The following is a 106,563-nucleotide window of genomic DNA, read 5'->3' on the forward strand; positions in this document are numbered from 1 at the left end:
ACAGTGAAGACCTGGGGGTGAGAGGTCGCAGGAGGGGGGGGGGGGAATGGGACCAGCAGGGCAGGTGGCTGAGACAGACATTAACCGAACACGGGCTTCCGAGAGGCACAGGCCGAGCGTTCACTGCAGGGAAAGTACTTACGTTTGGGGAAGCGGCACCCCTGTGGGCACACGGGGAGACCTGAGCGTCCTCGGTGCCCTCCCCGCCCCCACGGCCCCGGGCGGCGGCACCCCAGGCTCTCCCTGCCTCCCCGCCATGCACCCACCCCCATGCCCGCCGTCTGCAGCCGCTGTGTGGCCGAGGTCTTAGCCTGCACCTGGTCAGCGGCACCAGCACACGCACAGGGGCCCGAGTTAGAAAGTGAGCCCAGCCGGCACCGGTTTGGCTCAGTGGATAGAGTGTCGGCCTGCGGACTGAAAGGTCCCGGGTTCGATTCGGGTCAAGGGCATGTACCTTGGTTGCGGGCACATCCCCAGTAGGGGGTGTGCAAGAGGCAGCTAGTCGATGATTCTCTCTCATCAATGTTTCTAACTCTCTATCCCTCTCTCTTCCTGTGAAAAATCAATAAAATATATTTAATTTTTTAAAAAAGAAGAAAAAAGAAAGTGAGCCCAGCCCGGCCTGCATGGCTCAGTGGCTGAGCCTTGACCTATGAACCAGGAGGTCAGGGTTCACTTCCCAGTCAGGGCATGTGCCTGGGTTGCAGGCTCCATCCCCAGTGGGGGGCGTGCAGGAGGCAGATGATTCTCTCACCATTGATGTTTCTCTCTCTTCCTTCATCTCTGAAATAAAGAAAAATGTATTTTTAAAAATCACACCCGTTAAATGGCACATTAGGAACGCCACGTGACTCAGAGGGAAGGGAAGGGCTGGGCCAGGCCCGAGACCAGGTGCCCCAGGGCAGCAGGAGGCTGCGCCGGTGCTGGCCCCGCTCAGGGCGGCTCTCCCAGCAGAGCCTGTGGCCTCCTGGTTACGGGTTCGTGCACTCGTTCACTCACTGCGCTGTGGGCATGGCCCCTTCGCCCGCGCTGGGTCAGACGCAGGAGGTGGAGGTCAGCTCAGGGCCAGGGAGGGCATTGCAGGGGAGAGGACGGCTTGGACCCTAGGGGCTGCCTACCCGTCACCAGCGTGGATGGCGTGAGGCCCGCAGGACAAAGAGAACGTTCTCGGCCTCCCTGTGCCTCAGTTTCCCTCCCAAGGAATCAAAAGGCACATCTTCAGCTCTGAGGGTCCAGGATGGCTCATCTTCCCCCCCACACCCCCCAGGAGCCTGCCGGTCCCTGTGGGAGGTGCGGGCGCCCCCTGGAGGCTATAGAGCACATATGTCAAACACAGGGCCCGCGGGCCAAATCCAGCCTGCCAGGCCTTGCAATGTGGCCCGCACCGCGCTGTCATCACTGCACTCCGCTGTCAGTTTATGACATTGTCAGTTTATGACTGTTCAGTAAACCATTCGGCCTGCGATTTAGGCTGGATTTTAGATTTTGGCCCCTTCTCTGATTGAGTTCGACACCCCTACAGTGTAGAGGAAAGGGACGGGGCCTCCAGTCCCCTGAGCAAATGCCTTTCTGCAGGGCTGTCTCTTCAGAGATCTCTGGGGTGAGCTCCTGCCACCTCTGCAGGGCAAACGGGGGCCTGGCCCCTGTGACACAGGCACAGGGGGCCCCCGGAGCCTCCCCGGCTGGTGAGAAACAGGGCCATAACAGAGACCCGCGCGCCCCCCCCCCCCATTCCCAATGGAGGGAGCGCCAGCCTGGCTCTGACTGTGAAATGGGAAGGTGGGCTGGGCTGCGCCCCACCCCCGCCCCCATGGGCACTGGCTGGGCACAGGGAGGACTCTACCTTCTGCAGGAACTGGAAGCGGCCAGCAGAGGGCGAGAGTGTCTGCCGCCTCCCAAACCAGGCGGCGGGACTGGGGGGCACCACCCCTGGTCCCCCTTCAGCAGGGGGGAGGGGGAGGCCCAGCCAGGGCTCTGGGGCTGCCCGGGGAGGCCCGCTCCGCCTGCCCTCCAGTGGCCACCGCGCAGGCCGAGCCCTCCGGGAGCTGGACGGCAGCACAGGCTCGGTGCTCAGGGAGTTTCCGAGGACGGAGCGCCCACCCGGCGTCCGCACTCCTCTGTCTAAGGGGTCCCTGGAGCTGCAGGGGAGCGCTGGGGTGCTGGGTGCTGCATGGGGGCTCCAGGGGAGGAGAGGTGCTGCCACGGAAGTGGGGTGGCCTCAGGGACGGGGACCAGGCAGCACGGGCAGAGCCAGGTCTCAGAGCGAAGGCCGGAGGCTGTTTTGTCCTTTTTGTCCTCGGGGCAAAACAAAACCTGCCCAGGAGGCGGGCGGCGGACGCCAGACCCAGGAAAAGCTTGGCCCTGGTCATCTCAGCCACAGGGGGCGGGGGTGGGGGGTTCCCCACACAAAGCCCTCCCCGCTAGGCAGGGGAACTCCTAGGCTGGCGGTTGTGGGGAGGGGAAGAGGAAGGAGAGGAGGAGGAGATTTCTGAGAAGTGACCTCTAAATCCACACCCGCTGCCCCTTCCTCATTCCTCTCTCCAGCTGCACGGCCTCCTTTGGGGCGCGTCGGCGGGGCCTCTTCCTGGCCCGGCAGCTGGGAGCAAAGGAGGCCCAGGAGGCGGAGGGTCCAGGAAGTGGGTTCTGGGACCCCGCCTCCCCCAGCAGGTCTCCTGGCCCGGGCTCCACGCCCTCCCCGTGCGACCAGGCTGCCTCCCGGCCTGGGCACCTGCAGCTCCCTCCCCCTGGGAGGCCTTCCTCCCCCTCAGGGCCCAGCTGGGCTCTCACTGCAGGGAGAGCCTCCCGGGGTCCCTCGGGGCTCTCACCCCCCCTCCCCGGGACTCAGCCAGGCTCTGGTGCTGCCCTCTCGGCGGGAGCCCTGGAGTCAGAGGCTTGATGCTTGGGGTCCGTCTGGAAGCCTCAGCCGTTGTGCCTTCGGGTCTCACTCTGCTCTCCCCTCGCCTCCTGCCGGGCTGCTTGGCACAGTCCCCTTACACAGCGCCCCGTCCCTCACCTCCCTCTCTGTGCTCCCCCGTGCCTGCCCCTGCTCGGTCTGCCCGGTCCGCTCCCCAGCCTGTTGGCACAGGGCCCTGAATCTGGGAGCCTGCGGGCTGTCCCTGCGGGTGGGGAGAGGGCAGGGCTCGGGCCCTGGAGGCTGCACTGCCCTGCCCCCGCCCAGCCTGTGCCCAGAGGGACCCTGTCCACCCTGTCCGCTTCCCTGTCAGCTGTCGGTCAGGCTCCTGGGGGCTGGGAGGCGCAGATGAGGGCGTCCCGGTGGCGAAGGCGGGAAGACCCTGCTCTGCCCCTGGGAACTGTCAGCGCCATGTGGGGAGGGCGGCGGAGTCAGAGCCCGTCCTTCACTCAGCCAGACAGCCACGCGCACAGCACACGCACAGCACACACACACACACACACACACCCAAACCAGCTTCGGCCCCCACAGACCACACGGGCCACAAGGAGGCGAGGGGCATGATCCAGGCTCCAGGCTCCAGGCTGTTTTCTTTCTTTGTTAATATATTTTTATTGATTTCAGAGAAGGGAGGGAGAGAGAGAGAGAGATCAATGATGTGAGAATGATTGCTCAGCTGCCTCCTGCACGCCCCCACTGGAGATCAAGCCCGAAACCGGACATGTGCCCTTACAAACCCAGGACCCTTCAGTCTGCAGGCTGAAGTTCTATCCATTGAGCCACACCAGCTAGGGCTCTGGGCTATTTTCTTGGGGCCAAACGACTTGTCGTCACATCATATATTGGGGTTGGGAACCCTGGCCTTCATATAATTTGACCAGTGAGCAAGGGAGCTGGGAATCCCAGCGCCTCCCAGCAGGCTGCCTCACGGGACTGGGGAGCAGGAAGGGCCCTCTCCTCCTCTCAGACGGGCTCCGCAACGTCTCTGTCTCTGTCTCCCCCCCCCTCTCTGTCTCTGTCTCTGTCTCTCTGTCTCTCTCACCCCCTCTGTCTCTGTCTCTCTGTCTCTCTCTCCCTCTCTCTCTCTGTCTCTGTCTCTCCCTCTCTCTCTCTGTCTCTGTGTGTGTGTGTGTGTCTCTGTCTCTGTCTCTCTCTCTCTCTCTGTCTCTCTGTGTGTGTGTGTGTCTCTCTCTATCTCTCTCCATCTATCCATCTCCTTCATCTGTCTGTTTCTCTGTCTCAGTTTCTCTCCATCCATCTCTGTCTCTGTGTGTGTCCAGCTTTTCCACTTCTGAGCATACACCCAAAGGGACTGAAAGCAGCCCTCGCTGGTGTGGCTAAGTGCTAGAGCACTGGCCTGGGGACTAAAGGGTCCTGGGTTCGATTCTGGTCTGGGGCACATGCGGGGGGGGGGGGGGGGGGGCGCGGTTTTGCAGGCTTGGTCCCCTAGGCAGCTGATCAAGGATTCTCTCTCATCATTGGTATTCCTAGTGCTCTCTTTCTTTTCCTCTCTAAAATCAATAAAAATATATTTTTAAAAAAGATTCAATAAACGTATTATCCGGTGAGAATGCAAATAAATAAATATAAATAAATAAAACCCACCAGGACTGCCTTGAGAGTGCTCATTGCAGTGCAAAGGGTGGGGGGTGAGGAGGGCGGGGAGGTAGGGGTGAGGGGTGGGGGGCTGAGGGGCGCACCAAGACCCAGTGAGCAGAATCACCCATTTCCAGCGGGCGGGCAGAAAGTGGACACCAGTGTCCGGGGGTGCTGGGCAGCGGAAGGGCTGTGTGCACACGGCTCACGGCCAGGAGGGGGCAGCAGAGGAACCCCGTTTGCAAGAGGAAGAACAAGATGTCAGGCCCAGTGATCAAAGGCTGAGGACCAGCCCTGAATGGTGTGACTCAGTGGATAGAGCGTGGGCCTGCGGACTAAAGGGTCCCAGGTTGGATTCCGGTCAAGGGCATGTACCTTGGTTGCGAGCACAACCCCAGTAGGGGGTGTGCAGGAGGCAGCTGGTTGATGTTTCTGATCGGCGTTTCTGGCTCTCTATCTCTCTCTCTTCCTCCTATAAAAAAATCAAAAAAAAAAAAAAAAAAAATATATATATATATATATATATTTTTTTTTTTTTTTAAACAAAACAAAACAAAACAAGAGGCGAGGACCTGGCGGCGGGAAGACAGTGCGGGCTGCGCAGGGAACACTCCATAACCATCGAGCAGACAGAGAGCCCAGCCCACACTCGGACCCCTGACCGCCAGGACACTGACTTGAGGCGAAGGTGCGCCCCACCCTGGGAGAGCGGGGACTTTCCGTCCATGGTTCCTGGGCGTTCCGGGAGGGTGGGCGTCTACCGCATATACAACTTTTACAGCTTTTACCGCAGGGAAGCAGGAAATGGTGCGGGCGCTGACCCACCCTCCCAGAGGCTCTCCAGCTGCACCAGAGGCTCAGAGGCGCTGGCAAAAAATGTAATAATAAAATTTCAATTTATTGTTAAAAAATAATAAATTCATGCCCTGACCAGTTTGGCTCAGTGGATAGAGTCTCGGCCTGCGGACTGAAGGGTCCCAGGTTCAATCCCAGTCAAGGGCATGTACCTTGGATGCAGGCACATCCCCAGTGGGGGGCGTGCAGGAGGCAGCTGATCGATGTTTCTAACTTTCTATCCCTCTCCCTTCCTCTCTGTAAAAAAACAATTAAAATCGCCAAAACCGGTTTGGCTCAATGGATAGAGCATCAGCTTGGGGACTGAAGGGTCCTGGGTTCGATTCCGGTCAAGGGCATATACCTTGGTTGTGGGCACATCTCTGGTGGGGGATGTGCAGGAGGCAGCTGGTCAATGTATCTCTCTCATCGATGTTTCTATCTCTCTCCCTTCCTCTCTGTACAAAATCATAAAATATATTTTTTAAAATAATAAAATTTAAAAAATTAAAATCTATTTTTAGCCAAAACCGGTTTGGCTAAGTGAATAGAGTGTCGGCTTGCGAACCGAAGGGTCCCAGGTTTGATTCCTGTCAAGGGCATGTACATTGGTTGCAGGCACATCCCTGGTGGGGGATGTGCAGGAGGCAGCTGGTCAACGTATCTCTCTCATCGATGTTTCTAGCTCTCTATCTCTCCCCCTTTCTCTCTGTGAAAAATCAATAAAATATGTTTAAAAAATAATAATAATCAATGCATGATCTTAAAGTAGGAAAGAATTTCTAAGAAAGACACAAAAAGAACTAACAATTCAAGGGAAATACTGACCATTTCAAATATATGACACTGTCTTTGTTGTGTTTGTTTGTTTTTTTAATTTTATTTAATTTTAAATTTTATTTAAATTTTATTGATTTCAGAGAGAAAGAGAGAGAGAAACATCAACAATGAGAGAGAATCATGATCGGCTGCCTCCTGCATGCCCCCCACTGGGGATGGAGCACACATCCCAGGCATGTGCCCTTGACCAGAATGGAACCTTGGACCCTTCAGTCCACAGACTGAGGCTCTATCCACTGAGCCACACTGTCCATGGAGCACAGGCCGTGGCTGTGGGAGGAGACCATCCAGACGATGGCGGGTCCCTGTGGAAGGTAAAGGCGCCAAGGAGCACACCCTCCTCTCCCACGGGGTTCTGATGGGACAAGTGTCTGTGTGAGCTCAGGGGAGGGAAGAACCCCGCGTTGAGTCCAGATGGAGGTCTGGGGGTGGGAGGAGAGGGGACCCTTGGCTGTGGTGGCCCCTGTGTACCTGGAAACTGGGGTGGGGCCGTTTGATGAAAAAGTGCAGCCCTAATCCCCAAAGCCTGCTCCCCACATCCTCAGCAGACCCTGTTTCCTTTTAAAAAATGAAATGTTGCCCTGGCTCAGTGGATAGAGCATCGGCCTGTGAACCAAAGGGTCCTGGGTTCGATTCCGGTCAAGGGCACTTACCTCGGCTGCTGGCTCCTCCCGGGCCACAGCCCAGGAGGGGCAAATGCAGGAGGCAACCAATCAATGTGTCTCTCTCACATGGATGTTTCTCTCTGTCTCTCCCCTTCCCTTCCACTGGGGAAATATCCTCAGGTAAGGAGAAGGAGGAGGAGGAGGAGGATGAGGAGAAGGAGGAGGAAGAGGAGGAGGAAAGACAGACAGAAAAAAAATATTTTCGCCCGGCTGGTGTGGCTCAATGGTTGTGTACTGACCCAAGAGACTGCTGGTTTGACTCCCAGTCAGGGCAGAAGCCCAGGTTGCCGGCTCAGTCTCCAGCGGGAGGCGTGCAAGAGGCAACTGGATGTCTCTCTCTCTTTCTTCCTCTCCCTTCCTTCTCTAAAAATCAACAAAACATATTTTTAAAATCACATGAAATCTTTGGAGTTCTCAGGAAAACTTGAAAATGGCCATCGCAGACACGTAGATGGCGCTCCCGGCTCGCTGAGCCACGTGGCCGGCCGGAGGAGACGCTCCAGGTCAGAGGACACCGCAGACGGGGATGGGGCCTGGGACCCTGGGGCTCCCATGTCCTCAGTGCAACAAGGTTTTGTACACATGGGGACAGAACCACACATGTCAGACTGTGGTTCTAGAACCCTGGGGATGGACAGCTGTCACCGTGCAAGAGAAACATAGACCAGCCGCCTCCTGCATGCCCCCAACCAAGGTACTTGCCCTAGACCAGAATCGAACCTGGGACCCTTGAATCTGCAGGCCGACGCTCTATCCACTGAGCCAAACCACTTAGGGCTCACTCACACTTTCAGAGAGGAAGGGAGAGGGAGAGAGAGTTAGAAACATTGATGAGAGAGAAACATCGATCAACTGCCTCCTGCACACCCCCTCCTGGGGATGTGCCTGCAACCAAGGTACATGCCCCTGACCGGAATCGAACGTGTGATCCTTCAGTCCGCAGGCCGATGCTCTATCCACTGAGCCAAACCGGTCAGGGCTCAAGCACTTTCTTAAATCTGACACTGGGTGTGTGTGTGTGTGTGTGTGTGTGTGTGTGTGTGTGTGTAACCCAGGGCACAGATTCTGTGGCTCCCAGGTGGGGCGACACAGCTGCTGAGAGGTGCGCTGGGGACAAGCTTTGTCCGGTAAGAACTTAAATGCAGAGTAAGACAAAGAGTCAATGCCTCCAATATCAGATTACTTATTGTCCCAGGCCTGTTCCCCAGCAAGGCCACACCCCAAGGCCTCCTGGAAGGCCGCTAGAAGGACCTAGAGCACAGCAATGCTGTGACTCAGCCCCGAGAACAGCACCCTAAAGGTTTATGGGACACTCCCTCATTGCTCGGACACGCCTCCTCACCGGCCCATTACCGCCTATAAAGACGGGGAAGCAGGCACCTCCTGAGCGGCCCCAGCAGCGGCACCCACACGGCTCCCGTCTCTGTCCCAGGACGCGTCCACCTTCTTCACCCGGGACCCCACCCGCTCCCCAAACCCGAGATGTTCAAGGAGCAGCACGAGGTGACCAACCTGGGGGCTCCCCAGCACTCGGGGCCCGTGATGTCCACCGTGGTCCACGTCCCGACCGACACGGTGGTGCCCGACCACATCGTGTGGTCCCTGTTCAACACCCTCTTCTTCAACTACTGCTGCCTGGGCTTCGTGGCGTTCGCCTACTCCGTGAAGGTGGGTGTGTGTGTCCGGGGGTAGGGGGGAGGGTTCCCCGGAAAGAGTGTGAGCCCACCCTCCCCCCAGGTATGCTGCCCCGACGGCCTTGGGATGGGGAGCCCTCGTGAGCGCTTTCTGTGCGGATGTGCTTGGGGGAGACGGGGTGGGGGTGGGGGTCAGGCAGCAGCTCATCCAGTGACAGTCCTGGTGTGGGGGGGCCTGCGTGGAGGGTCGCCACCTGTCCCCACCCCTGGAGCTCTCCTTTCAACCCAAGTACAGGGCTCCGCCCTCCACACCTGCCCCTCAGGCCTCGGTCTGGTCCAGAAAAAGGCAAAGTCCTCAAAGATGCAGAGCCCTGGGGGGCAGGGGGGGCGGTGAGCGGCCAGCAAAGGGGCCAGGACTGGGGGAGAGGAGCCCTGAGGTTCTGGGGAGGCTGAGCGGCTGTGAGGAGGCCCCCCTGGCCTGGCCTGCTCAGGCTCCAGGGAACAGGGAGGGGTTCCTGACCTGGCTGAGGGCAGGTGGAGGCTGGTCTGGGCTGGAGCAGCCAGGGGTGGGCCTGAGTCACAGCGCCTGGTTGTGCCCAGGGCCCCTCCAGACCCCTCACCATCTCTTCTCCCCCAGTCTAGGGATCGGAAGATGGTGGGAGACGTGATTGGGGCGCAGAGCTTTGCGTCCACCGCCAGGTGCCTCAACATCGCGACCCTGGCCCTGGGCATCCTGATGACCATCGGACTCATCATTCTCGTGTCCCTTGTGCTCCCGCTATACACTCAGGCGCTGGCGCAGGGCATGGGGAACCGCAGGGGCTACTAGTCACTGCCACGCAGGTGCCACTGCGTCCTCCCCACCCTCACCCCCGCCGGCCCCGCCGGAGCACCCACCCCTTCCTTCATCCTGCACCTGTTCACACACCTGTCAGCAGCTGAGCTCAATAAAGTGCACCTGTTCGTGACCATGCTGGCATTCCCTGGGCCAGGGCACTGCCCGGTCCCCAGCCCGCCCCTGAGACAGCCCCCCTTGCGGCTCGGAGGGGTCCTGGCACTTTCTCAGATGTCCCTGGTTTCTGGCCTCCAGCTGGGAGCAGCGGCTGGACCAGGGGCCTAGGAGGGGTCCCCTCCTCCCCAGCGTCTGACCCTGACCCAAGGGGCACTGGGCCAGACCAGCCTTGGCCCCAGGACAAGCCTTGCTGACTCCGAGCGGCTGGGAGCAGCGGTGCTGGGTGAGGGCGGCCGGCCGGTTCTCTGGAGGCCGCGGCGTCTGCACGTGGGGGCAGGGGTGCAGCCCAGGCCCCAGCCCCTCCTGAGCGGCCCTCCAGCTGTCCCTGCTCCTCTGCAGGGGGCAGGGTTAGGGGCAGCCAGTGGCCCTGGAGGGACAGGGGACTCAGCCTCGATGGACAGAAACCCTGAGAGGAAGCACCAATCGTCCCACCAAACCTCCTGGGCCTGCTGGCTGGAGCTGCCAGTGCCAGGCGGGGGCTTTGACCTGAGCCTTTGCCAGGGCCTGGATGCCCGTGGGCTGGAGCCGTCCTCACCTCGACCCCAGGCCGTGCACAGGCGCCTGGAGAGGCTGGGGGCTGGGGGCTAGGGGCTGGTGTCAGGGAGGTGACCCCCTGCAGGAGCTTTGCCCTTGGGCCCGGCCGCCTGGGCTCCAGCTGCGGGAAGGTGGGCCTGCGGGCTCTGGTCTGTGGGCAGCAGCTGTTCCCGCTGGTTCTCTGGTCAGACCCGCTGTGACCACCCTGCAGCACCTAATCCTGGGCCAGCGGCTGTGCTTTGTCTGGGGGGAAGGATGCGTCTCAGGAGGGTGCCCCCCGCCCCGGGGTCCCCCGTCAGAGCAGGAGGGCTGAGGCCCAGGGAGGATGGTCCTGCAGGGGGGAGGCTGGCGGACCCCCCTCCGGGTGGAGGAAGGCTTCGCTTCTCCAGGGACAGGGGACCCCGGCCTCCGCGCCCAGGGCCGGGGGAGAGCCCCGCGGGCAGCGGGCAGAAGGGCGTTGCGAGCTGGAGGGAAGCCGCCCGAGAGGTTGGGACTTGGGACTGACGCGCCGCCTGTGGGGGACGCCCCGGTGCGGCCGGCAGAGCCCGTGGCCTGGACCCTGGGAGAACGGGCAGGCAGCGGCAGGCCCCGGTGCAGCGGGCCGTGGTCGCGGGGACAAGACCCTGAGATGCGGGAGGTCCGACCGCGGAACAACCGCTCCCGCCAGGAGGGGGCGCCCCACACGTGGTGGGCGTGGCTTTGTGCGGTGGGCGTGGCTTGACCGGTGGGCGCGGAGGGGCGTGGGCGGGGTCGGGAATTTGCTTGACCACATTGGCGGGAGTGACGGGGCGGACGGGGCGGGGCTAATGGATGGGGCGGGCCCGCCAGCCTCCCCGCTGCAGGGCGGTCCCCCGTGGGCCTGACGCCCATCCTGCTCCGAGGGGGACCCCTGGGGACAGGGCGTCCTGGGGAGGTCCTGTGGCTCCTCCTGGGGACACCACCCCGCAGGCCGCCTCCTGGCGTCAGGGCGCTGCTGTTGGGGCAGAGAAGGGGGCGCGGGTGAGGGGTGGGAGGACCCAGCTGTCCGGTGCCCAGGAGCAAGGGGCAGGCGTGGCCGGCCGCACTCCCCCGGCTCCGCCCCGCTGGCTGCAGGAGGGTCCGCCCTGAGGCACCCTGAGCGCCTGCCCCTGGGGAACCTTGACAGAACGAGGTACGGGGCTCACTCCCGGGTCAGGGCCCAGCTTCCCCTTCCGCCTGAAGAGCAGCGATCACCTGGGCTCTCTCCACCGGCGGCCTGAGATGATGGGGACCTTGGGGCCAGGGGTGTTCTGGTCCAGGGCTCCTGTTCCCCAAATGAACTTGTCCTGGGTCAGGGCTCATCCCTCTGGGAAGGAAGGACACTCCCCCCCCCCCCAAAGCCTTTCTCTTGTGTTACCCCCAGCTTGGGGCCAGGTGCAGGTAAGGTGCAGCTGCCCTGAGCCCACTTCACCCCAGGGCAGCGGGCAGGGGGGCAGGAGGGGATGGGCTCAGTCTCAGGGGCTCTCCCAGGTGAAAACACAGCCTTGTCACACACATGTGCTTTATTGAACTCCATCGCAGACACATGTGCGTTGACACAGCCGGGAGCACACGACAGTCTCGGCTCCAGGCAGGTACCAGTGGCCTCTGTAACTTTAAGACATCAGTATTGCCGGGAAATGCTCGAAGTAGATGCAAAGATGTAGAAAAGGAGGAAACTGACCAACGCAAGGAAGGCAAGGATCAGCGTACAGATGTTGAGGCACTTGGCAGTGGAGGCAAACCTCTGGGCCCCAACCATGTCTCCCACCATCTTCCGGTCCCTAGACTGGGGGAGAAGAGATGGTGAGAGGTCTGGAGGGGTGCGGGATCCCTTACCACGACCCGCGTGGTTCAGGGCCCACTCAGAGTCCGGTTTCTGGAGAAGGTCGCACACTAAAATGAAGAGGCTAGAAAATAGTTAATTTGGGAACATGGGGGCTAGGTGGGAGTCCACCTCTCGGGGAGGACTACATGCTCTGGCCTTTTGCCATTCCTTTTATTGAGATTCTGAGACAAAGACATCTCTTAGGTGGGAAATTCCAACAACAGGAAATCCACAAGAATTTACATATGATCAACAAATTCAAGTTGCCTCAACTACTACTATCTCAACTAGAAGATGAGTTAAATAGCTCCGCCCATTCAGAGCCATCGAGGTTGGCCAGCTCTTTTTACATTTTGAGGTTGGCCAGCTCTTTTTACATTTTACTACCAGCGAACAATGTTTGGTTTCGGTTAGCCAGCCCTTTTTACCTTTTACCACTACAGTGACTCAACCTTGACAATGAGTTAATAGCTCAGACCATTCAGAGCCACCATCAAGGTTGGCCAGCTCCCTTTACATATTATTACCAGTGACAATGTTGGGTTTGGTTCAGCAGAGGGGCCCTGAGGACAGCCAGGTGCTGTGACTCAGGCCCGCCCCACCCCTGGCTGCTCCCCACCCAGACCAGCCTCCACCTGCCCTCAGCCAGGTCAGAGACCCCTCCTGTTCCCTGGAGCCTCAGCAGGCCAGGCCAGGCCAGGCCAGGGGGGCCTCCTCACAGCTAACCCTAACCCTAATCCTCACCGTCAGCCTCACCGTGACCTGCACACACACATAGGTGCTCATACACCTGTGGTCCCCTGACCCCAAGGCCGTCGGGGCAGCAGACCCAGGGGGGCTCGCACACACTCTCCGGGGAGACCCCATGCACACACCCACCTTCACGGAGTAGGCGAACGCCACGAAGCCCAGGCAGAAGGAGTTGAGGAAGAGGGTGCTGAACAGGGACCAGACGACGTGGTCACGCACCACGGTGTCGGTCGGGACATCGACCACGGTGTACATCACGGGCCCTGAGTGCTGGGGAGCCCCCATGAAGGCCAGCTCGTGTTCCCCCTTGGTCATTTCCGTCTTTGGGGAGCGGGTGGGGTCCCGGGTGAAGAAGGTGGACTTGTCCTGAGGCAGAGACGGGAGCCCTGTGGGTGCCGCTGCTGGGGCGCTCAGGCCCCTCCCTCGGGGGTGAGGGCAGTTGTGATTTCTCAGAAGCGTCGGTTTCCTGCGTTTTCAACATTGGTGATGTGGCCAAAAGACCTAGGAGGATGAAAGACACCCATGACGTCAGGTGGCATCAGAACAAATTCAGCCGAAACCGGTTTGGCTCAGTGGATAGAGCGTCGGCCTGCGGACTGAAAGGATTCCGGTCAAGGGCATGTACCTTGGTTGCGGGCACATCCCCAGTAAGGGGGTGTGCAGGAGGCAACTGATCAATGATTCTCTCTCATCGATGTTTCTAACTCTCTATCCCTCTCTCTTCCTCTCTGTGAAAAAATCAATAAAATATATTTTAAAAAAAAAAAAAAAAGAACAAATTGGGAGGAAATCCGACCATCTTCCTTGAGTCTCCTGTCTGTCACTCACCCCAGGCCCTGTGGTCCCCTGATCCCGCCCTCCAGCCCAGCGTGAGCCCCGCCCGCAGCCCACCCTCACTTGGCACAGGCCTCTCCTCCGAAGCACAGGCTGTGGGTGGGGTGGGTGCCTCCTGTTTGGGCCTGGGCCCAGCAGCCCCGATTGCCTGTCCCAGGGGCCCCGCAGGCCCGCTGTGGCGGGGGCGGGGAGCGGGGGGCGGGGCCGCGAACACGACGTTGGCGCTGGATCTGGAGGAGGCGGCTGGGTGGGAGAGGGAGGATGCCGGGCCTTGGGCAGCAGCCTCCAGGTGCCCCGCCCTCCTCCCTCCCCCCTGCCCCCATCACTTTGCCGAGGTGCGGAGGGTTACAGGCAGGGTGTGAGGTGGCGGTGGACCCCGGTCTTGGGGCCGGCGGTCGGGTGCGGAGGAGCAGGACACCACTCTGACTAAAGGGTCAAGTTGTGCCGGTCGCCATCCACAGGCCTCACCTGAGTGGAGGCGGGTGTGAGTGCCCATGGCACAGGCCTGGCCTGGCCCTCAGGATCCCTGGCCTTCCCCCTGTCAGCCCAGCGGGTCAAGCCTGCAGACCAGCCCTAACCAGTTTGACTCAGTGGATAGAACGTTGGCCTGTGGACTGAAGGATCCCAGGTTCGATTCCGGTCAGGGGCATGTACCTTGGTTGTGGGCACATACCCAGTAGGGGGTGTGCAGGAGGCAGCTGATGGATGTTTCTCCCTCATCGGTGTTTCAAACTCTCTATCCCTTCCTCTCTGTAAAAAAAAAAAAAAAATCAATAAAATACATACATATATTTTTTAAAAGGCTGCAGACCAGCCTCCCGGGGCCCCTCGTCTCCCCATGGCCCAGAGGTCTGGCGTCCATGCTGGGCCTCAGCTTCCAAGTTCTGGGCCTGAGAGCGCCTCCCCCAGGCCCCTCCGGTGCCAGCTGTGGCCGTTCCCATGGGAAACGGTCCTATTGAAAGAGCGGGTGTGGCCCTGGGCTCCCCTGGACCCGCTGACCCAGCGGAGCCAACGTGCACTGGCCGTCCGGGCGTGGAGGGAGCCCTGCCTGGCGCCTGGTCTGGAGAGAGGGCAGGGGGTTGGGATGCACCTGCTACAGTCCTGATGGCTGCACAGGCCAGTGCAGAAGGGGATGGGGGGCCAGCCTGGGCCCCTGGCCGCGGGGCGCAGCTCAGCGGGTGCCCTGCCCCGGCTGATGAAGGGGGCGGGAGCACAGTGGCGTGTGGTGAGGCAGAGGCCGGGACCTGCTGGGATAGCGATTCCTTCCCATGTGTGGAATGACGCCAGGTTATCATCCTCCACCACGTTTGTGACCCGTCAGCCTTCTTGTTCTTCTTTTTTAAAAGAATACATTTTATTGATTTTTACAGAGAGGAAGGGAGAGGGATAGAGAGTTAGAAACATCGATGAGAGAGAAACATCGATGAGTTAGAAACATCGACCAGCTGCCTCCTGCACACCCCCTACTGGGGATGTGCCCGCAACCAAGGTACATGCCCTTGACCGGAATCGAACCTGGGACCTTTCAGTCCCCAGACCAACGCTCTATCCACTGAGCCACACCGGTCAGGGTCAGCCTTCTTTCCTCAAACAATATTTCTGTCCCTCAACTCTCGCCCGTCCTCTCCGGACACATTCATGCTGTGCCCGAGGCTGAGTTAGCTTCCCTTTGCCTTCTTTTCCTTGTGCCCCACAGGCCCCACAGGCTCTCTCTCTCTCCCTCTCTCTCTCTCTCTCTCTCTCTCTCCTAAGCCCCCGGAGGGACGTGCTCATGGTTTTGGTCCTTTCCCCATCACCCTGTGTTGATGACTCTGTGTTTGTGTTGGCACATCCATTGGGCTCTGTCCCCCCCTCCCCCCACACTTTATCTAGTTTGTTGGACGTGGTTGACTCTGCTTCTTCAGACTATCCGGGAGGAGACTTCGTCTTTTTCTAGTAAACGCCGGGTGTAGGCTTCCTCAGACACAACTCCAGCTGACCGTGCTTCCCCCCCACTGCTCCCCCCACCTCCCACCCCTCCCCCCGCGGGTTGCCCACAGCTTCCTGTTTTCTGTCCCGTTTCTCACAGCCCCTGGGGGGAACGGGCTTTGGAAACAATAAACCTCGGCCGTGGGACCGGCCCGCCCCCCAGAGGCACTGCCACCGCCCTGCCTCTTAGGTAACTGACGGCTTTGTCCTGCGTGGCATCAGGTGACCGTGTCGAAATCTGTGGTGAACTAATGTTTGGACACAGATTACTTAAACGACTGAAACCTTACGGTTAGCCCCACTCTTTTTATGGGGGGGGCTCAGGGGGCATGTCGAGGCGCGCCCGCAGCACAGAGGCGGCTGCTGAGAAGCCGGAGCCTCCTGCCCCAGGAGCGGGGACACGGCCCGGCCCCACGTTCCTGAGCTGAGCCCCTCCCCACGCGTGTGGCCGCTCTGGGAGGAATTGACAGGACACACCGCTAGCCGCTCAGAAAGGTGCGTTTCGGTGGCATTTACTGCTCTCTCCATGTTGTGCAACCACCGCTGTCCTAGAGTCAACTTTTCTCCCCCAGAAAGCACCCAGAGCCATTAGGCAATCACCCCCACTTCCCTGTCCCCCTGCCCGGGTCGCCACCCAGCTCTGTCTCCATGGAAGTGCCTCTTCTGGGTGGAGCCTGTGAAAGGGGTCATACCTTGGATGACCTTGAGTCTGTCTTCTTTTTCTTTCTTTTCTTTTTTTTATTAATATATTTTATTGTGGTTTTTTTGTTGTTGTTGTTTGTTTGTGTGTTTTTTTTTATAGAGAGGAAGGGAGAGGGATAGAGAGCTAGAAACAACCATGAGAGAGAAACATCGATCAGCTGCCTCCTGCACACCAACAGCTGGGGATGTGCCTTCAACCAAGGTACATGCCCTTGACCGGAATCGAACCCGGGACCTTTCAGCCCGCAGGCCAACGCTCTATCCACTGAGCCACACCGGTTAGGGTTCTTCTTTTTCTTTGTAAAACGCTTTTGCGGGCCACCCACGGGCTAGCTCATCAGGACTTTGTCCCTTTTAGGGCTGAGGAACACCCTCCGTGTGTGTGCCAGAGGGTGAGGCTTTTGGTCTCTCACCCATTGCCAGGCACCGGGCTGTCGCCACGTCGGGGCCAGCTGCTGCCATGACCACAGTGCCCGAGTCGGTCCAGACATGCTTACTTATCCCCCCCCCCCCCCCCCCCCGCACACACACACACCTGGGTGAGAGTTGCTGGGTCGCGTGGTTGCTTTGTTTGGAGGCGGGCGGCTGCCCCATTTCACATCCCACCAGCCCTGTGGGGGGTTGGTTTCTCTCTCTTTCCGCACAAACACTTGTTATTCCCTGGCACTTTGGTGAGGTCCATCCGAATGGCAGGGTCATATTGTCAATTAGAAGGCGCCTTCATTGATAAGCCAAATGCGTTTGGAGTCCTGTCCATTTTGCTAGCGCTAGCGGGCCAGAGGAAACCTTACTTCTCAATTCTGGGGTCCAATATGGTGGAAATCTCCCTTATTTATACATGGAGTGGCCAGATGATGATCTCTGAATGCATAATCATCTGGCCACTCAGTGTATATCCTATATAATAAAAGGCTAATATGCAAATGGTCCCCTCGACCAGGAGTTCGACCAGCAGGCAGGCTGGCCAACCACATATATCCCATTCCCCCTGGCCAGGCTGGCCAGACCCCACCCATGCACAAATTTGTGCACCGGACCTCTCCTATAAATATAGATAGATAGATAGATATAGATATATACACTGAGTGGCCAGATTATTATGCATTCAGAGATCATCATAATCTGGCCACTCAGTGTATGTTTTTCAGCTCTTTGTTTTCCAAATTTGAAATGAGACTTGCGGACCTTCTGAGAAAAAGTCCCCTGTGCTGGGACAGGCCATGACACCAGATCTCAAGGCCTGGCCTGGCACCAGCACTGACAATCTGTCTGGGTACAGTTTATGGCTTCTCTGGAATGGGAGCAGTCTTACTTTTCCCTATTATTTAAGCAAGAAAATGTTTACAGAAGCCAGAATAGCACGGTTAAATTTTAAACAGCAGTTCTTATCCAAGATGGAGGTTACTATGCTTTTCAGTAGCTCCTTGTGGTTTGACCTGCATTTCTTAGTAATCATAATGGTGAATATCTTTTCAGATGCTTGTTGGTCATTTGTACGTCTTCCTTTTTAAAAATGTATTTTTTTTCTCTCATTGATTTCAGAGAGAGGAAGGGAGAGGGAGAGAGAGACAGAAACATTGGTGATCAGCAATCTTCTTGGAAAATGTGATTCAGGTCTTTTGCCCTTAAAAATTGTCATCATTTTTGTTGTTTGTGTGTGTGTTTGTTTGTTTTTTTCTAATTCTTATCTGAGAATATTTCCCCTCATTGGTTTTAGAGAGAGTAGAAAGGAGGGAGGGAAAGAGAAGGAGAGAGAGAGGGAGAGAAACATCGACTGGTTGCCTACGAACCTGCCAGCCAGGTGTGGGGGTACATGCCCTTGACTGGGAACCAAATCAGTGACCCTTTGGTGTGTGGACTGACACTCTACCACTGAGCCACACCGGCCAGGGCTGCTGTAGCTTTTCAAAGCCCCACGTGGACTCCTGATCCAGGGTGCATGTGCCCTTGACCAGAATTGAACCCGGGACCTTCAGTCCGCAGGCCGACTCTCTATCCACTGAGCCAAACCAGCTAGCGCTGCACTGCATATTTTAAAAGTTGCTAAAACAGTAGATTTTGTTGTTGTTAAAACTCACCCGAGGATATTTTTTTCCTGTTGATGTGAGAGAGACGCATAGATGGGTTGCCTCCCGCACACGCCCTGACCCAGGGCCTGGGATGGAGCCTGCAACCGAGGTGTGTACCCTTGACCTGAACGGAGCCTGCATTGCTTCAATGCCTGGGCTAATGCTCCAACTGCTGAGAAAACTGCCCGGGCCGGCAGTAGGTCTTGAAAGCCAGCATCACAGAAAAAAAGAACACCTGTTTGTAGCCATGTATGGTGATCCGCACACATCTGCCCTGACCCTCTCCCCATTAGCCAGCTGCTATTATTTTTTTAAAGGTATTATTTTATCATTATTTTTTTAATCCTCACCTGAGGATATTTTTCATTGATTTTTAGAGAGAGGGAGAGACAGAGAGAAACATCGATGTGAGAGAAGCACTTTGATTGGTTGCATCCTGCACTGCCCCCCCCCCCCCCACCAGGTCCCGGACCAGGGAGGAGCCTGTAGCCCAGGTACATGCCCTCGACCAGAATGGAACCTGGGGACCCCTCGATCTGCAAACTGATGCTCTATCCACTGAGCCACACAGGCTAGGAGGAGCCAGCTGCTATGACTGAATAGAAGGACAAAGATTTCATGGGGAAGGAGGCAAAAGGAACAGGGTATTATGGAGACAGGACTTTCGGACCGGAACCCGGATTCTTTGTCTGCCGGAATGAATAATGAATCCACGGACAGAGAGTGGTATAGCAAAGGTGGAGATTTATTGAAGAACAAAGACAGACTCCCACAGGGGGAGAGGGAAAGAGTCCCACAGAACGGACTCCCCGTGGGGAGGGGGAAAGGGTCCCGTTGAGTTCCCCTTCCCTATGGCTTATAAAGGCTGCAGATCCTGGTGCCTGATATCCCCTCTGATTGGTCACTTTTCCCTTAGGCTGGTTACTATAGTAACTCAGGGGCTGAAGGTCTAACCAGGGGTCCTCAAACTTTTTAAAGTGGGGGCCAGATCACGGTCCCTCAGAGAGCTGGAGGGCCGGACTATATGAACTACTAATTCCTACTGTAACACCTCGGCTGCGCTCACTGCCCAAAAAACCTGGCGGGCCGGATCAGACTCCTCTGCGGCCGCATGTGGCCTGCGGGGGGCCGTAGTTTGAAGACCCCTGCCTCACAGGCACGTGTGAGGTCTCCCCATCCCCCTCCCCTCCTTATTGTTTTCCTGTCCCTTTGGGCTTTCTTCTTCTGAATGGAGGGCTTCCTTCCCTTTATTTTGTAAACATAGACCTTCTGCTGCTCCCAGCTCCCCCATTCTATGGAAACACACCAGCTGTGGCTCTGCAGCCCTGTGCTCCTCCACCTGTGCTCCTCCACCGTCCCCTAATTTCCAAAATTTCCAAAATTCCCTAAACCTGTCCTATCTCACCCCTTACATTGCTGTTTCGTTATGGTTGCAGATTACAGGCGATGAGGGCTGGGGGCGGCACAGGGCAGGAGCCTCTGGGTCTCCAACCAGTGTGTGCGTCTGTCTTCCCAGGATGGCGGGCAGCTCTGGGATACGGAGAACGGACTGCATTTCGAGTTAACTCCCCGGTTCCCGGGACACGACTCCTTTCTTCAGAACAAAACCATCAGGCCGTACAGAGCAGGATGGGTATTTCTCATAACCACAGCTGGTCCCCCTCTACTCTGCCTCCCTCCAGCCCTGGTAAGTCCTTAGGCCGTACGCCTGAGGAGGACACAGTGCCCTATGTCAATTAGCTTGATTTAAAAACAGAAAGAGCCCTGGCTAGTTTGGCTCAGTGGATAGACATAGGCCTGAGGATTGAGAGGTCCCAGGTTCGATTTCAGTCAAGGGCATGTACCTTGGTTGCGGGCACATCCCCAGTGAGGAGTGTGCAGGAGACAGCTGATTGATGTTTCTCTCTCATCGATGCTTCTAACTCTTTATCCCTCTCCAATTTAAAAAAAATATATATTTTATTGATTTTTTCACAGAGAGGAAGGGAGAGGGATAGAGAGCCAGAAACATGGATGAGAGAGAATCATCGACCAGCTGCCTCCTGCACTCCCCCCACTGGGGATGTGCCTACAACCAAGGTACATGCCCTTGACCGAATCGAACCCGGGACCCCTTAGTCCGCAGGCCGATGCTCTATCCACTGAGCCACACCGGTTTGGGCTCCCTCTCCGATTTTTAAAAAAATATATTTAAAAAAAAAATAAAAACAGAAAGGAATGGAAATAAAGAGAAATTTCCCAGCCCGGCTGGTGTGGCTCAGTGGATGAGCGTCAACCCATGAGCCCAGAGGTTCATAGGTTGAAGCTCAATCACTGAGTCACGCTGGCTGAGCTCTAAGGTCCTTTTATTGTCCAGGCAATATTTGCACGACATACCATTGGGACTGAAGAAACCTGAATGACATGGGGTAGCCTATTGGTGAAGCACGGGAAGGGCAGGGAAGGTGTACACACCTGTCACCAATAAAACAGTGGCTCTCTGGTCTGGCCAGAGAGACTAAGAGGGAGCGAAAGGGAATGCCATTGCCCTAGCTCCGTGGTGGGCAAACTGCGGCTCCCAAGCCACATGCAGCTCTTTGGCCCTTTGAGTGTGGCTCTTCCACAAAATACCACGGCCTGGGCGAGTCTATTTTGAAGAAGGGGCGTTAGAAGAAGTTTAAGTTTAAAAAAATGTGGCTCTCCAAAGGAATTTCAATTGTTGTGCTGTTGATATTAGGCTCTGTTGACTAATGAGTTTGCCGACCACTGCCTTGGCTGGTGTGGCTCAGTGGATAGAGCGCCGGCCTGCAGACTGAAGGGTCCCAGGTTCAATTCTGGCCAAGGGCACATGCCCAGGTTGTGGGCTTGATCCCCAGTGGGGGACGTGCAGGAGGCAGCGAATCAATAATTCACTCTCATCCTTGATGTTTCTCTCTTTCCTGTTCCCTTCCTCTCTGAAATCAATAAAGAAATATTAAAAAAAAAAAGAAAAGAAAAGAAAAGAAAGGAAGTGCCATTGATGAAAGTTAAATCAAATGGTCAGATTTTAAACTTACTCAAATTAAACTCATTGCTTGCTAAAGCTGGTTAAAAATTTCAAAAACGTTTATGCTTCCTATTGTATTATAAAGATACAAACTTTGAGAAAAGGCTAGAAAAGTTTGAATTTCATAAAATGAAAGATGTGCTCCATGAAACATTAACCACAAGTTTTCTTTGCATTTATATTGTGGACGGCGGGGGCCACGTGCTGACCTGACAGCTCAGGGGAGGCCCGCGTGGCGGTCTTGCAAACCCAGACCTAAAGCAACCACACAGGACGGTCTGAAATGAAGCTTGAACTGGAAGCAGTTGTGGTGGGCAGTCACCTCCTAGGCCGGTGTCTTCCCTGACAAGGTCACCCTTCACCTTAACTGACCCCGCCGGCCTTTTTGCATCTAGGATAACACACCCTTGAAATGTCTGGGTGACTTGTAACTCCCCTTTTTCTGGAGCCCCTGGGCCACAACCAAATGTGGGGGGTGCCAGGACTGAGACCACAGATTCCTTCATTATCATGCTAATTGTCCCTGCACCCACCTAAGTATGTGTAACAGTAATAAGGGAAAAAAATACAATATTGAATAAGTATGAAAGTGTGGAATTGAAGTGTGATATCTGAAAGTATGCAATGGCATGTAAACAAACCGATAAGCACCCTTGGGTGGCCTGTGAGTAGAAAATAGATAAAGTGACCTGTACCCCGTATGTCAGACCGGATAGCAGGGCTCCTGGGACCCGCCCATAAGACACACTGAGGACACCTCTGAGCACTGAAGACACATACAAAGAGCAAGCTCCACAGGAGATCAGCGACGCTCCCACTGCTCCTCCACAGAGGGTCCCTCTCCACTCCCCCTGCCTGCACCCCAAAGCTCTGCCCGAGCCGCGAGCCCCGAACGTCCTCCGTGAGCTGTGTGTGTCTGTCTGCGGATCCCCGGGCGGCTGCCGAGGTCTGGAACCCACAGGACTCTGGTGCATAAACCGTGAGTGATCCGTGCATTGCACGTCTGTCTCCTGTGTGATTTATGCTCGGTGGATTATTGATGAAGTACCTCGGGTCATATGTGTCAGATTTGACACGTGGCCCTCGCCGTCCACAATGGAGCACATCTTTCATTTTATGAAATTCAAACTTTTCTAGCCTTTTCTCAAAGTTTGTATCTTATAGGAAGCATAAACGTTTTTGAAATTTTTAGACCCCCTGTGCATGCGTCCCCTGTGGAATTATGGGGACAGCATGTGTCCATCGTTTTAGTTTGTATCCAACCGCAGGGTCTCCCCCGCCTCCCCCCGGCCCCCTTTGCTTTCTCCCTCCTCTCCAGTCTGTCGCCAATGAATTTCGTGTTACCCACCGCCCTCTCTCCTTTGACTGCCATGTATGAAGACAGGTGTGACCCGCCATTCTCCGGAGCATCATCTCAATTCGTCCTGGCATGTGTTTGACAGTTTGGCTCCAATAAACTCACACAAATTCTTTGCAGGTTTCAATGTTTTGGTTTTTGTGTTGTTGGTTTTTGTTTTTTTTTGTTTTTGTTTTTTTTAACATTAACTCAGGGGAAGGCTTAACCAATAAAAAAGAAGTGGAATCAGCACAGAGCTTCCTCGGCGGGTGGAGTGTGGGGTCTGTGTGAGGGGGAGGGGGGCTCCCAGGGGGGGGAGTGGCGGCTCCAGGCTGGGAAACACCCCCGGCCCAGAGCAGCCTCCAGGAGAGGCCAAGACAAGACCAGGCTTGCGTGCCAGGACGGCACCTCCCAGGGTCCCAGCATAGCCTGACCTCCTAGCGACCAGCCAAATCACCAAATCACCGATTTACAAAATGCCCAGAAATGGATGTTTCTGAGAAATCACAACGCCCCCCCCCCCGGAGGGAGGGGCCTGGGCGGCCCCAGCAGCGGCACCCACACGGCTCCCGTCTCTGTCTCAGGACGCGTCCACCTGCTTCACCTGGGACCCCACCCGCTCCCCAAACCGGAGATGACCAAGAAGGGGCCCGAGGTCAACATGGAGGCTCCCCAGGGCGAGAAGCCAACCGGGAGGACAGTGATCAATATCCTCGGCGGTGACACCGCCACCACCGAGACCGTGGTGCCCGACCACATCATCTGTTCCCTGTTCAACAGCCTCTTCTTCAACCCCTGCTGCCTGGGCTTCCTGGCGTTCGCCTACTCTGTGAAGGTGGGTGTGCGCCGGGCGGGGGGGGGGGGGGGGAGTGGGGAGGGGGAGGGAGGCTTCCGGAAAGCTGTGCAAGCCTTGGGATGGGGAGCCCTCGTGAGCGCTTTCTGTGCGGATGTGCTGGGGTCAGCCTGGGGTCAGGCCACGGCTCATCCAGTGAGAGTCCTGGTGTGTGTGTGGGGGGGGCCTGCGTGGAGGGTCACCACCTGTCCCCACCCCTGGAGCTCTCCTTTCAACCCAAGTACAGGGCTCCGCCCTCCACACCTGCCCCTCAGGCCTCGGTCTGGTCCAGAAAAAGGCAAAGTCCTCAAAGATGCGGAGTCCTGGGGGGCAGGGGGAGGGGGCGCGGTGAGTGGCCAGCAAAGCGGCCAGGACTGGGGGACAGGAGCCCTGAGGTTCTGGGGAGGCTGAGCGGCTGTGAGGAGGCCCCCCTGGCCTGGCCTGCTCAGGCTCCAGGGAACAGGGAGGGGTCCCTGACCTGGCTGAGGGCAGGTGGAGGCTGGTCTGGGCTGGAGCAGCCAGGGGTGGGCCTGAGTCACAGCGCCTGGCTGTGCCCAGGGCCCCTCCAGACCCCTCACCATCTCTTCTCTCCCAGTCTAGGGACCGGAGGATGGTGGGAGACGTGACCGGGGCGCAGAGCTATGCGAACATCGCCAACTGCCTCAACATCTGGGCCACGATCCTGGGCATCCTGATTACCGTCGGGCTCATCATTCTCCTGAATCGGTACCCAGATCTCTTCAATGTGAAGATGTGGGCCCAGCAGAGTGGCGGGGCCGACTAGTCACTGCCAAACAGGTGCCGCCGCGTCCCCACCCTCACCCCCGCCGGCCCCGCCGGGGCACCCACCCCTTCCTTCATCCTGCACCTGTTCACACACCTGTCAGCAGCTGAGCTCAATAAAGTGCACCTGTTCGTGACCATGCTGGCATTCCCTGGGCCAGGCCACTGCCCGGTCCCCAGCCCGCCCCTGAGACAGCCCCCTTGCGGCTCGGAGGGGTCCTGGCACTTTCTCAGATGTCCCTGGTTTCTGGCCTCCAGCTGGGAGCAGCGGCTGGACCAGGGGCCTAGGAGGGGTCCCCTCCTCCCCAGCGTCTGACCCTGACCCAAGGGGCACTGGGCCAGACCAGCCCTGGCCCCAGGACAAGCCTCGCTGACTCCGAGCGGCTGGGAGCAGCGGTGCTGGGTGAGGGCGGCCGGCCGGTTCTCTGGAGGCCGCGGTGTCTGCACGTGGGGGCAGCGGTGCAGCCCAGGCCCCAGCCCCTCCTGAGCGGCCCTCCAGCTGTCCCTGCTCCTCTGCAGGGGGCAGGGTTAGGGGCAGCCAGTGGCCCTGGAGGGACAGAAACCCGGAGAGGAAGCACCGATCCTCCCACCAAACCGCCTGGGCCTGCTGGCTCTGGTTTGTGGTTCTCCCATCAGTCCGCAGCCAGAGGGAGGGACCCCACACCCGCTGTGACCACCTGCAGCTCCTAATCTTGGCCCAGCAGCTGTGCTTTGTCTGGGGGGGTGGGGATGCCTGGCCGGAGGTGCCCCGCCCCGGGGTCCCCCGTCAGAGCAGGAGGGGCTGAGGTCCAGGGAAGATGGTCCAGCAGGGGGGAGGCGGGCGGGACGGTGCCCCAAGGCTGGACTCTGAAGGAGGGCGACGGGGCAGGGCCTGCACTCAGTTCTGGGAGGAGCGTTGTGGCTTCTGCTCCTCCCCCTTCTCCCCCAACTCCCCCTCCTGAGGGCTTCCCTGGCGCTGGCCCCGCCCCACCAGGGCCGCAGGAGCCTTTGATGGCTGGGCTGCACCCAGGGCACTCCACCCCTGCAGCCACAGCACCCCCACCCCCACAGCACCCCCACCGGTAGCACCCCCACCCCCACAGACCCCCACCCCGCAGCCACAACACCCCCACCCCCGCAGACCCCTATCCCCACAGCACCTCCACCCCCAGAGCCCCACAGACCCCCACCCCTGCAGCCACAGCACCCCCACCCCCGCAGACCCCTATCCCCACAGCACCTCCACCCCCAGAGCCCCACAGACCCCCACCCCTGCAGCCACAGCACCCCCACCCCGCAGCCACAGCACCCCCACCCCACAGCTCCCCCACCCCACAGCTCCCCCACCCTGCAGACAGACCCCCACCCCACAGCCACAGCACCCCCACCCCGCAGCCACAGCACCCCCACCCCCACAGACCCCCACCCTACAGCTACAGACCCTCACCCCCACAGCTCCCCCACCCCACAGCCACAGCACCCCCACCCCCACAGACCCCCACCCCGCAGACACAGACCCCCACCCCCACAGACCCCCACCCCGCAGACACAGACCCCCACCCCACAGCCACAGCACCCCCACCCCCACAGACCCCCACCCCACAGCCACAGCACCCCCACCCTACAGCTACAGACCCTCACCCCCACAGCTCCCCCACCCCACAGCCACAGCACCCCCACCCCCACCCTCCGCAGCTGGCCCCGCGGGTTATCCGCGCACAGGCCGCAGGGGGCCCTCGGGGCGCGGGGCGCACTGTGCCCATCCCCGGGCGGGTTCGGGGGGAGAGAGGGGGCGGCCAGGCGGGCTCCGCGGGGTGGGGGGCGGGCGGGCTGCCATTCGCCGGTATATTTGGCGGCGGCGGTGGCGGGGGGAGGGGAGGCGGTCTGGCGGGGCGGCAGGGCGGGGTGGGGGGCGGCCGGGCAGGGCGGGCTCCGGAGGGGCGGGCGGCCGGGCTGCCATTCGCCGGTATATTTGGCGGCCGGGCCGGGCTGGGCGGCGGGTATAAGGGCCTGCGCCCCCCGGAGCGGCCGCGGAGGAGGCGACGGCGCTGGAGCCCATGGACACCGCGTATCCCCGCGAGGAGCCCCGCGCCCCGACACCCCGCAAGGCCGACGGCGCCGCGCACACGGCGGTGGCGCTGGGGGCGCCGGGGTCCCCGCCGCGGGACCACCTCCTCTGGTCGCTGTTCAGCACCCTCTACCTGAACCTGTGCTGCCTGGGCTTCCTGGCGCTGGCCTACTCCGTCAAGGTGGGCGCGTGGGTGCTCCTAGAGGAGGGGCGCCCCCACTGAGGGTGCTCCTGAGAGGGAGGGGTGTCCTCAGGGGCGTCTGGTGGGGCTTTTCAGACGCTGGGGTTCTCATGAGCAACCCCCCAGCGGACTCCCCACCGAGGGCCCTTGGGTCCCTTGCAGTCCCACCCCAGGCTGCACCCCGCCCCAGCCTCTGCCGCAGGGCCCAAGCCCTGAGTCCAGTTTGGGCCCTGAAGGGAGCGGGTGCGGCCCATGGCCAGGTCCCCTCAGCCACACGCCTCCATCCAGATTCCCGGTCCCCGCGGCCCTCCGAGGCGGGGCCGGGGCTGCCTGGGGTGGCGGACACAGGCCCCCCAGGCCCAGCGCCCGTCGTGACCTGGCCCCGCGCTGTCCGCAGGCCCGGGACCAGAAGGTGGCGGGGGACCTGGTGGAGGCCCGGCGTCTGGCCTCCAAGGCCAAGTGCTACAACATCCTGGCCGCCATGTGGGCCCTGGTGCCGCCCCTGCTGCTGCTGGCGCTCGTGGTGACCGGGGCACTGCACCTGTCGCGGCTGGCCAAGGACTCCGCCGCCTTCTTCAGCACCAAGTTCGACGACTCGGACTACGACTGACAGGCTGGCCCTGTCCCTGTCCTGCCGGGGGCTGGACCCTGACCTCCCGGAACCCCACTGCATGAGATCCAGCCCCGCCTCCAGGCTGGGCTCCTAATGCTGACCCTGAAGACCCCCCGTTTGGACCCCAAGGCCTCACCCTAACCGGGACCGTCGCTGCTCCCCTAACCCCTGCCCCAGCCAGACCCTCCCTCCCCGCTCCCCAGGCTCAATTAAAAATAACTTGTTCCAGAAGGGCCCCCGGCTGGTTCCTGGCTGGGGTGGGGGCGGGTGGGGGACACCCACCACCAGACCGCCTGGGTGGACCCGGCCCGCCTGGAATGTCCTGCTGTGGGCTGTGGTCTCCGGCCATCCCCTGGGGCCCCGGCCGCTGCGGCTTCGGCTCCTTTTAGAATCCCGTTTGGGAAGAGAGCTTTCATCTGGGCTGCCGGGCCGGGCGCCGTGGTTTCGTGGCCTCTCTTCCGGAGCATGAGTGGTGGGTCTCCCCGGCTCCACGTGCGCCCACCCGGTCTGCGTGTGCGTGTGCACGCCTGTGCCCGTGTCTGCGTGCACGGTGAGTGGGAGTCCCCGGCCAGGGAGAGCGCTCCTGCGCGCTCCTGTCCGAGGTTGGGTGTGTGCCCGTCTCCTCCTTTGGCCACTGGGTCGGTCCCTTTAACTCTGAGAAATCTCAGGCCCGGCAGGGCGGCGGTATGGCTGGACCCGGGACACAGGCGCACACAGGCATGGCCACACGCCCTCCACGCACACAGTCTCCCTCATGCACACAGGGACCCCCCTCCCCACAGCTGTGCAGAGGGTGGACTTGGGGGGTGAGGATGCTCTCAGGGTCCTTGATGCCAGGCCCATGCCTTGTATTTCACCCCGAGCCAGCGGGCTGGCAGAGGGGGGCGGCTAGACACATGCACACACCCTGTGTGGCTGGGTGAGGTCCCCGGGGCCTTGCTGTGGCCGGGCCAATGACAGGGCAGGCTAATTGCAGGGCCTTAAGCACAGGGTGGCTGGGTTTTGAACCCCACCCAGGGTCCTTTCCGTCCCCAGGGACCCCCCTTGGCCCATCCACTCTGCCTGGGCTGGCGGGAGGGGCCTGTTTAGCCACTGCCCTTGGAGTTCCCAACGTACTGCCTGCCCACACCCCTCTCCTCCCCCGACACCAACAGCTGGCCCAGCCATCCCCATGTGCCTGCAGAGACGGTCCCTGACCCATGCCCACAGGCCCCAGCCCCGAGCTGGGCAGTGTGTGCTGCCCTGAGGCCGAGGGGTGCTGGCCGGGGCCGGGGGAGGAGACAGCCTTGGCCTGTGCTGCGGGCTGGTCCCAGTTGGGCCAAGGACGCAGGCAGTGTGCCAGCGCTTGGCCCGGGATGGAGGCCGCCTGCCCGCCCTGAGCTCCAAGTTTGTCCCAAGAAGGGACCGACCCGGCTGGATTGAGGCTGGGGCAAGGCTCAGCCTCTGGGGGCCAGGTACATGGCCCCGGGCGCACGGGATGGCCTGAGGGTTGTGATGGGCGTGAAGGTTGCCCGCCCGCGCCCAGGTGCTGAGGACAGAGTTGCAGTCAAGCCAGGGGGCATGAAGTCATGGGCACCCAGGCTGTGTCCTAGGCATGCTGAAGGCCCCTGACCCAGTCAGGCCGCTGCCTACCAGGGGCCTGAGCCCAGCATGCGTGCCCGCGTCCGAGTGCCTCGGAGGGCCACCTGCTGTGGGCACAGGTGGCGGTGGGCAGGTGGTCACAGGCGCAGCCGCATCAGGCTCCAGCGGAGTGGTACCCCGGGTGCCTGTGCCACCCCTGGCTCCAGGGCTGCTGCCCCGGGACAGTCCCTGCGGCTTTACGACCTGCCGGGCCCCTGGGGGGGAAGGAGAGCCACCAAGGACTCACCATAGGGAGTGGCCCTGACACGTGTGCTGGCTACCACTTGGCCTCCTCCCTCAGAGGCCACTACGACCCACGTGCTGCCCCACAGCCACACAGCGTCAGGCCTGGGACCCCCCCAGGCCTCCACCCACCTGGCATCCCCTTCTGTCTGTCCATCCGTCACAGTCCATCTGCCCGGTGTCTGCTCCTTCGAGAACCTGGACCACCTCTGTCCAGAACGCACTGGCCAGAGCGGGGAGAGGGGCCGCCCACTCGCTCAAAGGGAGCAAGTTACTGGCCGGAACTCTATCCACCGGACGCCCTGACTTCAGAGGAGCCTCAGCTCCACAGCCGGGCCTGCCGTCGGTGCCCCCCACCCCCACCTCAACTCCCAGCACCCACAGGCAGGGCCCTCGCCGAGTTTCCCCGCGGACCCCGCCTCGCCTCATCGGGAAACCCGAGGACCCGGGGTGACGTGCCAGCCGCGAGGCTGTGGCCCCCGCAGATGCCGGGCGGGGCCTCCGGCCCAGAGCAGCCTGTCCCGCACAGACAGGCCCAGGGCCTTGGCCTAGAACCCTGTGCCCCAGGCTCGGTCCTTCCTGCTGGTCAGAGAGAGGACATGGGGTCTTGCTCTGCACTCCACTTGAAGAAAGACATGGGATGGATGGGGCTGTCCAACCTGGCTGAGGTGGCCCCGAGGCTGGGGCGCCAGGGACGGAGGACGCTGAGTTCCCGGGACAGCCCGGAGCACCCGGACCCAGCCATGACGGCCTCGGTATCGTGACATGGAGAGTTCTTGGTGGTGAAGCTCCGGCTGAGGCAGAGTAACTCCAATTCCACAGGCCGAGCCCACCCCATCCCCCTGCCCTCCACTCCGGGCCCACCCGCCTCGGCCTCCCAGCGAGCCGCCTGCCCGGCCCACCGCTCCCTGGCAAGTGGCTCGGGCACGGCAGGTGCAGGGGTCAGCCTCGGGGGCAGGAGCAGGCATGCTGGTGTGGGAGGCGGTGGGCATGGGCTGGGCAGGGAAGGGGTCGGGCTAGAGGCAGCCTTGAACTTCAGGCCAAAGAAACCAGACCTTCCCTGGAGCCCGTGAGCCTGGCTGGCAGGTGGAGGGTGGGAGGAGGCAGATGGGTGACAGGAGGAGCGGGAGCAGCCAGCCGCCCACCCCCACATAGGGAGTGCCAGAGGGAAGGTCCCGAGAGGTCCCTAAAGCCAGGTCAGCACCCGGTGAGGGGCTCCGGGTCGGGTCCACAGGTGTCCAGGGGGGTGCCGGGGGCTCCAATGTCCTCAGCAGTTTCTCCCAGGGCATTCTGGGAGCAGCACTTGCTGCCTCGGCTCCTCCAAGGTTGACCTTTGTATCCGGCCCGCAGAGCGGGCAAAGGAGACCTTGTGTCCTGCAGGGACAGGGGCCACTCTGAGGGGGCGGGCACACGCCAGGCCAGCCAGGGGGCCACTGGCCTGGGGCCCCCGGGTGGGTCTGGGGGTAGCAGCCTACCTGGGCGCAGGGGGAGCCGGGTTTGCGATGGCCACAGCTCGACCTCCAGCGGGGGCGCCCCGGGCCCGGCCGGGGGCCTGACCTCCACCGTCACCGAGCCCTCGGAGAAGGAGAATCAAGCTTGTGCCCCAGGTAGCAGATGCCGGAGACACACGCTCCAGAGACCCCCGCCGGACACATGGGGTCAAAGGTCACGCCGGCCGCGGTGATCCTGGCAGAAGGGGAGGCTCTGTGAGGAGGGCCGGCAGGGGCGGCGACCTCCGTCTGCCCGTCACCCCACTCACCGGAACCCCGTGAACCCGAAGAGCACCGCCTGCAGGAAGCCCCCCATGCCCGTCAGGAAGTTCACGCGCCGACCCGTCGGCATTTTCCGTCCACACCTGCAGGGGCGAGGCCGTCAGTGCCGGGAAGCCTGGACACAGCCTCCCCCCGCCCCAGGCTGCTGCCCCTGCTCCTGGGAGGTCGGGTGGCCATCACAGCGCCGTGACCCCAGGAACGGGCTCCCACTCCCACCACCCAGCCCGCCCAGGATCGGGGTGGCCAGGGGACAGGGGAGCGGGGCCCAGGCTGGCCTTGAATGGGCTCGGTGATGTTGGCGAAGCTCCTGCCCAGGAAGTCCGCTGCCCGCCGGGCGTCCTTCAGCTCATCCAGCCCACGGCAAACATGCTCTGGGGGCAGAGGGCAGAGGGCACGCTGGCATGGGGACGGGAGACAGCCTGGGGGGCAGGGCTTGGGGCTGCTGGGAACCACCCGCTCTTACCCATGTCTGGGCCGGGCCCTGGGGGGACGTCACAGCCTCGTAAACTTCCAAGTTTCTCCTGCGAACTTGAGGGCTCAGGGAGAAGGGGACGGGGTACCCCAGGAGCACAACATCTGCCTGCTTCACCTCCTCTCCTGGGGGGGGGGGGGGCAGGGGCTGCTGAGGGGGGGAAGGAGGACAGGGACCCTATGTCGGGAAGGGGCGTTGGGGGGCAGAAGGGCCCTGAGTCCACTCACCAGGCTCATACCCATCAAACTCGGGGTGGAAGTTCCGCTTCACGTCAAAGGGCACCTTGATCTTGTCAGCCACGGGCCAGCCACCGGCTGGGGACGGGCCGACCCAGGTCCGGCCAGGGCAGCGGCAAAGCGCAGGCTAGGCAGAGGCGGGGGCTGCAGCTCTGGCACTCGGTGCCCCCCGTCCCCCCGTACGGCTGGGACTGGCCTCGGGTCTGACCTGTTCTGGACCAGGACGTTGGTGTACACGGAGTTGTTGACTCCGGAGTGGTACTCGTCGGGGGCATGACTCCTGGGCACAAAGGCACGATGGTGCTTAGTGCAGCGTCTCAGACCTGCCCGCTGCACTGGCCAGTGTGGGCTGGCAACACCAGGTTACCTGACCTGACCCTGACCTGACCCTGACCTTGAACCAAAAAACATCCACCAGCTCATTACCATCCATCCCCCCATGACCACCCTCCCCCATGACCACCCTCCAGCCATGCCGCACCCTTCAGGTGGTACTCCTCCTCTGCAGGGCTCCACTCCACACGGCTGCACCAGAACTCAGCCACAGCACTGACCACATCCCAGCCGCCACCCTCTTGGAAGAGCTGCAGGTCCTGGGGGAGGAGGGGGTGGAACAGGCCCCGGCACCCTCCATTCCAGTTCTCATGGGCCTGCAGGTCCCGCCACTGCCCACCCTCCCCAGCACCCAGAGCAGATGCCCAGCACCCAGAGCGATGCCCGGCACCCAGAGCGACTGCCCGGCACCCAGAGCGACTGCCCGGCACCCAAATGGATGCCCGGCACCCAGAGCGGATGCCCGGCACCCAGGAATGAATGCCCAGCACCCAGAGCGACTACCCAGCACCCAAGAATGAATGCCCAGCACCCAGAGTGGATGCCCAGCACCCAGAGTGACTGCCCAGCACCCAGGAATGAATGCCCAGCACTCAGAGTGACTGCCCAACACCCAGGAATGAATGCCCAGCACTCAGAGTGGGTGCCCCGCAGCCAGAGTGACTGCCCAGCACCCAGAGCGGATGCCCAGCAGCCAGAGGGAATGCCCAGCACCCAGGAATGAATGCCCAGCACCCAGAGCAGATGCCCAGCACCCAGAGCAGATGCCCAGCACCCAGAGCGACTGCCCAGCACCCAGGAGCGAATGCCCAGCACCCAGAGCGGATGCCCAGCAGCCAGAGCAGATGCCCAGCACCCAGGAATGAATGCCCAGCACCCAGAGCGGATGCCCAGCACCCACAGGCGAATGCCCAGCACCACAGCAGATGCCCAGCACCCATAGCGGATGCCCAGCACCCAGGAGTGAATGCGTGGCTCCCAGGTGCCTGGACTGGCTCTAGGCAGGAAGTCCCAGCTGAGGCAGAGCCACGGAGGAGTGGCCACACCTGGTGGGCAGACGCCCACCTCTCCTGGGCGCCCCTCACCTGGGTGCAGTGGTAGTACAGCTGGAAGGCCAGCACCACGGCCCCGTTGATGTGGATTTCCTGGGTCCCGTAGATGTCCTCGGGGCAGACCTCCAGCCCGGAGCCCGCGCTCTCCCAGGCGAACTTGGCTCCCTGGGGGTGGTGCGGCGGGGGGGGGGGGGGGGGGGGGGGGGGTGTGCACGCCGGATTCCTTATCAGGGGGCTCGGGAGGAGCTCACATTTCCCCATACACTCAGCCTACAGCCACAGAGGGCGAGGTGGGCACCAACTTCCCGGTGCGACTTCCTGGGTGCCACTGTATTGCCCCCTCATCCCCTTCTCATCCCCCCCTCCCCCCGCCAGTTCCCACTGTGGCTGCCCCTGCACAGGGCAGTGAGGGACCCGCTGGGGCAGCCAGGCTGTTCCCATGGGTACAATGCAGCTGGCAATGATCCCCTGTAAGAACCCCACATGCCCTCCCCCACCCCCAGAGGGGTCTGGCAACTTCAGCCCTCCAGGGGGCACTGCGGGGTGGGCACTGGGCCTCCCTCCCTCACCTGGTAGCCCAGGTTCCGGGCGTTGTCTAGGGCCCCATCTAGCGTCTGGATGCGGTACTGCAGGAGCGCCCTGGCGGCCTGCGGCTGGAGCAGGAGGACGTTCGGGAACATCCAGAGATCCTGGGAGCACAGAGAGGGGCAGCACAGCTCCTTGTTGTGGGGTCTGTCCCGGACCCCCCTAGCCTGCCTGCCACACGTCCCCAATTTCAGCTCACACCCTCTGGTCCCTGGTGGGCACCTGGGTCTGGCCTAGGGCTCAGCCAGGATTGGGTGTGGGCAGCTGGAAAGGAGCGGGCTCCAGTGCTCACTGGCTGCCTGACCCGGAGGGTGAAGAGGGCCGCACCCCTGCCCCTCGGGCTCCCATGCCCGCTGGTCCCCAAGTCCCAGCTCTCCTGGCTCTGCTCTTGCCCGGCCTCACCGTCCCCCACGCGCCAAGCTTGCAAGGCAGCCTCTGGGCACCTTTCTTTGAGCTGGGCACCCCCCGTTTCCTTAGCAGCTACACAGGTCTCTCCAGAACCCACATTTGTCTCAGTCACACCCCAATGAACAGGTCTTCCCGGCGCCTGCAGCCCCCCTACAACTGCTCTCCCTGCCTCGTGAGCCCGCAAGGCCGTGCCCTGGGCCCAGGGACCCTCTGCCCGTGTGCCACCCCGCGTGCAGGTGTGTGCTGGGGCGGAGGGCGCACACCTGGTCCCAGAACACGTGGCCCCAGTAGCATTCCTCGCGACTGCCGTTGGAGAGGCCCCCGGGGCTGAGTCCGTGGCAGACGTGTCCTGGGGCCCCGGGTTCGGGCAGGGCGCTGAGCAGGTAGTAGAGGGCACCGCGCAGGGCCTGGCGCAGCGGCAGGGCCCCTCCACATCCAGGCCGCAGCCTTCCCAGAGCTGCGCCCAGGCCTGGGCGTGGGTGGGGTACAGCGCCCCCCTGGCCTGCAGCTCCAGGGCCTCGGAAAGGCAGGCCCGGGCCTCCGCCTGGCTGCCGCCCACCACGGCCAGGAACTCCCAGGTCCTGCTCCGCTCGCCCTCCCGCAGGGTCAGGGCGGGGGGCACGGGTGTCCACAGCATGTGCACCTCCTGCCGCGCGCCCCCAGGCTGCTCGGGGGTGAGCGTGTGGCCGAACAGGTACCTGTGAGAGCACGGCTGTCTCAGGGGGGCCTCCTCGGGGCCTCCCGGCTGCCCCCCGCCCCCTCCTCACCGGGCTCCCTGGAAGTCCGGCCCCAGATGCAGGCCCAGGTCCGGGCTCTCGGGGGAGAAGGCAGAGCGCAGCGGCACGGTGACGGGCCGGCCGCCCGGGGCCCGGCGGGCGAAGGCCACGCTGCAGGCCAGCACGTGCGGCAGCCGGCGGTGGGCGTAGAGGCGCTGGGAGGCCCGGAAGCGGGCGCCCTCCAGGGTGTGCAGAAAGGAGCCTGCCAGGCGGGGAGGGACGGCCGTCACACCCAGAGCGGATGCCCAGCACACAGAGCGACTGAGCCCCCCTGGGACTGAGCCCCCCTCCGTGAGGTGAGCCCCCTGGGAGCCCCACTGCCTGTGGAGGAAGCACCGGCTGCCCTGGGGCCCCCCCCTGCCAGGGCAGGACCCCCACTCTCCCCGAGCTTGCAAGGCAGCCTCCGGGGCCCCCTTTCTTTGAGCCGGGCACCCTGAGTCGGGAGATGCCAGGATAGGATTGCGAGGACCCCCCCCCCCCCCACTAACCGGGAACACGGGGCGGGGGCAGGCAGGGGCTACCTGTGTTGGTGTCCAGGACAAAGGTCGTGGTCAGCTGCTCTTCGGTGCCCACGGGGGCCTCCAGCTGGACGCCGAGGGGACTGGGCAGGATGGCTCGGTGCGTGTCCCCCAGCGCCCCGTTGTACACGCCACTCACGTGCAGCGTGTCATGATACACACGTGTGCCCAAGTATGCGTTGGTCACGGTGGCCCAGAGCCGGGGGTCGCTGGGCAGGGAGTGGGCGGTGAATATGGTGGGGTCTTCGCCGGCGTCCGCCATGGAAAGCCTTGCTCAAAGGAGGGGTCTGGAAAAGGGGGTGGGGTCAGGGGACCCCCAGTTGGTTGGGTCTCCCTCTTTTGATGCTATTGACCCCAAAGCCCCTGCCCTTGGGACGTGGCTGGTGCCCCCCAATGTGGGCCCCCTGGGCAGCCCTGGCTCCCAGATCCCCCACTTTGGAGCCCTCAGCCCCTCATATTGATCTCCAGGGACCAAGAGAGTTCCCACGCCCCCCCTTCCGACCTCCGTCCTGCGCCTCGGGCTCTCTGGACGCCGCACCCCAGCACCGGCCCTGTGGGTGGAAGTGAGAACTCTGCCCGGAACGAGTCTCCCCGAGGAAGCCGCCTGGGGGCCGGGTGGGTGTAGGGGGCAGTGCCGGGTGCTGGGCGGCTGTGCGGGCGAGAGGCCGGGCGGCCTGGGAGGGGGCAGCCGTCTGGGCTCACCTCCGCCCGCCGGGGCCTCCAGCTGCTGCTCGGCCGAGGGAGGAGGAGCGGGACGCTTTGCAGCCGGAAGGCCCTGGGTCCCCGCCCTCGGGGTGGCGCAGGGCGGGCGGGCGGGGAGGCTGGTCCCGCCCCCAGGGCGGTGCTGGGAGGGCGGGAAGGAGGCTGGGCAGACGGTGCTCGGTGCTGGGGCCAGGCGGGTCAGGCAGTAGTAGAACTACAGCCCCTGTCCCGCCCCGAGCTGAGGGGCAGGGCCCTTGGCGTGCTCCCCCATGTCTGCCCCGGAAGAGAGGTCCTGCAGAGGTGTCCTCTGCCCCGTCTCTTCTGCTCCTCAGCCTCTCCTCTCACCCTCCATCTCCCCCCAACCCCCTGCCCCCGGGCCTGGGCCTGCTCCATTCTTGTCTCTCACGCCCTGGGCTGACCCAAATGTCTGACCCCGAGTCAGAGGCCCTCAGATTCACCCCCACCCCAACCCCCACCCCCACAGCTGCTCTCCCTGTCTCTCCCTCATCCAGCGCTCAGGCCGCCTGTGTCCGCACACCCACGCCCACCCTCAGCCCTGCTGGCCGCCTCCAGCCCTGCCTGCTCTTGGCTCTCCGTCCGCTCTGACTCCTGGGCCAGCACACTCCCCGCTTCCTGCTTCTGCTCTGCCCTTCGGCCCTGCGAGGGGCGAGGCCAGACTCTGCCCTCTGCTCAGAAGCCCGCAATGGTGTCCACCTGTCTGGGAGGACAAGTCCCCAAGGTGCCCGCTCCCCTCCCCGCAGCCAGCCTGGCTCCTGCCACTGCGACCTTCACTCTGAGCGCGCTCCCTGCTGGGCACTGTGTGCGGTGCCCCACATGGTCTCTCCGTTAACATCTAACCCCAGATGTGACAGTATTTGGAGGCGGGTCACTTAGAAGGTCATTAGGTCAAGAGCTATCATGAATGGGACAGCCCGGCCAGTGTGGCTCCGTGGTTAGCATCGACCCATGAACTAGGTCGTCACGGTTTGATTCCCAGTCAGGGCACATGCCCGGGTGTGGGCTCGATCCCCAGGGTGGGGAGTGCAGGAGGCAGCTGATCGATGATTCTCTTTTATCATGGATGTTTCCATCTCCCTCTCCCTTCTTCTCTGAAATAAATATGTATATGTATATGTATATGTATATGTATATGTATATGTATATGTATATGTATATGTATATGTATATGTATATGTATATGTATATAGAATGGGACAAGTGCCCGTATGAGAGGCCAGAGGGCAGGCAAGGTCTCTACCAGGCGAGGACAGTGAGGACACAGCTGCCTGCAGCCAGGAACAGGCCCCGCACCAGACACCGAGTTGACGGCACCTTGGCCTTGGGCCGGCCGGCCTCCAGGACCAGGGGAATTAGCTCCTGTTGTCCAAACCCACCAGGTGGTGGTATTTGGTCAGGGCACCCCGAGCTGACCTGGCACCTCCCTGCCCGCCACGGGACACCTCTCTTCGGGATGTCGGGGGTTGGGGGGCTCAGTCAGGCTCCCAGGCCCCTTACAGGTTACAGGAACCCTCAGTTCCCTATGCCTGTCCCTGCTCTGCTTTGCTCTCCTCCACAGCATTTACCTGCCCGTCTACACGTCTGTCTGTCTACACATCTGTCTGTCTGTCTGTCTTCCTGCCAGCGTGTCAGCTCCAGAAGGGCAGGGGTTTTTGTCTGCTTTGTGGAATGAGTGACTGGATTGGAGTTGATTCTGCCCCTAGCTGGTTTGGCTCAATAGTTAGAGTGTCGGCCTGCAGATTAAAGGGTCCCGGGTTCAATTCTAGTCAGGGGCACATGCCTGGTTGCACGCTCGACCCTCAGTGAGGGGGTGTGTGCAAGTCAGCCAATCAATGATTCTCTCTCATCATTGATGCTTCTCTCTCTCCCCCTCTCCCTTCCTCTCTGAAATCAATAAAAATATATTTTAGTCCTGGCTGGTTTGGCTCAGTGGATAGAGATTTGGACTGCGGACTGGAGGGTCCCGAGTTCAATTCCAGTCAAGGGCGCATGCTCAGGTTACAGGCTAGATCTCCAGAAGGGGGTGTGCAGGTGGCAGCCGATCAATGATTCTCTCTCATCATTGATGTTTCTATCTCTTTCTCCCTCTTCCTTCCTCTCTGGAATATATATATATATATATATATATATATATATATATATATATATATATATATATTTTAAAGGAAGTTGATTTTGGAGTGGCACTTCCTCTGGAGTCAGCCCTCTACTGGGCGGAGTCTCAGGAGCTGGCATCTTGGGAGGGAGGACTCGAGGGCTGCCCACCGCTGGCCTGTCCATCCAGGGTCAGGCTGTTCCCTGAGCCTCAGTTTTCTCATCTTTGAAATGGGGACGTGGCCTGGACAGGGAGTTAGGTGCCAAAGGAACGATGGCCAGGATGCCCGGCCGAGTGAAACAGAAACCAACGAACCAATGCAAAGGAGCATTTATTACCAGCAGGCCGGCTGCCCACCACCACACCGTCACCGCCACGGAGGCGGCCACTGCCTCCTCCACGCCACCCTGGGCCCGTCCCCAGACCCTAGACGGCGAGTTGATTTTGGAGTGGCACTTCCACAGGCTCAGCCACGGGCCTCAGGGATGGCTTCCCCTGATGCAAGACCTGCGTTCGGGGGAGGGGGGGGAGGGGGGGTGACCGGTCCACCTCAGGTCAAGGGTCAGCCCCTGCCTGCACCTCCTTGGCCAGAGCAGCACCGCAGATGGAGGTGTCTCTGCACCAGCCACCAGGTGAAGGTCTGCACGTGGCAGGCGCTCGGCTGTGGGGGCTCAGCACCATTGTTGGGGGCGGGGCTGCGAAGGGGTGGCTGCAGGCTGGGAGAGGAAGGGAGCGGGGCCCAGCGGAGAGGTTAGGGCCCAGGGTGTGGGGGAGGGGCAGGTGCCGGGCCCTGTGGAGGACCACGACGGGGGAGTGGGGGGCATGCTGTCGGGGCCTCCCCCTGCCTGCCCGGCCCCCCTCGGATGGGAGAGCTGCCCCTCGCTGACGGGCGTCCTCCTGGCTGTGCCGCCCGCGGGGCCTACAAGGACGTGCTGAGTCCCTTGGGAGGTGCAGGGTGGCTGTCCAGCGCCGAGTGCGTGATGACCAGGCCTGGCCTTGCTGTCCTCACGGCCTGTAGCTCCTCCAGCGATTGCTCGCTCAGCTCCACGGAGCTCAGGCTGCACACGTGCACAGGACGAGTGGGGAGGTGGGTGGGAGGGAAGCAGCAATGGGGGGGCAGTGGGGGGCAGTGACGGGAGTGGGGGTGGGGGTGGGAACTGGCCTAGGCCGTGCTAGCGGTACACAGTGACAGAAGACGGCCCATCAGGGTTGCCAGAGGCTGGGGAAAGGGGGCGGGAGCTGGGGGCCAAGCCCTTGGGAAGCCCCAGGTACCCCCCGCCTCCCCCCATCCCACCCCCGGCTTCAGAGGCATGTCCCCAGCACCCTCCGCCCTGCCCCCACCTGAGGGTCTGCAGGCGACATCCGGGCTGCTGCAGGGCCGCACACAGGCCGGTCACCACGAGTCCTGGCAGCTGGCAGCCGCTGAGATCCAGCGTGGTCAGGGCGGGGCTGTGCTGGAGCAGGCCCACCAGGTACTGGAGGCCCTCCTGGAGGCCGGGCTGCTGCAGCCTGCGGGGAGGGGGCCTCAGGAGCAGCTGGGGGCCCGTCCCCTCCCCTCGTCCGCCCAGACCCAGCCTCACCTGAGTGTCTGCACCCGGCTCCCGGGCCAGACCAGGCCCTCGCTCAGCGCCCGCAGCCCCGCCTGGCTGAGCCCGTTGTGCAGGAGGCACAGCTCCGTCAGGGCGGGGGCCGCCTTCAGGGCCTGGGCCAGGTCGCGGCAGGCGGAGTCGGAGAGCTTGCAGCGGGACAGCCTGTGGTCCGGAGGCACAGGTCACTCTCCGGCCCCTCGGCCGCTCGCTGCACCGGCTGTGCAGACTGCCCGCTCTCTGGGGCTGGGGTCAGCCAGAGGGGTGTCGGCTGCACGGGCCCATTCAGGCCTCCCCCTGCACACGCTGACCTCCCCCTGCACATTCAGGCCTCCCCCTGCACATTCAGGCCTCCCCCTGCACATTCAGGCCTCCCCCTGCACATGTTGACCTCCACAGAGTTGCCCCCAAGCTAGGGTGGCCGCAGTGTAGTTAGCCAGTCTCTGCGGCCAGGGGCGTGGCTTCTACTCCTTTGCCACGGAAACGCTGTGGCTCACACGCTGCACTAAGCTGAGTGGCAGGACTGACGGGCCAGTGGGCTGGTCTCCTCCATGTCCTCCCACCCCATGCCCAGCTCCCACTGAACTGGCCAGCCCCCTTCCCAAGGAGCCCCTAAGCTGGGGTGGGCCCTGTCCTGTGTGGGTCCCAGCATGGGACACCAGAGGCCACTGGCTCTCAGCCCGCCCCCTCAGCCAGTTCAGACAGGGCCCCTCCGCTGCCCTCCCCTGGGCACCCGGTCCTGTGCCTCTCCCAGGCAGGGCTGGGGCAGGGCCACTCACGTCAGGCTGGTCAGACCACACTGCTGGTCGGTCAGGGCCTCGCAGAGAGGGCGCAGTGAGGACGCCTGGGGTTTCCCCGCGGTGGCCTGAGAGCTGCGGGAGAGAAAGGGAGCCGCCTGGCCGCAGTCCCTCCCTCCTACCTGTGCCCCTCAGGTGTCACGGCCACTTCTGTCCTCACCCCATACACAAGTGTGGCCTCCCGTGGCCCCCCACCGGGGCCCGCCAGCCCTGGGGCCATGTCGCCGCATTCCCTGTGTGCCTGTCTGTCCTCTGAACACACGCTGAGCTCCTGGGTCAGGTGCCGGGCTGGAGCCAAGGGCCAGGGCCAGCCTTGCCCTGGACAGTGGAGGGTCTGGCGAAGGAGCGGCCACGGACAGAGGTCAGGGCATGTGGTGGTCAGTGGGGCATTTCTGGGGCCCCGGGGTGGCAGGGCAGCTGGAGGAGTCTGGGCCGGCCTGTGGGGAGGCAGCCAGCAGTGTCCTGGGCCGAGGAAGAGCTGGGGCCAAGGCCCAGGCCAAAGGGGGCATGCCGTGTTCCAGACTCATTATGAGAAAGCATGGGCGCCCGTGGCTCAGTGGTTGAACATCGACCTATGAACCAGAAGGTCAGGGTTCAGCTCCCGGCCAGGGCACAGGCCCGTGCTGCAGGTTCCATCCCCAATGTGGGGCATGCAGAAGGCAGCCGATCCATGATTCTCTCTCATCATTGATGTCTCTCTCTCTCTCTCTCTCTCTCTCTCTCTCTCTCTCTCTCTCTCTCTCTCCCTTTCTCTTCCTCTCTGAAATCAATACAGATATATTTTTAAAAATCCAAAAAGCATGGGCGGTGTCCGGTCTGGAGCCACATGGCCATGCTCTGAGGTTTGCCTTGGCTGTGGATGTGGATGTGGATGGGGGGGGGGGAAATGGGGGGCCTGGAGAGCGCAGGGTGGGGGGAGGAGAAGGCGGGCACTGAAGGCTGCCCCACAAGGGGGCGGGCAGAACCAGCCCTGAAGCCCCGCCCCTGGTCTGGGGGCGGATGCCCAGACGGGGCGCTCAGGTGCACAGGCCTGAATGGTGCCCACAGAGTGGGCCTGGGGGGCGGGGGCGGACACTCACGGGCTGCCGCTCAGGCTGTTCTGCAGCCGCTTTATCAGGCTCTTCTTCTTCTTCTTCAGCGGGGCCGGCAGCGCGCAGCCCACCAGCCGCAGCGCCTGCCCGGCGGGGCAGCACCGCACGCAGTAGCTCAGCACCGCCAGGTCCATGTGGCTGAAGCTCCAGCGCTCCAGCGCCAGCTCCGGGAGGGCCCGCAGGGCCTGGCGCACGAAGGCGGCCTCCTGCGACTCGTGCAGGCAGTACAGCAGCTCCAGCTGGAAGTTGGCCTCCTCCTCTTCCTCCTCCTCCTCCTCCTCTTCCACCTCCACCTCCACCTTCACCTCCGCCTCCGCCTCCATGGGCCCCTCTGTGTCCTTCAGCTCCAGGGACTCCTCCGCCGCCGGCGGCGCCGCGGGAGCGCGCCCCTGGCCCCGGCACTGGTCCTGCACCCACCGCAGGACATCCTGCTTCACGCGCTCGGACACCACGCAGCCGAAGTGGCACTGGATGTCACGCACGCGCTCGGCGCTCAGCAGCCCGAAGAGGAAGCGGGTGGTGAGCGGCAGGTCCCCGCGCAGGAGCTCCTCGACCCCGCCCGCCGGCGCCGCGGGCCCCGCCTCCTCCAGCAGGTAGGACAGCGCCGCGAAGAACTGCTGGAAGCTCTGGTCGATGAACTGGTAAGCCACCTCGGTCTGCAGCACGCCCGGGAGCTCCTTCTTGACGAGAAACAGCGTCTGGACTTTGGAGCCGCTCAGCTGCAGCCTCTCCAGGTCCCTCTCGGCGAACTGCGCCCTGCGCCCCAGCGCGCCCTCGCGGGCCAGGCGGCACAGCCGGCGCAGCTCGCCCTGCACCTGCGGCCGGTCGGCGGCGGGCCCCGAGCTCAGGAAGCTGACGACGAAGAGCAGGTACACGGACGTGGTGGTCTTGGAGGCGCGGGCCAGGTCGTGGCCCAGCTCCAGCTGCTGGCGCAGCACGGTGCACACGATCCAGCACACGAAGGGCACGAAGCAGAGCTCGAACAGCGTCTCGTTCTCCTTCACGAAGCGGTAGGCGCGCTCGGCCCGCCACTCGTCCTGGAAGTACTTGTAGAAGTACTTCTTCTTGTCCTTGTCCGAGAAGCCGCGCACCTCGGCGCACTGCGGGGAGCGCAGGCGGCCCTGCAGCCGGCCCGGCGCGGCGGGCCGCGAGGTCACCAGCAGGCGGGCCTGGGGCAGCAGCGCCTTGCTCAGGAGGCTGCCCAGCACCCGCGCGGCGCCGGCCGCCTCGAAGGGGTCCGTGATGCCGGCCGCCGCCTCGGCGGGGCCCGACGCCGCCGCCGGCAGCTCGTCCGCGCCGTCCAGGATGAAGAGCAGCCGCTCGGAGCTGGCGAGCATCTGCCGCACGGGGGCGCTGCGGTCCGGGCACTGCTCCAGCACCAGGTCGGCCAGGCTGCAGGCGTCCGGCCGCTCCAGCAGCTCCGCGCACGGCAGGAAGAAGGCGAAGTCCACCTGGCCGTGGTACAGCTTGCCCGCCGCCCAGTCGTACAGGATCTTCTTGGCCGCCATGGTCTTGCCGATGCCCGCCGGGCCCTGCAGCACCACGGTCAGCGGCCGCTGGCCCTCCTCGTCGTGGCCGAACAGGCGGTTGAACGTGTGGGTGTCGGAGCGCCGGGCGCGCTCGGGCTCTGGCGCCTCCACGGGCCCCAGGGCCTCGGGCGCCAGGGCGGCGCTCTCGGGCGCGATGAGCAGCTTGGTGAAGCGCTTGGTGATCTTCACCGAGCGGGCGTTGCGCTCCTTGACCTTGGCGTGCTGGCGCAGCACGTGCTCCCGGTACGTCTTCTTGTACTCTGGGGGTTGGGGGAGACAGGGAGGAGGATGAGGCGGCTGTGGCAGCTGACCCTCGGTGCCCACTGCCCTCCCCGCTCGGCTCAGGACTCAGTTTCCCCTGCTGTGCCTGCCCTCCCCCCGCCCTTGTCCTCCCAGACCTGCACCTCCCCGGGCGGGCGCCGCTGTCGGACGGAGCCAGCTCAGGGCCTGCGCCCCCCACCGGAGACCTACCGGACACGGAGAGCAGCGCCGAGGAGCTGGGGCCGAGCCCTGAAAGGGAGAACTGCCGTGAGGCCCCGCGCACCTGCGTAGGGGTGGGGGTGGGGGGGCGGGAAGGAGGGAAGAAGGAGGGGGGAGAGAGAGGGCGCAATGGGGGTCGCGACCGCTCTCCAGCGCCCCGTTTCCCAGCCCCGGGTCGGTGAGTGGAGCTGGCCGGCAGGGGGCGCGCCAGGCCCTCCTGGGGTGGCGGGAAGGAAGACGGGAGGGGAGGGCGGGCAGGGACCCGGCGCCCCCCGCGCCCCACCCCCCACCCCGCCGCGCTCACGTTGCAGCCGCTGCTCCTTGAGCTGCGCCGCCACGTCGCGGATGTCCGCCCTCTTGAGCGTCTTGCGCGCCACCTCCAGCGCGGGCTCCGGGCCGTAGAAGTGGGTCAGCTGCTCGGCCAGGTCCACCGCGTCCGCTTGCTCCAGCCGCCCCCACGGGATGCTGCGCCCGTCCTGCGGCGCGCCGCGCAGCTTGTGGCGGAAGCGCTTCAGCTGCTCCAGGCTCAGCTCCTCCAGCGCCGCCAGCAGCAGCTCCCGGGCGGCGGCCGCGCGGGCCTGCTCGCTGCGGGCAGGCAGGGGGCGGAGGTCAGGGTGCCCGCGATGGGCAGTGGCTCAGCCGGGCCCCATCCCCTTCGGTGGCTCCAGGCCCAGGCTCTACCCGCAGGGGAGGCCTCCCCTCGGGGACCCGTGGGAGGCTCTTCCCCCAAGCGGCCCCAGGCTGTGCCCGCTGGTGAGGTGGGGCCGTCCAGGGCCGGTGGCAATGGGCGCCTCTGGCCCTGGCCCTCGGGGGTGCCTGCCCGCCTGCCTGCCTGGTGCCTTTCCCACACCTGGCCCAGCCAGGCTGCACTCCCCAGATGTGTCCAGGACGCCTGTGTCCCCCTCCCCCTGCCTGGCCTCCCTCCCGGGGTCCCGGAGCAGAGCGGCTTCAGCAGGGCGGCTGGAGTCACCCCCTGGCCCGACTGCGCTCCTGGGTCCGCTCAGCACCATGTCCCCCCCCCCTGCCCCCCCCATCTACTCCTGGAACCCTGAGCCGGGGCGGTGTGGGAGGATGGGTTAGCAGCCGGCTCCCAGGTGGCAGGGCGAGCCCGGCACTCACCTGGAGCAGGAGGCCTCCGGCTGGGCCATGGCAAGGCGCCCCTGGGTCTAGAACTCGGAGAGTGAGCCCTCTGCACGGGGACTGGAGCCAAGGCCTAGGGCGGTTGACCAGCCCCGTCCATGCCCAGACCCAGTGCTTTAGCTCAGCCCGTCCTGAGAGGCCCGGCCGCCAGCCACCAGCTCCCAAACCCAGTGCGTGGCCTCTAAGGGCTCTGCCTGCGACCTTTGGTCCTCTCTCCTTTATGTGGCTAAGGTTCCCTGAGGACCCGTGGGGTGTGGCCGTGGGGCACAGCTGTGAGCAGGTGACTGCAGAGCAGGTGGACTGCATGGAGGAGGTGGCTGAAATCCGAAGGCAGCGGCAAGGGAAGGCTTCCTAGGTGGAGGGAGACGAAGAGCACTATGTCCCAAGCCAGGCGGACCGGTACCACAGCCTGCTCCACCGCCCGCCCGGCCGCTGGGCCACTTTGGACAAGTTCCTTAACCTCTCTGTGCCTCCAAGCCCTCCTCCGCGCAGGGGCAGGGGACGGCACACCAAGGGCGGAGAGGGGCGCTGTCATGCACGGGCCTGCTCTGTGGGCAGCCCCTCACTGTGTCTTCTGGGGTCCCCTAGAGCGTCCCCCCTTCTAAGCCCACTCCTGTCTGCCTGCCCCTCACTCAGCTCTGCCGACCATGACCTTTTCCTTTTGTCAAAGGGACCGAGGGGCGGGGTCAGAGCCAGCTGGGCTGTGGCTTGGCAAGGAGAGGTGTCACCTCGGCTCTGGTGTGCCCTGCCCTGAGCGGCCCGGGGAAGGGGTCCGGGGCCTGGGATGTGGGTGCCAAGGTCGTCCCCACCTCCTGAGGCGGACCCTCCGGGGTGGACTATGTGCCCTCTGGACGCTCAGCAGCTGCTGATAACAGCGCTGGGAACGGCTTTGATAACAGCCAGCATTGCCAGCGACTGGCAGGTGGCGGCTGAGCCATGGGAGGAGGCTGGGGGCCAGGGCTGGGGCTGTGGGAGGGGAGGGGGGAGCCGGGGAGCAGAAGAGGAGAGGAGGGGTGGGGGGCCGGGCACAGGCCAGTCCTGAGTGCGGGGCCCCTCCCAGAGGTGAGCTCAGCCTCTCACAGGTAGAGCTCTGCACCTGAGGCTGCCCTGGGTCCCACAGCCCTGTCAGAAATGGGCTCAGAAAGCCGCACTCGGCCTCCGTGTCTGCCTTCAGAGCTGCTCTTTCCCGGAAGAAACGGGGTTCTCCGAGGCTGGAGCTCCAAGTCCCGGGTCGTGGCGGGGGGGGGCGCGGGGGAGAGGACGGTGGGATGGGGGGACTGAAAGCTCCTCCTCCTCTCCTCCCCTCCCACAGCCCGGTCCGCAGGCCGCGGCCATGCGCTTGCTCCCATCCTCTCCCTCCCGCCTCTGCTCCCCAGCATTCCCCCCCACACACACCACCGTCCTGCTAGCTGGCCCGCGCCCACGTCCCCATGTCTGTGGCCCTTGGGGAGCAGCACCAAGGCCCTGGCAACAGCCCCTCTGGGCTCCACACGATTGGCCCCGAGCCTCCGGGGCTCCGGGCCGCTGCCCACACCCCCTGCCCCGCTCCGGCAGCGCCAGGGACAGGGACAGGAGGGCCGCTGGGTGAGCGTGGGGAAATCAGTGGAAAAGAGAGGGGTTGATCCCGGCTTGAAGGGAGACAGGATGGCCATTCACTGGAAAGCAAGGGCAGCATGGCACCTCCAGGCTTCTGCTGAGCAGCGAGGGCCAGACCAGAGGGAGCCCCCCTCCGAGGTCCCCTCGGAGGCCGGAAGCAGGTGGTGGTGCCAGAGGTGGGAGGGAGGGAGTGTCCAGTGGGGACGGAGCTTGGTTTGGGAGGGGGGAAGTTCTGGAGAGGCCGCACCTCAGTGTGACTGCTTCCTGCCTGTGCTGAGCGGTGGGAGCCGGTGAAGGCGGTGATTTTTTTTTTTTTAAAGAGGCTTGGAATTTACAATTTTGTCTCTTTCTCTTTTTTAAAAGAATATGTTTTATTGATTCTTCACAGAGAGGAAGGAGGAAAAGGGACAGAGAGTTAGAAACATCGATGAGAGAGAAACAACGACCAGCTGCCTCCTGCACACCTCCTACTGGGGATGTGCCCGCAACCAAGGTACATGCTCTTGACCGGAATTGAACCTGGGACCTTTCAGTTCAAAGGCCGATTGCTCTATCCACTGAGCCACACCGGTTATGGCAAGGCGGTGAGTCTTGAGATGCCTGTTCAGTTCCATGGGCACATGAGACGGCAGCGTGCCCACCGCCGGTTAATCATTAGCTCGGTGCTCTGGGCCCGGCAGCGGGAAGCAGCCGCTGTCCCGGGACCTTGAGAACTGCAACGCTGCGTCGCACCCAGAGCCAGGCCATAAAGCCTTATCAGCCGCATCCCATCAGCCCTTGCGCCTGGGAGAAAGGCCCATGTGTGCACCTCGTTCCTGGAGCCTGGGCTGCTCTGACCTCTGCGACTCCTGGAGCTGCAGCTGGCCTTGCTGGCAGCGGGCGGCGGCCCCGTGGTGGGGGCCTCCCGCCTTGCCTGGGCACCGCGGGGAGCGGCACGGGTGGGGTTCTCCTTTGAAAGGTGGCCACCCCCGCCCCTGTGGCCCCATCGCATGGATAGGGGGCCCCCACCTTTGCAGGAGGCCCAGGCCAAGGGGACAGAGGCCCGGCAGGAGCAGAGCCAGGTGGCACCTGCTCACAGCGGCACGCAGCCCTTCTTGGGGGGGAACGGGGGTGTCCCTGCAGTCATGCAGGTCTGGGGTGCTCCTGGCTCCTGGTAGGGGGCAGTGAAGCACAGAGAGGCACCCGGGGCCTGGCTGCTACACTTGGGGGGTCCCTCCCAGGGCCTGCTCAGCCTCCTCCCACTTCAGACCAGCAAGGGGTCCTTGCCCCAGGCCCCACCCTGCCCAAGGCTGCCCTCGGCCGGCTGCCTGGCTCACCCCTCACCTGGCTGCCCCCCTGTGAGCCTCCTCCTCTCTCTCCCGATGCGGCTCTGGCACCTGCACACAGAATGTGACTGCAGGTACCCTGCCCCCCGCCACCCCACCCCGTGGCCTTGCCTGTCGGAGATGCTGGCAGCTGACTCTCTGCTTCTAGGAGCTTCACCTGGGACTCCCTCCCTCCAGACGCACCTGCCATAGCCTCCTGCGCTTCCTTTCATCCCGTCCTCACACGCCCAGGACCCCCCAGGACCCCTTCAGCCAGAGGGTCTTATGAAACCTACCTCAGGGCGCCCCCTCTCTGCTCAGTAAAGGGTCCCGGGCTCTTTGGCTTATCTTGGGGCCGAGGCAGAAAACACGCAAGATGGAGGCCTGGCTGGTGTGCTGAGTGACAAGAGCATCGCCGAGCACCTAAGGGTTTGGGGCTCAATTCTGGTCAAGGGCACGTTCCTGGACTGCAGGTTTGTTCCCGGCCCTGGTCGGGCACATGTGGGAGGCAACAATTGATGTCGATCTCTCTCTCTCTCTCTCTCTCTCTCTCTCTCTCTCACTCTCTCTCTCTCCACCCGCTTCTCCCTCCCTTCCTCCCATTCTCTCTGAAGAGAAATGGGAATGCCGAAACTGGTTTGGCCCAGTGGTAGAGCGTCGGTCTGCGGACTGAAAGGTCCCAGGTTCAATTCCGGTCAAGGGCATGTACCTTGGTTTCGGGCACATCCCCGGTAGGGGGTTTGCAAGAGGCAGCTGGTCGATGTTTCTAGCTCTCTATCTCTCTCCCTTCCTCTCTGTAAAAAATCAATATAATATATTTGAAAAGAAATGGGAAAAATATTCTCATGTGAGGATTAACAAAACAAAAAAAGATGAGTCTGGAGCATTGTTCAGGCCAGTAAGTAAGGAAGCTCTCAAACAAATAAAAGAGAGAAAACTCCCTAATGGTAAGAGTATACCAGATGGACACAGCAACCCCCACAAAAAAAGAAAGACAAAAGAATTCCCACCAAAACCAGTTTGGCTCAGTGGATAGAGTGTCGGCCTGCAAACTGAAAGGTCTCGGGTTCGATTCTGGTCAAGGGCATGTACCTTGGTTGTGGGCACATCTCCAGTAGGGGATGTGCATGAGGCAGCTGATCGATGTTTCTCTCTCATCGATGTTTCTAATCCTCTATCCCTCTCTCTTCCTCTCTGTAAAAAATCAATAAAATATATTTTTTTAAAATTCCCAATGCCAAAAATGGAAAATTTGAGCAACAAACTTTTCATACTGATTAGAATCCAGCATGTAACACATAGCCAATGCATACAAATAATCTATCTATATATATAAAAGCCTAAGCAATCCTTAGAATTGAATGACCAGAACCACTGGTGGATCAGTTGCTATGACACACACTGACCACCAGTGGGCAGATGCTCAACGCAGGAGCTGCCCCCTGGTGGTCAGTGTGCTCCCATAGCCAACCTCCCACGGTTGACCAACGTCTCCTGGTCCCTTCCCACAGCCTGCCGGGCCCCCATCGGCCTGATGGGGACAACCTCCCACAGTCTCTCTTCCCATCTGATTGGGGGTGGGGGGGCAGGCCAAGGAACCCCACCTGTGCACAAATTCATGCACCGGGCCTTTAGTGAGTAATAATAAATGGACCAACAAAATACAACCTGAAGCAGGGAGGCACAGGACAGACTGACATACCTCAGTGTAAGGTTGAGGGGATGAGGAGAGAAAAACCAAAGAACTTATCCTATATAATAATAGCATAATATGCTAAGTGTCCCACTGCTTGTTCAACCATTCAACCAGTCACTATGATGCACACTGACCCCCAGAGGGCAGACACTCCGACCAGTAGATTAGCTTGTTGCTGGGGTCTGGCTGATTGGGACTGGGTGAGACAGGCTGGACATGCCCTGGAGCCCTCCCGTGGTCCCTCCCTCGGTCCCTCCTGGGATGGATTGCAGGCCAGGCCGAGGGACCCCATGGGCGCACGAATCCATGCACCAGGCCTCTAGTGTGTTATATGCACAGCCCATGGACATGGCATTAGGGTAGTGGAGGCCTGGGGGTGGGTAGGGGCTGGGAGGAAGGGGATGAAGCAGGGGAAGTGGGAGACATCTGTAACACTATCAACAATTAAATAGATACGGCCCAGCTGGTGTTTCTCAGTGGTTGAGCATTGACCTATGAACCAGGAGGTCACCGGCTGAATCCCGGTCGAGGGCACAAGCCCAGGCTGCGGGCTCGATCTCCCATGGGTGGCGTGCAGGAGGCAGAAAATCAATGGTTCTCTCGCATCATGATGTTTCTCTGTCTCTCTCCCTCTCCCTTCCCCTCTGAAATAAAAAAATAAAAAATATAAATATGTACCTTAAAATATATATATATGTAAAATTTTTAAAAATAATAATAAATGGGAGAATATCTCCCATGCAGAAGAATTCAATGTAATTCCTGGGGAGCCTACCCCTTGCCCCGTCACAAGGGGGAGCCCCAGCCTGAGGCCCTGCAGCGCGGGCTGAGCCCGGATGTCCTCCCGGAGAGGACAGGGTGGGGAGAGGAGAGACAGGACAAACGCCGCCTCGGCCAGGTGCTCAGGTCGCCTGGGTGGTGCCTTGGATGGTGTGACAAGAGGGCGCTTGACCCGCCCCCCCATCCCCTCCCTGGTCATCCTCCCAACCCAGCCTCTGCCCAATCCCGACAGGAACAGCAGAGGGCGCCCTCAGCACACGGCCACGGCAGGAGGAGCTGGGCCGCCAGGAGGCCCTGGGGAGGTGCCTGCGATGTCAGGTCCTGGGCGGGTCCTGGGCGAGAGAGGGCCCTCCGGGAGCACAGGAGGCTCTGCTGAGTTCTCGATGGCGTGTCCACATTGGTTCCCTAACTGACCAACACATCCTAGCGCGCATGTTAGTGTGTGTTCTCCAGGGCAGAACCCGCAGGACGCATGTGGACATCACGTAGACACACTAGTAGTGCAAGCAGGTTTATCTTCAGGACCTGCTCATGGGACAGGATTCCCCGGGGGAGGGGGGTTATAACAGGTGACGGGACACTCCGAGATTCCCGGTCAAGCTGGCCAGTTCCCGGTGCCGCGGGCCCGGAGGACACGCTGAGGACCTGCTGTGGATGGAAGTGATTCCAGCGCGGGGAAGTCTGTGTGAATGTCAGCACGCAGGGCCATGTCGGGGTCCCTGGGCCTGCGGGGGCTCTGCCCCGTCCCCTCTCTGCTCCTCCAGCATCGTCTGTGGCAGATTTCAGACACCGGGTGGTGCCAAGGGCCACAGGAAGCACTGGCCTTCCCGGGGGCTTGCGGCTTCCCCCGTGAGGGAGAGTCCACGGTGGCTGCCCCCGCCCTCTGTGCCCCCTCCACACACACTGTGGGCAGGAGGGGCAGGTCCAGCAGAGAGACGTGTGTGTGAGGGTGATAGGTGGAGGTGAGTGGAGGGTTCCGGCGTCTTGACAGCTCTTCCTGCTCCGGCCTAGGGCCCGGCCCCCTCCCCTAGCCTCAGTTTCCCCCGGTATTACAGGGCCCCCACTCCCCTGCACCCTCAGAGCCCTTCACTCCCTGGTCCAATGTGACCACGTGGCCTCCATCTCCTCTCGGGGTCACCGCGCTTCCTCCCCGTAGGCAGACCCCAGGGGGAGGGGAGCCGGACAGGGCCCTGCTCTGTGGGGACCTACTGCGGCTTCGGGGCGGGCGGACGGGAGCCCCTGCGTGGGGCTGGGCAGCAGGGCTCTGGGGTTTGGCATGAACAAGTGGTTCTGGGAATAAAAGCTCCTGTTGCTGTGGCCCGAAGCTGGTCCATGGGGGCGGGGGCAGGTTTGTGCTGGGAAGGGCCCCCATGCCATGCAGGAGGAGGGACGGGCGTGGGGAGGAGGGAGTGAGGCTGAGACTGGCGGGCCGCCCAGGCCTGCAGGAGTGGCTGTCTCCGGGGCAGCCTCACCCCAGGACCTGCCAGCACCCCATCCCACCCGCGGGAAGAGGGGGAGCCTCTCAGCAGCCAGGGCGGGTCAGCAGGTCTCACCTGGGAAAGAGCCACCTGGCAGGGCAACTGGGTGTCTAATCCACAGCCTCCCCCAGCGGTAATTACAGGTCCGGGCGGAAGGATTATTCTGAGGGGGCAGAGCCCGGCCTGAGCTGGCAGGGACCCCGCTCGGTGGAGGTGATCCTCGGAGCATGCTCCCTCCTCGGCCCCCCGCGGCTCCTGCCCGGGTCACAGGCCACGGGAGGCGGGGGCGGGCCCGGGAACCGCCTTCCTTGGGAACACGTGTGGCTTCCAGGGAAGAGCAAAGTTAAACACGTTCTCAGGTGATGCTGGCGTCATCAACTCACCACTTCTTTCTCTTTAAAGGCGCTTTTTAAAAAATATATAGTTTTTTTTTTTTTTTTTTTAATTTTTTTATTTTATTTATTTTTTTTTAAATAAATTTTTATTGTTCATATTATTACAAGTGTTCCTTTTCCGCCCCCTTCCCACCCCACCCTCTGCCCTTTCCCCAACCCCCATTGTCCTCATCCATAGGTGCACAGTTTATGTTCAGTCTCTTCCCACATTCCCCTGTCCCCTTTTCCCCAAGAATCATCAGTTCACTCCCCTTCCATACCTCTGATTCTATTATATTCAACAGTTAATATTGTTCATCAGATTTTTTTTTTTAATTTCCTTGGTTTTTAGATTCACTTGTTGATAGTTACGTATTTGTTGTTCATATTTTTATCTTTATTTACTTTCTCTTCTGAAAGAACCCCCTTCAGCAATTCATATAATTCTGGTTTGGTGGTGATGAACTCCTTTAGCTTTTTTTTATTAGTGAAGCTCTTTATCTGACCTTCGATTCTGAGTGATAGCTTTGCTGGGTAGAGTATTTTTGGCTGTAGGTTCTTGCTATTCATCACCTTGAAGATTTCTTTTTTTTTTTTTTTTTTTTTTAAATATATTTTATTGATTTTGTACAGAGAGGAAGGGAGAGAGGTAGAGAGTTAGAAACATCGATGAGAGAGAGTCATCGATCAGCTGCCTCTTGCACACCCCCTACTGGGGATATGCCCGCAACCAAGGTACATGCCCCTGACCGGAATCGAACCCGGGACCCTTCAGTCCCCAAGCCGACGCTCTATCCATTGAGCCAAACCGATCTCAGCCACCTTGAAGATTTCTTGCCATTCCCGTCTGGCCTGCATGGTTTCTGTTGAGAAATCAGCTGACAATCGTATAGGTGCTCCTTTATAGGTAACCACCTGCTTAGCTCTTGCTGCTTTTAATATTCTCTCTTTGTCCTTTGCTCTTGGAATCTTAATTATGATTTGTCTTGGTGTGGTCCTCTTTGGATTCCTCTTATTTGGAGTTCTGTGTGCTTCCTGGACTTGTAAGTCCAATTCTTTCCCCAGGTGGGGGAAGTTTTCTGTCACTCTTTCTTTCAGTATGTTTTCGATATCTTGCTCTCTCTCATCTTCTGGGACCCCCATGATTCTGATGTTGGATCGTTTGAAGTTGTCCCAGAGGTTTCTTACATTATCTTCAATTTTCTGGATTCTCTTGCCTTCTAGCTTCTGTGGAGGAGTGTCTTCTGGCTCTTTATGTTCCAAATCTTTGACTTGATTCTTGCGATCTTCCCTTCTGTTTTTAGGACTCTGTAGAATATTTTTTATTTCAGACAATGTATTCTTTATTTCTTGTTGATCCCTTAGCATTTCTTGTTGATCCCTTTTCATATCCTCATAGGTCTCATTTATTTTATCGGCCTTTTCTAGGAGTCTCTTGAAAAACCCTATAAGTGTGGTTTTGAACTCTATATCCAGTCGCTTTTTGTCCTCCATTTCTTTCCTTTGTGATCTATTTGGTTTAGGCATTTTCGCAGGCAGCTTTCCTGATGGGGCGGCGTTTCAGGGTGGAGCCTACAGCCTCGGCTTCCGTCAGCCCCGCCCTATGCGACTCCTGAGACTCAGGGTCCTTCAGTACTTGTTGCAAGCGCCTCTGAGAGAAAGGTGCCCTCGATTTTCGCCTGCTACCAAACAGTGTAAGCTCTCCCGCAATGGGCCCGAAACTGGGGTTCAGTTCAGTTGGAAGTGGAGTTGGAGGTGGCGTTCACAGCAGTCTGGAGCCCCAGTCTCCTTCCCGTCAGGGCAATCCCGCGGCACAGCCGGCCGTCCCTTCTCTGGGGGCAGTGAGTGCGCCTCCGGGACCTCCTTTCTCCGCTACCCCGGGGTTCCGACTTACAGCCCAGCTCCCTATGGCTGAGCCTGAGTCCCCGGGGTCTGGCCCAGAACTGGGGTTCAGAGCAGTCGGGGGCCCAGCACAGTCGGAGTTTTATCTCCTTTCCGCTAGGGAACGCCCGCCAGGCACTCGGCCTCCCTCCTCTCCGGCTCCGTCCTCTCCGCGTGCGCCGCGTGTCTCCGTACCTTAGGCTTTTACAGCTCCTCCGTGCTTCCTTCTGGTTTTCTCCTTGCTTCTTGTTGTAGGATTTCCAGTCAGTCGACTTTCCTGTAGTTCTGGGTAATGTCCATTTTATATTTTAGTTGTATTTATTAAAATTGTTGTGTGCGGCTGCGGCTAGTTGCCTACCCGAGCAGCCATCTTGGATTCTGCCCAAAAAATATATAGTTTTATTGATTTCAGAGAGGAAGGGAGAGGGAGAGGGAGAGAGAAACATCGATGAGAGAGAATCATCGATCTGCTGCCTCCTGCACTCCCCCGTCTAGGGACCGAGCACACAACCCAGGCACATGCTCTTACCGGGAATCGAACCGTGGCCTCCTGGTTCATAGGTTGATGCTCAACCACGGAGCCACGCCACCAGCTGGGGCACCACCGTCCCTAGTGACACGCTGTCTGGAGGCCGCGGGTCCATGTGGTTCTCAGCTCCCGGGCTTGTGCCCACACCGACCCATAGGGCCTCAGGGCTATGGCCTCCAACACAGTCCACATGAAGGCTCAGGTCCTGGGGGGTGACGTGACCCAATCTGTCTGCACACTGACCCCCTCAGTCCAACCTGGGCCCCTCCCCCTCCCGCCCCCCACCGGCCCCCTGCCCTCTCCTACTTCCTTCTGTTCAGCAACAAGGACTGGAGTCAGCTGAGCCAGAAAGGCCAAGCCCCAAACCCAGCCGCGAGGCAGTGAGTGCGGGTCCTCACAGGCCTCGTGGCCGGCTACAAGCGCACCTCAGCATCCTGCAGTGCCTGCCGACAACGCGGGGACGTGGCCTTGGCGTCTGGTGGACATGTGGGGACAGACAGGCCCCCTGCCCTCCCCAAGGACTGCTGGGCGGGCGATGTATGCACAGAGAAGGTGCATTTCCTCTGAGCAGGAAACAAGGTTCCGAATAACTGTTCCTGCCAGAGCACTGCCCTGCTGGGGGCCAGGGCCTGAGTTCGCCCAGGTCAGCAACTGGGCAGCTCATTGCTGTGCTGTGCCCGGGTGGCAGGGGGCTCTGGGGACACCTGGCAGCTGCAGTCAAGAGAGAAAAGCCAGGCAGCTCAGCCAGAAATGCCAACACCAAAGCCCCTGGGCATCATGGCCGCCGGCCGGGTCCCTCTGAAACTGTCACTCGCCCTCCAGTGCTCACAGGCCCGGGTGAGGAGGGTCAGCCATGCTGGGAGGGCCAGGCCCACTGCAGGGGACAGGCCGGCGGCTGCGGCCTGAGGCTGGCGACCTTCCTGCCAAGCCCTGGGCCAGGAGGGGCAGCTGTGCTTCCCCTCGAGCTATAAAAAGCCCAAGCCCAGCCCCGCGAGCAGAGGGCAGAGCGAGGGACAGGACGCACGGGACTCGGAGCTCGGAGCTCGGACTGGCAACATGAGGTTGGGCCCCGCCATCAGGCTGCTGCAAGCCCCCCTGAGGGCCTGCGTGGTCCCCAAGGCGCACATCTCCGCCAAGCCGGCCAAATCCCCCACTTCTGCCCCCGTGAGTACTGGGCCCGGCCCCGGGAGGGCTGGCAGTCCCAATCCCCAGGATGAGGCGGCTTTCAGGGGGTCCCAGGAAGCCAGGCTGGTCAAGGGAGAGGGAACGGTCACCCTCCCAGGCCTGGCGCTGCCAGAGGGGACCTGGGAAAGGGGCCTGTCTAGGGCGGGCGGGGCTTTTTCCCAAGTGCAGCTGCGGTCCGGCAGTCAGCTGTCCGTTGGGCCTATTCTCAGGCTCCACTGCCTCTGCCAAGGCAGGTGCCGGGGCTGAACTGGGAGGGGCCGAGGGGTCCTGCAGTCACCGTGGGAGGGGAGGTGGGCTCTCCGAGGGCCCGGGGAGCACAGGGGGAACTGACCTGGGCCAAGCCTAAGTAACCAAGGTTAGGAAGGTCACCAGCCCAAGGTCATGTGCTGGGAAGGGAAGCTGAGCTCCGCCTGAGCCCTCTGGGGTTGAAGCTAAAAGGAGGGTTAGTGTGTCTTCCCCCCTCTCCCGCCCCCCTTCCCCTGCTAATCAGGCACCTGATCTAGGAAATGGGAGGGCCAGGCTGCTCCAGGAGGAACCAGGGGGAAGCAGAGCTGCCTCTTCAGAACCCGCCCTGACGGGAGAACACAGGAGCCAGGCAGGCCCCACGCACCCACACACAGCCAGGAGCCCCATGACCCCGGGCTCCGGACAGGCCCCCACTCCGAGGCCGTCCTTGTTTCAAGCAACTTAGAACCTGGGCGGTCTGCCGCCCGCAGGCCCTGAGCAGCAGCACCTGTGCCCTGGGAAGGAGTCAAGGTCGAGGGAGCCGGGCGGACACCTCCCGTGACCCGGGCCTGGTGCCTCCCATGTGTCTCCCCGGCAGGAGCAGGCCGTGGCGCTCGTGGTGACCTTCTTCAGCTTCATGATCCCCTCGGGCTGGGTGCTGTCCCACCTGGAGAGCTACAAGAAGCGCTCTGGCGAGTGAGGATCCACCGAGTGAGGCCCCGCCCAGTCCGCCCGGTGACGTCTGCCAGTGAGGCGGGCAGCCGCCGCCGCGGGCATGGGAGGGAGCTCTCATTAAACCCTCCCCACCGAACGCTCGCTGTGTTCATGCACGCGCCGCCTCCCCGGACTCGGCACAGGGCACGCGGGTCACAGGAGCCGCTGGCTTCAGGCAGGGGGCAGACCTGTCAGAGGGCGTCCGGCCCTCGCCCCCACTCCACCCGTCCCGCACGTGCAGGAGCGCTCTCCTCACAGGGGAGGCCAAGGCCACTGCCCCAAACCCCCTCGAGGCTCTGCAGACACAGGCGTGGCCTGGAGGGTGAGCCACGGAAACCACAGCGAGGACACGGCAGCGGCTTTTATTGCAGGGCCTTCGGGCCACCTGGGAACGCGCTCACACGGGTGGGGGGACAGATCGACCTGGAGTGGTGCCACACGCAGGGCCCACCCTCCGACCCGCGGGCCCCACCCTCACTGCGGTCAGGAGACGCCACGGGGCCTTTCCCAGGAAGAACGTCCTGCCAGCAGAGCCCGCCTCAGCGGGGAGCCTGGGGGGTGGCCTCGGGAGGCTCTAGGTGAGGACGTCGTGTGCCTGATGCTCCACCAGCATCTCCATGCTCTTGACGTCTGTGCACCAGGACTCCAGGCGCTCCTTCATGCCCTGGATCTGAGGGCGGAGGCAGAGTGAGGTACAGTGAGGCCCTAACGGAGGGATCCCGAGCTGGGGTCGGGGGGAGGACACGGCACCCCACAACCATCTCCCACAAGCACATTTTCACACGCTGGCAGGAAGCCAGCAGTCAAGAACAGGGGAAATCCACAGGATTAAGTTCCAGCCAATGTGAGGATGGATTTAAGCTCAAATCACATAAGCAGGAAGGTGCCCGATCAGAGACCAATTTTAGGATTAAAGGGCATCACCACCTACCAGCACTGTTACCACAATCACTTTTAAACACAGGGTTCAGGTCCCAGGCGGCAATGAACCCTGAAACCCTGCCCCAAGCAGGAGCCGCCCCGGAGCCCCTTCCTTCCCGATGGCCAGCGTCACCTGCTGCAGATCCAGCACGCGGGGCTGCACCCAGGTCATGTGGACCCGCGCGTCCACCTCGTCGATGCTGCCTTTCACCAGCCCCACCGACAGCGCCTTCATCACCAGCAGCTCCACCTGCGCAGAGGGCGGGTCAGGGGTGGGCTGCCCAGTGCCGGGAAGGACCGCTCCTCTGTGGTTGAGGTCCGGGAGCAGGGTGCCCCCCCAGGAGCCCGGCCCCTCTGGGACAGCCCAGTCCAAACACTGTACCTCGTTCACGCTGATCTTAGAACTTTTGGCAATTTCTTCAAAAGTGAGTTGTCTGTGATTGGCAGGTCGTGTGAAAGTCATCTGAAAAAATTTTTCCAAGTGAGAACTGTCAGAAAACTGAGTAAGGATCCTTTTGTCAACACTTGCTCTGAAAATGCAGATACTAGTACCTCTACACTCCAGCTTTCTCAGTGCTAGCCCTGCATCTCATTAACCAGCTCTCAGTGCCCAGGGGAGACGGTGAGATCAGCCGCACGGCGGCAGCTTTCTGCCCGTCACTGTTCACCTCGGAGCAAGTGCTCGGAGCTGGGGACACTGCGCTGAGCCGAACACAGAGCCCTTTTCTCAAAGGCTCAAACTCACCGGCCACCGTGGCCCAGTGGCTGAGCGCCGACCTAGGAACCAGGAGGTCACAGTTCGATTCCCAGTCAGGGCACAGGCACAGGTTGTGGGCTCGATCCCCAGTGTGGGGCGTGCAGGAGGCAGCTGCACCAGGGCTTGGGGTGGGCAGGACCGCACCACCTGCCGGCCTCTCAGCACAGAGGGTGCTGGCGCTCGCTTACCTCCATGAGGCAGAGCAGCTGGATTTTCCTCAGAAGCTGAGCCTCGTTGGCGGCGAGATCAGGCTGTGAAGGAGAAAGACACGTCACCTGACCAGCAGGTGGGACAGAAATAGGCACTTGCCTGAGGCTCCCGACGGAACTGGGAAATGACTAGAACAGCTGGAGGCCGTTTCCCAGACCAGAACGTGGCCGGCAGAGCTGTTCCGGTGTCAGACAGCAGGGGGCGGGCCTCAGTTCTAGGGCCTTGTCCTGAGGGAAGAGCACATTACCAGCTTCCCCGGAGGCAGCCCCAGGGGACAGTTATCTGCTGAGCTCAGAGCCACACTCAAGACGGGTTCATGACCCCAACCCAGCTCCGCTCTGCGCACCCGGAGGTCACATTCTGTCAGAGGCTGTCACTCTCCCCCAGTGCTGTCTGCAGGGCAGAGCAGACCACTACACCTGAGCTACCCAGGGTGCTGCCTGCCTGTCTCCCCGGCGATAGGGAGAGGCAGGGGCAGCCTGGACTGACCTGCTGGCCCCAGGCAGCCTTCAGCGTCTGGAACTGCTCCACGTTGCCGCTGTTGAAGGCATACAGGGTGTCGATCAGCCACTGCCGGTCAGTGCCCCTCAGCGACTCCAGCACGGGGTGCATGAGCTGCGGGACAGAGACGGTGAGCTGGCAGCGCACACTGCCCGCGGCGACGCGTCTGTGCCCTGGGCCCACTTACCAGTTCTCCGAAGTTAAACACTCCCTCGCCGAGAAGTCCCGCCAGGCCCAGCGTGAAGGCTCTCTCCTGCTGCTCCGGCACTAGGACGACAACACCCCTCGTCACACGTCAGGAGCCCCGTCCTGCTCAGAGCGCGGCAGCACCCCGGGGGTCACAGCAGAGCGCTAATAGGCGCCTGGTGACAGCGCTGGGTTCAGATCTTGGGGGCCCGCCTTCACGGGCTCTGTGGGAAGCGCACCCACCCACTCTCTCCCCCTAAACCATGTGACTACCTCCCTTCCCGCCTGTGCTCCCAGAGCCCTCAGGTGGGAGCGTGCCCCATGGAGCTCGCTTAGCCTCTTCCCACCAGAATTAGCTCCTTTTCCCACAGTGAGCCCCCGCCACATCGGCTGCCTGCCCCGGGCCCTCCTGGAGATGCAGCCATGACACTCACTTCCAGGAGTTGCTGCTTTGGAGGCTTCAACAGTGAACTGTGAGGAACCTCTAAAATCCTTTGTAAACACATTCACCGCCCTCTCCCCGACTCAGGGTCATTTTTCTTTCCTCCCTCAGGTCCCTGAGAGGTTTCTGCCGCTCGTCCCCGGGCCGGAGGGGCAGGCTCTGACAAAGCCCCGGGGGGTGGGGGGGAGTGCTCAGGCTCCTTCCCCCGAATGAGACACCAAAGACTCGACCAGCATGGAAGCTACTGCTTCAGCCATCCTTCCCGCTCCAGCACGGCTTCCTTCCCAAGGGGAGAGGCACCGAGGCTGAGACCTGCTGTCTCCAGCCCCCCTTCTCCCCCCGCAGCATCCGCAGGCGGGCTTCTGAGGGGCACCGGCCAGTGCGGGTCTCACCTGGCAGGTCCTTGATGTCGACGCAGCCCAGGAAGCGCAGCGCGTCCTTGTAGTAGGAGGCGTGGTTGCCGATGGTCTGGTAGTACTTGCTGGAGAGGTCGTAGAAGCGGCTGTGCACCGACGTCACGCCCGGCAGGTTGTTGAGCATTTCTTCGACATCTTCGATGGTTTCCTGTTCCCAGGAAGCAAGACGGATCTCTCTGTAGCTTACAGCGTTGTAAAGTAACACGTGACAAGATAGGAAGCAGCAGAACTTGGCGTGTTAGAGCAGAAACCTCAGCCCAGCCAAAAGGCTCGGTGGGGCGTCCACCCGTGCACCAAGAAGCCGCCGGTTCGAATCGCGGTCAGGGCCCAGGCCCAGGCCCAGGCCCAGGCCGTGGGCTGGAGGCTCGACCCCCAGTAGGGAGTGTATAGGTGGTAGCCGATCAATGATTCTCCCTCTCCCTTCCTCTCTCTCTAAAATCAATAAAAAACAGACCAAAAGGCTCCAGAACAGGAAACTCTGACATGAAAAGGATGCAGAAGAGGGGGGGCAGCAGCATGGGAGCTGACTGGCGGACCCTGGTCCACTGGGGCCCTCAGGCTGTGCCTGGCTGAGGCTGTGGCCCCCGCGGAGCCAACACGCTGGGTCCTGTTTGCAGGTAACGCAACAACCAGCAACTTACCCTTAAGTGGTTTCTGAGGAAAAAGCCGGGCACACAGACAATGGGCAGGGGGATGGCAGCAGTGAGAGGAAAGGGCACAGGAGAGTACTTTGTGCTATTTCACAACTTTCCTGTAACTTATTTTAAAGTAAATAAATAAAGAGAAAAAATAGGATTTCCCCCAATAGTTTTTTCTTTTTTTTGGTCATTGTTGCTAGCCCTCAGCTAAGGCTATTTTCTCCATTGATTCTTAGGAAGTGGGAGGGAGGGAGGCAGGGAGGAAAGATCGATGTGAGAGACACACACGGATTGGCTGTCTCTCCCACACACTGACCGGGGCCGAGCTGGAACCCGCAGCACAGCAGGTGCCCTTGACCAGGATTCAATCCCATGGCCCTTCGGTGCGCAGGCCAGCGCTCTAACCACTAGGAAAACTGGCCAGGGCTTAAACAGCCTTTTAAACCAAAGACAAACCTGAGTGACGGCGACCTCACCTTTGTGACCTGTAGGTCCCCGATGTTCAACTTCAGGGCTCCGATGGCAGTTTTACACAGGATCACGGCCTCGTCGCTGCTCTTCACCTACAGACGCCGGAAACAGGAACCTCAGACGGGTGGGCAGTGGCCCACAGAGCAAGGCACCCGCACCCTGCGGGCTCCCACGGGCAGAGCCTGGTCTCCAGGGCTGTGGACAGCGAGCGAGCACAGACACAAACACATATTTAAGAACTTCACACGTACCTTCTCACGTGTCTTCTCCAGAAAAGTAAGAGCCACGTTAGGATCTAGAAAAGGAAGCAGAACCAGCTCAGAAGAACCACCAAAGGTCTCTTTACAGACTGGTCTCTACCAACCAGCATGCTTTTACGTGGGATAACCTTGAGATTTGGAACATAAACAAAGATAAAAATGTTAGAACTGGATATTTTCTATCAAAACGCAATAAAGCTCCATTCCGTACGCTTCAAGGCCCCGGAAGCAGCTGGCACCGGGGCCAGCCCTGCCAGCAGCAGGCCACTCACCCGTCATCTGTCTGACCACGTGGAGGATGATCTCCACCAGGGACAGGGGGTTCACCCTGAAACACAAGCACAGCCGTGAGCGCCAGGCCTCGGCGCTTCCTTTCCCAAGTCGACAAGCAGAGGCCCTTACCTGTGCTCGAAGTCACTGATGAAGTTTTCGTAAAGCTGTGGAGCAAAACGTGGAGAGAAGTCAGACACCTGCATCTGCAGAGCCAGCCGGGACCTCGCACGGCGGGCACGTTTCCCAGGACCCCCGCGTGTGGTTATTAGGTTCACACAGATGATCACCAACGGATATGACAGCAAGCTGGGCTGTTCCTGGCTTGGGGCATTGTACCGGCCTAGAAGGCTCTCTGAAGACCAAGTCCTATGTTCTCCTCCAAAGCACCGGGTGAAAACAGGCCATCAGCTTGAGCCCAGGACCAGCAGGTTAAAAGACTGCAGGCTCATTAGTCCCATCTCTGGTCCCCAGCCACTCAGCAAGCACCGGGCGCTGCCCCGGGCTCCACGGGGGTCCATGCTTCGTGGGGACTCATGAAACGGCATCGCCAAGAACTCAGGAGCAAGGGGAATTGAAGCACACAGGTGGAGCAGCCACAGGGAGAGGTTCCCCCGGCTGGGGTGGCTCAGTGGGTAGAACATCCGACTGCACACTGAAAGGTCCTGGGTTTAAGTCCCGTCAAGGGCACATGCCAGGGTTGTAGGCTCCATCCCCAGCAGGAGGTGTGCAGGAGGCATGATTCCCTCTCATCACTGATATTTCTATTTCTCTCCCTTCCTTTCTGAAATCAATTTTTAAAAACTATACACACACACACACACACACACACACACATATATATATTTTTTAAACAAACAAACACAAAAACAAAGGGAGAGGTTCCAAAGCTTATTCCGGAAATGGTGACGAGTTCTAGGGAATGCAGAACAACGAGGTGGCAAGTTTGGTGAGGGAGAGGGGCAGCTGGGTAATCCAGACGCGCCAGGCAGGAGGGAGCATGTGCAGCACGGGAGAAGCCTCCCTGTGGTGCGGGAGGGTTTCTGAAGGACAGACAGCGAGCGGGAGGTGGGTCTCTGTCCCGCTCAGGGCTGAGCCTCTGGTGGCATGTGATCACAGGCTGTTCTGACAGTAAGATCCAGGAGCATGCCACATGACCGCATCTTAGGAATTTAGATGCCAGAACGTGTGTCACTTATGCGCTGCGATCTATGGCAAGCCACTCAACCTCTGGGCTCTGCTCCTACGGCACAGAGTCGGCCACAGCACGCCTGCCTCCCCGTGTTGCTGCGAAGAGTGAGTGAATACACGTGTGAACAGCCCCTGGCACACAGTGACTGCTGACTCAGCGCAGCGTCTTGTCATTGCAAACCCCACCCGCCATCTCCGAGTCCTGGAGCACATTTAGGCAACCTGACCCAGCATGACAAGGCAGTTACCTTAATAAGACCATCTCCTTGGGCAAAGCACGGGTCCTGCACAAAGTCCAGCACCTGCAGTGTCAGCTGATGCCACAACCTGAAAAACGTAAGACCTAGAAAGTAACGTCCAGTCACAGGCACGGCTGGCCCTTGTGCGGGAGCAGGAACCTCTCTGCTGAGTGCAGGGAGGGTGCCACCGAGCCGAGTTCTTTCCTGGCTCCCCTCCTCCGAGGTAGGACCCCCGAGAGCGCCTCTCCTCTCCGAGACCCAGCGATAAACGGAGAACATCCCTCCAGACCACCTCCCAGGGTTCCTGTGAGGTGTGGTGGAGGCAAGAACCTTGGAATCGTACACATTCAAGTCCAAACCCTAGCTCTTCCGCCTGGCAGCCGAGCCCTCAGGGAAGGAGCTTCCACTGAGCTCATTTCCCCTCAGTGATGGGGTGATTGACAGCGAGTGCAGGGAACTCTCTGGAATGACAGCACACTTGAAACCAAAGGCTAGTTTTTAAGGATGCAAGTAAACTGCCCTGAAAAATACCAAGTGCTGCCCTGTGTGGCTCCGTGGTTGAGCGTCCAACTGTGAACCAGGAGATCACAGTTGACTCCTGGTCAGGGCACATGCCCCAACTGCGGACTCCACTGCCAGGGTAGGGTGTGCAGGAGGCAGCCGATGGTTCTCCCCCATCATTGATGTGTTTATACCTCTCCCTTGCTTTCTTCAATAAAAAGATTTACTTCTTTAAGTATATTCTGGTTTCAGAGAGGAAGGGAAAGGGAGCGTGTAACCAAATGCAGACTCAACGCGGAAAAGGCAGACCTGCGCCGGGCTCTGGTCCCCCGGCTCCAGAGGGCGAGGGCCTGGGCAGTCAGTAGGAGGAGGCCAAGAGCAGGACGCCAGGATCTGCTGTCCAAGCCCGGGCGCTGGCTTGTTGGGGTGGAACGAGGATAACGCCACCGGCCAGCCCAGAACCCTCTTCTGAGATCGGCAAGTTCAGAACCCCCGCACAGCCCCTCGCTCAGGAGGCCGTGACCCCTAGGCCCCCAAGCCCCCACCCGTGTGGCTGCCACCCCGCCCCTCGGCCATGAACCCCCCCCCTCACCCCCGGCCAGGCCCGGCCCTTCGCGGCGCCCTCCCGCCCCGGCCCCCCGCCCGCTCCCTCCGCTGCGCCCGCCTCAGCCTCACTTCTTCGTGTAGAGCTCCTCCAGGCGGTGCCACACGGCGGCCTCGCCGGGCCCCGAGCTCTGGCTCTGCTGGAGGAAGCCTGGCACATCCTTCATGACGGCGAAAGAAGCCAAAACGATGCTGCCACCAAGAAGTCCGCGCCGCGGGGACGGCTGCCGGAAATGCTCACTCACTTCCGGCGCCTCGCCGCGCGGGGCACGCCGGGAGCGCTGTTCGCGGCACTGGGCGTCCCCCGGTTGTCAGGGTAACCGCGACCCTGGTGCCCTGAAGCGTGAGGAGTGCGCGCCTGGGGTCAACCGCCTGCCTGTTGGCCTCGGCCCTCGTGGCCCGCAGGCTCCTCTCTCCAGGGCAGCGGCGACAGCACGCTCCTAGCAGTGTCTCTGAGGACGGAGCGTGCGGGCGCGGCCTGCTCACAGCGGGCGCTCTCCAAGCGTCCCCGCCCCCGGCTGGAAGAGGTGGGCGCGCCGGAGGAAGACTGGACACTCCCGCTGTGGGCGGAACTTTGCGGGCTGGGAACTGCCTTCACCCGGAGTCTGCGGCCCCCGGGACGCGCGGGGCGGGGCTGGTGGGGAGACGCGGGGGCGGGGCGAGCGGGGGGGCGGGGCGAACGCGCGGGGGCGGGGACGTGACCGGGCCCGGGGACAACGACGCGAGCGGGCTCCGGTGACCATGGCGCAGTGGGCTCGACCTGCTCTCCGCGCGCTCAGACTCTGGGGCCCGAGCGGTGAGCTGGCCTGGGCCCGCCGGCTTCGGTTCGTCCGGGTAGCAGCCGCGGGGCGGGCAGGGGGAGACGGGTGCCTCGGGGCTGCCGTGGTGGCCCGTGGCGGGGTGAAGGCCCGCAGGGGGCTCAGTGCCCGGCGCGGCGACCCTCGGGTCCCCTCGCGTGGTGGGCGGGGCGGCAGCAGAATCTGACCTGTCCGGAGTGTTCCCCGATCGGGTCTCGTTCTTCTCGCGATTCCCCGGGCAGAACGGTGACACACACGTGCCGGTTGTTGACATTGCCGCCCTTAGTTTGGTCTGTACCTGCCCTTCCGCTTAGCGGTCTGTCTAGGACTTACTGCCCTGTCAGAACCCACGTTCTTGACTGGATAACTCCTAATCCTTAGTTATTACAGAGAACGCTGCGGTGAGTTACCTAGTTGGTAGCTCACCTTTTAAAAAATATATTTTTATTGGTCTCAGAGGGGAAGGGAGAGGGAGAGATGGAAACATCAGTGACGAGAGAATCATCCACCCGCAGCCTCCTGCAGGATTGGCCCGCAGCTCCCCACCTCCCCACTCCACATGTGCCCGACCTGTAATCGACTCTGACCTCCTGGTCAGCGGTCAGTCACTGACCGCCGCCGCCAGGCGGGAGCTCACCCCTTGGGTGAATTCCTGGTCGTGCCACTCCTGGGTCTAAAGCCGAGCGCACTTTTATCGTCCCCCGAGAGCTCGTGCAGGTAGCACCCTACCTGCGTGTGCAGAGCCCTCCTCCGGTCGCTGCGGACTGGGGAACCCTTGTGTGGGAGCTGGGCCAGCATGCAAAACCCGTAAGGCCCACGGTGGTTAGGAAACTAATTTAACTGCCGGTATTGGATGAGTATTACGTAGATGGTGACACATTCGCGTGGTGCCATCTCACACAGCTCCTAACATCGTGGTGAAAGGTGATGGAGTGATTCTGAGGACTCTGTTCACCTGGAACCTGTAAACCTTGGGTCTGTGAGGGCACAGCTGGCACTGGGCCGACCTCGCTCCCTGCAGCCTGCCCCCGCGCCAGGCTCTGCAGGCACCTGGAGGGGGTCGTAGCTGAAGAGTGACCTGAACTACCAGGGGCCGATAAGGACTGGGACTGCCATTAAAGGCCTCGCTACCCCTGTCCCAGAGCAGGGGGCACAGGGGCTGGGAGCAGCAGTGCGTTAGCACCGGCTTTCTGCTGCGCAATTTCTGCCCTTTGAGGTGTGTGTGTGTGTGTGTTAATTACTGTATTCTTATTGATTTCAGAGAGAGGAAGAGAGAGATAGAAACATCAATGAGGAGAGAACCATTGATCGGTGCCTCCTGCACGCCCCACATTGGGGATGGAGCCCACAACCCGAGCCTGTGCCTGACCAGGAATCCAACTGTGACCGCCTGGCTCACAGGTGGATGCTCAGCCACCGAGCACACCTGCTGGGCTGCCCTCTGAGTTTTGATTTGGGGGCTCTTGTATGACATCATCCTTTGTTTCCCTCTCCCAGCAGCACCCATGCTTGCTCCTCAGGGTCCCCTACATCCAGTAAATCTCACTCCCTGTACCGGGTACACTTTGTCACACACCAGGCATACTCTAGACATGTGGTAAGATTCTGGCCGTATGTTTCTCAGGTGAGCAGTGCACATGGGGTCGCTGAGTGAGGCCTTACTCTCAGCCACGCCCCGCGTGGTGACCGCTCTCCGGTGCATGCTTATTTGCAGCCTCACCGAGCAGTCGTCCCGTTTTCCACACACTTCACTCAGTCTGACACCAGCACCTGGGGATAGCGCCGGACCCCACAGCTAAGGCTCAGTCTCACAAGCTGCTCCCCGCCTCAGGGGCCCGTCCAGGGGGGTCTGACACACTGGCTGTCGGTCAGAGGGTCCTGTGATCCCCTCCTCAGCTTTGATTCGTTTGCTAGAGCAGCTCACACAGTCTAGGGACCAGATTCCCGGCTTATTGCATTAAAGGGCAGGCACACACGAGTGGAGAGATACGGCCCCGGTCTGCAAGGGCCCCCACTCATGGCTCCAGGTGGCGCGTGGGGCTGGGGCCTGGCGCGGGGCCGCTTCCGGTTCCCAAGGTGGAAGCGGAGTCCCTTTTGTTTTTTAGGGAGGCGCCAGCCCTCCTGGGAGCCAACCCCCATTCTCAGGGGGTTTCCTGAAGTCCCTCCCTAACCTCAGCGCAGGCGGGTGGAAAGGGCTTTCTTTAACAACAAGGCCCATTTCACCTTATGGCTCCGAGTCAGTGTCTGAACTGAGCAGAGAGACCAAATGCTGGGAGAGAAGACGCTGCCCAGGCTCCTGTCACTTAGGAAGCGCCACGTGTGGGGCTGTGAGCCCGTGGTGGGAGCCGACCAAATGACATAAATCCCAGGCCCGCCACGCCCTCTGTCCCTCTGTAGGCCTGTAGCTTTAGGCGGAGCTCAGGAAGGCTGGGTTTTCCTGCCTGACCATCCGACCGGCTCTCAGCAACCCCCTTGGGAGGTGGCCTGACTTGCAGGCAGAGCTGCGGTCTGGGGGGCGGGTGCCCCGCTTGGGAATGGGGAACTGCAGGAACTGGGGAGGGAGCCTCTGCCTGGGCTGGGAGGCGGGCAGCTGTTTCTAAGGAAGACAGAATTGCCGCGGCCTTGCTTGGCTTCGGCAGCTGAGGCCCACGCGGTACCCCCAGCCTTGCATGTGCAGCCTGTCCCTCTTTCTCATCCATACCCGTCAGTCCAGGGTCACAGGTGACGCTTTGTGTGACCGGAGAGGTGGCGACACAGGAGGTGCGTGTGGACTGAGTGGCAGGTCCCTGAACTGCACGCCACTGAGCCAGAGCGGAGTGAGGCCGCCCGAGGGAGCTGCGTGAGGGGCAGGGGCGGCCCTAAGGGAGCTGTGAGCAGGACTGTCACCTCTCGGAGGGCGGACTTCTCCCGGCTCAGCAGGGGCTTCGTTAGGAGCGGCCTGGCCTCTGGGAGCCGGTGGCTGGTGGAGGCGCAGGAGAAGCAGGGAGCCCCTGGGGCTGAGAGGAGGGTGGGAGGTGTCCCTGGACTGGGACTGTGGCTGAGGTCCCGTGGGCGCGGAGCTGCGAGCCCTCAGGCCGTGCAGCAGGCAGCCCGCAGGGCCTGGTCCCGGCTGGTGAGGAGCAGACGGAGGGGAGGGGGTCAGACCTGGAAGATGAGCCCCAACTGTCCTGCCCGGAGTCTGAAGACGTGCTCTAGGGGCTTCTTCCTTTCGGGGTCACGGCGAGTTAAAGACTCACTTTCCAGTTTTGAGTCATCGTCTGGGGAGGGTTGTCCGATAGATGGTTGCCTCTCTTTTCCCGTCAGGGTGGAGGGGTCACACCTGGAGTGTGGGAAGGGCCGAGCGGCTGGCAGGCCTGCACTCAGGGTGAGTGGCCAGCGCCGTGGTGGGGTGCCGCCATGGTTGGGTGCCGGCGAGGCCCCACCCTCAGGCCTCGTGCTCCTTGGCCGCTTCTCTGTCTCCCCGGGGCTCTCCCGAGGCCTCGCCGAGCCCGCGGCTTGTTGGCTGCGTGTCTGGCCCTGTCCCCGTGGCAGACCCTCCCGCTCCCCAACAGGGAGCCGCCCATCGGGCTGTGCCTCCTCGGCATGGCGGGGATGCTGGCAGTGGCAGAGGCGGCATTAGAACCCCTGGCTGTCAGGGTGCGATGCTGCTTTCTGGAAGGGTCTCTACAGCCCCCTTCCCATCCCGACAATAAGAAGTGTAACTTTCTTTAAACGCTACTGTGTGTGTGTCACATCCGTGCTGGTGTGGATTGCTCTGCAGAGCGGGCCGCAGCCCACAAAGGGGGGTGCCCTGGCTCCGGCCTGGCCTGGGACCTTCCTCACGCACACATGGTTCCCAGTCATGGGAATGGCTTCGTCCCAGGACTCGTTCCTGCTGGGAAAGGTGGGCACTGGGGGCCGGAGGGTCGGAGGCCGGCTCAGCCGTGGGGCGGGGGGGGGCGGGCTGCTCGCTCTGGACCACCTGCCTGGACTTGACGGCGGCTCCCTGGCCACTCCCTTTCTGTCAGTTCCGTGGGTGGACGGCCGCCCTCCTGTCCTTCTGCTGGTGTCTCGAGTGTTTCAGGAAACGGAGGCGACAGCGCGAAGGAGAAGCTCTCCCTGCAGGACGTGGCGGAGCTGATTCTAACGCGGGCCTGCAAGAGGGTGGTGGTCATGGTGGGGGCTGGCATCAGCACGCCCAGCGGCATCCCCGACTTCAGGTGCCGCCCTGCCCGTGCCCCTCCCTACTGCATCCCCTCCCCCACACATCCCCCCCACTCCACTCCTCCCCCCACCCAACTGTCCCCCCATGGCCCACTCCCCACCCCCACTCCCCCTGCTGGTGCCCCACTCCCCCCTCTCCACCTGCACCCCTCTCCACCTGCACCCCCTCCCCTGGCGCCCCCTCCCCCGGCGCCCCTCTCTCCTTCTGAGGCTCCGCTGCTCTTGCAGGTCTCCAGGGACCGGCTTCTACAGCAGCTTCCAGCACTGCGATGTCCCGTACCCTGAGGCCATATTTGAACTCACCTTCTTCCTCCACAACCCCACGCCCTTCCTCACGTGGGCCAAGAAGATGTACCCGGGGAACTACAGGCCCAACGTGATCCACTACTTCCTGCGGCTGCTCGAGGACAAGGGGCTGCTCCTGCGGCTCTACACGCAGAACATCGACGGGCTGGAGCGAGGTGAGGCCTCCCGGCGGCTGTCCCACACCCTCCCTCCCTCCCTCCTGTGCCTCTGACAGCGCCAGGTCCAGCCGCACAGGCGCCGTTCCAGCACCTGCTGCTGGTTTCTGGGGACCTGACGCCCCCGGGCTCCTAGGCTGCTCTCTCCCTTCTCGGGGCTGGGATGGGGCCTGTGGAGTGTGTGAGAAGCAAATGCCTCGAGTTATACATGTAACCTACAAATCCCCCGTGGCGCCCTCACAGATGAGGACTTTCACACCATCATGCAGAGGCCTAGACGCTCCTGTCAGCGGACTCCGCGTGGCGGCGGGCTGTGTGCGCGGAGCGGGTGGCAGTGATTCCGGCCGGTGCTGAGCACTGCGCTGGCCCCCACCTGTGAGGATCAGGTGTTGGGCCCTTTCCCTCCCGCAGTGGCGCCTACAGGTGCTGACCGGCGCTGACCGAGACACTGCCAACCGCCACCACGCAGCCGGGCGGTACCTCGACTTCGAGAATTGCTTCCTTGCTGGCAGGTCGTCCAGCAGGGGACACCCGGGGGGACTGTGCTCCCTGGCCGTGGGCGCTGTGGGGTGTGGCGTCAGAATGAACACAGACCGTGGGAGGCCACCTGCAGCTGGACCCTGTCTGTCCCCACGGCACTCAGAAGCCACTGCCGGAATAGCTGTGTCGGTCCGTCTGTCTGTCTGTCTGTCCAGTGCTGGAAATGCGTCTCCTTTCCCCTCTCACCTTCGCTCGGTGTGTGTGGAGCAGAGGGATGTGAGGGAGCAGCAGAGGCTGCTTCCCGAGGCTGGCTACTCCGGGAGCCCCCTCTGAGGGAGGACTCCTCCTGGGCCTCCAAGTTACCCGCCCCCCACCCCACCTCAGCAGCACTGAGCTGAGCTTTCCCTTCCAGCGGCCGGCATCCCTGCCTCGAAGCTGGTGGAAGCGCACGGCTCCTTTGCCTCTGCCACCTGCACCGTGTGCCGCAGAGCCACCCAGATGGAGGGCTTCTGGGTGAGTGCCCCCTGGGCTCCGCTGCTGCGCCGGCTGCCCGCAGGCGGGGTTGTCTATGACTGTGTCCTGAGGACGGAGTGGGGGTAGCTGGGACCATTTTTTTTTTAATTTAAAGGTAGTACATAGGGAAGGTCTGTGTAACGTGTTGATGCTTTTAAGAGATCTGTGCGCATCGCATCTCTCACACACACACACACACACACACACCTCCCACACTCGCCCGTGTGTCTGCAGGGGTGGACCATGTGCTTAACATGACACTTGCTCCCTCACGGAGCACAGCGCCGTGGGCAGGTGTCATGGGGCAGCTTGGAGGGGCAGTGCTTATTGTTGGCAGAGCAGTGAGGCCCCCCTCCCAGCCTCTCGGGGTTGCGGGGGCTCCTTCAGGCAGAGTGGGTGGAGCTGGCATCTTGGCGATGGCCGGGACCCTGCCTTTCACTTGTATGGAGGCAAAGGTCACATGACCTAAGGTGACCCGTGGTACAGGCATTCCTACGTTCACCGCGGTGTGCTGCCCCCCTTCTAGTGGAAAGCACTTGCTTCACCCCAAAAGGGAGCCGGCTCCACATCACTGAGCCCGTCCTGCCGCCCCCCGCCTGCCACCGTGCCCGGAGTGGGAGTCAGTGTGGAGCCTCCCACAGCTGGGGGCTCAGATGGAGGGGGTAACGATAACGGTAACGGAGCTCCTGGCACAGGGGCTGCCTCACTGCTCCGCGGGAGGACCTCTCGCTTTGCCTTCGCCTGTCATGGCGCTGCTTCCCCTCCCCTCTGTGTCCCAGGAGGCGGTGATGGAGGACAAGGTGCCCCGCTGCGCAGTCTGCACCGGCCTCGTGAAGCCCGACATCGTGTTCTTCGGGGAAGCGCTGCCCCAGAGGTTCCTGCTGCACGTGGTGGACTTCCCCACCGCCGACCTGCTGCTCATCCTGGGCACCTCCCTGCAGGTCCGGGCAGGAGGGGTGCGGGAGAGGGCGGGGAGCAGGGAGTATGGGGTGCAGGGAGATTATAGGGGGGACCAGGGAGAGTGTGGGGTGGAGGGGGAGAGCATATCCAGCCCCAAGAGCTAAGAGAGGAGGGATGTGGAGCCATGACACTGTTGTTTGTTAATCCTCACCCAGGGATGTGTTTTCCATTGGTTTTGAGGGGAAGGGAGGGAGGATAAAAAGAAACATCGATGTGAGAGAGACACATTGATTGGTTGCCTGCTGCATGCGCCCTTGACCGGGGCCAGGGAGGTACATGCCCTTGATGGGATCAAACCCGAGATGACGCTCTACCCACTGAGCGACACGGGCTGGGGCTGTCGCACTGACTCTTGCTTGAGTCAGGCCTATCGGGGTCTGCACAGGGAGGGCACAGAGGGGCCGCCCTCCCCCCACTCCCCTCCCTGGCGTGCGGGGCTGGGATGAACTCCACTGGTCATGGGAAAGGCCACATCTCTCTCTCTCTCTCTCTCTTTCTCTCTCTCTCTCTCACACACACACACACTCACACTCACATACACACTCACACACACACACACACACACACACTCTGAGTGTGGGACCAGGTCCTTGCCTTCGGAGTGGAGTGAGGACAGACCAGCCTGCCAGGCTGTGCTGGGGTGGGTGTGGCCTGGTGGGGAGGACAGGTGAGCCTGGCCAGGGAGACCCGCAGAGCGGGCAGTGGGAGACAGGACTGCCTGGGCAGGGAGGTTACAGCAGGAGGAGGCCGGGCTCCTCTCCGGGGGCGCACACAGCCTCCGGAGGTCCAGGCTGGCCACGGCTCCTCACATTTGGCCGTTTTCCAGGTGGAGCCTTTTGCCAGCCTGTCGGAGGCCGTGCGGAGCTCGGTGCCCCGCGTGTTCATGAACCAGGAGGCGGCGGGGTTCCTGACCTGGCACTCTCGCAGAAAGGACGTGCTGCAGCTGGGGGAACTGGTGGACAGCGTGGACAGGCTGGTGGCGCTGCTGGGCTGGACGGAGGAGCTGAAGGACCTGGTCCAGCGGGAGATGGGGCAGGTACAGGCTGGGGGCGCTAACACTGGCTGGTCCAGCAGAGACGGGGCAGGTACAGGCTGAGGCGCTAACACTGGCTGGTCCAGCAGAGACGGGGCAGGTACAAGCTGAGGCGCTAACACTGGCTGCCAGTCCTGGTCCAGCAGAGACGGGGCAGGTACAGGCTGAGGTGCTAACACTGGTTGTCAGGCCTGGTCAAACCCACAGACAAGCGGCTACAGAGGATGGGGTTTCCCAGGGACCCGCCTGGCTGACTTCCCCAGGAGGGGCCTGGGCATCTGGGCTAGCTCTGGAGGGCACCCTGCAGGCAGGGAGACCCCCGCCCCCCAGGGGAGTTACCAGGGTGTAACTGTGGCCCCAGGCAGACGTCCGGGGAACCCCACCCTCCAGCTGCGCTGTCACCCTCTGGCCACAGCCTCATCTCCTGCCAAGTGGGGCCAGAGAGAGCTGAGGCTCGGGGTGAGACTGCCCTTAGGTCTCCGTCGTCATTCCAGGCCTTTCGTTCGTTCAGTCTCAGGGCTGAGACGTAGGCTGGTGCCAGGTGTCAGGAGGAGGCGGGAGTGAAGACCATCCAGGCCTCGACGCCCACGGGCAGAGGGGCAGAGGCACAGCCTGGCATGGTCACCAGCAGTGTCTAGGGCTCCTGCTCGGGCTGACTGCGCCCACCACAGCAAGCTGCCAGGAGCCCTGGGGGCTTGGGAGCTGGTCCCTAAGATCTGCCCCGTGGTGCCTCTCGGTCTCACAAGGGGTGTCAGGTGGGTTATGGTTCTAGGGGTTGAATTGCTGTCCAGGAGGAAGTGCGGATACCCTGTGACTGGCTGCTTCCCCGCCCTGCTGGCACCAGCCAACTTGGCTCCACAGCGGTGTTTGTAGACAGAAAGCTTCGCCTTAGGAAGAGTTTGTGCCTCTGGCGTTGGCTGTCCAGGTGACCGGCTGCCCTCTCCTCTGTTCCAGCTCAGTGGCCAGGACAGATAGGGCACGGCTGTCCCCCACCAGCACTGGGTGCCTGGAGTCACCACCCGTTTCCGAGCAGACCTCGTGCCTGGACAGCTGAGGCAGGCGTACAAACTGCTGGCCCAGAACCTGGACCGGGGGGGGGGGTGGAGTGTGGTCTGCTGGTGCCATGTCAACCGTCCCCGCCGCACTGCCGTCAGTGGTACGGCCCGCCCGCCCTGCAGGTCCCTCTCCATGTGCGGCGGCTGTACTGAGAGGCTTCCTTCTGACCCGGGCCGAGGACTGCGGCCCACACAGGATGCACCCCGTGCCCAGGCCTCCGCCTGCAGGGCAGCTCGGCTTCTGTCTGTCAGAGGCCTGGCCAGGCGGAGGGGCCCAGCCACCTCCCGAGTGGAGCCTGGCTCCCACGCCGTGCCCTGGGCCCTGCTGGCACGCGGTCTCCTTAGGAGGGTGCTGTCCTTCACTTCCGGCATGAAATAAACTTTACTGTAGACATCAGGTGTCCTCTCCTTCTTGTCCCTCAAAGGGGACAGTGCGTGTGGAAGGGACGTGGGGCTCCAAGGACAGAACATTGGTCCCTGTGTCACCCCTCATGTCCTGTTCACCCGATGCCTGCCTTTGACATTAGCCTCCCCAGACACGCATCTGGCCCAGACCCTGCGACTAGGATTAGCCTCAGAGCAGACGGCGCCCCCACCCTCCCCTCAGAGCAGCTGCCGCCCCACCTGCTCCTTCCTGCGGCGTGCTGCCTGCCGGACCCTGGGCGGGAGCTCAGGAGCAGGTTAAGGATTCGACTCCTGGTGGCCTCATTCCTCCACAAGAAAAGACGAGTGTCACCTGGCAGATCTGGCTCAGTGGATAGAGTGTCCGTCTGTGGACTGAAGGGTCCCAGGTTCGGTTCCCTCCCGGTCAGGGCACATGCCCAGGTTGTGGGCTCAGTCCCCAGTAAGGAGCAGCCAATCCACGATTCTCTCTCATCATTGATGTTTCTCTCTCTCCCCCTCCCTCTCTGAAATCAGTAATACATTAAAAAAAAAAAAAAAAAAAAAAAAGACTTGCACATCAGCCTTGGAAAAGAGTTCAATTATGGAAAGAACAAGACTAGCTTCTTTCTCTTTAACGCGCCTTTACTGGGAGTTTGACACACGTTCACACACACACACACACTCTTGCCCGAAACTCCGGGATGTTCCTGTGACGCTTGGGGGACATGGTAGGGAACAGAGTACCGGCTCCCAAGCAGGGTCCTCCTGTGTGTGAACCACGCCAGGGGTGGACAGAGTCAGCTGTAAAACCGTGGGAGCTCGGCGCCGTCGACAGCCGAGGCCGCTGAGCCAGGACCCGGAGGTGCTCCATGGGGACGGGGACACACAGCCCTTGGAGTGCTCCTGACATCAGCACGTGTTCTAGCAGGTTCTTCCCCCTCTCAAAGGCAGCACCTGCCCGACCGCCTGGCTCTGGGCTTCCTTCCGGCCGCCCTCGGAGCAGCCGCCACACACCCACTCCTGGCTCACGAGGCCACGTCACCTGTGGGAGCCGGTGACAGCAGGACAAGGCCTCCCGGTCCCAGAGAGGAGAGGCGGGAACAAGACTGAGGGAGTGTCGAGAGGGGGGCCCGAGGACACGGCTGGCAGCAGCACCGGCTCTGACGGGGCGGGGTGGCCGCCCTCAGTCGGGGTCCGAGTCTGCGTCCGAGGAGAGCTGGCCCTCCATGCTCTCGCACACGGCGTCCTGCAGGGTGGTGAGCTGGCCCCGGGGACTCACCCCCATGGGCTGGATGACGCGGTGCCTGCAGGGAGAGGGGTGGTGGGCGGGCGTCCTGCCCCGGTGGCGCCTTCGCCCCCCAGGCTGCCCGCTCACAGCCAGCCAGGCCCAAACCCTCACTGCTGCCAGTGGCCTGGACGCCTGAGGCAGGCTTAGTTTTCCTGGGCCTCGGTTTCCGTCATCTGTAAAAAGGACATAATGCGCCTGGCCCGTGTGGCTCAGTAGAGCGTCGGTCTACGAACTGAAGGGTCCTGGGTTCGATTCCAGTCAAGGGCAGGTGCCCAGGTTGAGGGTTCCATCCCCAGTGTGGGGCCTGCGGGAGGCAGCCGATCGATGATTCTCTTTGATTGTTGATGTTTCTCTCTCCCTCTCCCTTTTTCTCTAAAGTCAATAAAAACATATAAAGAAGACGACAATGTTGACCGCAACTCTAATCACTGATCCATATAGGTGATTGCAAACACGAGTAACACAGACTCACCAGGACCCTAGGCCGCCCCTGGCCCCGCCCCTGGCCCCACCTCCTGCCTCGGGACAGGATGTGGCCCTCCTGCAGGACCCCCGCTTGGACCGCACCTGGAGAGCCGGTCGAACATGGTCACCAGCTTCATGGCCTCGTGCTCCTTCTGCTCCTCCGTCATGCCCTCCATGGGGTTGGGTGGCTTCTCCTCCACCCTCCCGGTCACCGGGTTGATGCTGCTTCCGGGGAGGGGGCATGGGGGATGCACTGAGTCCCAGGCCCGGAGGCTGCTGGTCCCTCAGATGCCCGGCCCCTTTCCTCTGTTCTCAGCGAAACACTGGGCGTCAGGACCCGTGTTACCCAGGGACAGGGCCGGGCTCAGAGTCCACCCCATCCCCGCCCCCAGGGCCCAGATGGTGGGGAGCCAGAGGGTGCGCAGACACACCTGGCCTTGGCCTCCTTGTACTCCTCTGTGTCCGTGTCCTCGTCCTCCGAGTACTGGCCCTCAGGCCGGCCCCCGGCCATGAGGCCCCGGGCGGCCAGGAGGCCGGCGGCGTTCCCGTAGCCCGTGTACTTGATGAAGCGGGGCACTGCGGAGGCAGAGGCGGGCAGGGTCAGCGTGCACACGGGGCAGGGGGCAGGGGGCAGGGGGCTGGGGGCAGGGCGCCGCCACACTCACCGCTCTCCGAGCACAGGACGAACAGGAACTCGGCGGCCACCCTCTTCACGTCCGTGTCCAGGTGCGTCATGAGGCGGACCAGCTTGTTCCGCAGCAGCTCCCCCACCTCGGGCCGCGTCTTCACGTCCCTCAGCGGCGGCAGCACCTGGGGGCACAGCCGTCAGCCTGGCCCGCAGGGCGGGGGGACCAGGGCCGCCCGGCCCCTGCCATACCTGGGCCTTCAGGAACTTGCGGGCGGGGCGGTGCAGGCGGGCACACTCGGTCAGCACGCTCAGCACGGGGGCCACGCCCTCCTTCAGCCGGTGCGTCTGCAGAGGAGCGGCGGTGAGGCGGTGCCCGACGCCAGGCCGGGCCACCCGCACCACACGGCCTGGCAGGAGGCGCTCGGGAGGGTGCCCGCTCCGAGAGCCTGGGTGGAACTCCCGGGCCTCACGTGTGCTCTGTGGCTCGGCTCTCTGAGTCCAACCACCTCGCCCACAAGCCAGGTTGTGGGGAAACAACTTTCACGCTGTTAGGACACCACTGGCCCCAAGTCGCCCTCAGAAGATGGTGGCCAGGGAGCAAGAACAAACCCCCTACTCTGCAGGGAGCCCCCACAGCCCCCGCACCGCTGCCTGGGTACCTCCCTGGACCCCAACACCAGCAGCGATAGCGACAGGGACAGGTGTCACGGCCATGTCCAATGCCAGGTGTGTGACCCAGCTCTCCGTGCACGTGGGTGACGTGGATTCCGAGGGACCCACTGACCCTCTGTCTGGCTCTGCGGCCCCACAGCTCCTGGTGGCTCCCAGGGGGCCGGTGAGAGCCCGCCGGCCGGTGTCGGGCAGCTGAGGCCTCAGGAGCCTCTGGCACGGGGTTCCTGTGGGTCAGGGACAGCTGGTGCTGGTCCCCAAGGGAAGTCTGTGCACAGTGACACTGAGCCCGAGGCCCGGCCCCTCAGACTCGAGAGCACAAGGGCCCCGCACCGACCTCCCCAGCCAGCGGGAAGCAGGCCCCGGGCAGCCCGCAGGCAGGTCCCCGCCCACCTGGAGCAGGCGCTTCTCCAGGAAGCCGAGGAGGGAGCCCATCACGTCCATGTTCACGCCCAGGAACTCCAGGGAGCCTTTGCGCGGCTCCAGGGCCAGCAGGACATCCAGACACTTGACGGGCAGGTTCCCCAGCAGGTTCACTGCGTGGCTGGGGACAGAGGGAGGGGAGTGGGTAAGTCCAGCAGCTCAGCTCTCGGTGCAGCCGCTGGGGCTACATGTGACACCAGCCAGCAACCAGGGGACTAAGGAGCGACACGGGCCGGAGCTGAAGGGGGACTGGTCTCAGGGGAGCGCTCGGGGTGGGAAGGGCGCCCCGCCTGCCACCCAGTTTGGGCTGAGGCACCCCAGGCGATCTCCAGAAAGCCACACCTGCCTGAGCTCTGGTCACGGAGAAAAGGGGCGAGTAAGCACAGCCCTCAGACACCTGCCTTCCGCTGCCCGCCCTGCCCCGTCCGCCCCTCCCCCGGCTCCTGGCCCAGCGCTCTGGCAACACCTGATGCTGGTCCCACCCAGAGGGATGTGGGCGCTCACCCGTGGAGCTCCTCCGTGCGGTCCCCCGCAGCCGCCATCACACAGTGCCGCAGCAGAGTCCCCAGGCGCCGGTACAGAGCAGCGTCGTCCTGACAGAGAGAAGGGCTCCTGTGGCAGAGCCAACCTGTCCCCTGCCGCCAGCAAGTCCTGCTGCCTGGGCCCCGCCTGCTGACTACCCGTCTCCTTTGATGCCCCCCCTCCCCCAATTAGGAATGGCAACGGGTCCCTTGGATGACACCACACTGTGTAGGGAAGTTGCCCTCAGTCTCTCACCACCCAGCCTCCACCGCCCTCAGGACCCTCCCTTGCTGCCGATGCCCAGAACGGACACCCCCTTGAGCGTCCTGTCCCAGCCTGATGCCCGACACAATAGGGTGCCCCTCAGCGAGGCAGGCCCAGGAGGCACCAGCCACGGGTGCGGGACAGCCCTCACCTCGTCCACTTCCCTCCGGACGGAGTCGAAAGTGATGTTGAAGAGCACCTTGAGAGCCTCCATGGCCCGCTCGGTCTGCTGGGGAGGAAGGCGCTCTGGGGGGCTCTGTCCCGGGGTCACCCCCAGGGTCCGCTGCAGGGCCTCCGTGAGCAGGGGCACGCCCTGCAGCTCCTGGAACAGCTGCCGGCGCACCTCCGGCCGCAGGGCCGTGAGCAAGAACAGGAGGCGCAGGTCAAAGAGCTGGACCTCCTGGGGGAAGCCGCTCTCCCCGTGCAGCCCCACGCGCTGGGCGAGCCTCACCACCAGGCGCGCCTCTGCCGCCAGCGCCTGTGCCTGGGGGCTGCTGAGCACCAGGTTGCACAGGCACTTGAGGGACTCGAGGACAACGTCCATGTCCAGGGGCCCGGGGGTCGTCCCCTCGGAGACGCCGGCATAGCCCGCAAGGGCCTGCAGGCTCTGGCGGCCGGTGAAGGCGTCCAGGCAGCTGCGGTCCCTGGACAGGATGCGGATGCTCTGCAGCCAGGTGGCCCGGCGGGAGGGAGGCAAGCCCTGCTCCATGACCGAAACCAGCAGCTCCGCCAGTCTCTGCGGGGAGAGGACAGCGGCTCCACCAAGCCCTCCCCACCCCCGGGAGCCGCCCGGCCTGTTCCCCCCACCCCCACCCCACCCCCGCCTCGCGGTCAGCACGCACCTGCCTGTCCGCCTGCTGGGCAGCATCGAACGTGAAGCTCTGGGAGTTCTGCGGAGGGATGGCGGCTCAGGGCACAGGCCGCAGGCACCGCTCGGAGGTGGGGCGCCACCTCACACACCTGCGCCAGGTGCGCAGCGGCCTCGCCCCGCAGCCCCGCACGTCCGCACGTCCGCCGCGCACGCTCCCAGTCCCACTCCCGCATTCCGCCGATCACGCGCGAGCCCCACCCTGTCCTCTCCGCCTCGCACGTCCCACGTCCACGGCCCGCTCACCTCGCGGTTGTACACGCGCAGAGCCTCCATGACCACGTCCTCCTCCTCCGTCTCCAGGGCATCCGCAACCGCTCGGGGCTCCATGACAGCCGGGGCAGCCGGAGCCGGGAAGGCGGGAGGGGCTGGCTCCGCGGTTCCGGGCCCCAGTCCGCCCGCCCCGCCCAGGTCCCGCGGGCGCGGCGCCGCGGGGCGGCGCCTGGGCTGCGGGGGCGGGGCGTGCGCGCACCCTAAGGTGGGGAGACGTGGGAGCGGAAAGCTTTGCCGTGGGGTCCGCCCGGGGCCTCAAGATCAGACTCCGTGACTGTGACTCGGGGCCGGAGTCGCTCTTGGGCTGGACAGTGTGACTGCTCCGGGGGTTGCGGGCCGGCCCCGCGCGGGCTCAGAGGGTGGGCGGAGGGCGTGGCAGCCTGGCCGAGAGGGGGGGGGGGGCAGCGTGGAGGCAGACCGCGTTGGGGAGGACACAGGCCTGTGCAGTCCACCCTCTGGACGGACAGAGGCGATAGAACGTCCCGTTCCGACGGGTGGGCCGAGGGGTCACGACACAGCCAGTGCCCCACCGCACAACAAGCACCAGCCCCGCCTCTTGTCGTGCGTCGGTCGTGCCGGCCCCAAGGCCCGCACTGAGCACACCCCCCCCAAGCTGAGCGCAGGCGCACTGAGCACCCCCCCCCCACCCCCATCATACCCCCCCCTCCCCCGCTGAGCGCAGGCGCGCACCGCCCTCCTCGTCTGGTCACTTCCTTTCCCGGCGCCGCCCCCCCTTCGGGCGGAAGTTGACGTCGGGGCCGGAAGGGGCGTGCCGGAAGCGCACTCGCGTGACGGTGCCACGTCGCGGGAGGCAGCGGCGGGTCGGGGTCGGGTTGGGGTCGGGGTCGGGACCAGGTGCAGGCCGGGCGGCGCGATGGCGGACTGGACTCGCGGTGAGTGCGGGGAGCGGGGCCGGTGGCGCGGGTCAGCCAGACGGACGCCACGGTCCAGAGCGGCCCTGGGTGGCCTCGCGGGGGGCCTGGGGGGCGGGCGGGGCCGGGCCTGGCCCTCTGCTCGGGGCCCCGGAGGCGGCGTGCTGGGAGGGCCGAAGCCGGCCTCATAGCGAATGGGGTCCGGGCACCCATTTCCTCCGGGAACCCTGTTCGCACCTGCGCAGTGGGATGTCGCTGAGCTGCCTTGACCAGAGTGGGTTCGTGACCGTGAGTGGCAGCAGGACGCGCACACGCCTCCCTGGGGCGTGGACACATGGACGGTTCCTGGCCGCGCCCCCGCAGCTGGGTCACGCTGAGGCGTTTGAGGCGCCGTGCTCATCCGGGGCCCTGCGTGGGCTGCGGGGCAGGCACCGAGGCCTTGCCCTCAGACAGACTTCGTCCCCCTTTGTTGTTGGGGGGCATCTCTGAGTGATTTCCTCCCTGTTACTCTTAGTTTCTTCAGGATCAATTCACAGGTGGTCCCTGCAGAGGCCCTCCCGCTGGCCCTGGCGCGCCTCTTGCCTTCCTACCCCACACAGGCGGTTACTGTGCACCCAGAACCAGACCCACGCCCACGGAGGGTGGTGCCCGTGGAGCGGGCACAGACCTCTGCGTCGGATGTTTGGGCTTGTACACTGGGGGGTGCCTGCCTACCCTGGCCTGGACGTGTAGGTGGGACAGGTGCTCCCCTGACAGGTGCTCACGCCACCTTTCCCGGGTGTGAAGTCCAGGCACCAGGACCTGGGCTAGGGCCGGACCTGTTCAACCCACAGGAGCGGGCACAGGCCCCCCCAGTCGTCAGACCTGGACAGATGGGATTGTAGCGAAGCTCTGAGGCTACACAGGGCCGCCAGGCAGGGTGCCAGGGCCGTGGGCGTGCCCCCTCAGCCTCTCTCTTCCTGCAGCTCAGAGCTCCGGGGCCGTGGAGGAGATTCTAGACCATGAGAACATGCGGATGGCTGACAGCCTGGCCTCCAAGGTCACCCGGCTCAAATCGGTCAGTGGTGGTCCCCTGGAGTGGGGGCCAGAGCGGGGAGAGGCCTTGAAGGGTTTCATGGGCACCTGGACCTGACCCTGGTGGTAGCCGGGTCTGTCGGTCTTGTGGGAGGTCAGGTCCTGTGCAGTGGGCGTGCCCTGGCCTGACGCTGCTCCCTCTGTCCTCACCAGCTGGCCCTGGACATTGACAGGGACACGGAGGACCAGAACCGGTACCTGGATGGCATGGTAAGGGTCAGCCCTGCTCTCTGCCGCTGGGCAGCCCTGGGGGCTGGGGGCTCTACCTGTGTGACTGGGCCCTGTTCCCCCTCAGGGCTCGGACTTCATGAGCACAACAGGCCTGCTCACGGGCAGCGTGAAGCGCTTCTCCACGATGGCGCGGTCTGGGCGAGACAACCGGAAGCTGCTGTGTGGCGTGGCCGGGGGCCTGATCGTGGTCTTCTTCATCCTCTCCTACCTCCTGTCCAGAGCAAGGACGTGAGCCAGCCCAGCTGGTGGTGCGGGTGCCCGGGGCAACCAGGGTCCCCTGCCTGGTGTCTGGCTGCAGAGGACCTGCTACCAAATACTGCTTTGAAACGGTGACCATGGCTTAGATCTCCTCCCGTGTGGCTGGGAGACCGCTGCCTCCGATCTGAGCTGTGTGGCTGGTGCAGGGGCCCTCGGTGCTCGCGGCACTGGCAGCCTCATGGGAGCAGAGCAGCCGGGAGCCCTGGACGTGGCTGACTAAGGCCCGCAGCCCTTCCCCAGCCCTCGGCTCCGACATCTCAAGGCTCCTCTGCCCCCGCCTTGCCTGGGAAAGGCCGCGTCTGCTCTCTCAGGGCTGGATCTGACGTGGGAAACAGGTGAGGCTGCAAACCTCATATCAGCACCATCTTCCCCACGTGGGCTCCAGCCAGGGTGGTATTTCCTGCTGCCCAGGCTGCCGAGCACGGTGGGGGGTGGTGGCGGTGCCGAGGGCCCCCGCTCGGCCTGAACCTCGACCTCGGCCTGCCCTCCAGTCCCCAGGCTGGGGGAAGAGCAGTTGGTGTGGATGAAGAAGTGGAATGCAGTCCTAGCTGGGAGCCCTGCACCCCAGGCCCAAGCCTTCTGGATCTCTTAGCCATGTATCCAAGAGTAGAACCCACATTTTCTCAGGATTGAGGACCCACCCAAGATGCGTTTCCTGGAGATCAGGGCTCTAGAAGCAGGGCCCTTTGGCAATTCGGAGTCGAGCAGCGTGTGCATGTGTGGACATGAGTGTGTACACGTGATCGAGGGCTTCCTAGGACCTGTGTTATTTCTTAAAGGTCCCTGGGTAATTGCCTCACCACCAAGCCAGCCCTTCCTCCCCCAGGGCTTTCCCCATGCTGTGAGGGAGCTCTGAGCCAGCCCTCGTCCCCCTGACGGCCTGTCCCTGGGCCCCAGCTGGCCCTGTGTCCACACAAACCAAACTCCAGCCTGGCCAGGCCCGCGGCTTCTCCAGGAAGATCCCAGTGCCCTGCCTCACATAGAACCAGTTATTGGCTCTGTCCTTCCCTGCTGTTGTCCCCGCCTCTGCCTTCCGGTCACTCCCATTACTGCCGGCAGACTGCTGGCCACTGTCCACCTGCCTGCACAGTCACCCCACGGGGCCTGTTGGCTCCTGCCCTGCTCTGATCTCCAGCCTTTACACCTGCCTTCCGCTGCTCCTCCCCTCCCCCAGCAGGCCTAGCCTGTCCTCCCGGTCACCATAGTGTCCTCTTCTCCAGCGCATCTGGCTGGGCCCCTCAGCCTCCAGGGAGGGGGTTCCCAGGGGCTCTGTTCTGCCTTCTGTACCCTCCAGTGCATGCTCTCGAACCCCCTCTGTCTCGGGCAGCTTCCCCTCGTGATGGCCCAGCCCTGTGGTCCTGCCTGAGACCCCAGGCGCCGCGGCTCTGGCTCAGCTGCTGCTCCTTTCCAGTGATCCCTCGTGGGGGCTTGTGCACGTCACCACGCTGCCTGCCCGGCCTCCTCCTGGCCCTGCAGACACTGAGCCCGTGCTCCTGGGCCCCTCACAGCTTCAGCCACCCTGGGGCCTGGACTTCTTGTTCTTGTGTGAGGGTGGGTTCCATGTAGGTGGCTTGCGGGTGTGCTGTGTGCACAGCACCTAACGCTGTGTTTGGGTTGGGGGTGCCAACACAGCCCTGAGAGCAGCCGGTGTCACATAAGGACGAACTGCCAGGCTCCCCCCACAACTGCAGGACAAGACAATAAAAATGTGGAGTGAACAGCCTCGTTTCCCGGGCTTGAGAGGGCGCTGTGGACTGACCTCGTACACTGTAGGCACTTAGGGCTGGACCACAGCTTCCCCTGGGATGCTCCCAGGCCCCTGGCCTCCCTCAGACACATGCTCTGCCCAGGGATCTGGAACACAGCCCGGGGCAAGGCTGTCTCGCCTCTTAGGAGCCAGTGAGCTTGACCCCTGCCCTGTCCAGAGGCGACATGGCACCCTGCCAAATCACTCAGCCAAGGCCCGATTGCTTGGTGGCTTGGAGTGTAACCCTATACACCCAGAGGTCACGGGTTCGGTTCCCAGTCAGCATGCAAACAGAAGACAGCTGGTGAGGTTTCTCCCTCTGAAGTTAATAACATCCTCCTGTGAGGTCTGAGAAAAACCAGGAGTGTAGTCACTCAAATCGCAGTGAGCCCAGCTGTATAGCTCAGTGGTTGAGTGTTGGACGGTGAACCAGGAGGTAGGTGATTCCTGATCAGGCCACGTGCCCGGGTTGTGGGCTGGATCCCCAGTGGGGGCGTGCAGGAGGCAACTGGGCAGTGATTATCATTGATATCTCTCTTCCTCTCCCTCTGTGAAGTCGCTAAGAATATAATTTCTAAAAATCAAAGTAACCTATGCCCCACAGCGGCTGGGACAGGACAGGCCGTCTGCTCCAGGATGCCAGGGCCTCACCTGGACACAGGCCGGCTGCGTCCCCGGGTGGGGGGTTGGTCCCACAGCTGCAGGGCAGCGCTGGGTGAGCAGAGGGTCTGATGGACCAGCTACCCAGCTGCTGTGCCCGACAACCTGGTGCTGTTGCTGAGGGGAGCAAGGTGGGATGGGGTGTCCAGGCAGGTGTGTGTCCGTGTGCTGTGGCCCGGCCCAGAAGCCGCCAAGCAGCATTTCGGGGAGGTCGCTGCAGATTTGAGGGACGGAACAGACCCCTTCTCCAGGGTGGGGAGGGTACGCGGGAGAGGCGCAGGGGTGCCCCCAGCCCTCCTGTCTGCCCAGACCGCAGCCTGCCCCTACCCCAAGACAAGTCCATAAGAAGTCCATGATTTATTATATATGTGGGCACACAATTAGCAAAGGGGGATGCATAGAAAAATGTCATAATTGTCCAAACAAGCATGCTTCACACCGCGGGCCAGACGGGTGCGTGGGTTCTCCCAACCCCTGCCCTCCCGGGCTAGTCCACCTGCAGGATCAGGGGGGTCATGTAGTCGGAATGTTTGATGCCGAAGGTGACGATGGGGGCGCAGGGCTTGGTCACTGTCACCTGGGGGAGGAGGAGCTGTGAGGGGCCGGCACCCCAGCCCCCACCCCACAGGCCCATCTCCCGCCTCAGCCAGTCTGGTCTGGGTCTCCTGCCCCCCACTTCCCTGCACCCCTCGGCCGCCCAGACCTTCTCAGGGCTGTGGGCTCCTGGTCCTGGCTTGAGGGTCTTGTCCCCCGGGGGCATCACTCGGGCCGCAATGGTGTACTGCGGAGCCTTGAACTTGGTCACCTGCACATCGGTCTGGTGGTAGGCCGCAGGACCTGGGGTCTGGGAGGCGAGAGGCTCAGACAGGCTTGGCTGCCAAGGCAGGCGCCCCAGAGGGCCAGGGCCAGTGCTGGGGGGCTTCTGGCCTCGATCACTGTGCATGTGGGTCAGGGGCCCTCCTGTCTCCGCAGCGGTGAAACCCCAGTTCCCCGTGGCGGTGAAACCCCAGTGCTGTGGGTCCCCCTGCCTCCCCCTTTCCCCCGTCTCCTTCCCCCTTCTTCCCCCCCCCCCATTTCAGTCTCATGGTGGCAGTGACCCCCAGCTTGTGGCAGCCCTGGCTCATCCCCTCTGTGAGCATGAGAGGCCGCTTCCCGCTGGGACCTGTCCGGTGGCTGGGCTGGAAGCAGGGCCTCAATGCCTCACAGCTCAGTGCCCTCCCCGTCTCCTGCCGCTGCCTGCCCCCTCCACGGCCCCCGAGACTCCCTGGCTGCTCAGCCCTCCTCTGCCCTTGAAGGCAGCCCAGGCTGGTGGCCGTGGCCAATGCCCCGGGGATGCAGAGATGAGGCACCTCAGGAGGGTGGGGTCAGGGGGGTCCTGGGTCCTGGGGGAGGGTCAGACGGCCCCCGGGCACCCCTTGCCTTATGCAGGTCGTCGCTGAAGCTGCCCAGCTTGCTGCGGCCCTTGATGGAGTAGGAGGGCTGGGAGGCCTTGCCAACCGTTTGGGGCCCCATCATCATGGGCAGCATGTAGGCGGCAGGGCCTGGGGGAGGGGGGCGCGCCGTGCTGAGTCTCTGCTGCCTCCGCCCTGGACTGCCCACCTCCCTCCCCACTGGGCCGCCACCCTCTCGGCCGGACCTGGGGTGCTGTCCACGCGGAAGGTCCTGGTCCGGGCAGAAATGGAGTGGCTGGGCGCCGAGTCGAACACATACTTGGTAGATTTCTCTGGAAAGTAGTCGCCTGTGGGGGGACAGGAGCAGGGGGTGTTGGGAGAGCCAGGATGACCCCTGACCTTGTAGGCGCTGGGCCCTCGGGCCCCCACACGGATGGTGACAGGTGTCCCGAGTGCAAAGGGGGCTTGGCGGTGGGGCAGGGGCCCAGGAGGCCCGGGTCAGCGCTGGGCCAGGCGGTCAGGGCTGCCCAGGGGTCAGCAGCAGCTCCGAGGAGAAGGCACACAGACTGCCAGGACGGGGTGCTCCCTCCCTCCCCGGCTCCGGCTCCAGCTCCAGTTCCGGCTCCGGCTCCAGGTGCAGTGGCTGCTGCAGGGCTGGACTGGCCTGGGCCCCTGTCACTCACCGGGGCCAGGGGATATCGTGGTCTTGGTGTGGTAGCGCCCCAGGATGGAGAAGGCGGGGCCGAGGTCCTTGCCAGTCCTCAGTACCTTGGGGTTCACGCTGTAGCGAGGCCCCGGGGAGCAGTTCTCGGCCAGGAGCAGGGGGGCCCCGCGGAAGCTGTAGGCGGGTGCACGCAGCTTGGTGGGCGTGTGCTTCACGAAGCCTGTGGGTGGGGACGCTGAGTGCCTGGAGCCCACCCAGCCCCCACCCTACCAACCCAGAGGGGTTGATGCTGGGAGTCAGGGGGAGCCCCAGACCCTCCCCATTTCTCCCCAGGCCCTTCCCCATCCCTTCCATCCCTCCCCAGGCCCACCCCACACCGGCTGGTGCTCCCACCCCTCCCGGGCCCAGCACCTGCCTGTGGTGGGTGGAATCAGGTACTTGGGGCCGGGGCTGCTGTAGAGGGCCATGATGGGCCCCCGGGGACGATGGGGCCGCCAGCTTCCCACCCATACTTCTTCCGTCATCATGGCCGGCTCTGTCCGGGGAGGGAGAGCACAGCTGGGAGGCCGCGCCCCGTGCCTGCTGTGCCCCACGATGGGCGACTGCAGCCCCCCCCCAATCCTCAGCAGGGCGGGGCCGGGGCCCGTGCCTGGGACAGTGGACGCTTCTGGGTTTGCTCTGCCTCGGGGCCCAGGGCAGCCAGCAGCTCGGGGACACCTCAGGCCTCCCCGCCACCCTCCCTGCTCCAGGGTCTGGCCAGCCTCCTCCCTCTCACAGCTCACAGGGGGCTGGGCGTGCCGGCCGCCGGGCAGGGTGAGGGGGCTCCTGGCGGAGGCTGGGCTGGGGGAGCCGGCCCCGGAGGCCCTCACCTGGGCCAGGCGCGGCGCTCAGAGAACCTATGGACGGCGCCGCCTCAGAGGCGGTTCCGCTGCATCGCGCTCCGCGTCAGGGAGGTCCCGAAAGAGGGACATGTGGAGGGAGGCTTCCGCCTCTCCCACCCGGGGCTTTGAGAGTCGGGGGGGCCCCGAGCTCTAGAATGTGGCTCTGTGGGATGGCGGGTTCTGATGGCGGCTCTGTGATGCAGACAATGGCTTCTGTTACAGGAACCCCGCCCGCCCGCCCAGCCGGGCGGTGCTCCCCGCCAAGGAGCACTCGCTGAGCGGGCGCAGGCAGGGGGGCTGGGGTCCCCCGTGAGGTGGCTGTGCTGCAGGGTGCGCAAGGGCTGCAGGGAGCTCTGTGCTGGAGCTCTGCTGGCCAGCAGCCCCTCGGGGTCCTCACCCCCATCCCCGGGGCCTGCCTTCATCCCTCAGGTCCTCCTGGGGCTCCAGTGGGGTGTCTGCCAGACCCTTCCCTTGGGCAACTTCAGGGACTGATTGCTCTCAGCCCCCTGAACCCGGGCCTGTGCTCACCATGTGCTTATTGGCTCAGAACAGCTGGCCCCCAGCCGGGCCAACTCCCCTCACTGTCCACTGGCCCCACCCAACCCGGCCACCTCCCCTCGCCACCCCCCAGCTCGGCCCCCTCCCCTCGCTGCCCGCCCATCCCCCAGCCTGGCCCTAGCCCCCCCAGCTGGCCCCCAGCCCGTCACCTCCCCTCCCTGCCTGCCGGCCCCCCAGCCGGCCTCCCAGCCTGGCCACTTCCCCTCGCCAAGCCCGTTCCCGCCCCACCGCCGGCTGCACGCCTTCTCCTGCCCATGGCCTCCCTGCCTTCCATCTTGCTTGGTCCTTCGGCCTTCACGGGCCTCAGACTAGATTTCCCTGGGGGTGAGGGGGGGTGGGATCTGCTGTCTGTGTGGAGCACTTACAGGTACATGCTTCATGAGTGCAACCCATGTATGAGCAGCTGCGTGTGTGTGTGTGTGTATGTGTGTGTGTGAACCTGAGTATGGGCAGAGACAGGAGCCAGGGCCTGGGCTGCAGGTTTATTGATTGAGCGGGGGGGGGGGGGGGGGGGGGGGGGACCGCAGATAAAATCACTCTGGGAAGTGGCAGTGGGTGGGGTGGCCACAGTTGCTCATGTAGCTGGTCCCGTGGCTGCTCATGGCCACGTCGGGTCCCGAGGCGCCGTCCTCAGCCCAGCACAGCCACCTGCAAGGCAGACACGGGTGGGTGTCGTCCCAGTGACAGTCACTGGAGAGCCGCTGGGAAAACGGGCGCAGGCCACCCTGTGGGGGCGGAGGGCTCGGGCACCCTGCAGCTGGCACCCTGCTAGCCGCTGGGGAAGTGGGGTGTGTGGGGTGTGGGCAGTGAGCAGGCTGGGGTGTGGCTGCAGGCTGGGGAGAAGGGCCGGCCGCAGTACCAGCAGCTTGATGAGCTCCGCCTTGTGCGCGGGCTGCAGGTTGTCTATGCAGGACTTGAGCTCGGTCAGCGCCTCCCTGCAGGCCGGGTTCACGTCGAACTTGCTCAGGGGCCCCGAGTAGAGCTCCTCCGGGTCCCCCACCAGCAGCGTTTGCAGGAAGTCCATGAAGAACGCGGTGTCCTCCTCCTCCAAGGCCAGCCCTGCACGTGGGGGCAGTGCCGCCTCACCTCAGGTCTCCGCCTCCCCTGCCCCGCGTCCCCCACAATGACCCTGCCTCACCCCCACCCCCATCCCCACCCCGTCTTCCTCCACAGCATCCCGACCCACCCGCCTGCCAGCCGCCCATCACCCTAGCCTCAGCTTTCTTCACGCCGTGCGTCTGGGGCCGAGGGGGGGGGGGGATTGAGCCCCAGACGTGGAAACCCCCCTCTGTGCGAGCTCGGTGGGCCTGGGCTGGAAGGGGAGGGTCAGGCTGGGCTGGGTGGGTACGGAGTTGGCAGGGCCCGGTGGTTGCCCACATCTGTTCTGTGATGGAGGAGGGGTTGGGGTCCTGGGAAGGTGGGCGCCGTCCACGGTGAGGGCCCAGCGCCTGTGTTTCTAGCTTCCTAGCCACCCCCACCCCCACCCCCAATGTACTGAGGCCCCGGGCAGCGCACTCACCGCAGGTGCAGAGCAGGGCGGCGGCTGCCAGCAGGAGGGTGCTGCTCCCCTTCATGGCGCCGGCACAGGTGCCTCCGGAGCGGCCGGGCCAGCTTTATGTGTCCGGGCAGGGCACCGCGGGGGCGGGCCGACCTGCCCATCAGGGCCCGGCCAGTGAGAGCCCAGGCGGGGGCAGGGGAGTGCCCTCCCCCCTCAGTGGGTCCTGAGCGGCGGACTGGGTGCTGTGCCAGGGCTGGGTGGCAAATGGTTTGGGGCGGGTGCATGGGTGAGGGGGCGAGGGGAGCCCAGAGGGTGAGGCAGGCCGGGGGCCAGGGTGCTGGGCCTCTGGCCGGGGTGGGCTTGGCTGGGATCCGGGTCTTTCTTTGGGGTGGGAGTCCCCTCCACTCGCCCAGCCTGGGCCTCAGGCCGGCAGCCCCCCTGCAGCAGGCGTGGCAGCAGGGGGACACACTTCCAGCTCTGGGTGTGGGGCCTGAGCGGGCACCAGCGTCCAGGGGGTGGGAGGGGGCCTGAGGGGACCTGGGTGAGGAGAGGCCACCCTGAGGCCTTCCCGGCAGGAAGGAGGGACCCCAGGGGAGACACACTCTCCTCTGTGCCCCAGCCGGCCTGGGGAGGCCTAGGATATGGGAGAGGCCGCCCCAGCCCGCAGCCCCCAGCCAGATGAGCGGAGCGGCCAGGCCTGGTCTCAGGAGCCCTGCTGCCCCCTGGTGGCTGGTGGTGTCAGGGGGCCGGCGCTCTCAGGATGAACTTGTGGGAGACAGAGGACCCAGCTTTGCGGTTTGCGTGCACCTGGGTTTGAGTGGGTGGCTAAGAAAAGGCAGCGAGAGAGAACCTGCCGCGCTCCCCGCTTCTTCCCGAGCGATGCCACTGGGCCTGGTTTCGGGAAGGGAACGTGCACAGCCGCCTCAGCTTTCCGCACGGAGCCCAAGTGGGGCCGGAGGCGTCCCCACCCCCCTCCTACCCCACACGTGAGGCTTTCGGAAAATCACTTGCCGAGTGACCTGCCCATCCCCCTCCCCGATTTCACCATCGGCGCGGAGCTGAGCACCCGAGCTGGGGGTAGGGAGTGGGGTCCCACTTGAGTGCGTGCTTGAAATGTCCACAGTGAATGAGGTCTTTCCCAAGGCCCTTCTCTGCTCATGGAAGAACCCCCCAACGCCCCCCCACTCTCCCCCACCCTTCGCCGCCTGCCCGCTCTGTGGACGGGCTGAATAGCCAGCATCCAACTTGCCACAGGCAACCTGCTAGGCCAGTGGTTGGCAAACGGTGGCTCGAGAGCACATGCGGCTCTTTGGCCCCTTGAGTGTGGCTCTTCCACAAAATACCTGTGGACTAATGAGCTCTGTGGACTAATGAGTTTGCCAACCACTGTGCTAGGGTTCTCACCCGCCTGGGTCTGGGGGAGCAGAAACGTGGGCAGCTCACACCGCTGGGTCTAAGCAGGAGGTGCGGCCGGAGGGCAAAGAGCCAAAGTCTAAGGTTATAAGGAGCCGCCGAGCCTCTGCGGCTCCGTGGCCAGGTGGAGCCCGGCGCAGAGGGCCCGGAGCTCGGAGGGGCAGCGGTGGTGCGTGGTGACCGGGCGGTGAGTGGTGACCGGGCGGTGCGCGGTGACCGGGCGGTGAGTGGTGACCCGGGCGGTGAGTGGTGACCGGGCGGTGAGCAGTGACCGGGCGGTGCGCGGTGACCGGGCGGTGAGTGGTGACCGGGCGGTGCGTGGCTGGCCCCACAGCGGGAAGTAGGGGTCTTGGCCAGCTTTCTAGAAGCAGAGCCTGCAACAAGGACTTTGTCCCTGGGTGAGGGGAGCGCTCTCGAGAGAAGCAGGACTGGGCGGAGACAGGAGCCAGGCCAGGTGTGGTCCCAGCGCCCCTGCTCCAGGTGGGTCCCTTGAGGTGGGGGCCGCACAGACTCGCGCCCACCGTGAAGCCAGGAGGCGGGGTTTCGTGGGCCAAGGTGCAGGGCTTGGGAAAGGAAGGGTATGACTGACACTTCCCACAGGGGCAGCTGTGAGCCCTTAGCACCAGCAGTCACAGCGGCCGGAAATGGGTGTCCACCCGGGAAGAGGACCGGGGAGGCCGGGGAGGGGGGGGGCCGGAGGGGCACGGACAGCGTGTGCACCTGGGTTTGAGCGGGTTCCCACCTAGAGCCCCGCCCTGCTGGCAGCCGCTCCTTGCAGCTGGTGGGAGTAGGGGTGGGGTGGGGTGGGGTGAGGTGGGGTGGGGTGGAGTGGGGTGGGGTGGGGAGGGGAGAGCCTCAGTCATTCCAGTCCAGGCCCACACTCCATACACAGGCAGGTTTGAGGGAGCAGAGCCCCAGAGAGGGGCCGGGTTGTGCCCAGCATTCAGATCCTCCAGGCCTCTCGCACCCCGGAGGGGAGGCCTCCGTTTCCCGCAGGGCCCTGTGTCTGCAGGCGAACCCCTCTTTGCACCAGCACCCTACTCCGGGAGGCTGGCTTGGCCGACTCACAGCTAGTTTCTAACGAGCATCTCCTGAACCCCGACCCCCTGAGGGGTCCCTGGTCCCCCACTCGTCCCTCCGTCACATGGTGTGACTTGGTACCTCCCAACTCCTGCCTCTCTCTGCTCGACCTGCATGCACACGCGTGCACACATGGGCATCCTCACGCAGGCGTGTGCACCGTTTCCCTGTCCTCCAGGCCTCCGCCGCCTCTGGCTAGGTCACGGCTCCTCTGCCAGGCTTTCTCGGGGTGCAGAACTGGCCTCCACCACTGGCTCTCCACACACAGCGCCCACCTCCCTCTGCACCCTCCCCGGCGTCCGGGGCCCGGAGCCCCCACACCCCTCCCCCGTGGTCACCCCTCCGGAGGATGACAACCTGACAGAGACTGGCCTGGCTGGCAGGACTCCAGGCTGGCGGCAGGCGGTGGTGACACTGGCTAAGGGTTACTGAGCATCGGCACTGCCATGGGGCAGACATGTCCCAGTCAGTCCTCACAGCCGCTGCCCCACCCACCCAGCGTGGCATCAGCGCCCCAGGGGGCAGTGAGGAGCCCGCAATGCTGAGATGCCACCGCCCAAGAGGGCTCCATGGAGCAGAGCAAGGCCTGGCCGCTCCGTGGGCCTGGCTGGTCTCCTTGGTGGCGCCCGGGGCTGGGCCTGTGGTCCTGAGCTGGCTGAAGGGACCAGGGAGGGTCAAGGCTAAAGGTTCCCCCACGGAGCCCCGGGCCCACTGAGGCATAAGCCTCCTCAGGACTCAGAGTTCGCGGCTCCTCCACGGCCGGCAGACTTTCCCCTCTGCTTATCTAGGCCCTGCCCTCATCACACACACCCACCCACGTGTAACAGCTCACTCTCCCCGGAGGGAATCACAGACTTGGAAGTGACCCTAGAGGTCACAGTCCAGTCCCCGCCCGCTCCAAGACAGGCATGAGAGAAAACAAAAAGGGCTCCAACTCCTGCCCCCCACCCCCCCAAAAAAAAACACACAAAAATCCACAACCAGACGTCTGTAAGTTCCGGCCAAACGTGATCCCCACAGATTCCCGAGAGGCTCACTGGACAGTGAGGAAAAGGGTCCGTGGCTACGGAAGTCTGGGAAATCCCCTTATTGATACAGAGTCTCCGCTGCATTAACTCCCAGGGCCTTTAATATGCTAACGAGGGGGGAAAGGGTATCCAGGGTTTCCCAAACTTATTTGACCATGGAACCCTTTGGCAGCCGATCTGTCAGGACCAGTGTTCCATGGAACACACTTTGAGAAAGGGCTTCTTGGCTCTTAATCCCTGGTGGAACATTCCTGCTGCCGCAACGCCGGGACGCAAATGGCAGGCGGAGGTACACCTCCGTGCCCGGGCACACACTGTGCCACCCGAGACCCCGCTGCCCAGAAGTCTGCCTCCTCTCTACGTCCCGTCGCATCCAGGCCGAGGGCCGGCTCTGTCCCCCGCAGGCCCCTGGTCTGGGCGTAGCCGTGGTAACTGACGCGGGTCTCTGCCACCAGCTCCCTCCTTCGGTCCCAGCCGAGTCCGAGGACCGGAGAGCTGGGGCATGAGAGGGGACGCATTGCCAGGCACCATGGTCAGGCACCGTGCCCAGCGGAGAGCCAGCCCTCAGGCCCGGGCTTTGGCTCTCAGCCATGGTCCCTTCCTTCCCAGGCTGGTCAGGGTTTCGTCCTCCAGGCGGCCTGCCCTTCGGCCTCCAAAGCTCCTACCCGCCCACCGTCACCTCCACGGCAGGAGCAGGCCCAGCGCGGCTGTTCACACAGGACCGCGGCCCACGCTCACGCCCACGGAGGGGGTACTGAAACCTCGGGGAATGTGCCCCTCCCTCCTCTTTATCAGCAAGAAAGAACAGCCGCTCCCTGCAGTGTCTCCTCAGTCCCGCCCCATGAGAATCAGCTCCCGCCCAGAGCCCCACAGCCAGGCCCTCCCCTTCCCCCGGCCCTCACCCACTCCCCTGTCGGGAGAGAGAGTTCAGCTTCTTACATTCTGATGCACACCCGTCATCAACATACAACACAGCCCTGCCAGTGTGGTTCAGTGGATAGAGCATCAGCCTGCGGACCGAAGAGTCCCAGGTTTGATTCAGGTCAAGGGCACATACCTCGGTTGCAGGCTCCTCCCCGGCCAGGGCCCTTTTAGGGGTTCATGCAGGAGGCAACCAATCGATGTTTTTCTCACATTAATGTTTCTCTGTCTTTCCCTTTCTCTCCCACTCTCTCTAAAAATCAACGGAAAAATATCCTCTGGTGAGGATTAACAAACAAAAAACACTATAAAAACCCAAAACAAACAATAAAACATACAACGTAATGACCAGGCCCCTCAGCAAGTGTGGCTTCCAGCCTCCTGCAGAGTTCTCCCTCTTTCTCATGCCGTTGAAATGCCCAGAACATCCATGTTCACTCATGGAGGCAACAGTACATGAATGATTTAAGCCCACAAGCTCTGGAGCTGGTCTGCCAGGCTTTAAGTCCCAGCCTAGTCATTTACTCGCTGTGTGACCTTGGGCAAGTGGCTTAACCTCTCTGAGCATCGTTTACAAAAGGGGAGCAGGGGTCAGGATAACGTCTGATAATGAATGTAAAATGCTGATCACACTGCCGGCAGCCGAGAAGGCACATTTTTTTTTTTTTTTTTTAAGAATTTTTGTGTTTATTTGAGCCAAACTGTCGACATATGATGGGAAGCAGAACCTCAAGGAATTGAGATGATGCTCCGGAGAATGGCGGTTACATTTCTATTTATACATGGCAATCAAGGGAGGGACATAGGTGGGTTACATGAAACTCATTGGTGATGGATTAAGGAGGCGGGAGAAAGCAAAGCTGGGAACCCCCTGGGTTGGATGAAGAGTGAAATGATGGACGTGCACTTTGGTGAGCGCAGGGACAATTAACACGATAATGAAGGAATTTGTGGTATTGGGTGAGGAAGGAATTGGTTGTGCCCCAAGGGGAGAAGGCACATTTTTAAATACTGGCTTATTGTCTGGGTTAAACACACTGACTTCCCAGCTCTGGTTCTGCTCACAGCTGGTCCTCGCTCTCCCCAAATCCAGGAGGCACAAGGATTTGACCACCCCCTCCCCCCCCCCCTTCTTTGCCCGATCGGGCCCAGCAGGCAGGGACGATTTACAGTTGCCCGGCTCGGGCAGAGGGTGACTTCCCCGGCTCAGGCAGAGGGGTGAGGCCTGTCTTTGGGGGGGGGGGGGGGTCTATCTGCCCCTGAAGTAGCTGTGACTTGCAAACCCCGCCCCCAGGGGCCACATTATTCCAGGTCACATCAAGCCCAGGGGCTGCTGGGCGGGGCAGCCACAGTTCTGGCGGGCGGAGGTGACAGGCACAGACGGACCCTGACTCTGCCTGTCTCCCTGGCCGGCAGCGGGCCCCTCGCCGGAGTCATGGCAGCAGAAGCCCCCCGAGCTGGCCAGCCCAGCCCAAGCCCGAAGGCCACCAAGCTCTGCCAACTGGCTCCGCACTGGAATCGGAGGGGCATCCTTCTCACACTGGGCGTGAGTTTCCTGGGCCCTGGAGTGGGGGAAAGGGGGTACAGGGGAGGGTGCAGGGAACCCCAAGGGTGGAGGAAGGCCCTTCCCAGTGTAACATCCTACAATTGGAGACGCTGAGAGCTGGTGAGAGGCTGTCACGGTCACCAGCCTGGCTCGGGGCTCACTGGAAGCCCCCCCAACAGGAGACGTTTCCTCTCTCCCCTTCTCCCCGCCCCCCAAGCCCGGGCTGGGCGGGCACCGGCGTGGCCGCAGGTGGGAGGACGGTTACTTGAACCCCACCTGTGCCGAGCCGGCACAGCCATGGCACACTCAGCCCCACCTGTGCCGAGCCGGCACAGCCATGGCACACTCAGCCCCACGCAGGGTGCTGTAGACGCCGCGCCAGCTCAGCCAGGTTCGGTGGCCTGAGAGGGCGGGGAGGATGGAGAAGAGGCAGACAGAGAAGGAAGCTGGGTCTGGGGGGGACGCTGTTCGCTCTGACGGAGAGCTAGCGGCAGCGCCATGGCCTGCCAGCGAGTCTTTATTTTACAGCCGATGCCACCAGGCAAAGGAAGGGCGTGGCCAAGATGTTTACCGCGTTCTCTCGGGTTTCGAGTCTATGCAGTTACAGGCACAGATTCAAAACCCGAGAAAACGGAACCCTGTCAAGCCCACGAGGGGCTACAGGTTCGGACCACAAGGTCAAGCTGACAGCTACGGCTGCTGGCTATAATGTGCTGGGAGCACCTGCACGGGCCCCCTCATCAGTCCGAGGCCTGAGCCTGTGGCCGCCTCCACACCCACCCGCCTCCCCAGGAGTGGGCCTTCCCGCAGACCCAGGGCCCTCAGGCGGAGGGAGCGGCGGGGCCAGGCACGGACGGGCCCTCCAGGGCGGGCCCTGACCGAGGCTCCCGTCCGGGCCAGGCCTCCCACATTGCCGTCGGGGTGCTGCACGCGGTCCTCGGGGGCTACCTGGCCTTTTCAGTCAAGGACCTCCACCTGGTGACGCTGAAGTCTTGGTACCCATTCTGGGGACCTGCCTCTGTGAGTAGGAGCCACGCTTGGCCGGCTCTGGCATCTGGGACGGGGATGCGGGTGGGGCCGAGAGCTCAGAAAGGAAGCATCCGCCGGGGGCCTCGTGGTCCCTCTCTGCTCTGCCCTCCTCACTCCTGAACAGCCATTCCCAGCAGGCTCTGCTCTCTGCCCTCGTTAACTCGGCCTCCAGCGGAGAAGGGGGTGAGGGGTGAGCATGCACCCGGCGCCCCACCACCTCCCAAAGGCTTCCAGCCACGCTCTCTGGAGCCCCAGTCTCTGTCGGGTGGGTCTGCAGGAGCCCGAGGGTGTAGACGTGGCTCCTGCCCTCCCAAGGCCCTGGGGCCGGGCTGAACGAGAGGAGAGCAGCTCTCACTGTCCCTGGCTCCTGGGAGGCCCGGGTGGAGTCCTGCTCAGTGTCCCAGCCCCCACCCCCCGCCACTTGGGGCCACGGTGCTACTCTGCTCCAAGCTTCAGAGTTGGGACTGCCTCGGTGCGCAGGGCCCATTCGCCCCTAGGCCCTGGGTGGGCACGCAGTAGGTGCTCAGCGAACACCTACTGCGTGCCCACCCATTGAAAAGTGTAATTACACTTTTCAATTTACACATTGAAAAGTGTAATTGCAGAAACACACCAGAGACTGCAAACGGAGAGGGCACCTCCTCCCGCCGCAGACCCAGGGAGGGGAGAGGGTCCGGGGGGAGGGGCTGGAGGAGCTGCCCCCACAGGGAAGGTTTGGGGAGTGGAGAGGCCGAGGCGTCTGGAGAGCAGGGCACAGCTGGACCCCCGTGCGGAGGTCTGTGCGGAGGGCAGAGCCGCTGGCGGAGCGGCCTGGGACGGCACGTGGCCGGAGCCGGCAGGGCGAGCTCCCGGAGTCGGAGAGATGGCTCTCTGTACTGCTGGCCGCCCGCCACACGTGGGTTTCCTAGAGAATAGTAGTGAGAAGGGAAGGAATTTGTGGGTTTCAAGGAACCCCAGCTTCTCTCTTATGACTGTTTCAACTCTGGCCTGCAGTTCCTCCTTTCAGGGATCTTGGCGGTAGCAGTGGCGGAGGTTTCGAAAACCTCTCTGGTAAGTGGGAGCACTGAGCCCCTCCCTCCACCCCCAGCCCGGGGCCCTGAGAGTGAGGGGTCCCAGGCGGCGGCCAGAATCTGCCAGGAGCAGGCACAAGCTCCCCGCCCCCCCCCCCCCCCCCCAACCGCCTCCCTAAACCGAGGTGCCTGAGCATCTTTCTAGCCTGGGGGGGGGAGTCCAGGCACAGAGCAGACACCAGCTCAGGACTGGCCCTCCCACCCCTACTCCATGGCCACAGTCCACCCCAAGCCCCCAAAGCCCGGCTGGTCCACTGTGAGCCCTCAGCCCGGCCTGGGCTGTGACTGCCCCATCCCACGGGGTGCGGGGAGCAGAGGGTGGGGTGCAGTTTACCTGACTACGATGGGGGAGGGCAGAGGCGTGAGGGGCCCTCCAAGCCCCGCCCCTTCCTGGGCTAGGACCCTCAGGACCAAAGGCCTGCGCTTCCTGTACCCCAGCCAGGGAGCCCGGGCGGAGACCTCCCTTCTGCAGGAGGCTGGGGTCCCCGTGTTCATGCGCTTCCTCGTGACAGGCCTTGGCTCTGGGAACAACGCTTCCCAAGACGGTGATGAGCAGCGGACCTCAGGGACCATGTGGGGGCGGGGGGGGGGGCGGGGATAAGGACCCCTCCAGCCCTTCCCTGTGGGGAGGAGGCTGGCTGTTGAATCCCTGATTGGTGAGCAGAGCTGAGGCCAGGCTGGGGGCTGGCTGTGCGAGGGAGACGCAGCGGGAACTCCTTTATGCCTAAGCCTTTGGGCCTGCAGGCAGCCCGGGCCCCAGGCCTGGCCCCGAGAAGGTGGGAGCCGGAGCCTCCCGGGTGGGGGGTACGGGGTGGGGAGGCTGAGGAAGCCATGGTGGCTGGCAGTCTATAGCCCACAGACGGCCACAGCGCCAGCCGCCCAGGCCCGGCCCCTCGTCACGCTGTCACCGTGCTTCCCGCCACAGAAGGCGCTGTGCCTGATCGCCAACCTCCTCAGCTTCCTCTGCGGGCTGGCCGGCCTCTGGGTCCTGGCCAAGGACCTCTTCCTGGAGAAACCGAATCCGGGTGGGCCCCCGATCTGGAGACCGTACCCCAACAGCACAGTGAGTGCCCCGTCCCGGGTCCTCGGGCACCCAGGAAGGCGCTGCCTGGGGTGCGGCTGGGAGGGGGGGAAGGGAAAAGGGGGGGAGGGTGGGGGACCTTGGCCAACCTGTTCTCCCCGCCAGCACCACGCCCACCACCGAGGCCACCCATTAAGATGTGGACCCTGTAAGCTTCACCTCCTCTCTCAGCCCTGAGCTCCCCTCTAAGTGGGGTGCAATAGGTCATGCCCAAGGCCCCGAAGTCCTCCGGGGAGGGGCCAGGATGCCCCCCCTTTCTCCCCCCCCCTCACACACGTTAGGCACGTTCCACCCAGGACCCCTGGGCACTGGGCGCAGAGCAGGGACTGACCCCCTCCCCAGGCCCACCTTGCTGGCTCCTGCCTGCCCCCTGCTGGCTGGGTGACCCTGCCCTGCCTGTGCTGGATGGGGCACCCAGTGAGGCCTCTCTCCCCCCCCCCCCCCTCAGGTGCACATCCAGAGGCTGCAGCAGGTCCTGTTCAGCCTCACCTGGCTGGAGCTCTTACTGCCCGGGGTCACAGCCGTCTTCTCCGCCGTGGATGAGTCTGCGGAGGTGAGGACCTCACGGACAGGGACCCAGGGGACAGGGCTCAGGAGGGGCGTCAGGCCGGGAGGTGTGTGAGAGCGGGTCTCTCACTCTCAGCCAGGCATTCGCTCAGCGGGGCCCCAGAGGCGCCCACCGTCCGGAGGGAGGGGGCGGCACGGGGCGGAGCATGCCTGCGGGAGGTGGGAGAGCCAGGGGCTCCAGAGCAGCAGGCGCGGTGCTCCCCGCGCGGGAGGCCCAGGCGGGGAGACCGCCTGGGGGAGGCCTGGGGCAGGACTGGGCCACGATGCCAGAGGGACCTGCAGCGTGGAACAGTGTGCGCGAGGGCCTGGCTCTGCAGGGGAGGTCTGGGAGAGCTGGGCGGGTGTGGGGCTTGGCCGTGGCGGGCTCACGGGGTGGAGCACTTTACATCAACGTAACTTCAGCCGAATTCCGCAGCCTCCCTGCTCCCCCAGCCTACAGATGAGGAAGCTGAGGCTTAGAGGGGTCCGGCGGCTCCCCAAGGTCAAGCTGCTGGGGAGGAAGTCCAGGCCTCACCCCGGGCGTATGCAGCCCACAGCCAAGCCCCGAGCACACGTGTGAAGGGCAGCGCAGCAGGCTGGGAAGTGGGGCCCGCCCGCCCCACGGCCCTGAGCGGAAGGACGTGCTGGGCTCATTCTATTAGAGAAAAAGCGCCCTGTGACCGCCGAGCCCGAACACGGTAAACGTGTGTCCTGGATCCCAGTGGTCCCGCAGACGGAACCCGGCCGAGTCCTGTCCGTGCCTCCGTCCCCCGGGCTTTCTCCTGACGCAGACAGGAGGTGGCGGGCTCTGTGGACGCCCAGCGGACACGTGTCCCTCCCGTCACTGCCCGCGCCCGGCGGGGAGCCTGCTCCTCAGGGCATCGGGGGGCCGGCGCCGCGGGGATTAGGGGGGCGGGTCCTACGTAAGGCACTCGCCTCGCAGGGTCCGTGCTGGGCTCTGTGGGCCCGCACCGGCTCCGGCGGCTGCGGCCCGGCCACCAGCCCGCAGCGCCCGGGACAGCTGCTTCCCCACACGTCTGGCGTCGGCAGTTTGAAGGGGTCTCCCGGGGCTGGAAGCAGGGTGGCCCTCCTTCGGACGCTCTCAGCATTAGACATGCTCCTAGAATGGCCGCCGGGAGGGACCTTGGGGTGTCTGCCAGCCCCACCGGGGAAGCAGACAGACAGTGCGTGGCTTGCTTGGAGTCGCCTGCACGCGGGAGCCGACCAGCCTGCTCCCTTCTCAAGAACGGGGGTGGGGGGAGAGAGAGAGCCATGGGCCACCTCCACGGAAGTCCCTTGTCCCCTTCTTCCCGGGAACCTCCAGCAAGCGGGCGGCGGGAGGGGCTCCGTGAGGGCCGCTCCCCGCGGTGTGTGGTGACAGTGGCTTCCTCCTGCAGAGCGATGACTTGCCCCCGGTGCCCGCCGTGGAGTTGGTGATCCGGGAGCCGCCCCCATCCTACGAGGAGGTGACAGGAGGAGGCACACGGGAGGGGCGGAGCAGCCGTGAAGAGGCTGGGCCCCGCAGCAGCAGCAGCAGCAGCAGCAGCAGAGTCACCGGGTTCTCCCCCAGGGCGCCCCCCGGGGCCAACGTGCTGTTTGGAGAACTGGGTGGCCTGTCCTGATGACCGAGGTGGTTGGTGGTCCCATCCCCTCGGGCACGGAAGGGCCTCCAGGCCCCACCCCTCCCACACCCCAGCATCTGGTTGGTCAGGGCACAGCTAGGCCCTTCCCAGCCGCCTGCCAGCTCAGGAGCAGCCCCCGGGGCCCAGTCGCCCTGATGCCTTCCCCATCACTGGGCTGGCCCACGTGGGCTGCGAGGAGCCAGGGCGGGTGCCTGGCTTTGCTAGACTCAACCTGTGCGAGTGTGGGCCCTGGGTCCCTGGGTGCCGGGGGGGGGGGGGGCGGGCAGCAGCGGCGCCCGGTCAGGCAGGGATGCTGTGGCGCCCTGGCCAGTGGGTCGCTGGGAGACAGCACCCTCCCCGCCATTCCACAGCAGCTGGTGCTGAGCAGCAGGCAGGGGGACGCCTGCCTTCCGTCCCCCCCTCCCTCCGCCTTGTTCTGGGCTCAAACACTGCACAGCTCCGCTGCCTGGAGCAGGGTGACCTGGTCAGAGGGAGGTGGAGTGGGTCACTGAACAATGGGTCGGTCGGAGTTTGGAGGGAGGTAGAGGTTCACGCTCTGGCCAAGCGTGCCCTGGCGTCGCACCTGTGCCCTGAGTTCCTTGGAAACGGCTACAATAGCGTTTGTAGCCTCTGGGTTGTCCTGGTAACTGTCCTGACTCCCTCTTGTGGATTCTGAGTGTAAATCTGCTGTGACACCTGAGGCCGGCACTGCAGTCGGCCTTGACCATGGTCACTGGCCAGCTTATTAAAGGCTCATGAATTTTCATCTCTGTCTGGTGGTTGTCTCTTGCGGGTCGCCCCATAACAGCCACGCCTGTTTGTGGGCCCGTAACATGCCTTTGGCGTGTCCTTGCATCGAGTTGTTCTCCTGTGATATCACATGAGGGGCACTTTGTATTGGCCACAAGCAGAGTCCGTGTCTCCCCACAGGAAGCTGACCACGGACAGTGTGAACGGGAGGCTGACCACGGACAGTGTGAAGGGGAGGCTGACCAGACAGTGTGAAGGGGAGGCTGACCACGGACAGTATGAACGGGAGGCTGACCACGGACAGTGTGAAGGGGAGGCTGACCATGGACAGTGTGAACGGGAGGCTGACCACGGACAGTGTGAACGGGAGGCTGACCACAGACAGTGTGAAGGGGAGGCTGACCAGACAGTGTGAAGGGGAGGCTGACCACGGACAGTGTGAAGGGGAGGCTGACCAGACAGTGTGAAGGGGAGGCTGACCACGGACAGTGTGAACGGGAGGCTGACCACGGACAGTGTGAACGGGAGGCTGACCACGGACAGTGTGAAGGGGAGGCTGACCAGACAGTGTGAAGGAAAGGCTGACCAGACAGTGTGAAGAGGAGGCAGACCGCAGGGCAGTGTGGACGGGAGGCTGACCACAGACAGGGTGAACGGGAGGCTGACCACAGGGCAGTGTGGATGGGAGGCTGACCACAGGACAGTGTGAACGGGAGGCTGACCACAGGGCAGTGTGGACGGGAGGCTGACCATAGGGCAGTGTGAACGGGAGGCTGACCACAGGGCAGTGTGAACGGGAGGCTGACCACGGACAGTGTGAACGGGAGGCTGACCAGACAGTGTGAAGGGGAGGCTGACCACAGGGCAGTGTGGACGGGAGGCTGACCACAGACAGGGTGAATGGGAGGCTGACCACAGGGCAGTGTGGACGGGAGGCTGACCACAGGACAGTGTGAACGGGAGGCTGACCACAGGGCAGTGTGGACGGGAGGCTGACCACAGGACAGTGTGAACGGGAGGCTGACCACAGGGCAGTGTGGACGGGAGGCTGACCACAGGGCAGTGTGGACGGGAGGCTGACCACAGGGCAGTGTGGGCGGGAGGCTGACCACAGGGCAGTGTGGGCGGGAGGCTGACCACAGGGCAGTGTGGACGGGAGGCTGACCACAGGGCAGTGTGGACGGGAGGCTGACCACAGGGCAGTGTGGACGGGAGGCTGACCACAGGGCAGTGTGGACGGGAGGCTGACCACAGGGCAGTGTGGACGGGAGGCTGACCACAGGGCAGTGTGGACGGGAGGCTGACCACAGGACAGTGTGAACGGGAGGCTGACCACAGCACAGTGTGGACGGGAGGCTGACCACAGGGCAGTGTGGATGGGAGGCTGACCACAGGGCAGTGTGAACGGGTGGCTGACCACAGGGCAGTGTGAACGGGAGGCCGACCACAGGGCAGTGTGGACGGGAGGCTGACCACAGGACAGTGTGAAGGGGAGGCTGACCACAGGATAGTGTGGATGGGAGGCTGACCACAGACAGTGTGAACAAGATAGAAATAAAGTAAAGTGGACGCCCGCCTCTGTGACTTGCCCGGTCCTCTGCCTCCCGCCCCGCTGTGCTGAGCCGCTGGCTTCCTCGTGGGGCCACGGGCACCGGACTCCTGCCCCTGAGCCGCCCTCCGGACCCCCCGCCGGGCCCTCCGGGCATGGGCAGAGCCCCCACGTTTGGGAGGAGGAAACAGAGGCTCAGGATGTCCGCTGACTTGGTCTGATGTGGGCGTCAGGGTCTGTGCAGGGGCTCCCCGCCAGGAGGGGACCCCTTCCTGCCACCGAGTCAGCGGGGCCGGAGGGTAGGAGGGGCCGGCGGTCTGAGCAGGAGGCCCAGCCGGCGGGCTCCGTGTCACCTGGGGTGGCCTGGAGGGTGGGGGGTGCTCTACAGAGACTTAGAGACCCTGTTCCTGCCCTAGGCCCTTGGGGGGAAGTTAAGTCTGCACATGGGGTGCAGAGCCGCTCTGAGCGGGAGGGGAGAGGGGCCCTCACCGCGTGCTCGCCAGGCGGAGGGGAGGCTGCGGGAGGGGAGGGGTGGGGGAGGGGGCTCAGTGCCGCTGGGCAGGGGCCGTGCCTGGGCAGGGCAGGAGGAAATAGAAACGCCCACCCAGCCGGTTCAGGGGAAGGAAGGAGGAAAGCGTCTCCCCACACGGTGGCACTCGAGTCCAGAAATGCAGCCACTGCCACAGAGCCCTGTCCCTGTCCCGCTCAGAGGCACAGGCTGGTGCCCAGCCAGACCGCCCCTCCCCGCCCCTCAGCCTCCGCTGCTCCCTCTCCGAGGCCAGGCCGGCCCCTCCCGTGTGCCCCCAGGACCAGCCTGGCATCACCGGGACCTGAGAGACGCGGCCAAGCCGGCCCTCCCGTGTGCCCCCGGGACCAGCCTGGCATCACCGGGACCTGAGGGAGACGCGGCCAGGCCGGCCCTCCCGTGTGCCCCCGGGACCAGCCTGGCATCACCGGGACCTGAGGGAGACGCGGCCAGGCCGGCCCCCCCGTGTGCCCCCGGGACCAGCCTGGCATCACCGGGACCTGATGGGGACGCGGCCAGGCCGGCCCTCCCGTGTGCCCCGGGACCAGCCTGGCATCACCGGGACCTGATGGGGACGCGGCCAGGCCCACGCTCAGCCCCCAGGGCGCCCGGGCCACGTGTCCCTCGGCGGCCGGGAGGTGCCAGGCGGGCACGGGGAGTCTCAGCGGTGCTTCTGGAATTCTGTCCGCATGCTCTGCAGAGCCCGGGGGAGACCTGGCCCCCCAAGCCCTGCTGCCCCCGTCCTGCAGCCACACTGGGATGGACACAGATGCCCCCCTGGGGTACGTCCTTCCCACCCAGCAAAGGGCAGCACGAGGGTCAGGGGGAGGCCGGCTGCCCCCGGGGCTCTGGGACCGGGACCCCTTGCCTCCCTGGGCAGTTCTTCCTGCGGGAGCCACCCCTAGGGTCGAGGGTCGAGGGTCGAGGGTCGCAGCCAAAACGCACATTTCCTGGGGTGAGTTTCTCAGCCATCGCCTCCACCTCTGCCCCCAGCCAAGGCTGCCACCCAGGCCCACCCAGGCTCAGGGTGAGGGGGTGGGGGTGTAGGCCCCACAACTGGAGGGACAGGCGCTGAGGCACGAGGACAGGAGAGGGTGTTGCAACCACATTCGGAAAATGCAGCCCCCACACCTGCCTCTCTCACAGCCCGGGCAGCCGCCTCTGCCTTCACTCCTCAGAGGGACGCCATCTGGGTGTGCGCAGCGTTCATTCTGAGCGCAAAACGGACGCTGGGTGCGCAGACGGGCCTTTGGCGGACCTGCCCCGCTGCCTGGAGGCGCTCTGACGGCCTGAAATGCTGCCCGGTGCCTCCTGCTCAGAGAAGGTGGCTTCGTCCTGACGGGGCAGGCGGGTGGGCAGGAGCCCCGCGGAGGCAGAGTCCTGGACTCGGGTCTCTCTCGGCCCCGACAAGCTGCTTCGTCCCTAAAAACCGGGCTGCGTGATGGTGAAATGACTCCCACAGGCACCCTCGTGCTCGCTGCCCCTCAGGGCAGAAGCTCCGCGTCTCAGCTTCGGCTTGTCTTTGGACGCACAGGCAGGTCCCTTTAGGGCCGTGGTTGGCATCCTGCGGCTCTTTGGCCCCTGGAGTGTGGCTCTTCCACAAAATACCACGGCCTGGGCGAGTCTGTTTTGAAGAAGTGGCATTATAAGAAGTTTAAGTTTAGAAAATGTGGCTCTCTGCCGAAACCGGTTTGGCTCAGTGGTAGAGCGTCGGTCTGCGGACTGAAAGGTCCCAGGTTTGATTCTGGTCAAGGGCATGTACATTGGTTGTGGGCACAGCCCCAATAGGAGGTGTGCAAGAGGCAGCTGGTCGATGTTTCTCTCTCATTGATGTTTCTAGCTTTCTATCTCTTTCCCTTCCTCCTCTCTGTAAAATATCAATAAAATATATTTTTTTAAAAAAGAAAAGAAAATGTGGCTCTCAAAAGGAATTTCAATCCTGTTGACATTTGGCTCTGTGGACTAAAGAGTTTGCCGACCACTGGCTTAGGGGACACGGCCTGTCTGCTCTCTGGAGCAGCCTTGGGCATGGGGTCGGCAGGAAGGGCCTGCTGGTCTGGGGACGGGGGCTGCCCTGGCCTGCAGCTGGGACTGAGGGTCCCGAGGCCCCACACGGAGAACCAAGAAGGAACGCGTAGGATCAGAGGAAAACCCATCTCAGTGCTCAGTCGGATGTGGGGCCAGCCCCCCGCCCCCCCGCCCCAGCATGAGGCGGAGAGAACAGGCGCCCTGCCCCTGGGCAGCAGAGGCCACCCCGACCCGCGGCCTCCTCACCCCGCTGCACTGCAGGCCAGCGGCTCCTCCCGGTTCCAGCTCCCAGAGGCCGTCTCCAGGGGCTGCCATGGAGAGGATGGTGCCCACCCCGCCCCTGGAGGGGCCCGGCGGGGAAGAGCCAGAGTGCCAGGGAGGGCAGGGCAGGGCGGAGGGATCCAGCGGTGAAGAGCCAGGTGCCAGGGAGGGCAGGGCATGGCAGGGCAGGGTGGAGGGGCCCGGTGGGGAAGAGCCAGGTGCCAGGGCAGGGCAGGGCAGGGCGGAGGGGTCCAGCAGGGAAGAGCCAGGTGCCAGAGAGGGCAGGGCAGGGCGGAGGGGCCGCAGAGGAAGGGAGAGGCCGTGACTCGCTGAACAACTGCCACCTTAGGAACTGAAAGTGGTATGTGGACGTGGGCAGAGGGCGGTGCCTGCTGACCTGTCTGTCAAGAGCCGCTTCCAGGCCCAGGATGGAGCTCCAGCTGTCACCACGGACCTGTGTCCAGGGAGGTAGCTCTGCCACCTAAACCCCGCCCCGGAGCCAGCTGCGCACAGAGGGCTGGCGGCAGAGTTCACGGTGGGATGTCCTGAGCTCCCTTGGCCTTTGCGGGCCTGCAGCCGGGGAGCCGGAGGGTCCTGAGGCCCCGTGAGAAGACCCTCAGCAAGCCAGGCCGCCTCTCCACTCCTCTCCCGCCTGCAGGACGGAGGACATGCTTCCCGCTCAGCTCAGCATCCTCCAGGGACAGTGTAGAGCCACCGAGGCAGGGCCAGTACCGCCAGGTCCCTGCTGGGCTCCAGGGCCTCTCGGGACAAACAGCCCATAAACATTCGGTGGATGAATGAGCGAGGGCGAGCTGGGCCGCTGCCCGGCGTGGGCGCCACGCACGGCGCCTGCAGGTGTGGGCCGCGGGCCAGCATCCCCCGGAGGCTGGTCAGCACAGCAGCGTCTGGGCCCCAGGCCACACCCTGAGCCCGCGCTCGGGCCGGCCCGGGATCTGTTTCAGTAGGCCCTCCGAATGCTGATGCTGAACAAAGTTTGGGGTGGTTCTTGCCAGGCGGTGTGGCTGGGTAGTTGAAAGTCGGCCTGTGACCCAGGAGGTCATGATTCAATTCCCAGTCAGGGCACGTGCCAGGGTTGCTGGCTTGATCCCCAGCGTGGGGCGTGCAGGATGCAGTCGTCCATGATTCTCTCACATCGTTGATGTTCCTCTCTCTCTTCCTCT

At 63.0% G+C, this 106,563-nt stretch overlaps 14 protein-coding genes across 23 annotated transcripts; 7 read left to right on the top strand and 7 right to left on the bottom strand.

Annotated features, from left to right (window-relative positions):
* The first annotated feature begins 8,094 nt into the window (after nt 1-8,094).
* Nucleotides 8,095-9,448, top strand: LOC311627884 (interferon-induced transmembrane protein 3-like). Its single transcript, XM_084894607.1, has 2 exons — nt 8,095-8,514; nt 9,118-9,448. Exons 1-2 carry the CDS (start codon nt 8,329-8,331, stop codon nt 9,307-9,309), a joined length of 378 nt encoding a protein of 125 aa, XP_084750733.1. The 5' UTR covers nt 8,095-8,328; the 3' UTR covers nt 9,310-9,448.
* A 2,082-nt stretch (nt 9,449-11,530) lies between these two features.
* On the bottom strand, nt 11,531-13,182 carry LOC311627886 (interferon-induced transmembrane protein 1-like). The gene is made up of 2 exons (XM_084894609.1): nt 12,731-13,182; nt 11,531-11,812 (listed from the first exon to the last, which is right to left on the bottom strand). The coding sequence occupies exons 1-2, from the start codon at nt 12,914-12,916 to the stop codon at nt 11,648-11,650; spliced, it is 351 nt and encodes a 116-aa protein (XP_084750735.1). The 5' UTR covers nt 12,917-13,182; the 3' UTR covers nt 11,531-11,647.
* An 8,742-nt stretch (nt 13,183-21,924) lies between these two features.
* On the top strand, nt 21,925-24,287 carry LOC311627882 (interferon-induced transmembrane protein 1-like). 7 transcript variants are annotated; one of them, XM_084894599.1, is made up of 4 exons: nt 21,925-22,178; nt 22,518-22,676; nt 23,120-23,370; nt 23,963-24,287. In XM_084894599.1, the coding sequence occupies exons 2-4, from the start codon at nt 22,574-22,576 to the stop codon at nt 24,149-24,151; spliced, it is 543 nt and encodes a 180-aa protein (XP_084750725.1). In that variant the 5' UTR covers nt 21,925-22,178; nt 22,518-22,573; the 3' UTR covers nt 24,152-24,287. The 7 variants fall into 7 exon arrangements, with proteins under 7 accessions (XP_084750725.1, XP_084750728.1, XP_084750727.1 ...); XM_084894602.1 differs by having other exon boundaries at nt 21,926-22,178; nt 22,518-22,626; XM_084894601.1 differs by having other exon boundaries at nt 21,926-22,178; nt 22,584-22,676.
* Nucleotides 24,288-25,812: 1,525 nt separating this feature from the next.
* IFITM5 (interferon induced transmembrane protein 5) lies at nt 25,813-27,147 on the top strand. Its single transcript, XM_084894612.1, has 2 exons — nt 25,813-26,378; nt 26,776-27,147. The coding sequence occupies exons 1-2, from the start codon at nt 26,187-26,189 to the stop codon at nt 26,986-26,988; spliced, it is 405 nt and encodes a 134-aa protein (XP_084750738.1). The 5' UTR covers nt 25,813-26,186; the 3' UTR covers nt 26,989-27,147.
* Nucleotides 27,148-27,187: 40 nt separating this feature from the next.
* PGGHG (protein-glucosylgalactosylhydroxylysine glucosidase) lies at nt 27,188-35,780 on the bottom strand. Its single transcript, XM_084894611.1, is given in 22 exon segments — nt 27,188-30,169; nt 30,172-30,228; nt 30,330-30,446; nt 30,449-30,540; nt 30,614-30,679; nt 30,681-30,709; nt 30,903-30,976; nt 30,979-30,997; nt 31,090-31,223; nt 31,326-31,398; nt 31,400-31,436; nt 31,438-31,461; nt 31,543-31,600; nt 31,603-31,614; nt 31,816-31,927; nt 32,753-32,884; nt 33,289-33,408; nt 33,976-34,133; nt 34,136-34,410; nt 34,480-34,690; nt 35,010-35,293; nt 35,545-35,780. Coding segments are annotated over 21 exon segments (2,358 nt in total). The 5' UTR covers nt 35,269-35,293; nt 35,545-35,780; the 3' UTR covers nt 27,188-29,870.
* A 2,460-nt stretch (nt 35,781-38,240) lies between these two features.
* On the bottom strand, nt 38,241-44,886 carry NLRP6 (NLR family pyrin domain containing 6). The gene is made up of 8 exons (XM_084893663.1): nt 44,424-44,886; nt 43,609-43,889; nt 43,296-43,334; nt 41,284-43,084; nt 40,187-40,279; nt 39,402-39,572; nt 39,163-39,330; nt 38,241-38,879 (listed from the first exon to the last, which is right to left on the bottom strand). Exons 1-8 carry the CDS (start codon nt 44,450-44,452, stop codon nt 38,741-38,743), a joined length of 2,721 nt encoding a protein of 906 aa, XP_084749789.1. The 5' UTR covers nt 44,453-44,886; the 3' UTR covers nt 38,241-38,740.
* Nucleotides 44,887-55,052: 10,166 nt separating this feature from the next.
* LOC311628484 (cytochrome c oxidase subunit 8B, mitochondrial-like) lies at nt 55,053-56,303 on the top strand. The gene is made up of 2 exons (XM_084895701.1): nt 55,053-55,246; nt 56,091-56,303. Exons 1-2 carry the CDS (start codon nt 55,139-55,141, stop codon nt 56,190-56,192), a joined length of 210 nt encoding a protein of 69 aa, XP_084751827.1. The 5' UTR covers nt 55,053-55,138; the 3' UTR covers nt 56,193-56,303.
* A 249-nt stretch (nt 56,304-56,552) lies between these two features.
* On the bottom strand, nt 56,553-64,421 carry PSMD13 (proteasome 26S subunit, non-ATPase 13). Its single transcript, XM_084896032.1, has 13 exons — nt 63,885-64,421; nt 62,718-62,796; nt 61,411-61,445; nt 61,281-61,336; nt 61,000-61,043; nt 60,754-60,840; nt 59,616-59,787; nt 58,783-58,862; nt 58,584-58,709; nt 58,073-58,135; nt 57,510-57,590; nt 57,261-57,377; nt 56,553-56,876 (listed from the first exon to the last, which is right to left on the bottom strand). The coding sequence occupies exons 1-13, from the start codon at nt 63,977-63,979 to the stop codon at nt 56,781-56,783; spliced, it is 1,131 nt and encodes a 376-aa protein (XP_084752158.1). The 5' UTR covers nt 63,980-64,421; the 3' UTR covers nt 56,553-56,780.
* Nucleotides 64,422-64,484: 63 nt separating this feature from the next.
* SIRT3 (sirtuin 3) lies at nt 64,485-73,711 on the top strand. 4 transcript variants are annotated; one of them, XM_084896034.1, is made up of 7 exons: nt 64,485-64,636; nt 68,617-68,808; nt 69,041-69,273; nt 70,166-70,266; nt 71,046-71,207; nt 72,053-72,262; nt 73,214-73,711. In XM_084896034.1, the coding sequence occupies exons 1-7, from the start codon at nt 64,554-64,556 to the stop codon at nt 73,232-73,234; spliced, it is 1,002 nt and encodes a 333-aa protein (XP_084752160.1). In that variant the 5' UTR covers nt 64,485-64,553; the 3' UTR covers nt 73,235-73,711. The 4 variants fall into 4 exon arrangements, with proteins under 4 accessions (XP_084752160.1, XP_084752159.1, XP_084752162.1 ...); XM_084896033.1 differs by lacking the exon at nt 73,214-73,711 and adding an exon at nt 72,372-72,527 and having other exon boundaries at nt 72,053-72,275; XM_084896036.1 differs by having other exon boundaries at nt 64,498-64,608.
* A 614-nt stretch (nt 73,712-74,325) lies between these two features.
* RIC8A (RIC8 guanine nucleotide exchange factor A) lies at nt 74,326-79,266 on the bottom strand. Its single transcript, XM_084896031.1, has 10 exons — nt 79,072-79,266; nt 78,800-78,847; nt 78,109-78,693; nt 77,676-77,764; nt 77,142-77,292; nt 76,329-76,424; nt 76,117-76,261; nt 75,883-76,027; nt 75,554-75,673; nt 74,326-75,002 (listed from the first exon to the last, which is right to left on the bottom strand). Exons 1-10 carry the CDS (start codon nt 79,153-79,155, stop codon nt 74,882-74,884), a joined length of 1,584 nt encoding a protein of 527 aa, XP_084752157.1. The 5' UTR covers nt 79,156-79,266; the 3' UTR covers nt 74,326-74,881.
* Nucleotides 79,267-79,843: 577 nt separating this feature from the next.
* BET1L (Bet1 golgi vesicular membrane trafficking protein like) lies at nt 79,844-83,253 on the top strand. The gene is made up of 4 exons (XM_084893530.1): nt 79,844-79,991; nt 80,936-81,027; nt 81,198-81,254; nt 81,340-83,253. The coding sequence occupies exons 1-4, from the start codon at nt 79,973-79,975 to the stop codon at nt 81,505-81,507; spliced, it is 336 nt and encodes a 111-aa protein (XP_084749656.1). The 5' UTR covers nt 79,844-79,972; the 3' UTR covers nt 81,508-83,253.
* A 926-nt stretch (nt 83,254-84,179) lies between these two features.
* CIMAP1A (ciliary microtubule associated protein 1A) lies at nt 84,180-86,522 on the bottom strand (the record flags this gene model as incomplete). The annotated part of the gene is made up of 6 exons (XM_084895355.1): nt 84,180-84,517; nt 84,644-84,784; nt 85,360-85,481; nt 85,577-85,678; nt 86,015-86,215; nt 86,411-86,522. 6 exons carry the CDS (start codon nt 86,520-86,522, stop codon nt 84,428-84,430), a joined length of 768 nt encoding a protein of 255 aa, XP_084751481.1. The 3' UTR covers nt 84,180-84,427.
* A 1,456-nt stretch (nt 86,523-87,978) lies between these two features.
* SCGB1C1 (secretoglobin family 1C member 1) lies at nt 87,979-89,037 on the bottom strand. The gene is made up of 3 exons (XM_084895722.1): nt 88,954-89,037; nt 88,294-88,493; nt 87,979-88,082 (listed from the first exon to the last, which is right to left on the bottom strand). The coding sequence occupies exons 1-3, from the start codon at nt 89,006-89,008 to the stop codon at nt 88,065-88,067; spliced, it is 273 nt and encodes a 90-aa protein (XP_084751848.1). The 5' UTR covers nt 89,009-89,037; the 3' UTR covers nt 87,979-88,064.
* Nucleotides 89,038-94,626: 5,589 nt separating this feature from the next.
* On the top strand, nt 94,627-101,211 carry MS4A10 (membrane spanning 4-domains A10). The gene is made up of 6 exons (XM_084895000.1): nt 94,627-94,920; nt 95,821-95,940; nt 96,943-96,999; nt 97,945-98,082; nt 98,549-98,653; nt 100,044-101,211. The coding sequence occupies exons 1-6, from the start codon at nt 94,810-94,812 to the stop codon at nt 100,266-100,268; spliced, it is 756 nt and encodes a 251-aa protein (XP_084751126.1). The 5' UTR covers nt 94,627-94,809; the 3' UTR covers nt 100,269-101,211.
* The last annotated feature ends 5,352 nt before the right edge of the window (nt 101,212-106,563 follow it).

Source organism: Pipistrellus hanaki, assembly GCF_964339955.1.
Source record: "Pipistrellus hanaki genome assembly, chromosome: 9".
In the NCBI taxonomy this organism is placed as follows: Eukaryota; Metazoa; Chordata; class Mammalia; order Chiroptera; family Vespertilionidae; genus Pipistrellus; species Pipistrellus hanaki.

What these genes read in the sequence shown, in the direction of transcription:
- LOC311627884 (XM_084894607.1), top strand. Translation starts at nt 8,329, where the DNA reads ATGTTCAAGGAGCAGCACGAGGTGACCAACCTGGGGGCTCCCCAGCAC. An exon ending in CGTTCGCCTACTCCGTGAAG is followed by an intron (nt 8,515 to 9,117) that starts GTGGGTGTGTGT and finishes CTTCTCCCCCAG; the next exon opens with TCTAGGGATCGGAAGATGGT.
- LOC311627886 (XM_084894609.1), bottom strand. Translation starts at nt 12,916, where the DNA reads ATGACCAAGGGGGAACACGAGCTGGCCTTCATGGGGGCTCCCCAGCAC. An exon ending in CGTTCGCCTACTCCGTGAAG is followed by an intron (nt 11,813 to 12,730) that starts GTGGGTGTGTGC and finishes CTTCTCCCCCAG; the next exon opens with TCTAGGGACCGGAAGATGGT.
- LOC311627882 (XM_084894599.1), top strand. Translation starts at nt 22,574, where the DNA reads ATGAAGACAGGTGTGACCCGCCATTCTCCGGAGCATCATCTCAATTCG. An exon ending in CTCACACAAATTCTTTGCAG is followed by an intron (nt 22,677 to 23,119) that starts GTTTCAATGTTT and finishes TCTCTGTCTCAG; the next exon opens with GACGCGTCCACCTGCTTCAC. An exon ending in CGTTCGCCTACTCTGTGAAG is followed by an intron (nt 23,371 to 23,962) that starts GTGGGTGTGCGC and finishes CTTCTCTCCCAG; the next exon opens with TCTAGGGACCGGAGGATGGT.
- IFITM5 (XM_084894612.1), top strand. Translation starts at nt 26,187, where the DNA reads ATGGACACCGCGTATCCCCGCGAGGAGCCCCGCGCCCCGACACCCCGC. An exon ending in CGCTGGCCTACTCCGTCAAG is followed by an intron (nt 26,379 to 26,775) that starts GTGGGCGCGTGG and finishes CGCTGTCCGCAG; the next exon opens with GCCCGGGACCAGAAGGTGGC.
- NLRP6 (XM_084893663.1), bottom strand. Translation starts at nt 44,452, where the DNA reads ATGGCCCAGCCGGAGGCCTCCTGCTCCAG. An exon ending in GGCGCTGCTCTCCGTGTCCG is followed by an intron (nt 43,085 to 43,295) that starts GTAGGTCTCCGG and finishes CCCAACCCCCAG; the next exon opens with AGTACAAGAAGACGTACCGG. An exon ending in AACAGCCTGAGCGGCAGCCC is followed by an intron (nt 40,280 to 41,283) that starts GTGAGTGTCCGC and finishes TCTCTCCCGCAG; the next exon opens with CTCTCAGGCCACCGCGGGGA.
- LOC311628484 (XM_084895701.1), top strand. Translation starts at nt 55,139, where the DNA reads ATGAGGTTGGGCCCCGCCATCAGGCTGCTGCAAGCCCCCCTGAGGGCC. An exon ending in AATCCCCCACTTCTGCCCCC is followed by an intron (nt 55,247 to 56,090) that starts GTGAGTACTGGG and finishes TCTCCCCGGCAG; the next exon opens with GAGCAGGCCGTGGCGCTCGT.
- PSMD13 (XM_084896032.1), bottom strand. Translation starts at nt 63,979, where the DNA reads ATGAAGGATGTGCCAGGCTTCCTCCAGCAGAGCCAGAGCTCGGGGCCC. An exon ending in GAGGAGCTCTACACGAAGAA is followed by an intron (nt 62,797 to 63,884) that starts GTGAGGCTGAGG and finishes TACGTTTTTCAG; the next exon opens with GTTGTGGCATCAGCTGACAC. An exon ending in GCGTGCTGGATCTGCAGCAG is followed by an intron (nt 56,877 to 57,260) that starts GTGACGCTGGCC and finishes CTCCGCCCTCAG; the next exon opens with ATCCAGGGCATGAAGGAGCG.
- SIRT3 (XM_084896033.1), top strand. Translation starts at nt 64,554, where the DNA reads ATGGCGCAGTGGGCTCGACCTGCTCTCCGCGCGCTCAGACTCTGGGGC. An exon ending in AGCGGCATCCCCGACTTCAG is followed by an intron (nt 68,809 to 69,040) that starts GTGCCGCCCTGC and finishes CTGCTCTTGCAG; the next exon opens with GTCTCCAGGGACCGGCTTCT. An exon ending in CCCAGATGGAGGGCTTCTGG is followed by an intron (nt 70,267 to 71,045) that starts GTGAGTGCCCCC and finishes TCTGTGTCCCAG; the next exon opens with GAGGCGGTGATGGAGGACAA.
- RIC8A (XM_084896031.1), bottom strand. Translation starts at nt 79,155, where the DNA reads ATGGAGCCCCGAGCGGTTGCGGATGCCCTGGAGACGGAGGAGGAGGAC. An exon ending in CCCAGCAGGCGGACAGGCAG is followed by an intron (nt 78,694 to 78,799) that starts GTGCGTGCTGAC and finishes CTCTCCCCGCAG; the next exon opens with AGACTGGCGGAGCTGCTGGT. An exon ending in GCAAGTTCCTGAAGGCCCAG is followed by an intron (nt 76,262 to 76,328) that starts GTATGGCAGGGG and finishes CTGTGCCCCCAG; the next exon opens with GTGCTGCCGCCGCTGAGGGA.
- BET1L (XM_084893530.1), top strand. An exon ending in AGGTCACCCGGCTCAAATCG is followed by an intron (nt 81,028 to 81,197) that starts GTCAGTGGTGGT and finishes TGTCCTCACCAG; the next exon opens with CTGGCCCTGGACATTGACAG. An exon ending in ACCGGTACCTGGATGGCATG is followed by an intron (nt 81,255 to 81,339) that starts GTAAGGGTCAGC and finishes GTTCCCCCTCAG; the next exon opens with GGCTCGGACTTCATGAGCAC.
- SCGB1C1 (XM_084895722.1), bottom strand. Translation starts at nt 89,008, where the DNA reads ATGAAGGGGAGCAGCACCCTCCTGCTGGCAGCCGCCGCCCTGCTCTGC. An exon ending in CGCCCTGCTCTGCACCTGCG is followed by an intron (nt 88,494 to 88,953) that starts GTGAGTGCGCTG and finishes CCCCACGTGCAG; the next exon opens with GGCTGGCCTTGGAGGAGGAG.
- MS4A10 (XM_084895000.1), top strand. Translation starts at nt 94,810, where the DNA reads ATGGCAGCAGAAGCCCCCCGAGCTGGCCAGCCCAGCCCAAGCCCGAAG. An exon ending in CATTCTGGGGACCTGCCTCT is followed by an intron (nt 95,941 to 96,942) that starts GTGAGTAGGAGC and finishes TCTGGCCTGCAG; the next exon opens with TTCCTCCTTTCAGGGATCTT. An exon ending in AGGTTTCGAAAACCTCTCTG is followed by an intron (nt 97,000 to 97,944) that starts GTAAGTGGGAGC and finishes TTCCCGCCACAG; the next exon opens with AAGGCGCTGTGCCTGATCGC.